The sequence below is a fragment of the Sphaerodactylus townsendi genome, linkage group LG06 (assembly GCF_021028975.2).
Source record: "Sphaerodactylus townsendi isolate TG3544 linkage group LG06, MPM_Stown_v2.3, whole genome shotgun sequence".
Taxonomy (NCBI): Eukaryota; Metazoa; Chordata; class Lepidosauria; order Squamata; family Sphaerodactylidae; genus Sphaerodactylus; species Sphaerodactylus townsendi.
The window spans coordinates 40664385-40778793 of NC_059430.1; the positions used below are offsets into that span (position 1 = coordinate 40664385).

The 114409-nt window shown below is 42.6% G+C and overlaps 2 protein-coding genes across 4 annotated transcripts; one reads left to right on the forward strand and one right to left on the reverse strand.

The window, feature by feature from the left end:
* The first annotated feature begins 1580 nt into the window (after window positions 1-1580).
* On the forward strand, window positions 1581-33902 carry SGSM3 (small G protein signaling modulator 3). The gene is made up of 23 exons (XM_048502491.1): window positions 1581-1720; window positions 11501-11606; window positions 12443-12491; window positions 15467-15552; window positions 17778-17844; window positions 19505-19713; window positions 19820-19927; window positions 21154-21297; window positions 22212-22407; window positions 23186-23331; window positions 24324-24548; window positions 25410-25464; window positions 27556-27683; window positions 27845-28000; window positions 28679-28733; window positions 28946-28995; window positions 29740-29892; window positions 30117-30187; window positions 30536-30584; window positions 30920-31005; window positions 31191-31313; window positions 32523-32583; window positions 32850-33902. The coding sequence occupies exons 3-23, from the start codon at window positions 12485-12487 to the stop codon at window positions 32931-32933; spliced, it is 2259 nt and encodes a 752-aa protein (XP_048358448.1). The 5' UTR covers window positions 1581-1720; window positions 11501-11606; window positions 12443-12484; the 3' UTR covers window positions 32934-33902.
* Window positions 33903-34284: 382 nt separating this feature from the next.
* Window positions 34285-110804, reverse strand: MRTFA (myocardin related transcription factor A). Of its 3 annotated transcripts, none has more exons than XM_048502488.1 (15): window positions 110497-110804; window positions 63996-64061; window positions 51788-51843; window positions 50039-50114; window positions 49057-49218; window positions 47500-47675; window positions 45567-45725; window positions 44603-44856; window positions 43415-43586; window positions 41848-42942; window positions 40553-40645; window positions 39499-39582; window positions 38129-38305; window positions 37795-37855; window positions 34285-37467 (listed from the first exon to the last, which is right to left on the reverse strand). In XM_048502488.1, the coding sequence occupies exons 1-15, from the start codon at window positions 110540-110542 to the stop codon at window positions 36956-36958; spliced, it is 3189 nt and encodes a 1062-aa protein (XP_048358445.1). In that variant the 5' UTR covers window positions 110543-110804; the 3' UTR covers window positions 34285-36955. The 3 variants fall into 3 exon arrangements, with proteins under 3 accessions (XP_048358445.1, XP_048358446.1, XP_048358444.1); XM_048502489.1 differs by having other exon boundaries at window positions 39499-39663; window positions 43415-43496; window positions 110497-110802; XM_048502487.1 differs by having other exon boundaries at window positions 39499-39663; window positions 110497-110802.
* Between the last annotated feature and the right edge of the window lie 3605 nt (window positions 110805-114409).

Genomic DNA, 114409 nt, shown 5'->3' on the forward strand with positions numbered 1-114409 from the left:
CCGCCGTTAAGAGCCCGCCAGCCAATCAAGCGGAAGGAGGAGAAGGCGAAAGGGCGACGGTCCAATCGGCGCGCTCTGTCGGCCGAAAGGCGCGGCCATTGGCCAGGAGGCGACGGGGCGGGGCTTCCGTCATTGGCATCAGGTGGAGGCCAAGCCCCGCCTCCCTGGGATGCTGGTCTTTTTATTCGTTCCTGCACTAATGCACAGTGAATTTTTTCTGTCGGGGGTTTGTTTGGGGTTTATTTTTCGAGAGGGGTTGGCCCCCTCTTAGGATTCTGCAGTTCCCAGACTTGTGGTTCCGTAATTGCTGACAAGAAGCAGTTACAAAGGGCCATGTGTTCAGAAGGTGTTTAATGCAGATTTGACTCTGTTTCTTATGTATGAAGGGTCCCTTTTTTACATTCCTTGCAATACTGGTGGTAATAATGCAGGTTTCATTGACTCTGTTATTTTGCTGTTGCCATACAGTGCCTTCCCATTCATTTAAACCCCTATCTGAACAGAATAAAATGAATGTTCAGCTGGTGTTTTTTATGGTAACAAGGAGACTTTGCTCTTCACTTAAAACCAACATCATATTTCATATTTTACGCTCCAGGATTTTTACCAGTTCCTTTTTACAGCCCCTCCTGTCTGTCCCAAAGAAGCCAATGGGGGGGTGGGACGGGACAGTACATAAGTGTGATCTCCAGCCACCACTTGGAGGCTGGTAACCACAGTACAGAGGACAGGCCGTTTTCAGTGCCGTTTCACGTGATAATACATTAAAACGATTTTTTAAAAATCACAATGTAAAACTGCTTTTTTAATCAAATGCAGTCCTTTTATTAAAAAGCCATTAAAAATGGAAGCGCAGGGACTCGGCGCACTTTCCCAGGGAGGCTATTCTATAAATGTGGGGCTGCCTCTGAAAACGGCCTGTCCTCTGTACTATTGGTTACCAACCTCCAAGTGGCGGCTGGAGATCACACTTATGTACTGTCCCGTCCCACCCAGCCACCCACCGGCTTCTTTGGAACAGACAGGAGGGGCTGTCCGTGGGATCTTAACCCTCAGGCAGGAACACAGACAAGAAGAGAGTCCTTCAGTCTCAAACTACAACATATGAGGAAAGGTCCAGGGAGGGGAGCGGGGGTGGGGAAGCATGAGCCCCGCATGGTGCAGTTCTGGGCTCTGGCTTCTGGGCTTGGCCCGAGCTGGGGTCAAGGGCACCCCCACTGCTGTGCTTTCCTCTCTGGGCCAGCCTTTGCAAGGCCTCTCTATCCAGCTCTATGCAATGCCGCTCCTCCGACTGGGTCAAGACGACATTATTTCCTCAGCCAGAAAGGAAGCTCTTCGCTGCAGAGCTCTAAGCCTGGGGCCTGTCGCGAGCACGGGTTTTGCAGACTTGAACCATCACCCTGTTCACATCCCGGCCTCGACGACAGTCCGCTATTGGGGTCAGAGAAGCTGCATTTTTGTGAGGGGCCTGCAGGGGCGGTCTAACGTAGCCGTAATGCGAACAGGGTTTTAGAGACTACAACTCCCATAACTCTCTGCGTCTTCCAAGCGGCAGCCTCTAGCTGAGCAGGCGTCGTGGTTTAGGTCGCTCTGACAGGAACTGGTTGAGGGGCGAGTTCAGAGCGGGCAGAAGCACCGGGTGGAGGAGGGTGGCTGGAGGACTTTCTATGTGCGGCAGAGGAGGCGCAGGCTGAAGCAGGCCCGCGGGGGAAAGTGACGGGTGAGCGGCGGCGGCGGCGGCTCCGAGAGCGAGCACTTCGGGCGGGGGTGGTTCGCCCATATGGGATGGGCAGTCGGCGAGCGCCAGAATGAGGAAGGCGTGCAAGGGGGAAATGGTGGGGTCGGGGACAGTCAGGGAGGCAACCGACCAGAGGATCAGCCCAAGCAGCGCGATTGAGGAGTGAGCAGGAAAAGGCAGGTGAAGAGACTGAGTGCCAGGCCGGTCGCCACAGAGGACGGTCACGCGGTGCAAGTTTGGGTTGGGATCCTGGAGTGAGAGGAGGAGTAACGTTTCCGTTCCCCTTTTTTCGCCCCTCCAAAATTAAGACCGGCTTCTAGACTGGCTAAGAAACGTTCACGACAACTGAGGTTGTAGCGCATGAAGGCGCGAGATGCGGCAACGCAAAAGGCTTCCCAACAACCTGGTCTAAATGAAAACAGACGTGTTGGTGTGTATTTTAGCCCCCACAACCACGCACCCACCCACCCACCCCCCCACACACACACGCACACGCACACGCACACATACCAGCACAAGACTGATGGCGACGTCAGGATATTCTTGATCGTAAAATGTACACATCTGTGGAAAGAGTAGAGTGAAGCTGTGTCAGGGGGCCTGCTAGAACCTTCGTGGTTCTCCAGTTTGAAAATGAATGGCAGCTCATTGGTGTGTGTGTATGAAGTGCCATCAAGTTGCAGATGACTTATGGTGATCCTATAGCAGTGGTGGCGAACCTATGGCACGGGTGCCAGAGGTGGCACTCAGAGCCTTCTCTGTAGGCACGGGCAAACAGAGTCACCCCCACCACCCCACACACATCTAGGTTGACCTGGGCCGCTGGACTCGATTATTAGCATTAAACCTGAGACCTAGTTTTGGGGAAGCAGGGTCAGTAACCCTGTTAAGCGCTGTTAAACTCCACTGATTTTCATGCAAAGAACTAAAGCGTGATCCTTTACCTGGGAGTAAGCTCGGTTGCTGGCAATGGGGCTTGCTTCTGAGTAAACCCTCCTAGGGTCGTGATTCACCCGTTGGAAGAGTTGCACGGTTGCTTCAAAGCAAGTTTTTTCTAAACTAAAACTTCAGCATTCAGGTTAAATTGCCGTGTTGGCACTTTGCGATAAATAAGTGGGTCTTGGGTCACAATATGGGCACTCGGTCTCGAAAAGGTTCGCCATCACTGTCCTATAGGGTTTTCAAAGTAAAAGCCTAACGGAGGAGATTTGTCTGTGTCTGCCTTCATGTCACAACCCTAGTGATCCCTGGTGGTCTTCCATCCAAATACCTACCGTGGCTGACCCTGCTTAGTAGACAACACCTGAAAAGACCAGGCTAGTCTGGGCCATCTCAGTCAGGGCAGTAGATAATTTACATTTCAGGAAAGGGAAGAATTTACAGGAGGACAGAATTTTTTCAGGGATGCCCCCATGCAAGTAGATCCTTAGTAAGGAAGGCACTTTGGGGCACCTGTCACACACTTGACTGGACACAGAGAACCTATATAGTGTTTAGTTCCTCGTTCTGTACTGTGGCATTTTCTATCCTTTCTGTTTGTTTCTTTTCTTTCCATGTTCATAATTTACTAATCCTTCAGTAAACCCTGTAACTGTGTGCTTAACTTTGTCAAGAAGGGAGTGTGCAGAAGAGATGCTTGTAATCATGTATCATTAAAGGCAGACAAACGTGTCTTGCCATAGTCAATGCAGCAAGGTCTCCTTTCCCAAAATAAACTGTACCAAATTCATATACAGGTCAGTCGATATAAGTGTCATGAGGCAGCATTCTGTCAACCTCCTGTAAATGTCCAAATCCTTTTGCCTTTGAATGTATCCTCTCTTCTCTCCAATTAATTTGAGACTTCTTGGATCCCATTTCTGTTGGAAAGATCTGGGTTGAGCTTAGAATTTGCCAGAACTGTAGCTGCATGGTTTGAATTTTAGTGGATCTGTTGAAAAATTTCCAAATCAAGGTCTGGCTTTGAATTTTGTAAATTTGAATGCTGTTGCATGAGAGAATGAAAAGCTAAATTAATACTGTGTAGCATTGTAGTTTATAATTTAATAGTATGATAGGTGCACGTTTCATTGCAAATTGGAATGAAACTGATTTTTTAATGTTTCACTGAAAGTTTTCTTTTTGTGTGTTTTTGGTGACTCATAGGTCCATACTGCAATTTTCTGACTCATTTTTTCAAAACATTCATGATTAGATTTAATTGGATTTGTTCAGTGCCTATTTGTGCTGTGTTCATTTTTCTTCTTTGATAATATCTTCCTGTGTTTCCGGACTCCTTTTGTTTCAGATTTTCTCCCTACTGTTACACTGTGTTTCCCTTTGAAGTTCTTCAGTCTAAGAGACCATGTACTTACCCCTTAATTTTGTGGGTCTTGTTCCCAAGTTTCTGCACAGAATTGTGACCTAATAACCGGATCCTTTATTCAATATGCCTTAATTGCTAAGACTGCAGTTCTATGTACTGTTACTTGGCAGTAAGCCCCACTAAATTCAGTGTTCATATTTCTGATGAAATGGTCCTTGTCCATGAAGGTTAGAATAAAAACTTGTCAATCTTTGAGATGCAGCAAGATTCTCCTTTTACATCAGAGTAGGTATGCATAAGATTAACTGGCACATGTTTGTTTATGTTATTTATAGTCCACTTTTCTCATCACAGTGCCTACTTAGCCTTCCAGAGGAATGAATTTGTAAAAACGGTGAAGTTAAACATCTTTTGTAAATGTCCAGGCAAGAAAATACTAATGCAGAGATGAGAAAGTGTACTGGAATAACTTAAAGGAACTCTACTGAGACCTAATAATAGTAATAATCCAAACCTCTTTAAAGTCATATGAGGAAATTCTTCTGATGTGGTATATCTTACTTCCTGTGAAATGGATGACTGAATTTCAGAAGTTGCTTGGTTTCTTTAGATGCCAGTACTTAAGCATTCTGTTTTAATTGTGATGGGGAAATAAAGCAACTGGTTTTCCTTAAAAAGTCAAATACTCTTTCTTTTTAAGTAGCAAAACAAAAGATAACAAACCATTTGAGAAAGAAATAGATTTTTACATAGTTTACATTTTTAAATTTCAGTTTGAAAACAGTGGAAGCCTAGTCTGTATTAGTCACATAGCGGGCTGGCTGGAACAGTTCTTGACAGAGTTAGCATCCAGGAATTTGACATTGTGTTCTCTTTTGTGCAAATCCAGTGTATAAAATTTTGATCTGATTTTAATGTTATATTGGAACTCGATGTATTAGAAGAAATGTCTGTGGTGAGACAGATTGGAAATTTTGCGTAATATCTATTGAATGGCTGGTGCACTCCAAAACATGAATATTTCTTCAGTGAGGGGTTTCATGACAGAGAGGAAGAAAGTAACAAACTTTTTTTTTACAGTTTGAGTGCCATAAGAACACTACATATGTGATCATCACTCATTTACTTTGGGTCACAGTGTCTCTTTTAAATACATGTTCAGGACCCTATGCTTGCAATAACTTACACAATCACTCTAAGAAGCCTTCACAAAACTTTGATTTACCAGAATAAAATCACAGGATCAGGATTGTCTTTGCCCTTGTTCCTCTAAACTGTTGTTACCAGTGTTTCAGCAGCATATCCTTTACCTTTAAATATCATTAATTGCCCGAGTTAATATTTGCTTTCTGTGTGTGGAGCTATAGTAGTAAAAGATACTCCTAACAGATGGAATATAACAGGGTTAAGGTGTGGCTGTAAAAATCCTTCAATTGGTCTAGTTCTACCTTTTGCAACATGATACCCAAGGGTTTTTACAAATTTCACGTGTCAGGTTAGACAATTTATATTGTTTGCAAAGGCTTGGTTAACTCTAGGAAACACCTGTGTTGACAGATAAGAACTAAGGATTTTTCACATCCATTGCACAGATCTTAAAGAGGTCAGGCTAACATAGCTTTTCTAATTTAAATCCCACTTTTCTCTTCGATGGGAAATCAAAGCAGCTTATCACATTGTTCCACTTTATTGTTACAATAATGATGCAAGGTCAGTTAGGCTAAGACTATGTGATAGACTCAAACTCCCCTGGTGAGCCTCCTTGGTAGAGCAGGTGTTCAAACCTGGTTGTCCCACGTTCTAGTCTAGCATTTCAACCACTACATGTTGATCGCTGGCAGCATTGGCAACATGACTGGCATGAGACATAAATTAAGTTATTGTTTACCTAACTAGACTTGGTGGGATCTGTCTTTTAAAGAAATCTCTATCAGGTCTGTGTGTGTGTGAGAGAGAGAGAGAGAGGGAGAGATCAAATTGCTTCCAACCCATGGTAACCTTATGAATTAATTGAAAGTCAGCATGGTGTAATGGTTGAGAGTGGTGGACTGTAATCTGGAGAACCAGGTTTGATTTTCCACTCTGCCGCATGAACAGCGGACTCTTATCTGGTAAACTGGATTTGTTTCCCCACTGTTCCACATGAAGCCTGTCGGGTGACCTTGGGCTAGTCACAGTTCTCTAAGAACCCTGTCAGCCCCACCTACCTCACAAGGTGTCTGCAGTGGGGAGTTAATATTTGTAAGCTGCTTTGGGACTCCTAACAGGAGAGAGAGGCACAATATAAATCCAAACTCTTCTTCTTCTCTTCTTAATGACCACTGGACATCCTTTCACTAACAGCCTTGTTAAGGTCTTATAAACTAAGAGCTGTGACTTCCTTGATTGAGTCAATCCATCTCATCCTGGGTCTTCCTCTTTTCCTGCTTCCTGAAACTTTTCCTAGGATTATAATTTATTATCTTTTCCATTGACTTCTTGTTGTCTTATACGTGACCAAAGTGCTATAATTTCAGTGTAGTCTTTTTAGCTCCTAAGGAGTGTTCAGGTTTGACTTGATCTAAAACCCACTTATTGGACTTTAGTGGTCCACGGTGTCCGCAAAACTCCCCACCAACATCACATTTGAAATGAATCACCTTCCTTCATTGTCCAGCTTCACATTAATTTCTCATGTGAATAAAGTGATACTCGAAATTTTACAACAAAGACTGTTACCATATATGAAAAGAGATACATAAGAAGTTCAAGCTGAATTTCAGAAAAAGAAGAGGCACCAGAGATCATAGTGCAAGTTTACACTGGTTACTGGACCATACAAGAGATTTCAAAAGAAAATTAGTTTGCGTTTCATGGATTACAGCAAAACATTTGACTGTGTGGATCACGAAAAGCTATGGCTGGTTTTAAATGCATTGGGTGTACCACAGTATTTGATTGTTTTGATGTGCAACATGTACTCAGGGCAAGAGGCTAGTGTTAGAGCAGAATATGGAAAAACAATGGTTTTCAATAGGCAAAGGTGTCAGACAAAGATGTATTTTTATCTCCCTGTCTGTTCAGCCTGTATGCAGCCTGTATGCAGAATATATCATAAAGAAAGCTGAATTAGATTTAGATTAAAGTGAAGTGAAAATTGGTGGAAACAACATTAACACTTTGAGCTATATAGATGAAAAGAAGTGAAGACTTGAAATGAGTATTGTTGAAGGTTAAAGCAGAAAGTGCCAAAACAGGATGCTTCACTTTTTTAAAATGGTAGGTTCTTCTTCAGAAGTGTCTTCTTTGAAAGAATGTCATTCTTTCATCTCTTCTGCATAGTTCTTCAGTGTATTGTTCCCATCTGTTCTTTATTTTTTTGTATGCCTAACTGCGGCATGGGAGCATCTTTCTGCCAGCACAAAATCAACTTTTTATCACTAGAACCTCTTTTCATGCCCATTATTCCTTTGACACCCTGCTCAGAAAGGCTTTGAAAATAAGCTTTGTATTGTATCCTATTAATTTTATTATGCATGTTCCTATAATCTGCACACATCTATGGGTTCCCCTATTTCCCCCCTCCCCATTTTCTTTCCTTCCCATGCTGCTTCCCCTCTTCCTTGTTAAAATATTATACATTTGGTGAAAGTTTAAACAGTGTGGTGTAGTGGTTAAGAGCAAGTGGACTCTAATATGGAGAACTGGGTTTGTTTCCCCACTCCTCCACCTGAGTGTGGACTCTTATCTGGTGAACTGGGTTTGTTTTCCCCACTCCTCTACAACAAGCCTGCTGACCTTGGACTAGTCACTCTCTGCCCCACCTACGTCACAAAGTACCTGTTGTGGGGAGGGGAAGGGAAGGCAATTGTAAGCTGCAGGGTTTAAAAACCAACTCTTCCTCTTAGGGGTTTTTCTGGAGTCCTGGTAGTGTAATTTGTTGTTCCTGATGAGATCTGCCGCACGGAGACCTCCTAACAATCCTCTGGCTAGGCTGCCAGAGGCCTGGATAAAATATCCAGTTTGTTATTAAATTGGGCCCCCTGAGACGGGCAGGAATCCCCCTGGACACTCTAAAAAGAGCGACTCACCTGCTGGAATGCTCTATGAAGCACACTGATAAAAGAGCTTTTGTCTCAACCCTCCAGCCTAGAGCTCCCTCTATGAGTAATTGAGTGAAGCTTGTTAGGCAGTCACTAAGATTTCTGATTCTGCCAAAACCCCTCCACTCCCCGACTTGGTTCAATCAAGCTCCTCAGCAGAACATCCAGCCCTGCCTGGCATCCCAAATGTATTTTGTAATTTAATCACTGATCCCATCCTCCAAGCTTCCCTCCTAGGACAATTTTAGCTATTACTTTCAAACTCTCAAGCAAAATTTTGAGTTTCTGCCCTAAAACCAATCCCATTCCAGCAAAGGCACTCTCTCCCTGTTGATATGCTGGTAGCTAAGTTTATAAAAACCAACCTCCTACCTTGGAAGCTGTTTGTTGCACTCAGCCTGCTTCCCCAACCTTGTGGTTAATTCACGCTGTGAACCCCCACTGTTTGACCTAAATAATCCCCCTCTCCTTTGAACCCTGGGACTTTACCCATGGACCTGCTTGCTTTTCGTCACTCACTCCTGGGTTGGGTTTTCATCTGTCTTTTCTCTCCAGGCTCAGGCTCATATGTTTTCTTTCTCCCTCTGACACCAACAAAGCATCCCCGGCTTGCCTTAGTGCCAGCTGGGCCCCAGGTTTTCTCTTAATGGACAGTAGCTCATAGGCAGGTTGGTTGATGCAGAGGGGTTATATATCGTATCCAGTGGTTTTGCTGCCTCATTTTGCTGTTCTTGCCATTCCTTTTTCCCACTCTGTATCTTGTTAAGAGAATGAAGTTTTTTTTCATGTAAGAGCTGTCTTCGCTCTTTTGGAGAGCTGCACCAAATTGGGAAGCTAGTACATAGGCAGAAGATCCCAAAATTAAACGCCCAGGTGACTTGTGTTGTGTCTTACATGTGTAAAAGATGCTTTGCATGTTATAGCACCTGCATGGAACCTATTAGAGCAGGGGTAGGGAACCTGCGGCTCTCCAGATGTTCAGGAACTACAATTCCCATCAGCCCCTACCAGCATGGCCAATTGGCCATGCTGACAGAGGCTGATGGGAATTGTAGTTCCTGAACATCTGGAGAGCCGCAGGTTCCCTACCCCTGTATTAGAGTAACAAAATAATGAAAAGTTGTTATACCTTCATTTCACCTCTGCCTTCCCGATCCCCAGGTACAGTTCATCCACTCTCTTTCCTCATCCATGACCTCCTGCAGGACTTTCATTTAGCAGTGCTGTGTTTGCCTGCATTTTTCTTGCTCTTTGTCAAGTCGCCAAAGGCAGTTGTCAGGAAATGATCCATAGCAACTGAAGTCTGGAAAAACCTGCCCACCTGGTTCAGGTCATTTAATATTCAGCAGCCTATAAATACTTCTAATGTGGGAGGGGCAAGTAGGATAAGAGGTCTGTAGTGAACAGAGAACTCAGTTTGAGATGCCTACCTGCAATCCATGTAGATCAGTGGTTCTCAACCTTCCTAATGCCGCGACCCTTTAATACAGTTCCGCATATTGTGGTGACCCCCAACCCTAACATTTATTTATTTTACAGATGGAGAACACTGATGCAGAGAGTCTTAGGCGACCCCTGTGAAAGGGTCATTTGACCCCCCAAAGGGGTCGCGACCCACAGGTTGAGAACCGCTGATATAGATAAAGAAAGTTGCTCTATTCTTGCATAAGTGCATCCTTATTTGGTGTGGGAAAAGATACTGACAAAACCAAGATTGTTGTGGGGGTAACCCTTTCCCTCCCACCTACTATTTGTAAAGGATTCTTCATCTCCCAGAACATTCAAAGAGAACCATGCAGGATGGACCCAGTTCTATTCTGTTGTAAAACATTGTACCAAACATACTGACCTGCAAAAAAATTTCTGTACATGAGTGAGTGCAGAGCCAAAACTGACTGTTCAGTTTTCGTTTAAGTTCGTGTTGTCAAAAATGAAACATCACACATTTTTCATTGTGTTTTTGACAGCCCTTTCAAAACCTCTTGCTTCAGGACTGTTCAGAGCCCCAAGAAGCTTTAGAGTCAGGGCTGGTACAACGTCACAGAATGAATATATTGAAAGAGCTGTCCCAGTTCTGTAGAATAATAGCAATTACTATAGTGCTCTGAATATATAAACTGCTGCTGAATCACTTTTGTCTCAGACACGTCATTAGTGTTTTTCATCTGAAAGATGAGAATCAACAGGGAGAACGAATGACTAGGCCATCAGGGGAGTCTGCTGGTGTTCAAGGATTTGAATTCAGGTGTCTTTTATGTTGTCAGGTAGCATGATGAATTAGTTTATCATTTCAAGGTGAAAATAACAGATTACAAACCAAGGGAGGAGAGAATCCATTTTGGTAGTTTTGTTGTGAAGTCTGACCTTAATCTTTAAGACTGGCTAACAACTCCTATTTGGACAAATACTCATATTAGGAAACAAAACACACACATATGAACTCATGCACCAACTTGGGTCAGCCCAGCATACTCTTTAGTGATCCCATTGATCTAAAAGGTCTTCTTTATTGCAGGGACCCATGCCTTTTCAGGTGTAACTCTCCCACTGTTTAGTAACCTTCCATAAGAAGTTTGGAAAGGCCCTTTGTGGCTGCCTTTCACAGGGCATGTAAAGGCCTATTTGCACAGCTTATTTTCTACCTGTGGACTGTCAAGCAGATGTGCAGTGAAAGTTCCTGGATAAAAATTAGGTTTCCAGATGCACAGAGACACAACTCAGCTTGGGACCACAGGGAGGAGTTCTTTAGCCTTTCCCTTGTGCCATTTTTCCTGACCTGAAATGCCCCCAGGGATGTTTGTTCTGTTGAGAAACTTGAGTATAATTCACTGATGCACATGCAGCCCCTAGAACAGGGGTAGGGAACCTGCGGCTCTCCAGATGTTCAGGAACTACAATTCCCATCACCCTCTGTCAGCATGGCCAATTGGCCATGCTGGTAGGGGCTGATGGGAATTGTAGTTCCTGAACATCTGGAGAGCCGCAGGTTCCCTACCCCTGCCCTAGAAGGTCAAACAATGGCTTCCAGAGCCCTTTGGGGTCTCACATGATCCCCACAGAAATTGAACCCCCACCTGTCTGAGAATCAAGTTTCACCTGGAAAATCCCAGCACACATCTACTTGGCAGTTCCTGGGACAACCTAATTACTTCCTCTTCTAAAAGTATTAAGTGATTAATAGTCTCTCTGGGAGCTGTAATTTTGTGAGCAGCTCAGCTAATAATAATAAGTAGTTTTTGTTGTTGTGTGAGTTTTCTTCATAGTTTATTGTAGGCTGCTCTGAACACAGGGCAAGAGAGAGAGAGAAGTATTCACCTAAATAAAATTATTGCCCTGCTCATATTCATAAAGAACTGTTTTCCTTGTTTATTGCAGTAATTTTCACGAATCCAGTGTGAGTCCCTGAAAATCTGCAGTCCCAGGAATGTCTGGCCCTGACCTGGAAGGACAGCAGTGGGTGAAACTCTGAGGCCTTTTTCAGGTCTGTGTTTGCATTTGCTGGCAGGCACCAACTAATAGCTGTCAAGGAAAATCTGGGTGTGAAATCTTGTTTTGATATCTATATTATCTCTTGGGAAAATGCTGAAAATCTTTTGCTTTCTCACTGTTTGCCAGTGACTTCCTCATTAACCATAACAATGTGGTCAACTGTCAGCCTTTCATTAGCATTCTGTGATTACCAGCTTCCATCGTTAACTTGACTGAATGTTTTAAAATGTGTTAATCTGACTCTCTAAAATTTACAGCCATAATATTTGAATATGAAAAGAAGTCGCCTTGCACAGACTAGAAAGATAAGATTTTAAGTAAGACTTAAAATGAAATGAATAAATCAATATAAGTTCAGATTGTTATTAGACAGTTTTGTATCCAAACATTTGTCAACACAAGGAGTGTGGAATTCTGGCTTTTTCTTTCAGTTTGTGATAGATGAACGTAAATCTGTCAAACACATTTGCATAGCATCCTTTCTGTAAGAAGATCAAATCCACATGCTTGAGATTGTCCTGTTTTATCCTGAAAGTGACTGTGTAAGATAAATTAGGCTGAGGAACCGGAATTTGTCCAAAGCCACCTCTCAAATCTAATGCTGAGTGGGGATTTACACTCCAGTCTGGTCTTTTTCTTCACCTCCAAGACCCTACCCATCTGCAATAGCAGCTGACTGGATACAGCATGACTGTAAGGGTAGTGATATTCTGAATAAGGGGATTGGTGCTAATTAGGACACAGCTAGGGTCATTCTGTGTATAACCTCCTAAGAGCTAATATGTTTTATCTTGTTTGTGTATGTTTTGCCTCCATGTATCGTAACAGGGCTGAGACTTCTTGGAACCCAATCTCCACTTCTCTATCATCATGTCAGGTAAGGCCTTTAAGAAATGCTAAGAGTTGTAATCAAGTAATCAAAGTTCTTTGATTTTTAACAAAAGCCCAATACTTGACCAGTCATACCATTTTTATCAATTGATTCTCTAATTCACAAGTGTCAAACTCGCAGCCCTCCAGATGTTATGGACTACAGTTCCCATCATCCCCTGCCAGCATCATGCTGGTAGGGGATGATGGGAATTGTAGTCCATAAAATCTGGAGGGACACGAGCTTAACACCTATGCATTAATTATGCATAATTGTGAAAGAAAAGATGGTTTGCCCTGAGTTGCGTGCCCTTTTTCCAGTAATGTACCGAAACCAGGGCTCAAACAACTGAGTTTTGAAAAATTTATTAAAAAGAAAGAAAACAAAAAACAATACAATCAGGTCTCTCTCAGCTCTAGACAGTTCCAAGTATAAAAAGCAGTATAAAAACCATACAAGGCTCTCTAGGCCAAGGCAGGTAAGTGGATGGATGAATCTCTGTATAAAATCTCGTTGAGCATCATGTCAGAGTTTTATATCCTTTTCTCCTCCAGTCCACGAAGAGGGAGATGACCCCCACCTGAGCATTCTTGGTAATTAAGACCTATCTGTCCAGTTTGGGATGTGGCCTTGTAAAATCCAATTTCCGTTATCTGAACACAAACACAGTTTACAACTTTAATGAGGAGAAAGGGGCCGCAATGCTTATGGCCTAGCAAGTCTAAATGTTTGCCATACTGAATGAATGATTTCTAAGTCAACTTAAAGGCATATATATACTTTCTTCACAATAGCCACACTTAGATGAACTAATTATTTTGTACCTTCAGAAAATTACTTTGCGTCCCTCCTTCTCTGTTATCTTCTAATTGGCCACCCTTCCTAGAACCACAATCACCCTTTCATTTGTTTTTCTCTCTCAAGCAGAAAGCTCAGGAAGCATTTGCCTTATTACTAGCAATGTGTATACTATTCATTATCCACAGACAGAAGTTATGATTAATTTTAACAATGGCAGAGACAAAAGGAAAGGACTGTTTGAAGGTTCTAGTAAAAGCAGGTAGGCAGTGAAGAGGCTGCACTGAAATAATTCGGTTTTTTTAGGCTTTATCAGTTAAAAGAATTGGGCTGGTGTGTATTTAATGGAGTAGCATTCATCTTGCACTGTTTTTTTTCTTCAAAAAACTACTTTCTGGTATAATAGCTTTTACCATGTTAAGCAAAACCACATAAGACCTGCACACACACAGCAGTCTTTGAGCTATAGTGCACTTCATTCCGCACCTTGTATAATTAAATTGCTTCCCTCTATAATTTACTACATGGTGCTTCTCTTGCATAATTAGGTAAAACCACACCAGTTTGTCGGCTAGCTCATTTTCATTGCACATATTGGCTGTGGGTAGCTGATCATTACTTTCTTAGATGGGCAATACCAGAAGTAGAAATCCATTTGTTTTCAAATGTAGCTTTTGTTTTAATTCTGGAGTTTATTTTTGTAAACACATGAAAAGCTCTTCCTCGTTGTGATGGATATACCTGATGGCCACTCTGTTTGAAGCAGTAGGTGTGGCAGGGCAGTGTTAACAGTTGTAGTGATCATGTCTTGCGGCAGGTCCCTCCTCCACTGATTACCTGCATGAGGCACATTGTCCTTGCATCGTCAGTTAAAGGAGTGGAAGCTCCATTTGGATGTTTGTGTCTTCAGTTGGGAATACTGTACAGGTTCTGAGCAGAGCAGTATTCATCATATACTATAGCAAAGTTTGTTCTGTCCCATGGCTACTTGGGCTCAGTGCTCCTTTTTGTCCAAAATGGCCCTTCTGCAGAATTCTGGTCATCAAAACCCCCAGATGCATTTGGCTGTAAATATAGTTGGCATTCTAAACTATACCGCTCTTCGGTCAGAGTGGAAAGCCTAGTGGGGGAGCTCGTTTTTTCACTCTCTGTGGAATATTTAAAGGATTCTTGCAGGTGTAATCTTACATCAGTGGGGAGGCATGACTGGGGCTAGAGAAGTTTAGGATGCTAACTAAAGAGTGCCATTCAAAGGGGGGGGGGTCTACTTCTGGGAGTGGTGTTCTGCTGCACTGGTGGATTTGTCCCTGGAGAAAAGGGTGATTTTGCCATTGTGAGACCACTGCCCCCTGCCCTGCCCCCCGAAGCACTGGAACATGGCGCTGGACACCATGCTAGCACCCCATGGCTCCTTCCACTGCCACAGAACCATATACCTGGTTTCTCTTGGGGTTCATTGCTTCTCACCTGGAGTCTAATAGATCATTGCTCCTCACCTGGAGTGAAAATTGGGAAGGATTTTTCTAGAGAAAAATCTCCTCATTAAATTTCTTTTTTCCATAATCAAATCCTTACTGCTGTTGGACTACAAAATTAACATGGGGAACTTCTTTAAAAATTTTGTTTAGTAAACATAAACCCAAACTAAGCAATGCTAAATCAGGTCAACTAAATCAGGAAGCTAGAATTTGGGGGGGGGGGGGGGGGGGGGTATCCGCAACATTGTTCTTTTCTCAGGTTTGTTTGATCAGGTGATGTGGGTGAGGTACTTTACACTTTATGTGTCTCTTGTTTGAGTTGTCTGAATGATTTGCTAAACTGTTCCATCCCTTGTGGAAACCCTGTGATAATAGGATACCCTTTTCTGTCATTCTCTACTAGAACTTGGACAGTGTGGCTAAATTAATCAGGAAGATGAGCACAGAGAGAGATAAATGATCTTCACACCCATTCTATTTTCTATCAGTCAGCCCTGTTGGGTAGCTGCTACTTATGTTTACCTTTTTTTAGAAGCCTCCACAGTTTTACATCATTATTTTTGATCCAGAATAGCACAGGGACAGAGAAATTAGTAGTGTAGGTCAGATGTCTTTTTAAAGTATCTTAGACCTGGCTAACAGCAGCTGTGCTTTTGTGGTTCTTCTGTGCTTCATTTTCTACTGTTTGGTTTTATTTTTATATAGGAAGCTACACTCCTACTGCTGGTGGGCCTTTCTCCGCTCTCACTCCTAGTATATGGCCTCAGGAGATCCTAGCAAAATATACTCAGGTACCTTCAAGAGGGGAGATAACCAGTTTTGAGCCTCACTTTTCCTCTTTTGTTATGGAATAATAATATTCTAAACAGTGATTTGTGTATGGATCATTTATGCTCATATATGCCTACAAGTAATTTCCATAGCATATGTGGCATTTAGTAGCTGATTCAGTAGCCACCTTGTGAAATTGGCTCTGTTACATAAAGGTGTGTTTAATCCTCTGTCAAGTGAATTGTAGTATGGAACATTCTAATATGCAGCCCAATGAGAATTTAATAGAATGGTAAGCTGGGAGACCCAAAAGGAAATGAAGGTTGATTTTTACCTCATGTTCTCTTTTTGGGTACAGAAATCAGTAAAAATGCATGTCTGAAGAATATGCCTGCCATTTAAAATACTGGCTAACGAAGCCTCGGTTATTTTCTATTTGCCCCTTCTGAGAATTTTAAATGGACTGTACCAGTTTATATACCGTATATACTCGCAGATAAGTCGAATTTTTCAGCCCTTTTTTAAGGCTGAAAAATGCCCCCCTCAACTTATACGCGAGTCAGTGATTCCCCCCACCCCCCACAAAGCCCCCCCCCACACACACTTACTTTAACAAACGCAGCAGGCTTGAGAAGAGGCCTTGCCTGTGTTCCCTTCCAGGCTGAAACGACCTGCTGGGGACTACACTTCTCAGGAGACCCTGGGAAATGTAGTTCCCACCAAGTCCAAACGACTTCCTGGAAGGGAACACAAGCAGCAGGCCTCTTCTCAAGCCTTCTCCATTTGTTAAAGTAACTGTGGGGGGGGGCGCCGGGGGGGGGGGGCGCCGAGCAGGGAACCCCCTCTGCCCCAGGGAAAAGGCAGCTGCCTTCTCCCTGGGGTAGAGGGGGAATGGCAGCTCTGTGCAGGGAACTCCTCTGCCCCCGAGAAAAGGCGGCTGCCTTCTCCCTGGGGCAGAGGGGGAATGGCGGCGGCGCCCTGCTCTGTGCCGCTGGCTGCTGCATTTCCCACCCTCGACTTATACACGAGTCAATATGTTTTCCCAGTTTTTTGTGGTAAAACTAGGTGCCTTGACTTATACTTGGATCAACTTATACATGAGTATATACGGTAAAAGACTGTTGTTCAGACTTGATGAGAAGTGTATTCTGTGTTTGGGAATCCTTGCTTAAGCATGTAGAATTGACCTTGAACCACAGAATCTGTTAGAATGTTGACTGTCTGTGACAAGTTCTTGCACTGGAAGAGGAAATAAGGGAAATGTTAGTCAGCATAGTAAGTGTTGTTGTGTATGTATCAACACACTAATATCCAAGGAACAAATTCAAAAGCAGCAGGAAAGTGAAAATTGACCATTCCCCATCAGTGAATCTGCTACACTAAAACCTTCCGGATTAAACCAGAAATACTGCAATTTTACACTGGTAGGTCTCTACTTCTACATGAAATTAGGACAGGCAATAATAATGTAAATCCTAATTTATTTATTTTTTGGATATGAGAGTTTTGGTGTCTAGAATAATGGCTGCTAAGAATGCACAGATTCATCTCTGAAGGGAGCATTATTTTTTATTTTTTTTACATTCATAGTCCATCTTCCTCGTTGGGACTCATGGCAGATGTATGGGCCTCAGTGTTTTATAGATGTATACATAGAAGCATATATAGCATGAGTTGGTGTTAATCAGATCTGCGGTCTCTCAGAAGATCTTAGGAAGAAAATGACGCAAAGAAACGTCCTTTCAAAGGTCTCTAGAAGCATAACCCAAAAACTCTGCTCTTAGTGGACAGTAATCTTGGTTTCCAGAAAAGTAGCATTGAGCAGAACTTCACCTATGACCCTTGGTGGGTCAGGGGCTCCTATGGGAGATGGTGTATTCCAAGAGAAGTTCCAGATCATGCTATTAAAGATAAAAACCAACCCTTGGAATCATGGTTGAAGACAGCATAGGCCAGGGGTCTGCAACCTGGGTTTAAGACCCCTGGCATAGGCAAATGAGTGAAAGCTCACACCTCTTAACAAGCAGGCTGGGGCATACTGGGCCATTTTCAAAGGCACATTTGCTTTGGATAGCATTCTGTCTGAAAGATACTAGGGTATGACTGACAGTAACAGACCTCTAAATACATCTAGGAAGAGAAGTTGTGAAAGGAAGTGTCAGCAGTATGTTGAAGCTTTATACTTGATCAGCTGTACCACCTACTGGCAAGCAAGGGAAACCAACTACATTCTTCTGTTTTCCAGAAAGAAGAATCTGTTGAGCAACCAGAGTTCCGATATGATGAATTTGGCTTCCGAGTAGACAAAGAAGGCAAGGTCTCTTCACTTACATGATGTGATAAACAACAAGGTCTAAAAATCCTCTACCCCTAGAGCCGCCATCCTTTTCCTTGTGTCTTGAGAGCACTTTGTCTAGAAAGAAGAAGATCTGATACAACAACAGTTTTAACATGCCTTTTTCAACGCAGGAACTTGAGGCAGATGTCAGTAGTGTGTAAATCAATCATGATTATGATATCACCAAAAATCAGATCAAAATCAACAGTAATACAAAAAGCTGGCTGGCATTCCCAGGGAGGCCATTCCACTAGTTAGTCACTCCCCTCCTTTCTTCCCAGTGTGGATCCAAAGCAGCTTCCATAGTTCTCCTCTTTTCCATTTCATAATCACAACAATCCTGTGAGATAGGGTGGAATGAATGTGTGTGAATGGCCCAAAGTTACCCAGCAAACTTCCACGAGTGAATAGGAATTCAGACGTGGGTTTCCTAGATCCTAGTCTGGTACGCTGAGAATTGCACCATGCTGGCGAAGAGTCATTACTGGGGAAAACTGTGGACTGAGAAGAAACTATTCTTACCTGCCTGCAGGAGGAAAACTATAATAGGTCTTGATCCAGAGAGCAGCTCTTTTTTTTTTGTTACCTGTCTGTTAGAAATGTACACATATATGTAAATCACAGCTTTTCCTTCTGAGGTACGTGCAAGTGGTGATCAGGAAGTGTGCTCCCATGGTGTGCTGTCCCCCAACTACAGGGCATCCTGTGATACCCAGGAGGAAACTACCTGCCACCCATATGCCAGAGACTGTTTCCGCACAGCCAGATTTGCAAGCCCTGGAGCCGTTCGCACGAATGACCCCATGGACTGCGCAGCTGGCGGAGCAGGCTCCGCACAGACACGCAGCCCCCCAAACGGCTTCTTACCTTCTCCTGGCTTCCGTCGCTCTAAGGAGGCCAGGGGACACGCCCCCATGGCCAGAACGACGGCTGAGGCGATGGAGTTACAGGAGGCGTGTCCCCTGGCCTCCTCAGAGCGACGGAAGCCAGGAGAAGGTAAGAAGCCATTTGGGAGCGGCGCAAGGAATACACCGGCTTCCACCTTCTGCCATTTGCTCGGCAATGGGTGAAAGCTGGCGTATTCCAAAAACATCGCCCCCCCCCCCCCTCCCGAGGTTTGAAAGCGGCGTCTTCGCTTTCTGCGATGCAGCACGCCTCCTGTGCGAACAGCACCCCAGGGCGCTGTTTTTTGGCCATGCGGAAACGGCCAGAGGCCCTCTACTTTTCCTTTGCCCCACATCAAACCAAATGAGGGTTAAATCTTTCAGTATGCACTGCTCAAAATGTATGTAGAATAGGTGCAGTGTGTGTTCAGGAAGTTGTTCTAGAATATAAAAGGTTTTGTGAGGAGTATCCCTGTTTGTTCAGGCAATTATATTAATGAAACGGAAAATGAAATACTGGCAGTAATTTTCCTGTTTTGCATCTTGCTTTTAAACTGATTGATGTGAATAAGGTTTCATGCGTGCTATGCTGGTAGCTGTGATTTATTTGTACCCTGAAGTTAGGAACAGAGTTATTGTGATTTGCTTTCCATTTCCCTAGATTGAAAAGTTTGGGTAATACGAGCCAACTGCCAGCTCCTTCCTTCCTTTCTTCCCTCCCTCAGTTGAAACGTGTATGCTCTGTTGCAGATGGCGCTGAGCCCAATTCCAGCAAGCTCCTGGGGATTCCATTGACTGAAGAGCCACAGCAGAGACTGAAATGGCAAGCCCATTTAGAGTTCACACACAACCATGACGTGGGAGACCTCACTTGGGATAAGATTGAAGTCACGCTTCCACGCTCAGATAAGCTGCGGTCCCTAGTTCTGGCTGGCATTCCACATAGCATGAGGCCGCAGGTGAGGAATTTTTGGCTGCTCTTGCAGGGAAGAGAGGAGAGTTTGCTAGTGAGATCTCCTCTCTTAGAATCCAGTGTCTTATTTGTAATACTTCTGTTTTCCTCAGCTATGGATGCGACTATCGGGAGCTCTACAGAAGAAAAGAAATACAGAGATGTCTTACCGAGAAATTGTGAAAAACAGCTCAAATGATGAGACTATCGCTGCCAAACAAGTGGGTAATTCCCAGCGGGTTAGGGCTTGATGTTTAAAAGGGTTACACTGTCAAGTGGGTGGGTGTAACATAGCAGAAGAGGGAAAAAGAAAGTGTGAGCCCATTTTAATTGAGAGCAGTTTCTTAGTTGGGAGTCAATCCCTTTCTTACATTGAAAATGAGTTTCGAGGGACTGGGTCACAGCCTTCCTCCTGATACGTATGGGAAAAAGATTTACCAACAGGCATTACCTCTATGGGGAAAATTTGTGTGGAAGTAAAAGAGTGAGCTTAGGTATGCAGGCATGTACCTCTGTCCATCATGCACTGGAGAACAAGAAAAGTCTATAATCTTTAGAAAATGGAAATGTTTCGGCTTGCTTTCTGGAAATACTGTTAGCATCTTGCCCAGCCAGCACAGATCCATTTGTTGCACAGCAAAAGTTGATCTTCCTGCAGGAACAGATTTTACATAAAACTTTGCTGAACAACAGCTGGCAAGATCATTGGTAACTAGTATTAATGGGATGGGCCTCTTCACTCGCATGTTGGCTATCAGTATTGGACAAAATGTGGAACGGAAGCTTGTTTGCTATGATGCATGTTGTGGGTCATGCTCAGCACAGCCAACTAGAGATAATAAGGCTACATTCAAAACATAGGATGCACTTCTGAGTAATATGACTGTCTCTTTGGGACCCAGTTGTCCCCTTGAGTGCAGAGGCCTCAGAGGCTGAGGCTTGGACTCAATTTCTTACCCTGCCTCACTGAAATTCAGTTCTCTTACAGAAAGAGGAATTTAGAAACATTGATTTGCCTCAAGTAGGGAGAAAATGAATCCTGGAGCAGGGGTGCCCAGGCAGCCTCTTAGTGTGTCATCCCACAGTCGTCGCCATTGGTGAGAGTTCAAACTGGTTGTCGAGAATTTCATGGATGTTCACTTCTACTCTGCACATACTACTTATGTCAAATATCACTTAGTATAAATTTACAATGAATGTATGCTAAGAGAAGCTTGATCTCCTCTCACCCTTGAAGCATGTCAATTAAGATGAGAGTTTCCTGAACGAGCGGAAGGTTGTGCACTCTCTTGTGGTCCTTCTGTGCCAATTCTGAGGTCTAAATTTCAAGGTATAAGGCCTCCTTTACCAGGAGATTCAGTGAAGGTTGGAGGGCTACCGAAAGACAAGAAGATTGAACGGTGTATTGTGAATTGAATTTCATAATGGCATTCTTGTTATTTTTTAGATTGAGAAAGACCTGCTTCGCACCATGCCCAGCAATGCCTGCTTCTCCAACATGAACAGCATTGGCGTACCACGATTACGCAGAATACTACGCGGACTGGCTTGGCTATACCCAGAGATTGGTTATTGTCAAGGCACTGGCATGGTAAATGAGCTTTGAGGATCATAGTGCATGTTTCTGCTGGGGATTTGTTCCAGGGTCTCCCTGGGAGCTTTTGGGCAGCAGTACATGTGTGGAACATATCTGGTGTTAAACCAAATAAAATGAATTGACTTCAGGATAGCTTTTACAGAGTAGAAAAAAACCTGCCCCATGTGTTTGCTACGATGAGTGTTCCAATCCCTAGCTTGTAACATATCAAATGGCTTAATTCCAGGATTGTTGCTATAGCGTAGAAACTCTCTCTCTTCTCAGTGGGGATCTTGTGAGGGCACAGTAATGCATGCTGTGATGGGCAGCAGTATATGCAAGAAGACACTCTATACTACAAGCCACAGAGATGCCATTTTCAGCAGCATTCCTGTAGCCTGCATAGTATACACTCTGACTTGGTCTTTGACTATGGGAGGAATAAAGAATAGCCTGGGTGAGACTCAGGGCACAGCGAAAATTCTTCTGGCTGCTCCTGTACGTGTTGTTATTAGCACTGTAATATACAATCAGAGTTGGTCCACCAGTCTGTCCTACTTCAGTCCCTGTGGCTGGGGAGCAGACACTTTACCCCATTTTCTACATGTATAGTATCGGGAATGATCAAGTGCTACACAGAAGCGGATTCCACATGGGCCAAAAACAGTGGCATGAAAACGATGTAAACCCTTTTACACAGCTTTAAACCCTTTCACACCGTTTTCTTACTGCTGTTTTGGTCCATGTGGAATCCACTAAAGAATGTTGTTTAATCAGAGCACGTTCAAAGTTAGATGTAGATGGGTCTAAATTCTTTGAATAAATAGATGGTTGACAATAGCACTTCAAATACAAGGAAAAATCTGTAGAGATATGGGTATAATGCATGCGATGCATCTCCCTTTGGGTCTTCCCTTCTCTCCTGCTAGGTAGTGGCTTCCCTGCTTCTCTTCTTGGAAGAGGAAGATGCCTTTTGGATGATGTGTGCCATCATTGAAGATCTGGTGCCTGCCTCTTACTTCAGCACCACCCTGATAGGAGTGCAGACCGACCAGCGTGTCCTGCGCCATCTCATTGTGCAGTATCTGCCACGGCTGGACAAACTGCTCCAGGAGCATGACATCGGTGAGAGTCGTCCTTGGACCACAGAGGCCAACGTTGTTTCTCAAGTTGAGCAAATACAAAGCAGAGCAATTGGGAGAGCTGTAATTCCTTTCATGCATTAGAGGTGCCCACTGGGGATTTTATTGTTTGCTGGAGAAACAGGAAGTAGTTAAAAATGAGCAAAGATCCTTGCAGTCCTCCAGACCACACTTTAAAAAATTTCAGTATGGATGGGAAATTGAAGCAGAAGGCTGGTGATTTGCTTGCTTAACCCTCCTTAACGATGTCGGGGCTGCAGGTTCTTACCGCACTGTTGATGATATGAGCATTACTGCCAGCAGTCCAAACATGCTTTGCTTTGCACATGAGTCAGGAGTCACTTCTAAACTCAAGAGTTCTCTAACTCAGAGTTAGGGTTTGAGTGGGTCAGTGTGCATGTGTATGGCAAGGATACAAATGCACAAGCACATATTTTGTATCATAAACATTCTTGGGGACTGGAGTTTTTTTAAAAAGGCAAAGCTTTCTGGGCCCCAACAGCTACGGTATTGCATTCCATTCTGTGTGTGTGTGTAATTTTCATTTGAGACTTGTGTATGTGCATGAGAGTGGAATATATTTATAATCCCTGCCTATATGAATTATGTATTCCTTCTGATACCTGAAAAATTGAAAAGGAAGCCAACATTTGTTAATTAGATGGATGAGGTTGGCTTATTTACCTATGTTGTTTCTTTCTTGATGTTGAAAGTAGAGGGGTTTAGGAGCTGCAGTCTTCTCTTCTTATCTCCCCCCACAGAGCTGTCCTTGATCACTTTGCACTGGTTTCTTACGGCATTTGCTAGTGTGGTGCACATCAAGCTGTTGCTACGAATCTGGGACCTCTTCTTCTACCAGGGTTCCATAGTTCTCTTCCAGACGACACTGGGCATGCTCAGCATGAAGGTAACTAGCATTCCTTAGTCCACAACTAGACCCTTCCTTTATGGAATGAGTATTGCATATGAGGTTCTTTCATCGTAAGAATCTTCTGGGGACTGCCGTGTATGGCAAGGATACAACATGTGCTCTTTCAGAAGCACGCACTACGGCTCTTTTTGCTTCTCAGGATCTCCTGGGTAAGGCCAACACATTAGAATAGTATCCCAGAACTGTTGAAACTTCAAAACTCTCTTAAGTTTCATTTGTCTGGTGGAATCTAAAAATCCAAGTACATTTTTACTTACAAGTGGATGTTCAAACGGTTCTATTACAGGCATTTTCTGCAAGAGTAAAGGATGTGTGCGCTACTGTCCTGGGTTGTTCAGAACAGTTTTAGAGGACCAGTAGAAATCATTCTACTTTGGTTACATAATACTGTGGCGTTAGTGCAGTGTAGCTATTTTGTTTATCTCTGAGCTGGCTGAGTTTCTGTACAGCATGAAAGTATTCCTTTACATACAACTTGACAAAATTACTTGTAAACTTTCATGTAAATGTTACTTGACCAGAACAGTGGGTATTCTTTCTGTAAGTTTCCTATAACTTGTGTTTCCTTGAGTTCACAGTAATGTGTACTGCTAATGCAGAAAGGGCCAATGAGAAGCATAGGATTTGCACACTATATTGCATAGGAATAGGTCTGAAAACCTAAGAGAAACAGCACTAAAGGACAGTACAGTAATTTCCAGTACTTGGTATAACTAGTTCTGTCTTCTGGGCAGGTGTTTGGTGCAAAGGTGTGTGGGGAACATTGCCTTCCTTGGAGTGAAGTGAGTGGAAATGGATGCAAAGGGAAAATAATGAAGGCATACACTGCCTTTATTTCACCGCCTCTGTGGAAATAACTGCAATGGTAGTGGCATTATGTACAGGCTCTGAAACAGGGAGGGATGTGAAAATCATGCTCCCAAATGCCAACACATAATATGTAGAATGATTTTCTCCGGCTACCACAGGAAGATGAACTCAACCAGTCAGAGAACTCCGCATCCATCTTCAACACGCTCTCAGATATCCCTTCTCAGATTGAAGATCCAGATGTGCTTTTGCAGGAGGCCATGCGTGTTGCTGGCTCGCTGACAGATGTGGCAGTGGAGACGCAGCGCTGTAAGCATTTTGCTTACCTAGTTGCAGACCAAGGACCGCTGCTGAACCCCAGTGCTTCTGTTAACCTGTCGAAGGTAACTCAGCAAAGCCCTTAAGGAGTGCTAGTTTTCTGAAAGGCTTGGCTTCTGCTGGAGGCAGTAATGAAAGTTTTATTGCAGAAAGGCCACCAAGGGCCCCGGACTTGATTCCTTGAAGCTGTCCTTATTGTTTATATTGATTTAAAACACTTGTGTCCTGCCTTACCTTTCCACTCATGTGTGTTTCCTGTTGGTTTAAGGAACAGTAAGTAGTGAGGTGCATTAGGCCTGATTCATATTCTTGGCTTCTCCAAAATGACAGCCATTCTTCTTTTGTAGTGGAAAGAATGCATCAAGAGAACTTGGCAGCAGATGATAGTTCAAAGGGGTTCGGCATCTTTTCCCTCTACCAAGATGCAGAACTAACTGTAGCCCTTCCAGTTATTCCCAAGTACTGGGGAGGGGGAGATGGAACCAATCCTTCTCCCAGCCCTGCTGTTCCTGCCTCTAGTTGCGCCTGGTTTTTCTGCCTCTGCATACCTCTTTTTTGCCTCCCATTTGCTGACTGCAGCCTGTGAGCCAGTGTGGTGAAGTGGTTAAGAGTAGTGGACTCTCATCTGGAGAGCTGGGTTTGATTCCCCACTCCTCCTCATGAAACCTGCTGGGTGACCTTGCGCTAGTCATAGTTCTCTCAGAACTCTCAGCTCGGAAGGAGGCAGGCAGTGGCAAACCACCTCCAAATGTCTCTTGCCTTGAAAACCATACAGAGTGACCTTAAATCAGCTATGACTTGACAGCATGTACACAAACACACATAGAGAACCTTGAGGCACTTAGAAGATCTGCTTGCTCACACTGGCCAGTCTATGTGCTCACTTCAGTAATATTCTCTTACCTTGCTGTTTTCCTTCCATGCAGATTGTACGACGCAGGACACAGCGCAGGAAGTCTGGCATCACTTCACTGCTTTTTGGTAAGAAAATATGTTGGAGGAGCACAAAGCAGCTGAAAAGCTTGAGACAGGATCCATTACCACGAGGCATGAGAGAGTGGCTCTGTGTTGAACATATTGTGCTTGGCACAGTCTTGCCCTTGGGATGCCCATGCAGACTTTTCCTTTTGCCCCTTGCCTAGATTGATCTTTCTGGAAAACAGGAAAAGTAGAGGTATGCAATGTACAATTAGTGTACTTTCCTGTAAGCAGGAAACAGCTTGTCATGTCACTGACTGTGGTGAAACCCCAGAAGCTGTTTTTACTCTTTTAAAAGCCCAGAGAAGGACATTACTGAGACAAAAAGGAATTTTTAAAAATTGCCCTCCTTCCTGATGGACCCACTTGTCTGATCTTCAACTTGGGGCTCTTCCAGAGCAATCCTTTCTACAAACAGAAGTCTTCTGTTCAGCCACTGTAAATTGTGCCATCTGTTTCTAAGCCTCAAGACCAGAGGTGGGATTCAACCAGTTCTCACCACTTCTCTAGAAGTGGTTACTAATTTTTTCCGAGTGCTGAGAAGGGGTTACTAAAGCAACCTCCCTGCCCAATAAGGACTGGAGGTGCGTGTGTGCAGCGGCGCCACTGTTTGAATCCCACCACCATCCAAACCTGTTTTTAAATTTTTTGGATCCCACCACTGCTCTAGACCCTATATTGATATTTTGCAGGTGAAGTGATGAGGCATTACGTTTGCAACATAAGCATGCCCTTATGTAACTCCAGCACTGACATTTTTTCCACCCCTTGTCATGTCCGGAAGAAGGTGAGGATCTGTCCTTTTGGGCAAAATAAGGTGCACTGAAGAATGTTACACTTCCCCTCTCCAGCCCCTCTCATAGCCTGGCATCAGAAGACAGGCATTCGTGTGTCAAGAGACTGAATAAAGAAGGTCTGCTGTAACTAAGTGTAGCACTGTAGGAAAGGACACAAACTGGGAAAGGGGTGGAAAGCAAAAACACAAGTGCACCTGTCCCCGGGCGCATCCATTGCGGTCACATGGGGGGCGCCAAAACGTCCCCTCACACAGACTGATTCAGCAAGCCCTAGCAAGCCCAGTGCTGAAGCAGCCAACTGCTGCCAGTGCCTGTCGTAGTCCTGCCCACTCTGGACGGTGGCCTGCAGTGTCCAGGGGGCGGGGGAGAAATCCCACTATGCTCCCAGGAGCAGGACTGAGGAGTTCCGCCTCCCCTCCCTCTGACCCAGCGTGCCTTATTCTCCCTTAAGTTAAGTCGGGTGCCATTACTCACAACAAGCCTTCTCCCCGGCAGACGGGCCGCCAGCAGGCACAGGAGAAGTGAAGCTGAGCTGGGAGCCCAGCAGCAACAGAGCTGCTGCTGCTTCTGACATTTGTTTGGTAAATCTTCTGGTGGGGGTGGTGATTTGTGAGAGATTTACATGCTTAAAAGTTACTTTCCACTTGCACTGGCTTGGAGCTGTTTCTCAAACTAACAATCTACCTCACAGGATTGGTGTAAGGACAAAATTAGGAAAGAGAGTTGGTGGGGAGAGAGCCATCTATGTTTTGCTGAGGGTGGGAGGTATTTTGTGAGGTGGTGCAAAAATCATTGTTTGGTCGTGGTGGGGAAGGGTGGCTGCCCATACCCAAGGTTTTGTCCCCAGTCTCCAGTTTGCCTAGATACGCCTCTGGGTGGGAGTTTCCACCTAAGACTTGGCTTTGTCACTTGAGAGAGTGTTCTTAGGTTTAAAGTATTAGTCACATTTTTTCTGAAGTAAAAAAAATCAAAAAGAGCGATGGACTCAACTGCTCCTTTACCCTTTCACAGAATGTTGGAAGTCGAGGTCATACAGTTGAAAGGTGTGAGTTCTTCTTTGTACCATCCATAATTATGGAACTTACTACCAAGGGATGGTGCTGGCCACTAAAATTAGTTATATTTCTTAAAAGGATTAGACTAATGGAAGGTAAATCAGTCAGCTGCTATTGGAACTTCATGTACAGAAACAATATTCTTTTGAATGCTGGTGTCAGGGACAAGATAAGGGAAGCATATCACCTTTTCATTCTGCTTGAGAAATCTCCTTCACATGTTATTTCTCCCTTGCTTTTAGGGGAAGATGATGTGGAGGCACTGAAGGCTAAGAACATTAAACAAACGGAGCTGGTAGCAGACTTGCGTGAGGCCATCCTGCAAGTGGCCCAGCATTTCCAGTGTGTGGATCCCAGGAGTTTCAGCATAGTAAGTGGGAGAGGGAGAGAGTTGCCCAGGGCAGAAGAATCTGACATGGCCTGTGATGAATAGTGTTAAATTAAGAACCTATTTCCTGAAATAGGGAAAGAATCCCTTCATTTCAATCTTCCTTCTATGGACGTGGCTAACTCCTGTCTTTCTCCAACCAGGATCTAACTCCAGATTATACCATGGAAAGCCACCAACGGGACCATGAAAGCTATGTGGCATGTTCTCAGAACCGGCGGCGACGTGCAAAGGCACTGCTGGATTTTGAGCGCCATGATGATGATGAACTGGGCTTCCGCAAGAACGATATTATCACGGTATGAGTGCTGGGATGGAAACACCATGCAGGGGATGTGGAGGGCATTGGGAATGCAAATGAATTCATTTTTTAAAACTACAAAATAAGTTGGAATAAGACAAACATTTCTCTGAGAAGAACCTTCCCTTGTAATATGCATACAATTGTGTAGGAATGGTAATAAATGGTAAATATATTGAGCACATACAAAAAATTGAATTTAATTTTCATCGATACAAGATAGTAAAGGATGGAAGATTCAGAGAAGGAATTAAAAGTAGAATAGTTATGGTAAAACAAGACTCCAAAAAATAAATTTATAAAAGAGAGAGTATGGATGGTGATGGTGATGGCGGCGGCGGCGAGGAAGGAAACTAGAAGCCTTTGAAACATGGTGCCAGAGAAGAACATATAAAGCAAATTGAATGGAAAGAAAAACTAAATGCAGAAACTAGCTAAGAAATGGGGAGGGGAAAAGGCAGATCTGTTTCTTGCCATCTTCTGGATCAGTAGCAAGTGTCCTTCCTCCATGACAGACAGGCACACACATCATTATGATCAGGCTCCCTATGGGTTAACAAGCAAGGTGGCAAATAGTCAGGTGTCAGTTTGGAGACAGCTTCTTCCTTCCTCGCTCCTGTGCCTTCCTGTTTGTGATCTGTGGCCAAGTCATTGTTCCTCCTTTCAAATCCTATAGATAATTTCCCAGAAGGATGAGCACTGCTGGGTAGGCGAGCTGAATGGCCTGAGAGGTGAGTGTCAACACACTGAGTGCAAGAGTGGAATGGTGACTAGTGGCTCCACAGGCCATGCTGCATTTTCCCCAAAGATTCTTCTCTCTAACAAAAAGGTTGGAGCCCATGCCCCAAGACTGCTCTTTTCATTCAGCGGGTGCTGTCAGAACTTTTCCATGGATCGACTTTTAGAAATAAACAGTGACCTTTCTCCTTCCTATATTTTATAGGCTGGTTTCCTGCAAAGTTTGTGGAGGTCCTAGATGAACGAAGCAAAGAGGTAAATCTTCTGGTTTTTGAGGATCTCCTCCTTGTGCATTCATATCTTGTGTCACAGTCTGGTTATACCATCCTCCTTTACTGCACTTGATGGCCAAGGGTTGGTTGTTTCCAACTTGCAACAGATTTGCTGGTGAGGCTGATGCCATGCAGCTGCATAAGTGCACAAAGGACTAATAATTGAGGGATTTCTGCCAAATGAGCGCCAACCTATAAGTAGCCCAAGGGCCGTCTGTGACTCTTCCTGAAAACAAAGCCTTTCAATACAGCCTCACTCCGTGGAGTGAGCATATTCTTTGTTTTAATGATTCTGGGAAGTAGGCAACATCCATGTTCCCTCCCCACAATCAGAGAGGCAGAACACATAGAAAGGACAGATCCAAGTTTGCACTAGGTGTTTACAGCAAAGGCAGGATTTAATAGATTTATGAGAGAAGCTCATTTTAAAACAGAAGATTTGTTGTCATCCACTTGCTGAGTGTATGAGAGTGAAGGAGTGAGCAAATAATAAGTTTTGAAAAAGCGCATCCATGCACTTGCTAATCTGGTGACCAGTGGATCATGGTGCTAAATGGCTATGAGCTTGCAATGAATGAGTTTTACAAAAGCATGGCCATCCAGGCATGAATCAAAGACATGTAGTATAGCATCTCCAGTTTGCATGGCCAAGATCTGTTTATCTTGCCTTTCATTCTGGGGATTGTGTCCCTTCTGGAGTATTGATGGTGGCCTGCATTCTTTTCAGTATTCCATTGCTGGAGATGACACTGTTACCGAAGGTGTGACAGACTTGGTTCGGGGGACACTGTGTCCAGCTCTCAAGGCCATATTTGAACACGGGCTGAAGAGGCCATCTCTACTGGGGGGGCCCTGCCACCCCTGGCTTTTTATTGAAGAGGTAAGAGAAGCACCCGCTGTCTTGGCAAATAGCCTGATGAATGTATGAATAAAAATCTAACTCTGGCTTTGCATCACGGTCTTCTCTTGTATTCTGTGTGCCTGATACTGCAAACAGGCATCTGCTGTCTCAGAAACAATATCCTCCTGGGATATTGGTAACCAGGAAGAGCCATGGAAACACCAGTAACTTCTCTAACAGGTTGTGGATGTGTCCTTCTCTAGGCTGCTGGGCGTGAAGTAGAACGAGACTTTGACTCTGTGTATTCTCGTCTTGTGCTCTGCAAAACATACAGGTAAAAGTTCTCTATTTTCAATTGAACAAGTTAGCTGTTTTATGTTTATCAACTACCCTTCTGTTGTGCAGCTCTTATTCTTCTTGTCCTTTACATTTTTCTTGTTAAAGTAACCATCAAGATCATAGGGTGGGATAACCAGTGATCAGTTAGGAATCTCTGCAGCTAAGGAGGTTCTGCAGCTAAGTGCAGTCAACTTCCCCTCAAAGGATTTCAAGAAAAGTGACCACCTTTAGTGATCTGTGCATTGGCTACTGAGAACATTCTTAGTGGACAATTCCTATCATAAAATTTGATATCAGGCAGGGAAAGACAGCTTTTACTGGATCTACTGTTTTACTGTTTTAGGTTGGATGAAGATGGAAAAGTTCTAACTCCAGAAGAGCTGCTGTATCGGGTGAGTATTCTGGTCCCTAGCTGAGGTAAGGTAACACAGAGTTCTCAAGAAGACTTTCTCAGGGGACTGTATTTTTGTCTCTAGTCTATCCTTCCATATTAGAGGCCCACGAAACTGACAATGCTAGCAATGTCCAGCAGATGGCACTGGAGAGCGATGAAGCATAGTCCTTTTCCAGATGGCTTCCAGAGACCATGTAGTGTGTGTGGAATATGGTGGTTCCGTAGTTGTTGTATGCTTTTCTAGCTGCAGTGGGTTACATGACCGGAGTTGACTGTGCAAGGATGTGAGGCTACCACATTAGAATCTAAATGGTTCCCTTTCTTCCCTGGCAGGCTGTGCAGTCAGTAAACATGTCACATGATGCAGCACACGCCCAGATGGATGTGAAGCTTCGCTCTCTCATCTGCATTGGCCTCAAGTAAGGCTCCGTTTCTTCCGAGGCTCCTTTCGTTGGCGCAGAATAGGAAATGAAAGTGGGGAAGAGGTGCAGGCCACATGTCCTCAGAGGCTGTTCCTCTGTGCCCTTTGCTGTGGTGCATGCATGCAGCTTTTATTTTGAGATCTCTCTGGTGCTGGTAACTCTCCTGGTGCCTTGTTTTGCAGTGAGCAAGTACTGCACCTGTGGCTGGAGGTATTGTGCTCTAGCCTGCAGACAGTGGAGAAGTGGTTCCATCCCTGGTCCTTCCTACGCAGCCCAGGCTGGGTACAGATCAAGTGTGAGCTCAGGTGGGTCGGGCCTCTTTCCCCCTTCTTGCCCCACACTGCCAAGCTCCTCTCCTGGAACATGCCTGGGGTAGAACGAGCACATCAAAACCTATGCCAGTTTTTAGCTTCCTGACAGATTGGTACTAATGTGGAGGAATAATGTAGAGATTTTTCTTCATAGTGTCTTGCATCAGAAGAGGAGGGGCAGGTAAACCTGAGATGCAGGAGCTGGAAAGCTGAGCAGAAAGGCCTGATGGGGAGAAAAACTTACTACCTTCTAATTACAATGTTCTGACACTGTTGGAGGTGCTAACGCTGCCTCCTTTCCCACTCTTTTCCCTGCCTGGGCAGCAGTTTCTGCTGTGTCTCTTCCAAACATGCAGTTTTATCAGCAGCCATTCAAGTGCCTCATTCCATTTCTCATGTGAAAGTTTGTGAGAGGTACCTCCCCTGGAGCTTAGCACAGCTTAACACAGTGAGAGGTGTCCCCCCCCTTCCCCAGCTTAGCACTTCTATTAGCACATCTTGTATCACTAAACTCAGAACAGAGATACTTAATATCAGTCGGCTAGGTAAATAGGAGGAGTCTGTGACAGCTGGGCAGAGCATAGCAGGAGGTGTGTTGCCTATGCTCCTAGTATTCTTTTTTTAGTTTTTCATATTATTTTACTTTTAAAATGAATTTTAAAAAACTTTTCATTACAACAACAACGTATACCTGTACTCTAGCACGTAACATTCCCAAACTTCAAGCAAAGAGCCTGCTTGGATTTTTTAAAAAATCTTGCTGCAGAGAACAGCTTGCACACATATAGGTAGAAGTATTCCGGCTAGCACAGCCATTAAGGGAGGTTCAGGGCTATACAGAATGGCTTGTCCCTTCCTCTGTGGTTACTGTTTAACAGGCATCAGCTCACTAACAGGCACCAACTCCCTGCTATCAATCGGCAATCTCTTCCTTGCTTTTCTCCTCCCCAGCGCTGGACATAAATGGTTTTAATTCAGTCCACATTCCTTGAAGAGTTGATTTACAGCAGCAGAATGAGACAAGCGTGACTTGGAAAAGCAGCTTGAACACAAAGGGCAGCATTTCCAGAGTCGTAACAGAATAAAATCAATATGCCCAAATACGTCAGACCCATTCATTCTGGTTTCTTGGTATTGTGGTTGGACTGCTTTGACTGCTGCATGTGCGCAACCTGCACTAACTGGCCGTGTATTCTGTTGCAGAGTCCTCAGTAAGTTTGCATTCAGCCTCTCACAGGATTGGGAACTCCCTATCAAGAGAGAGGTAAGCCAGTGATCGTACTACAGTGCAGCTGAGCCACTCCCTTGCCAGTTCACTGTCTAGCTTACTAGCACCATTTAAAATAATGCTAATTGAGGGCCAGAATGTTTCCTCCCACCTCTGTTTTTGTAGATGTTTAAGCCACTTATGGTCCCTCTGCTCACTTAAGGGGAGGGTATTGGCACCTGTTCCAAACAGCATATACTTTAGTATCAATTACTAAAAGTGTTCAACACCTTTTCTTCCTTACTGTCTCTTCCTTTCTGTAGGAGAAGGAAAAGAAGCCACTGAAGGAAGGTGTTCAAGACATGCTTGTGAAGCACCACCTGTTTAGCTGGGACATAGATGGGTGACTTTTTGGATTCAGTTGAGACTGCTTAGGTGGCATATGATCCTCCTCAATCAGCCTGTGGCCCCTTTGTGCACTGTAGACCCAGCCCATCCCCACCAAGAGAAAGGACTTCCATTATAAGCTTGTAGCAGAGCACATGGAAGGGTGGGGGGGATTGTTTCCACTGTTGTATTTTTTTGTTTAAAAAAACTGGCCATCTACCTTTTCCATAGTAAACTGATTGTGCAGAGCATATATGTATGTCTCAAAAGCGGTCACACAAGTCACATTTTAGCCCAGCTGATGAGGGGAACAAGAACCTCTGCCTTTGCAGGAAATAAAAAAAAATTGGAAGGAGAGGAAAGAATAAACCGCCGTGATGTTTGTTATAACCAAGGTGTCTTACACAAGAATGGTTGGAATGGCTGCTGAGTTTCTCTGTTTGAGAGATTAAGCAAGCTCGTCTCCTGGAGGCCCCTTTTACACACACACTGTGATGCATGATGCACCCCTCTGACTGGGCAAGACAGACCACCTTTCAGGTACTATAGTGCACAAAGGGGCATGGTTCTGCCACTGAGTGCCTAGAATGGCTTCTGTGAAGGGAAGCAGGTGCTTATGGGAGTGGCAGTAACCACAGTACTGATCTGTTCCTTTAACTATGGGTCATAGCTGGACAGAATCCTTTTGATGTCATTTTATTTTAGAACAGTTTTTTTAATGCAACCAAAAAGATGTAAAGTATATCCAGAAATCTCTGTATATTTTGACATTTTATTCTGGATGTAGAGGCAAGACTGAGCTGGCTCAGGGAAGAAAATGACACCCTCTGACATCTCTGAGGTCTACAGCAGAGGCTGCACGCCACATGCTGTGGGGAGTGGGGGGGAGCACCCCCCAAATGGAAGCACTTGGTGGAGGAGCACAATCAACTCATGAAATTAAGGCTCTTGTGTTAGTTTGGTTTATAAATAAATTGCACATCTTGTGACTTTGTCTTCAATGCAGGAGAAGAAACTGATCTTTCATAAGCCTTACTGACTTTGCCAGCATTAACAGTTACGTGAAAATCAGAACCAGGTTGCACACGCTTTAGGAGTTGCATACTGTGTAGGGAAATCACCAGTTGTTTAGGTACTGGAATTAGGGGGGTGGCTGCCATCAGATAAAAGGGTAGTATGAGGAAAGAGACCTCGTCACGGGCCCAGTAGCAATTCATGATGTACAGGAACATTTTTCTAACAGATGAGGCTTTGGCAGTGAAGAACAGTTTTCTCCCGTATAATGCCACATTCATCACACAGGTTCAAGGCAGGGCATGCATTTCCACCAGTTTTCTGTAATACTGCAACCAAAGATAAGATATACAAACATACTAGAACACATTTTTTTAATAAAATGGATTTTTTCAAATATCTGTAACTGAAAAAATAATTTGGTTTGTCCACTCTTTCCCCAGTAACTGCTCCTTCCATGCCCTTTTCCAGTTGCATGTTTATTCTAGGTCCAATACTACAGCAGTGCCCAAGCCGGCCTGCCTATGCTGATAACCCATTCATTTGATGCATAGTGGAAGAAAAGTGTGCGTGCTAAATCAAATACAAGTTATACAAGGAGTGGTTATCAGCAAAAGAGCAAGTACATTCAAACTACAGGCAGATCCTTAGGATGGTAATTTAGGATTTGGGTACAAAAGGAGAATGTAGGGAATTCTCATTGTTTAAGCTTAGAGCTACCAATTTCACATACAGAAAAAAACTGCTAGCATCTCAATTTTCCTGTTCCAATGTAGCTGGACCATATTCCAAACAAGCCCAGCTACTCTGTTGCTAAGCTTAACATAGTGTTGCAATCAAAGTCTGCCTTATTGCTATAATTCATTTTGCACTAGAAGAGAACATGCTTACCTTCTCAAAGCCAGGTAGCTGTTGAGATAGCACCATTCGGCATATATACTCCCTGCTGCCACCGTCACAGATGCCTTCACTTGGCCCAAGAGTATTTAAGAAATGTAAATACATGTACAATGGGAGCAAAGATGTTCTATTTAAATGGGAAGGCTTGGTTTGCTTTGCACGGATTGGCAATACCACAAATAGTCACATAAGCCTAAGCAACTTCTCCAACTAGCCACAGACTGAGGGGTATGATAAACAATAAGAGGCCATGGAGAGAATACCAAGACTGCTACAAGGCCTTCAGTCACTGCTCTGAGCTGATTTCTAAACAGGGGTTTTTAACTGGAAGAAATACACTTTACATGCAGTCGGCCAGTACTAACTGCAACCTCATTTTCAAGTCCATACATTATAATAGGGAAACAGGATATGTTATCTCCTCTATAGCATGAGAGAAATACGGAAGAGTTTCCTGGACTCCTGTAAATTTAAAGAGATCAACCTCCTCCTTTATGCCTGAAGATGCATTACCAATATATATTTTAATGAAGGGGAACTGACTAATAGAGAATCTGATTTCCCTTGAGTGACATGTGCAATAAGGCGAAAAATTGTAAGTCAAAGGACTAAGTCCTCTTTCCCACCAAACCACAGGCTAGACATAGTTGCTCCTGAAGAGTTGATCACATAGAAGCAGCTCAAGGAAAGTAACACTTTCTAATTAGGTGGGACATGTCGTTTGCTTTCCAAAACAAGCAGTTTTCATAGGGCTATATACACAGATATTTTGCCAGCTATAAATGAAACCAGATATCAAGAGGCAAGACTGTGGTTTGGAACAATCCACAGCAGCAAGGACTATGGCTACAAGACATTTCCTTTCTTCTGAGCAATGACAGAAGTCAGTCATGCAGCTCAAAGCAAGCTCTAGCTCCTTAGAAAGCACTAAGGCAAAAAGATCCCTGCCTCTGAAAGGAAGTTGGTATTCTTGCTCTGACCAAGGCCCTATTTAGGTTGGGTTGAGGGTTTTTTTAATGCTTCTGAGAGCAGCTGTCAGCTGACTACTCTCCAAGGAGAAAGACTCTCCTGACAAAAGCCTCTAGAACATCAAAAGTTATACTGTCATATACAGAAAATCGAGGAGAGGGGTGTTAGTTAAATCAATGAACAGTAAATCAGCAGGAAGTGCAACGTGCAGCTGAGCTGCTACAGATTGTTTATACTGCTACAGGTCAAGCTACAAGAAAGGCCAAAACATCCATGAACTCCAGCTGAATGTTCTAGTTCACGAGGCTTCACAAGTGGAGCTACCAAAGAGGAAGAAGAAGAGTGATTGTTGCAGAATGAATGGCATTTCCTTACTGCAGTTGGCTTGGTCTGATTAATGGTCCAAAGAGGAAAGCCCACTCACGGCCTGGGACATGAGTGAATGCCACCTGGATGACAGCCCATCTCTGCAGGCTGTTCTTAGTTGGGCCATGTCAGGAATAATGACTGCATGCAGGGATCACTCGTCAAGCCAAGGGAAGGTGGCTATTACCTAGGTTCCAGAACAACATGGGAATAAAAGTACCTATTCTGCGGCATTAAGAAAAGGTTCTTTGAATCAGATGCCCAATTGTGTAGCTAAGAGCAGCGGATTCCTCTGTCGTGTGTTTCCCAACCCCAGGAAAACTCCCAGAAGCGCATCCCATATTCTAAACTCAAGAAAACTTATAATCAACATTTTAAAAAATGCTTCCTAACTAGATTCAAAGTCAGAAGGGAACCCTGGCTTCTCAAGTAATTTCTTCCAACCTGTCACAGATGCCTGGCCTGAAACTAAGCTCACTCCCTGGCCACGTAAAGGAGAGGCAAAACACCATGCTCAAAACCTCCCACCGCCTGGGGTGGCCAGGCGGGGGAGCCCTGGAGGGAAGGAACCAGGCCTGAGCTCACCACAGGGCTTGAGGATGGGAGTAGTTTGCCAGAGGCTGAACCCTCATTCAGAAGACATCAATCACTGGGCGATTGCCTTTCGCTGCCTAACTTCACGACAGCAGGTTGATTTCCGGGGATCTTAAGGTTGACCAACACTTTCACTTAAGCTCCCACCCATATACTACACCCACCCATACCACGCCCCTCAGCCTGCACGCTTAGAGAGCTATAAGCAAGAATCCCAGGGCAATTGCAAATCATGTCCATCGAGGAAGTCTGTGGAGAAAAGGCTAGGTGCTGCAGTACTGAGGGGGGTGAGGCTCATCACTGGCCCTCCAGGCAGCTCCAACCAATCCATGCTGTCCAGATTAGCCTCAGCCAAGTCCAAACTTGGTCCCCCAGTGGGCTCAGGGGCAAAGTGCAATTCTGATGTGTCCATAGGCGAAGATGGATGGTCCAGGATAGCTGAACTGCTTAGCATGTCACTGTAGAGATCAATTAGAGACAGCGGGTCAGGTCCATCAGGGACAGCTGTCAGCAAGGCGAGACCAGTACTGCTTTCCAAGAAGTCCTCCAGCCGGCCTGCTGGGGAAGGGTTAACAGAACTGGTGTGGCCCAAGGACACCTGCAGGGGGAGCTCTGAGGAATGGTGGCCGTTGGACGGAGAAGGGCATCCTGGAGAAACAGTGGTGTCTTTCCTTGATGGGCAAGACTGCTCCTTAAACTGAGTGGAAATCTCTGTGGGAGGAAAAAATGCACTTGAGTCCACTGATACAGGCAATATTGCCCCATGCTGCCAAGCTTAGGTCATCTTCAGGGCACAGTAAATGCCACACTTGTACTGGACCCAAAGAATTTACCCAGCAGGCTGACAACTTGCATTGACAGTATGTGGTGCTGATGGCCCCTTCCACATCAACTGAACACAAAAGCCTCTGTTGCTTGGTACAGAGGCTTCAAAGTGCATCCATCCAGATACCCAACTCCAATGCATACAAGCCACAGAGACCATCAGAGAAAATAGGCCAGGAGGTACCTGATACAGAATACTCATTCCCCTCTTACCTCCATTTTCCATTAAAATGTCAAACAAGTCATCCATCTGCTGACTTGAACATCCGTTCTCCTGAGAAAGAAGGGAACATCATACTCAAGGTTTGTGCGGCAACTACCAACTCCTATCATAGACCAAAGCATTAATTCACCCACTACAGCCAAAGCATTAATTCACCCACTACAGCTATATACTATGGCACCAACATTCAACCTTCATGGTATCCAAGATAATCGCAATCTCTGGCAGACCAGCAAGACCACTCCAGCCTTCTGTGCTCTGCCAGTGAAGGAGCAGCCCCGCGTGGACTTCCCTGACTTGCTGACAGACAGTAGCCATTCTCACCTCAGGGGGCTTTGGTTGTTGCTTCACAGCCTCTTCGTATCCTGGTGGTTCTTTCATCAGCACAGAGGAAGCAGGGAGAGGCAATGGTGGAGGAGCAGCAAAGAAAGACGAGTTCTGATGTTCAAGTTCCATTTGGGGTGGAGGTGGAGGAGATGGAGAGCCCGGCTGTGACAGAAGCTGCGTGGGGGAGACAAGAGAGGCAATGAAAAGCCAAGAACTATCTTATCAAAGGGCCATTTTTGTGAATCACTGAGATGCAAAAATCATCCCATTTTTAGTTAATGAGCTACTGATGCAACATCTCCTGTTTCCCTCTTCAGAGGCACTACTTCACCCACCATCTTCACAGTACTGAAGAGGGCCTGCAGGCCACACTCAACCCATCAAGAACCTGCACTTCATCTTGCCCGCAGTTGTAGACTATGGCATGGCAAAAGTCCACACACTGTATATTGCTGACTCATTCATTGTGGCATTTCCTAAGTGGGTGGGGCTGAGAGTTCTGAGAGAACTGTGACTAGCTCAAGGTCACCCAGCAGGCTTCAAGAGGAAGAGCAAGGAAACAAACTTGGTTCACTAGAGTCCACTACTCCTAACAACTATACCACACTGCATGCACTGCAAAGGTGAAATGGGGCCTTGTGAAAGGAGGCAAATTCACTTCTCAAAGATAGTCCTTCAGACCAAATGAGCCTCTAAAATGCTTGTTTCTAAGCCCCACTCCCTTTAAATCTTGATTGGTATAGATCTGCTAACAAATGTTCACCCATAAAAACTGTCATGGAGATTGAAGACATTTTAAAACATCCCTGAACATAGTTATCTTCACTGCACACAGTCTGCCACCTATTCAGCGGCTGCTTTCCTAGATCCACAGCTTTTTAAAAAAAAATTTTAAGAGGATTCTTCCCAAGGCAGTCTCAGAACACCAAGCCTCATGTAGGCAGTGTGATGATATTGTGCAGGCAATTAAGTCTGGCTGTCAGATGACACCATGAGGGTAAATTACAGGTGAAGTGGTGTTTCCTGCCTTGCCCTGAAGGGTCATACATTTTCATCCCATTTCACAGGAACCCCTTTCCTTCCAAGCAACAAACCGCAAATGTATTGGGAGGGGGATCCCTCCAGCTTCAGATAAACCTTGATTGTTAGCTGTGAAAGCTTGCAAGAGGCTGGCACTTGAGTCCTGGATGGGCCTTTCTAATCTCCTTCCCTGGATCTACCAGTCAAGACTTTGTCATTTCAGTATGGCAAAGGGACACAAATCCCTATAAATGAGCCCTGTAACATCTGGTTGGTTCCTCTTCCCTCACCACCCCCTGTGCAAAAGATGGTCATCCGTACCCGGTCAGGCTTGCAGACTTGCGTACCTTTTTGGGCACACTGAGCTGGCCAGCTCTGCTGCTAATGTTGGTTTTCAGAGGTCCTTTGTGGAAGCCATTCAGGTAGAAGGGCTGCAAGTTGGGAGGTGTTGAGAAAGACAGAACTGTGTGAGGAAACTGCCCAGTGACTATCGACAGACTTGGCTTCTGACCCTATGGAGAGATGCAAAGTTAAGGAGCAGAAGATAAAGGCCAGCCTTACTAGTCAAAGGAGGAGGGAAAGGATTCACTTTGGCAAGCAAGGTGCCTTGTGATATCATGCATCAAGAGGAATTCAAAGTACCCAAGCAGAGCTGGGCATCCTCTTTGCCAGAATGGATTCTGTGCTGAATAAGCCCTCTGGATGCAAACAAAAAATTTCTATCCTACCACTTCCATTCTGCAATGTATATCAATGGCTGTTGTGTATTCATTTGAGGAAAAGAAAAGTGCTGCCCCAGGACTTTACAGGGGGACCAGCAGGTATCCCAACCTCCTATTATATGGGCACTGAGAACAGTGAGTCCTTTCCCTTCTGAAGGTCTGCCAGGCAGTGTCAAGTTCACAAGTTCGAGCTGTACCCTTCTGTAAACTATGCACAAACGTCTTGCCCACCTCTGACTTGGCCACAGCCGTTTCAGAAATCCCATCTTAGTGAGGTCTCATGGGCCCCAAAGATCACACATTCCCCTGACAGCTCATCCCTTTTATTCCCCGTGGGCCCGTGGCAAGTTCACAGTAAAAAAGAGAAGTCTCAAATGCAGCTGACCATCAAAAAGCTTACAGCTCATTCTGCTACTGCATCCTAACTCCTCACTTCCACACTGAGGGATATCCAGGGCCAGTGAACACATCATGTTTTTAACCCTTGAACAACAGAGACGCCACTGCTCATTCTAGTGAACCATCCACTCCCCTGCAGTCAATGGACAGTGGTCTGAGAGCAGTTGAGGGTGGCAGGTGACATCTGCCTTGCAAGTCCCACATTCAACAGCCAAGTTGTATATACGATCCTCTCCCTTTCACCCACCCCACAATGGAAAAAGTGTAGGTGATCATTTACCTTCCTGGAAGGATCGCTTGGGGCCTGCTGCACAGAAGGTTGAGAGCTGCTCGCAGGTTGGACAGATGCTTTTGGAGAGGGTGGAGAGACTCTCTTGAGAGTGAAAGAGAAGAAAATGCTTTAGAGCTTGAACGAAGCCCCCTCCAACCAAACCACTCCTGAGAGCCAGAAGTTGCAGGCACAGCCTGTGACATGAACTGACATCCACACAAGGATGTGCCTAAGGCTCCAATTAGACCACCTCTTCATGAGTCACACAGGAGTGCCAGGGAACCATTTTTCAAAGAGTGACTGACCTGATCCTGCTGTGACCACAGCATAGTGGGTGGAAAGGCCCCTGTGCACCCCCCCCCCCCATTTCATTTTCCCAAGCTGACGCTGTCCTAGGGGAGTGCTATTTTCCCCATTTTGAGGCTGCAGGTGCAGTATTCAGATGCACAGGGGATCCAGCTGTAGCTCATGGAAAGTCATAACATCTAGTCTGAGTCTTAGACACGTCCTTCTGTTAATGTCAGCGCTTGCCCCAGTTTGTGCCTGCACTTCTGGCTCTGTGGTATAAGAGCCACTGTAGAGGGATGAACGGGTGGGCAACATGGCATAGCAGCTAGGTCGGGTGGAGAAGCAGTGGCGTGAGGGATGTGCATTCAGCAAATTCAAACCTGAACCAACCCCAACTCCACCCCCAAAAATATCTCACTGGTGTTTTTCGGGAGGGGGGGGGGAGTTAAGGGAGCCAAAAAAATTGTTATTTAAGGTAATTTAAGGAGCCAAAATTTGTTATTATTCAAAAGAAGAAGAAAAGTTTGAATTCATATCCTACCTTTCTCTCCTATAAGGTGACTCAAAGGGGCTTACACGCTCCTTCCCCTTCCTCTCCCCACAACAGACACCTTGTGAGGCAGGTAGGGCTCAGAGTGTTCCAAAGAACTGTGACCAACTCAAGGTCACCCAGTAGGAATGTGTAGGAGTGGGGAAATACATTTGGTTCACTGGATAAGAGTCTTCTGCTCATGTGGAGGAGCAGGAGATCAAACCCAGTTCTCCAGATTAGAGTCCACTTTTACGTCACGCTGGCTCACCACTTTAGGCCACCATATTAAAAAAAATCTGGAGGAAACCTGTTCTCCCTCCTCTCCCCCTCTTACCTATTGGCTGGATGGGTCTCATCCCATTAAACACACTCTGATTTCAACTTGCTAAGGAGAATGAATGGCTACGAGTTGGTTCATTATTTAAGAGTCACTCTCTGGATAAAAAATGCCCCAACTGCAAAGTGCTATCACATACATGCCTACCTTTTGTGGCACAGGACCACTCCCTGTCTTCTCTGGATGTGAGAGACCCTGCCTCTCTGCATTCTGATTGGTCACCGTGAGCACTATATGAGTGCCAGTAGAATCCGTGATAAGGGTAGGGGGAGGTGCTCTTTTGATGAGGTCACTGAAGCCTCCACTTTGCTGGCCAAGGAAAAAATGGGAGGTTTGACTTGACGACTCAGTTGCAGCTGCTGAGACCTCCTGCTTCACCATTACTGCTTTCTTTGGCACAGAGCTTGATTCTGAGGTGTCCATTTGGCTAGTGGTCTGTGTGGGTTTTGATTGGTCAGTTGGGCAGCTAGGCTGCCCTATAGATTGGCAACTCACAAAACTTTTTTCATTCTTGACGTGGATGCCAAAAGCTGGCGGCTTAGGGGCTGGAGCTGCACTTTCCTCCCCAACCACCAGAGGCTGCTGAGACCGTTTTTCCTGCTCCAGCTGCAGCTTCAGCATCTCTACCAGCTGCTGTTTCTGCTTCAGCATGCGGGTGAGTTCCTCAATCTGCTTGTCTTTCTCTTGCAACATCTGGTCTTTGTCCTGGGCCTCCGAGTCTTGGCTACGGTTGACACAAGGCTCTACCCGTGAGACTGGATTCAAACTGCAGCTGGTGGCTTTGGAACTCTCTTCCTTCACCAGGAATTGCACTGGTGATGTTTGCAAGGTGAGCTGAGTCAGAGGAGAGGACACCATCTCCCCAAAGGCGTCGCCACTCGTCGAGTTCTCATCCCCGGCACTCATCAGCGAGCGCTCAGAGGGGGTGGGAGACACAGGCGGAGTGGAGCCTGTGCTGCCAAACTTCACCACCCCATTGCCAGCCACTGCGGCCACCACCACTTCTGCTGAAGCGATACCCGCTCCAACCAGCGCTGGCCCTGTGCCCAGCCTAGCAGCTGGGAAGGCGACCACTACTTCAGCAGCTTTGGGGAGAATTGCTGTGTTGGGCTTTGGAGTGGCGGCTGCACGGCCAGCTGGGCCATTCTGTTCCTGATATGTCTTGAGCCGCTCAATGAGATCTGTCTTGGTACCGGACACAGGCAGCGCCCTCAGCTTCAATTCTTGCTTCAACTCTGCCACCTAACAGACAAGGTCAGAATTAACACAAGCTGATACTTCAATACAAGCTAAACCAAGAGGAGGGTGACGCCCGGCAGTTTTTAAAAACTTTAAGAGAGCAACAGAACTATCACCATGTGGCAATTTAACACCAGCTCCCGAATCTGTCCCTCAAAGCATTTATTTACTCCTTTAGATTGCACTCTGTAGTGAGGAGCCAGAAAGGCTCCCAACACAGTCATTCCCACCTCCATTATATTCTCACAACCACCAAGGTAGATCAGGCTGAGAGTGAAATTCCTTGAGTGGGATGAACCTAGTACTCCCTAACCCTAGTCTGATCCTCTCATCCATGTTTATTCATCCAGCTGCTATTGTAATAGCAGGACAGAGCCAATAACTGCAGTGCCACAAACAGCAAACACACTTATTTTAAAAACCTGATTCCTCCATCACTTTGTATCAGCTATGGTCAAGAGTGCCCAGAGCTCACCTTCATGTCATCCAGATTAGAAGGGAGAGTTCCTGGCTTGCCTGCTGGAGCACTGCTGTTTTGTCGCATCAATCCGTTAGCACTGGAAGAAACAGAAGAGGTGCTGCTGACAGGTGTAGAGAGACTACGCATTGGTGGGGCACTACTGCCACTCTGCTGCTCTCCAGGAGGCCTGAGGGGGAAGGAAAGGGTGGACTGAGTTTTCCATGGCCAAGCTGATCCTAGTGCCCATCTCCACCCACCAATGGGAAGCCAACACCCATTGCAGGTCTCTTCCAAGACTGTCAAGTCACAAAATACAGCAAGTGCAAACGTTCCAGACTTAGTGACTGCTAGGAACATCCATTTTGGCAGCTTTAATTTGTGCTGCTTCCTAGTAGTTGGGGACTGCGCTTCTTATTACAATTCACTAGAAACATTAGGGATTTTGCACAATCATCCATAACCTACACATTGTGAAAGAAGTTATACTGCAAAATGAAGCAGAAAGTTGTAAAATGAATCATATATGCTGATAGTTATATGCTATCAGATGAGCAAGTAGTTTGGATCCCACCTAGAATTTCCACAGGATTATCCATCCCCACCCCCGGGGCAGGAGATCTCAAATTTCCTTCAAGCCATTACTGGGAGCCCCGCATATCCCCAGGGGCAACATTGGGGACTGCCATGGGAGGGGGAAAATAACAAAATTTCCTCGCCTGCTTGTGCCCTCAAAAATGCAAGCCAGGACAGAAGTCACTATCTGGTACTGGGCACAACTAATTAAATACACTAGAGCTCTTAGTTAAATTGAATGGAAATTTTGGCAGACAAAGTAATACTGCCAGGCACTTTTAAGCACTTGCATAAGTATTGCCTTCATAAGGCATAAACCTTCAAACCTACAGTTTCGCCAAACTTCAACACTTCTTCAGTAACTCTGCCACATTCACATAAGAAGGTAATTTTGAAAATGGCAAGTTATACACGTCTATAGATTTGGGATGTGAGGGAATGTGACTGACTAGAAGGGTGAACGGTGTTCAGAAGGAGAGAACAGCGGGCGATGCAACGTGACCACTCTCCTTTGCCGCATTCTGCGGCAAGCCCCCATTTGCTGCTGCAGGTAAAAGAACAGCTAGATAACTGCAGCTCTGATTCCCGTGAAATGGAGAAGAACCAACAGCAGGATGCCAGGACCCGTACTTTGGCGGAGCTGGCAGGATGGTCTGGTAGTTGTAGTGCTGCTGCTGCTGCTGATTCAGAATCTGGAGCTGCAGAAAGAGCTGCTGTTGCTGCAAGATTTTGGCATAAGATGAATCCATGGGAGGGGCTCCTTTGTCTTGCTTTTGGTCCGGTGGGATATATTGGTGGTATTTCAACTTCTTGACTTTTGGCTTTGGTTCCTTGGATTTCTTGCTGCGCTGAGACTTCTCACAGGTGGACTTGGACTGGCTTTGCTATTTTTAAGTTAGAACATAAAGAGATCAAGTAAATGTCAGAAATTATATGTATAACTATAAAGGGTGCAAAGACACAGTAAGGATTAGCCTATACATCAGGATGATTCCATACAAAAAGACCCCCTTTAATAAATTTCTAGGTGAAAGATACATAGAGAGATTCTAACTTAGCTTTGCACTACAATATTCCATATTTTTCAATTTTAAAAATGCTGATTACTTAACCATATGTTACACAATGATGGTTTGTCCTGAATTATCATTAACTGACATATTTGGCAGAATATAAAATTCTTAGCAATTCTCTAAGAGTCATTTCTTGTCTTATGAGGAATATTTATGATTCTACCAAAAGATTACAAGGTTCACAAGAGACCAAAAGGGCTACTATATTAGAGAAGGCACAGATACGTACTGTCCAACACATACTTAAGAAGAAGAATTTCTTTCTCACCACAAGCCTCTGCAAACTCCAAACTACTGCATTTTATTAGGATTAGTGCCAATGGAGAGAACAGACAAGTTCACAGGCTTAATTCCTCTTTAATGCATTACTTTGTAAATGAAGGGACAGTAAAGGGAATCAGCAAAGATGCTCATGGCCGAGACCAGTCTAATACCCATCTCTTGCTGACTTCCATAACAGAGTGAATTTGATTACTGCTCTCAGTTTTAACCCACATATTTACCCTTTGAGCAAAGGCTACCTTAATAAGGGTTGGAAGTGGTTTGGCAGCAGGAGCCACAACTCCATTTGTGAGATTAGGAGGCACTGGAGGTGGCGGTGGTGGCAGGGGGGTTGGTGAATGCTCCCGCAGGAAAGGTGCATCGCAGAGATCTGCACTGGTTTTTAACTGAGACATAACCTGCAAAAGTAAACCACAGCACACAAATCCATGTTAATAGGGTGCCACAAGGCAGAAATTATTTTATGGAGACACACTGCAGAAATGACGGCTGCATTCAGACCAGAAAAACAAAACAAACAAAATACTTTGTTGGCAACAAACACAAGCCAGGAGCTTGGACTTGCATCCCCCTCCCTCTTCCCATTGGTCCTTCATTCAGACTAAAGAGATCCTTGGATCAGAAAGAACAACAGGTTGTTGTGGTATCTAAACTGGCTGCTTCAACAACAGTGATTTGTGTCCTTGCCTACAAACCACAATTAAATCACAATACACAAGGATGGGTAGTAGTGGTGGGATTCAAATAATTTAACAACCGGTTCCGGTGGTGAGATTCAAATAATTTAACAACTGGTTGTTTACAAGCACGATTTTAACAACCGCTTCTGCCAAAGTGGTGCAAACCTGCTGAATCCCACCACTGGTGGGTAGGCAAGAAAAGCAAACCATGGCCCATTATGCATGGAATGCTTTCCTCGGGGCACTTCACTGCGCAGTGGAGTTGTAGCGGGGTCATTTTGCGTTTCTTTATTTACATGCAAAGAGGCACCCCACTGCCTGCTGCCTGCTGCACTCTCCCGGCTCTCAGCATTAACTACTTATTCTGATTCTCTTAACTCTGCCCATCAACTCACTTTTAAAGGCACACATCTCATCACACCTGGTAATGAGAAGATTGCTAGCTTTGTAAAAGCCCTTTCAAATGCTGTTATATCGATATTGCTCTTAAATCAATATTATAGACCCATTCCAAAAATAATCCCTTCCCCAAAATTAAAGAGGCAAAGAAAAGCAGGGGGAAAGGTTGCTCTTTGCCTTCTCGCACAGGGAGATAATGGGATTGGCTGCGCAGTGAGTGTGAGAGGGGAAAAAAGGTGTCTGTAACAGAAGCTCTGTCTCAAAAAAAAATCTCTTCCGCACAGGGCACAGCACCAGTGTATAATCGACCTACGATTTGATAAAGAAGAAGAAGAAGAGTTTGGATTTATATCCCCCCTTTCTCTCCTGTAGGAGACTCAAAGGGGCTTACAATCTCCTTGCCCTTCCCCCCTCACAACAAACACCTCGTGAGGTAGGTGGGGCAGAGAGAGCTCCGAGAAGCTGTGACTAGCCCAAAGTCACCCAGCTGGCGTGTGTGGGAGTGTACAGGCTAATCTGAATTCCCCAGATAAGTCTCCACAGCTCAGGCAGCAGAGCTGTGAATCAAACTCGGTTCCTCCAGATGAGATACACGGCTCTTAACCTCCTACGCCACTGCCCAGTTTAGATATAACACCACATCTGATTAGTTCTAAACCAGCCAACCTACAATCTGAAGCCAGAGGACTTCTTGGCTCGTTCTCCTCACAAACAAATCACAGTTTGCTCAGAGTGCATAAACCGACACAGGCCTTTTTAAAAACATTTTGTTTCTTAGACATACACGTACACCTAGAAATAGAGTTCTATGAAAAACACAGCTCCCAGTATTAAAGACCAAGACCAGAATTCCAGTCCTTTCTTCAGTTGTGTTATCAGAAGCATCCATATCTACTTGTTATCCTCCATAAAATAAGCTGTTAGTACCTTTTTAAGATTCAGGTACCAGAGGTTTTTTGGATGTTTGGTTTTTAAATATGTTATCACCACTGATCATTTGCTTCACATTTTTCCTCCACTGTTCAGGGCACCCAGTGTTGCTTGAGAACAACGAGGCTGTGGACTGCAACAGGAGCCAACAGTACATTCTCACCTGAGGAGGGGATACCACTGTGGGAGTGGGAAGCAACTCGCCAACCCGAGCTTCCATTGGGGATGGCACAGACCCTTGGGATTCATGGCTGGCCGGCTGTTCTGGGGACAGGGCATCACTGCTGTCCTCATCGAAGGAGGAGCTATCCGCTACCTTTGGGTAGTTTACTTGCCCCACTGAAAACGATAAAAGCCAAGTTCATTCACCACACAACAGGCAGTATGAATCAATTGCAGTTAGCACGACAGACGTCTGGGCCTCGTGAAACAAATTGAGGAATGAAAAAGTAAACATTATGTATCTCCTTCACAATGGATATCATCAATGGACAAGAAATGGATTAACAGAAATGCTGCCTCTGCATAGCAAATGGAACAACCTTTTTGTTATATCCAGGCTTAAACCAAACTCACAAGAAAGTAAGCCAGCACCAGAAATCTTGTATTTGTTTTTCAGGAAGGCATCACAATGGATCATTGTTCTCCATGTCAACTATGCTAAGTAATTTTTCTTTTAGTATCCAAAAAAATTTGCAGACTTCCATGAGGAAACAAAAGCTCTTTCACAGATACCTGCAATATTCTGACAGCTGCCTTGAACATTCTCCCCTTTTGAAAGCACAACATGTTTGTATGTTTTAAACATGTATGTTAGCCGTGCTGAGCCCGGCTTAGGCCGGGAAGGGTGAGATATTAAATCAAAATAAAATAAACATGTGTATGTGAAATGTGATGGTGTGTATGTGATAGTGCTTTACAAGCTGAGAGTTCTGGGCTGCTATTAGTACTTGTAGATTCTGTACAGCATCTCCAACCTTAATAAAAAATATTCCCATATTTCCTTGCAGGTTCCTTGCCGTGAAATGGGGCAGGGGTGCAGACAAGATCTCTTCACGAGTGATTCATCAGCAGAAAACAGAAAAACTGCCCACAGACATAAAAGGAATTGTCAAGAACGTTAGGTCAACAGAGGGAATTCCTTCACACCAGGCTTATTTGTGCTACTTTCCAGCACTTTCTTACTCTGTTCCAAAAAAGATACATGGTCTCAAATTAACACACAGAGACTATTTCTGCCTATTAATTTATATAAAGGAGAAATCAGCTACTCATGTGTAAATCCTTAGCCATCCCTCCTTAGCCACTTACTCCCAACATCTGCCCATATTTGTTCTCCAGCATTTTGCTTTCATCTTTTCCCCCATCAACTCATTGTGTGTGCGTGCTTCTTTCTCTGATTGGCCCAGAATCCTTCAGATTAATGGCTGCTAATAAGTAGACAGATTTTCAGGTAAGACCACAAAACGCAGAAGCAGAAAAAGACAACAAACCTACTGCGCCTCCTGAGTCATGGAGATCAACGACATTCCTGCTATTCCAATAGCTTTGCTTGGAAAAAAGACCCTGATACTTCCAACTGAATTGTAATGGAATTCTTTCATTCTGTTTCTAACTAAGGCTACGGACAAAATAAGCATTTCCACATACTGGGAATGAGTTGTAACTTGCTGTTATCTCCAACGCATACACAGAGACCTCCTTTTGCCACCAGCCTTACCAATGATCGCTTCCTTCAGGCTCGATTCCACAGGCAGAATATTCTTCTCTACCAACTCCATGGGGCCTGGCCGCTGGGCAATCTTCTCATTGAGATCATCAGCCAGCCTGGCCCTCTTCAACTTCAGCTGCTTGGCCTGCAGGGAAGGTTCAGCAGATGTCTCTGTGCGGGTAAAGCAGCAACAACAGGATCAGTACTGAAAGCAATCACAATCCACCCTCTTCTGGAGCAGACCTGGACAAATTGGAACGAATGGGAGAAGCTCACTCTCCAGCCCACCTCAACATGAATGAGTGAGCGTCTTTCACCACAACACCAATCCTGTGTGTTAGAAACCCAATCAGGCCACAGCATTCAGAACCTTATCAATAATGGAAAAAAAAACCCTGTTCATTACTAACCCAAATGGATCCTTTGCTTTTACGAACACCTCTGACTTAAACATGTAGCCAGGTATCTTGTTCAGGAGAAGTAACTTTGATGAATGGTGCTTAGTTTGTCATAGCCCTTTTCCCCACAGCTATCTCTGGAAGGCCACATGACACATTTCTAAAGCAAGGGTATCGTGTTTTTTTTTTAAACAATGCAATAATAATACAAGTTAAATGTCTGGAGTCTCTTTAAACCAATGTGTTGTGCTACAGTATTTGGCCAGGATTGTAGAATAGTAGAATGAAACAAATGACACACACATCATAAACAGCTTAGACCCTGGACACAGATGAGTACGGAGTGTGCCTGTTCGCCCTATAACCACTGTAAGCATACATCATAAACACATGTGGACACGGAAACATCTTTTGTGAAAGAGGCAGATAATCTATCTGCAAGACAGCACAAGAATGAGTTCTCAGTCTCACAGTCCATTTTCCTGGCCCTATTAATTCATCCCCAACTGAATAAAAACAAAGGGAATGAATGCCACTTCGGTAGCTGTGAAAGGAGACAGTTCATCATACTAGCTGTCCACTGGGGACCATACCTTCTAGGATGTGCATTCTCACCAACTCTGATCTCTCTGGCCGGGACCGGATCTTCCGTTTCAAGTAGTCCTCTGTCTGCAGGGCAAACACCACAATACATGCTGATCCCAAGCAGAGCAAACAAACAGCCTGAGAATTTAATAGCTAAAAAATGAATCTTGGATTGTTGGACATATGGCAACAGCTGTTCTATCAGGCTTAAACTGGCCCTGACACTGGAGAATGCAAAGAACCATCTCACCCACTCACTAGGCAGGCTGTTCCTATAGACCTTAACTGGAAAACCTGAAGTTACCAAACTTAAGAGCCAAGAGCTGTTAGAGAGGCTTAAATTGTAATATATTAAATGTCTGTTTCCTTGGAATAAAGGAAGGGTAAGGAAGCAATCTATTGGTTGGGAAATTCAGTCAAAACCAGTCCCATGTCTTGAAAGACCAATCTCCAGATACTTTATAGGGCAACAAAGTTTGAATTGTCTTACCAAGCTCTAGTTCTAATGCTTCCAATGTTAAAAAGCCATCTAGTAGCCAAAGCATTCAGAATAAGGCAATGGTTAGAGAACTACCATGTTTCTCCGAAAATAAGACCTACCCCGAAAATAAGCCCTATCATGATTTTTCAGGATTTTTGGAGGAGGCTTAAAATATAAGCCCTACTCCAAAAATAAGCCCTACCGGTAATTACAGATCAGGATGGTGTGATCCAGCAGGGTGCTTCCTGCCAATAAGGATGCAGCTTGCATCACACATGACAGGGAAGAAATGGGGCTGCCGAGAGTCCGCCTTAATGAATTGTGAAGGTGCCGTATTTCCCCTAAAATAAGTCCTGATGCATCTTTTGGTGCAAAAGTTAATATAAGACCCTGTCTCATTTTAGGGGAAACACAGTAAGATCTGATTAACCTAAGTTCAAACTGCTCTGAAGCTCAATGGGTGACGCTACACCAATCATACTCTCTCAGACTAACCTGCTTGACAGGGTTGTTGTGGGTTTAAAATGGAGAAAGGACACCCCTACACACTGCCCTGCTCTCTTTGGAAGAAGAACAGGCGAAAACTGTACTTTCAGATAAAAATGAACTTCTCACCAGCTCTCCAGCAGGCCCTGATATTCCTAAGGAACGGAACCTGTGTTTAGCTTATTTTTAAAAAACTCAAAATCTTTTCGTTTCTGTTTTATCAAGGCAATGCAGCAGGCATTAGATGAATCAAGTAAATTGTAAGGCAGGTAAAGAGGAACACTATCTCATGTCAAGGGCTTGGAGCTTCAGACTCTAATTCAATGTCATATATACTGTCAAAGGCTTTCACGGCCGGATTCAACTGCTTGTGGTGGGTTTTCTGGGCTGTGTGGCCATGGTCTGGTACCAGACCATAGCCACACAGCTCTGAAAACCCACCACAACCAGATCATGTCATAACTCAGATAGTGTACAGAATGAAAACACTCAAGGTTCTCAAGAGAATATCAGTTGCTTAGAACAGTGGTTCTCAACTTGTGGGTCATGACCCATTTGGGGGTCAAATGACCCTTTCACAGGCGTCTCCTAAGACTCTCTGCATCAGTGTTCTCCATCTGTAAACTGGATAAATGTTAGGGTTGGGGGTCACCACATCATGAGGAACTGTATAAAAGGGTCGTGGCATTAGGAAGGTTGAGAACCACTGGCTTAGAAGGACTTTAGACCAAGATTTGGAAGACACTACGAATACCTAGAATAACAACCCTTAAAAAAATTGATAGCTTACCCTGGCCCGTTCCAAACTTCTCCTCTGTTCATGAAATGCAGCTGGACTTTTCAGAGCTGTTGGGAAGACAACAACCGAATTGAACAAGTTGGTCCCTCTTCTTTCAAAATGTGACCCAGGCTACTTTAAGGTCATCCATCAGGGTACAGGGAGTGCTTCCTGCATGTGCCTAACATGTGGACCAGGTCATTAACTGATGTAAACCCACCACTTGATGTCTGGCCAATCTAAACCAGCTGAGAGCCCATTTTCAAAGGTTTTGTTTAAAAATATATGCTATTGTTTAAAATACATGCAACCTTTCCTCTATCTGTTTGCCAAAACAAATGACCACCACACAATTTCAGGGGGGAACAGAACAGAATACTTCAGCACCATATTGCGCAACACACAAGATGAATAAAATCTGTTGACATCTCTATACTCACCCCACATACAACTACATATATTAGGATGATCCCCCAATTTGATTTATAATTTATAGTAGACCCACACCCCAAAAAAGGCGGGAAACAAGCCAAGTAAAAGTATTTGTCTACCAACACATAAAAAAGGCAGAAAATTTAAGGAGTGGGTTTGATTCACAGCCAGTGTTTCCTCTCTCACTTTCTTTCCCCTCCCCTGGAGCACTGCCAAGACAGGTCCTATTTTAAGACACTGATCAGCTGCTGCCCAGCACTGTACAATGTCGGAAGAATCCTTTGGCACGGCTTTCCCTACCAGATTCCAATAAGTTCACTAATAATATTGATGCCCGACAATGCAGCTTTCCTTAATACATTACAGTAGTACATTTCAACCATGTTCTGTATGCAAGAATGCCATTATCTTTCCAAAGAGGAATACAAAAGAAAAGAGATATTATTGCAAGGATTTCACACTAACCCAACCCATAATATTCCTTATGAAAAGAGATGATCCATACTGAAAATTGTGCATTACGAATTCCGACAGAACAACAGAAAGATGCAAACTCTAACAGCTAGAACACTTTGCGTAATATAACATGTAATCAGGGTAATAATTTTAATAATATGTCAGAACTTGCCCTGATCTAGACTGGACTAGAGATGCACAGAAAGAGAAAATGTGGGTTGAAATGGAGACGCTGTCATGATATAGCCATAAACCGTTGTGCAGATACTGCACTTGAAAGAGCTACACTTCAAAGAGTTGTGGTCTCTTATCTGTTACAAATCCACCACATTCCATAGGCGTTATTCAATTTTAATATGTCATTACATATTAACTGGAAGAGGTTTTGATGGATCTTTTCCACAATTTACAGGAAATACCTATCCACTCCTCCCTAGCTGTGCTGTTTATAGGTTTGTGTGTTTTACATACATACAAACACACACAAAAATATGTTTTAATGCCTTGTTTGCCACCTTGGGGACCCTGATTGGTTGGAAAGACGGCATATAAATGTTTTATAGAAATAAATGCATACACCAAGCTACTTAACACACTCTTAACTTCATTTATGTGTGCACTACAGAGTTAGTACATTTTTTGTTTTTCTGCCAGGAAGACTCTCTACTGATTACAATTTATTGTAAGAGCACCTCTTACAAAATGCCAAACAAAAAGTATTCTGGTTTTCAAACACTCTACAATAAAACCACATGAGTGTAGCAACATGGACAACCTAACTACCAAGAATGATTCTAGTTAGGATGATGAAAGATAATAAGTCCAAGAAAAGAAGATAAGCAGCACAGGCAACTGGGCTAAACTGCTCTCCCCAGAGGCAGGAAAGAACTGAGGAGAGAGAGCAGTCTGCCTGGCAACAGGAAACAAGAAATTTGATCCTGCCTCTCTGATAGGAACGTGGGAAACAACCAGATGTCCTGGGGGGTGAGAAAAAGAACTGAAGCAGCAGAAAACAATCTTCAACATGACATCCCTTCAAATATTTAAACATGGCTATCATGTCACCCCTTAGCCTTCTCTTCTCCAGACTAAACAGAACTTCTACCACTTCGGTTGCCCTCCTCCGGACACTCTCCAGCTTATCAATATCCTTCTTGACTTGTAGTGCCAGAACTGGACACAGTAAAATAGAACGGACTTATTCTTTAAATTTCTGTACCCTGATTTATCCCGCAGGTATCATTTTGGCAATATAAAATAACACAAAGAGAATTTTATGTTTCCATGTATAGACTTTTATTCATAATGGTTTTCTAGTTCAAAATACACACTAGTGGCTCACTGCACAAATGAGACAAGGTGTAGTAGTCATTCTTCTGAGCTACATGTAAGGCTAGGTGACCTGAATGACTTTCCTCAAGATGCTTCCACTATGTGCCTCTCCCCCACCAGAATTTCAAAATGCCCTGGAGGAACAGGTAGCAGCTTGATATGCAGTCAGAGAACTTGCTGAATAAAAGCTTATGTGCTGTTTTTGCAGGGCTCCCAGAAGAACACAGGGCCCAGGAAGAACACCTGATGAATGCACGGGGGCAAATGGGCAGTTTCAGTTCTATTTCTCTAGAATTGTTATGTACCACAGCAAGGCACACAATAGCATCAGCGGTTGAGCAACAGAAAGGAATAATGACTAACCATACTACCCTGTCCGCCACACCCTCTGCAAAAGCCCTCTCAGTATGCCCCTGCTTTTGGAAGGAAGACGAATGGCAACCAGAGCAACGGATGTTTCAGTGGTGGCACCTTATCTGGGGAATTCCCTTTCTGGTGAGGCATTCAAAGGCCTACACTACTTTCTTTAAGGATAAACCTTTGCTTCTAATTAAGGTTATTTTATGGTCTGGCTGTGTTTTTGAATGCTAGGTTTCTATCGTTTATGCTGTTTTAAGTTTCTATCGTGTTTGATACTGCAAACTGTCTTGGGCAAGTTTCCTAGAGGGGAGGCATAGATATTTTCCAAGTAGATACACACATACATAAATAATTAAGATGTTGTCTTTCAGTGAACACCCAAAGGCAGATTTTAGCCCAATTCATTATAATCTCTCAGAAAAAACACTCTAGTCTGTATTTCTCTCCAGTCTGTACCCTAATTTGTACTCTCCAGCACTGGCACTAATACAAAATACAGAAATTTCATGTCTGACCTCTGAAAATACCAAAAGGGAACAAATCTCTATTTACTGCCCCCTACCATTCTTTTGGAAGGAAATGATATCTGAAAAGGATCACTGCAACAGTATCAGACTTCATCCAAACTAACTAAACAGTGTACATTTTTCTTGGCTGGCTAAAAAGGACATTGGAAATGGCCTGGAACTGTCAAACAATTATAGCATGTCAGTTAAAAAGCCGAAAGACTTTTCCCACCATGAAGCCTTAAAATGAAACCTAGATGCAAGTAGCCATATTTACAAACAGCATTGACACCCCCACAATGACTTTGAGAAATGAATTGTCAATATTTGGAACTTTCATTTTTAAAAGCCCTTTGATCTTCAAGAATATGGCAAAGAATGTGAAGACATGTTAGAAGACGCAGCTAAGACTTAGTATCCAGATCAAATTAACAGTTAAGATATTCATTGTAAATTATTAATTTCTGCGTTGTAATGTGCCTATTTTGTTGACAAGGTCTTGCAGGAGTGGCAAAATATTGGTGCTGTTTTTATATGAGCAAGTAAAAAGCCAAAGTTTTAAAAGTGACAAAATGATTTACTGCATGACGTACAAGCTGAAGTATGGATTTTTTTTAATATTCAAGAGAATCTTTGCTTCTGTTAGCTTAAGAAATAGAGCAAATTGCTTAAAGAAGGACACCCTGTACCTTTACAAAAAGCCAGATGTGGTAGATTTTGAGTCCAGGGGCACTTCAGAGACAAACATGATTATTGGGGTACACATTTTTGAGAGCCAAAGCTTCCTTTGTCAGAAGATAACTACGTAAAACTAATTGTGGTAGTTGCTGGTATTTCTACAATTGCAAAGCTGCCTTCTACCACCTTCACTAGAAATTTTAAAGAGCCTATATTATTAGGGAAACGGTAAATGATAATGGAAATTTAACATGTAGAAATGTATTTTGAAAAAGCATTCTTCCTTCTTAACTAAATTAAAATTACTAAATGCACTAACAACCACCAAATTACTTTTTGTACAACACTGAAAGTCACAAATCTCACCTAAAATACAACAGTTGCGACTTATGGATTTATTATGTGAAACAATTAAAACTCTTAAAAACAAAAAAGTAAGAAAACTTAAAGAAGTTTGGTTTCTCTTACTGGTAGATGTAACAAATAAATGCTCTATACCTAATTTTATACTGAACTATAATTTTACCTAGATATAGGTATAGTTGGTTTAATGAGATCAGCACACCTATAATTAATACAATGAACATATTGGGAAAATTGTGCTTAGGAGTATATTTTAAATTGATTTATCATGCCTTTGGTATTTATTTACTGTGTACTTATTATTTAACGTGTATAAAGAATTTACAACTTAATAGGCATTTATCTTCAGCCCATTTGATATTAATTGGATGTTTATTAGGTATTTAATATAACAACTAGCGGGGCCCAGCCACGCGTTGTTGTGGTTTATTGTGGTGAAATGGAAAAGAAACAGTAGCAACAAATCAATTGCAGAGGCCAGCAGTACGTGCTCATGCAAACACGCAGCCTGATACTGTGCGATGTCATTGATGTGTGTGCCCGCATTCCTTGGGGGAGATGAGCACCCCGTCCCTCTGCGTATCTTGAAGGCTTCAAGCCCATGGTCGCTGTACCTGGGAGTAAGTTTGGTTGGTGGCAATGGTTGTCGCTTCTGAGGAAACCCTCTGAGGGGCACGACGCAGCCATTCAAAGTATGTCACGGTTGCTGTACTGAGCTTACTCCTGAATAATGTGTGCCTGGTTTTCTTAACTGTAACCACAGTATTCAGGGAATCTAGGGTGCCTGGCCCCTCCCTCCCGTCCCTTGCATGTCGCCCCCTCTCTCTTCCCTCCTCACTTCTCTTCCCTTGCATGCCACCCCTCCCCCTCCCTCCCCTTTCCCTCCGCTAGGGTGGGTGGGTCATATCAAGATGCTGGGCCCCCTGCCTACCCTCCCTTGCATGCCACCCCTCACTGTCTCCCCTCTCTCACTTCTCTTCCTTTGCATGCCTCCCCCTCTGTCCCTTTCCTCCCCCTCCCCCCTTGCATGCCACCCCTCCCTCCTTCCCCCTCCCTCCCTTCCCTGTCCCTTGTGTGTATGTGTGTGTATGTGTTTCACTTCCACTCAAGTTACTGCCTATGTGCTGTTTTCACTGCTCCTATCTGGCCATCTGAGCGAACATTCTAAGCAGCACGAACATTCTAAGGGTGACAGTTACACACAGGCAGCTGCATGTCCTTCACCATGGAGTGCCAGGAAAAAGGCATTTTACCTGGGCCAGGTGTGAAATTTCAGGTATGTGAACATCTAAAAACACTCTCACCTGGCTGACTATAGAGGCTGGGAATTTTCAGAGGAATTGGCCCAGCAGTTACTGAGGTATACTGTCATCAACAAAAACACTGTTAGCTTTTTATATATATAGATTATCGCTAGGTTCCTTTGGTGCTCACAAATATTTTTCCTGCATATTTGTTATAATTTTTTTAATCTGTTGCTCTTGCTCCAACCTAAGAACTATTTTAAGAGACACATTTTAAGCTGCTCGTTGTTTTATGCTTTTTTTCTCCTCCAGTCAGGTTCTAAAATGCTTGGTTTTTTAATAGCTTGTAATTATCGGTGAGGAGTTTTATGGCTGTATTTTTATGTTATAATTTGTAAGCCACCTTGAGTAGATTCTCTGGAAAGGCAGCAGGGAAATATTACAAATAAATAAATAACCTAATTTGTTAAGTAGTCACATATTGTTTGGGAACTAAGTCATATTGCAATCTACTGAAGTTAATTAATGTTATCAGTACCCATACTGATAAGAAACTGAATAAACATTTTTACAGAATTTCTTAACAAAACAACTTAATGACAGGTAGACAACAGAGACACTTTGTGAAGAAGAGCTAATTTGCAACAGAAGACTTTGCACTAGTACACTGAATGTAAGGGAGTCATATATAGACCTGGGGCACAAGAGTTACTGATACCATAAAATTCAGGCAAAACAGATTATACAGAGTTAATGTTTGTAACAGATTGCCATTGGGTACAAGGAGAACAGGCAGTATAATTAGGTTTTAGAAGGCTTCATTCAATCCATTACAAGTCATCAACCCTGCCGGTCAAGGCATACATGGGAACCATGAAGGTGTTCTTAAGCCTTTGATTGCCAGATGGTGGGAATGAATTTTTTAAAATGACATACTTATTCTTCGATGCATCTGTTGCATTAGAAAGACTAAAGCCAGTGTATTATACTATAGTATGATCACTAAAAGCCTGAAATATATTATCTACATGGGCTCAGAGTAAAACTATAATGTTATACTGAAAATAGAAGCCATGCACTGTTTTCATTTCCGTAACATCTGATAGAATTTACCCACATACTTTTAGATTTTGGACTTGATGGTAAAGTATACTTCAAAAACTATGCTTCAGCTTGTTTTGGGACCTCCCCCTCAGACAGACTGAGCCCATCAGCCAGGGCCCTTCTGCCCCCAAGTCCAGATCCAACAGCACCACTGCTGAACAACACACATTCAATGCAAACTTTTAAGAGTTTTATCTTGCCCTGAAGGGCTTCATATTTTCTTTCTTCGAAAATATCCGCCATGTCCAAAAACACATGCATGACCTATTAAGAGGTTTCACAATTAAAAGCTGTTCTGTGGGTTTTCTTCAAGGGAAAAAGGTAATATTTCATAATATTTCATTTCCTTCCTTTTTTGCAGATCCATATTATAATCCACATAGATTATGTTCATCAAATTGACGAACATGGATGGGGCGGGGGGGGGGGGGAGAGAAAGTTATTGTAAAAAATCCCTGTATTGATGTAGCAAGTAATTAAGCTACCACTGGAACAAACACACCTCTAAAGCAGACTTTTCCCACCATCCCCTTCCCCAAGTGATTGCCTGTGACCATCAAAAAGGCAAAAGGCACTTCATTTTAGGCAAAAGACCAAGAAGTCCAGACTATAACACTGGAGAGATAAATGCCCATACTCTCATAATCCAATGCACTGGAGACCCTGCGACTTTATCAACAATTGAATGCATGGTATGTAGACAACTGTGCATGGCCATATTTGTAGATATTTTGAAACATTTGATAGACGCTTACCTGCAGATTTACTACCACTATTCATACAAATATGCGCGCGCAAACACACACACATATATATCTCTGCTTATACAATAATAAATGTACAGCGTATGCTTATGTATGTGCCAGTGTATGTATGTATGTGCTGTAATAGCATGGCAATAGCGTATGTATGTATGCATGCATGCATGCATGCATGTTGGAATTTAAATTTTAAAAAGCTAATGTCTGGAGCTGAAGGATCAGCATAGGCAAAACACCATAAAAGTGGCTGCCGTGGGATGGTGCAACATGCAATGTCATACTTCTTCCCTCTTCCACCACTGGTGCTTCTGCAGGTGCAAGAGGCCCACTGGCATAAGAAGAAGGGTGCTTCTTCCACCTCACTGCAGTCAGTCATATTGTATTGCTGGCTATTCACCCATGAGGGTCTCCCAACCCTTTGCATCAACTGTCTGGCACTCACACAGGGCTACTAAAGGAGCTGCAAAAAATCAAGCTCTGTTAGTGGAGATTCTCTGCCACTGCAAATGATCCAATCCCTCCACACTGCTTAAAGAAATTAGGAATAGAAACTACAATCTCAAAAGAACTGTGCATATAACAAGGCCTCTGTTTGTTATGCAATGCTAAGATCTGAAGGAAGAAATAGCTTTCATAACTCCCCCGACGGTGCTTTAGATTGCCAACCTTTGAGTGGGACAGTTAACATAAATATCTTAATGATGCTTTCAAAAATCTATCCTTCCTTGTAGGTCTTTGTTCATCCAGCATTCTCAGACATCACAAGTATGAAAAGGCTCCCTGAAACATTTGGTATGTGTAACTCTGACAGTCTAAATCAGGAAGTACCAAATGGCTCCATAGAATAGCAACAGTATTAAAAAACAAAATTATTTCAGGGCCAAAGGTCCCTGAATTAGCCTGTATAATGGAAACACTCAGTACATTAAACTTGGAAGAAAGAATTCTTCAGTTGTTCGCATTTAACATTAACTAAGCTATCTTTCCCATCTGGCCAAAACAGTGAGGCAACAGGGCACAGAGAACTTCCTTTAGTTGATAAAATTAATGTAAACACCCTAACAGTACAATCCAGAACAGAGTTACTTCAGTCTAAACCTACTGAAGGCAATGGGCAAGTCTGGAGTAACTCTGTTCTGGATTGTGCTGTAAGAAAGCTAACGTTGCGCACCACTGCTGCCTGTCATTTTACTCCTGAAAAGCATACATATAGGATCAGCTTCAGAGTGTTAATAGCTGTAGGAGTCAAGGAGATCCATGGATTAGTGCACAAATGTAACAAACACATTGTACATTTGTAAATTCCGAGGAGATTTACGTACCTGCTGGTATTTAAATTACATGGTAGTGGATTGTTGCATCCTTGTTATTGCATCAATTTAGCTGGGCTCAAAACAGATAAAACACATTTCTGTAGGCTATCTCCTGCTGTTTTAGATGTTTTATAATATATAACAGTAAATCTTTGCAACACAGAAGGAAAACATTTGCAGCTGTGCTACATAAGAATATAGAACTCATGATTATTTTATTATTATAATTATTTATTCGATTTGATAAACCGCCCTACCCCCGAAGGGCTCAGGGCGGTGCACAATAGCAAATGACAAGACAATAAAACAAATCGAATAGCCCCAATTAAAAATACAAAACCTTAAAACTATAGCAGCAGTAACCTACAAAAAATGAATAATAATAATAAAAGGCGTCTGGCATCAAACCCCAGTGGACAAACCCTGGGAGGGAGGGGGTAGGCAGATGGTCAAGTATATAGCCAGTGTGCAGGGCAGCAAAAGAGGGGCGGGCTCAGCAGCCGGCCCCCCCAAAAGCCCGGTGGAACAACCAGTGGTCTGTCAATTCAACATCTGTTTAATGCAGTGGCCAGCCATATGCTAACGTGCGAAGAAGATGCTGGACAGAAAGACCATTGTAGCATTAACTTCTGGCAGAACAACAGCTGTTAACTGATTAAAGTAATGTCTCTTACTCTTGTATACCCACTGTGAGTCCATTTATCCTACAAAATTTACTCTCTCAAAGCTGTTTTGTGTGCCTTTACATTAAGTCTTTGGTGTTTAATTTCCAAACATAAACTTTGCTGTTTCCTATATCGCCCCTACGATTTTTTATTTCCATTCCACAAAACGGAAGGGATCATCATTAAGTTTGTGTAAAAGAATAGAAGCAGACAAGGATGGTGTTACACAAGGTAGTCTACATAAGTAGCTACAGGAAGCCTTAGGGTGGGTGGCAAAGTGCAATAATCTTGGCATTTGCAGCCAAATACACATGACACTAAAATAAGACAAGGACAGACCATTCCCGAATTTTATTTATCTGCAAGTCCAGTTATAAACATAATGGTGAAACAGATGTTAATAAAGCTAAGGGTCTTAAACTGAATAGCGGGGTCTCATGATGATATTTCCTGTTGAGAAACATGTTGCTAATTCCCAACAAAGTCAGTGATGACAAAGGGGCACTACAGAGCAACATAAGCATTCAAGGGCAGCCTCATTCATGCAACCCTGTCAGCTCCATTCTGCTTGTCCCAAGACAAAAAAAAGACTACAACTATCCAAGCCCTGTGTATAATCAGGCTATACTTTCACAATCAGCCTCTGTGGATTTCCTGCCTGCCTGGTGGTTTGCAAGTGTTGACAGTATCCTGCAACCTGCAGAATGAGCAATGGAAGAGATGTTGACACGGATACAAAACTGAATGCAAGGCAGATGTCTCCAATGCAATTTGTATGAAACTTTTTCATAATGTAATAGAACCCTATGGTGCGTATTTTGCAGCTATGCTCTGACCTTACCATGAAGAATTAAACATTTATCTTCTACAAGGGCTTTTAAATTAATAGTTCTATTGGTAACAGACTCAATGCATTAGGAAATGTTGAGTGTCTATCGCTTAAGGCTATTCAGGCTGAGTATGAGCCCCAAGTCTGATAAAACTCAACACATTTTATAAATTTAGGGTAAAGGTACAGGTAGTCACCAGTGCAAGCACCCAGTTATTACTGACCCACAGAGGGGTATCATATCACATTTGCTAGGCAGACTATGTTTACGGGATTTGCCATTGCCTCTCCCAGTCAGCCACTTTACCCCCACAAAGCTGGGTACTAATTTTACTGACCTCGAAAGGAAGGAAGGCTGAGTCAACTTTGAGCCAGCTACCTGAAACTGACTCCTGTCACAATCAAACTCCGGTTGTGAGCAGAGCTGTGACTGCAGAACTGCAGTTTGTCACTCTATATCATGGGACTCTTAATTTTACAGATTTATACAGGGCAAAAGAATATTTCACCGTCAGCATACAAGAAAGCTAATAATGGCAGTACAGAAGTCAGTTTTAAATACTTTGATTTAAAATGCACCAAATGAGGCTAGAATTGTAGAATGCATAAAATACATTAAATCTTTGATTGCAATAATTTTATTTCCAAGGATTTTGGCAGCCTAGGTGTGTTCAAAGAAATGAAATACAGATCTGTAGAATTCTAGTCATACTGAATTATTTAATATAAATGTTCCAGTAATTTGAATTTAGGGCACTAGGAAAAGGCACCTTCATGGCTAGCACAAGGAGGACCTTCTAAGTCTTTTAGGGTTTATCAAATTAATAACACTGTCACATTAAAAGCAGTGCCTTAAGGACTATCAAATCTCCTTAAATAGCTACCTAGCAAACAATCTGTAATATTAATAAAATAAGACACCACCATTCATAATGCAAAAATCACACTCTGTCCTCCTAGGTGCAGTGATAACCTTGGTTGTTTATCATGTGGAAGAATTTATGAAAACGACACATAGAAGGATCACGTACCTGATCTCTCTCAAAAGCAAGGTAAAAAATTGTTCAGTGACAAAACTGAACATTTCCCATGAGAGAATAGAAAAGAATATGGAAAGAAAAGCAGGCATTCCTGGAAGAGAGCTAGTACCACTTTAAGTGTGTACTGCTTATGGCTATTTATGCTGAGTATGAGCCCCAAGTCTGGTAAAACTCAATATATTTTATACGTTTAGGGTAAAGGTAGTCCCCAGTAAAAGCACCGGGTCAGTACTGACCCATGCAAGAGATTGCTCAGAAAGGAAACTGTTTCTAGGCTACCACCTTTGTGAAGGCTTCTGGGGAAATGCAGATAATGCCAAAATGATTCACATGTGCTTATGTGATAGCAGCTGATGCAAGTGACACATTTAGGCCTACTTCCATCATAACTGTTCATTTCTATGAAAATTGGTTTACAAAAGGAGGTTGACAGTGCAATGCTAAACAGAGTTAGGCACTTCTAAGCGCCAATAGACTGAGGAGGGTGTAACCGCTTTGGGTTGAACTGTGAGAACGCAAGCCAGAAAATGCTTAAATAAATAGAGTGTAAAAGATTCTCTTAGCCCTGCATATATTCATTTCATCATCCATGTCATTCATCAAAAGCTACAAATCTAGTCACTGTTCAACTAAACAAGCCATCTACAGGTTTTTGCTTTGGTGCAGTTCTACAACATTGGCAATGGAAGAAGGCTGCTTTGTAGAGTGGATACTTGGCCAGTCAAGGACTCACAAGGACTCACAAAGCATATGTATATTCACACTACAGGCTCAAGAATGACAAGGAGAGTGCTCGAGGCAGGAAGTCTGCTAAGAAAATGATTACCACACGTACAGTATTTCAAAACATTTCTACCAGAGCAACATCCTCCCTTAAGAAATGTTAGTATCAAGAAACGAAGTTGTTCGTACTCTGTGCAGCAGCAAACTTCCACAAAGCAGATGCTAACGTGCTGGTTCTAGATATTAAGAGCAACTTTGTTTGTGCAGGACACCCACATTCTAATCATAGGTTTTAGAAGCAAAGTGGATCTCGCACAGATAGACATTTTGAAATACATTCAAAGCTACCTTTCTCTCTGAAAAACAGAAATGTGTATTCAAATAGGAAGGAAAATTTAAATAAGTTGCACTTACGAGGCATGATCCCTTGGCTAACCAGCTCCTCACGTGTCCGTCGCTGCTGGAGCTTCAACTGTAGCACTGCAAGGAGGCAGACAAAAAAATAAGTTGAGAACAGGTTACTCTAACGTGCCACACTACAGAGAACATTTTTCTTTTCATTCTGTTTTCTTCTAGCTGCAGAACATTAGAGAGGAGGACCGAAGCCCTGTCATCAGCGCCCAGTTCTAACTCTTGCAATTGCAGAAGTAGCTCCAGGCACCAAGGTTTCTGTAGTATGCTGCAGACAGCAGAGAGAGGAAGTTGCAAAGAGTTTTAACAGGTTGATTTAAAAAAATCCACTAAGTATGAAAACAGGGCCTGTTGCTCAAGAGGTTTTATAGTGCCAAGCCCGTTCATAAGTCATGAAAGTTTTAAAAAGAAAGGGCACAAAAACTGACACCTTCTGAGGTGTGAATTCAGAACTCCACATTCATAAAGTATTTGCTATCATTCAATGCTAAAAGTTATTCTTTAGCTTGAGACATGGTTTACTCTGTCCTTTAAATGGATGCACTAACACTACTATCAAAAATTGAGGTTCTAGAAAGGTGCCACAACCAGAAACACATCTCACCATGACACGCCTCTGAAGATGCCAACCATAGATGCAGGTGAAACATGAGGGGCAAAAATCAACAGACCACAACCACATAGCCCAGAGGCCAGTTGATTCCAGCCATAAAAGCCTTCCATGATACAGGTTCCAGAATCTTTAAAGAAAGCTCCATGCCAGGAGTCTTTGGAACAAATCTAGTATCCATAGTCAGGACATACAATTCCTAAACACCCAGAAGCATCCATGTATAGCCCATCCCTTATAACAGTATTTCATCTTGAACTACATTTGATGCACATCAGACTCTGTTGTAGTTGGCTGAAAGTGTCTCACACCTACTGTAGTTGAACCAATTTCTCTTTGGTCTGGATCTTGTTTTACACCACCCTCTCTTTGCAAAGTTGTAAAATGCCTTTTACCAGGTATTTTACCAAGCCTAATAGATGTACATTTTTATGCATCCAAAGAAGTAAGCTCTGACACACATAAGCTCATGCTGCAATAAGGTTTTAGGGAGCTACTGGATTTATGCAATTCTGGAGGGGGTCTAAACTTTGGAGGGGTTTTTTTTTAATCTTCTTGTGGAATATTTAGCCTCATTCAGTATTAATCAGAATTCAGCTGAGAGATTTAATACATTCTATTCTGCTTTCCTGTTTTCTAACTTTCACAGTTCATTCCAACTATAAATAATATTGAGGGTTAACAAAAGGATCTCGGTTGCTTGCTTTTTGTTTTGTTTTTATTTATATTCAGGAAATGGAGCTCAGGTTTCCACCATTTGTAGGAGATGCATCAGCTGCTCAAGGATATTGTGGGATTTTTTGCATAAGAGAGGAAAGACCACTATTAACTACTCCAAGACTAAACTGTTCTCACATGGGAGGAATTATAACCCAGATACAGAACAAGTTTTATTTATAAGCATCTTTGCATGGAATCCAATTGCATGAAAAATATTCTTGAGAAAAGTATAGTTTGTACTTACTTCAATCAACACATATTTTATTTCTTTTAAATCCTGAGTGTTTGGCATTTTAATTCTTCACTGGCTATGGTCGATGCATTCCCAAAACAGTAGAGCAGACATTCAATACTGTTGGTAAATGCTGTATAAGTTTCCTATATAAATCCCCTGGACCAGGATTTTTGTGCAGGGTCTAATGCAGAATGTCTAACATTGGGGAGGCTATGAAAATGTATCTTCATGCAGATATGGAGAAAACACGCAACTCACAATGTAGCTCTGCACTTGCAGCACAGAATATTAACAACAAATGCACTATTACTATATTACTATACTTCAAAGCTGAAATTTGTTTCCCTGTTTTGCAAGAGCCAGTGGTCATAAGCAAATTTAAGAGACTAGCTGAATTCAAGGTCACATAACACATATTAACTTCCTCTGAACATAGTTTAATTATTATTTCATTATCACAGTCCAGATGGAAAAAGTCTGTTTCACTCTCTCATATATATTTACAAATAAAGTATGATTCTAAAATAATTAAGTATGAAAGTGGAACAAAGGTACATGGGAATGATAGTAATTCAAGGGTAGAAACTGAAGTAAAATATATCCTGCGTAAATGTCTCTGAAACTTTTTTGTGAAGAAATGTTTTTGTGGAGATTTTTCTGTGGAGAAAAATGTACAAAATATATAATGAAGTTACAGTGTGTCAATATTCATTAATATGGCATTCATCCCAGTATTGTGAAGTTTATGGAAATTATGCTATGAATATGTGCATATAAAAGGAACAGGCAAAAGTCAACTACATTCTTCATCTCCAAGATTAACCACTTCACTCAGCCATTCCAACTGGTTTGGGCTGTTGTGGCCACAGTAAATTACACAGGACTTACTGAATTTATTCACTCAGATTTAACTATTTCAGAGTCAAATAAATCAAATGGTCAGTATTTTACTGTTCCTGGCAGCAACATTTCCACAAGATGCATACTTTACCCAACTATCTTTTACAGTATATGAATGTGTAATGTATAGACATTCAGTAAGAGAGTTCTGAGAGAACTGTGACTAGCCCAAGATTACCCAGCAAGTTTTGTTTGTAGAAGTGGGGGAACATACCTGGTTTGCCAGATTACAGTCTGCCACTCATGTGGAGGAGCAGCAAATCAAACCTAGTTCTTCAGATTTGAGTCCATCCCTCTCAACAACTACACCACAATGGCTCAAAAGAGCCTCTTATCAGCATCAGAATTTACAGAGTTCAATGCAAACTAAGGCCCCTTCCGCACATGAAGAATAATGCACTTTGAAACTGCGAACTTTCTCAACGGTGCTCTTTTGGAAGCTATGTTGGAATTAAGCAAAAATCCGGCACTTTGCAAACAATGATTGCTGAAAGTGGATTGAAAACACATTATTCTGTGTGTGCAGAAGGGGCCTTCGTCTGATCAAGCTGTTGAAATTGAATGAATGAGCACAAAAACGCTTAGATTTTTGAGATGATAAAGATATTATATATGGTCATGTTATATTTCTATGCTATCTTTCTCAGAACTAAACAAAACTCACTGCCTGAACAATGTAGCAACCAAGGGAAGCTACGGGTAGGGTGGGTCAAAAGAGCTGAGTAGCACAAAGTGAAAACACCCAATATCAGCAGATGAAAATACATGAGGGGAATGTCAGGTAGGATCAAAGAAATTTCAATTTGTACTTACAATGTTTAAGAGGTCAGAAAATGCACTTTTAAAGCACTTTTTTTCAAAAAGTAAACATTGACATACAATAGTAAGCTCATCCCATGTCATCACATTATTATATATTCTGAGCTGCATACAAAGTTTGCTCTCAGCCAAGCCACCATGAGCTACTGTTGGTGACAAATCAAGCATCTGTCCTTGATTTCTGCTTAAGCATCCCAATTTTCTCCTAATGCTTAAGCCCTACCCTCTGTCATGGCTTGCACCCTGCTCACTTCCTAGCATAAGTCTGTGCTTCAATTCTGGAATGCTACTAGAAATGCACAGGTCATCCTGGTTTTACTACAGGCATTTTAAAAAAGTACTTCTTTAAAAGATTTATATCTTATCCACTCATAAGAGTCTACTCAAGGCAGCCAACATCATAACAATGAAAATACAATGCAAATCCAAGCACTAAAAATTAAAATAACTCAACAAATGCAGAAATGTTCTATTAAAAAGCCACTCAATTTCCTTCTCTCCAAAGACCTCTGACTTCATCATACCACAAGAGACAATTTCTTTCCATCCACAAGTGCTCACAAAACTTATTCACAACAGAGGAATATACTGGGTTCAGACTGTCAAGACACTTGAGAAAGAAGAAACAAAAAAACCCATAAACTTTGGGGAAAATACCTTAACCTTCCATACGCTTTGGTTAAAATACCTTCTTACAATATAGTTTGCCAGTACTATAGTCGGAATGTGATCAAATCTCTGAAACACTGTATACTGCTTAATACAATAACCCAGATGTTTCAGCATTTTTGTGCTGGATACTTCACAAACTCAAATCCATTGCTGAATGTGTATCAGTGCCCATTAATGAACAAGTTTCTTTCCCTGTAAATGAAACACAAAGCCATTTTGGAATAATTTCAGAGAATAACACTTTAATCCATTGATGGATGTGGGGGAATGTGAACTGTCTGCACTTCGGCAGACTGTGCCATTCATAAACACATAAGTGAAGCAGACTGTAAAGAACACCTAAACTAAAGGGATTATATAGCTGCACGTTCCACCTCAAGGAAGCAACCCTGTAATAACTGATGCTACAATGTGACACCAACAGGCACATGAAGAAAAGCTGAGATACAGTTTGACTTTCCACTTAATCACATAGTACCTCTATGATGCAAATTCTGAATGCAAGGCTTTTGTTAAATTGAACATTCAGCCACATGAATAGTTCTGTGGAACCTGAAAGCTTCCTTACTATTTCATTGGTTCTGATAAAAGGGGTTACACCAGTGCTGACTGTGGATTTTTCTAATGAACTGATACAACTATCCACAATTTTAAAAATATAATCCTTCATAGCTTTATTAGTAGCCACAATCAAGAGAGGGGGATCATTTGTCAATTCAGTCTAAAATTAGCAGAGGTAAAGAAACTTATTCGCATCTAGTAATGCAGTACTTGCAGCAACAACAACAAAAACCTCCAGTGGTATCCCTCGTATCTGAAAAAGCAGGACTGCAAAATCAAATACAAAACATAAAGCAGGGTATTTATTTGGCAGTATTTTAGGGAAGTACTCTTTTCATCCTCCAGTCAGCTTCTTCACCATAAACCACATATCCTATTATTTAAAATTAATACTGTAAAGTAGTCAGGAATTAAGCTGCAGTTGAATATGCCACCGCATTCGCAACTGATCTGCAATTACACCTGCAACTGCATTTGCAACAGCATTAGCATGTGTCTGAGTAGAGCTCATTTTCAGTTGCATTTGAATGTCTCCAGTTTTTGTTTTTGGTGTTTAGTATCGGTAGCCAGGTTTTGTTGATTTTTCAAACTCCTTTTTGTTGAAACTTCCCCAGTGTTTGTGGATTTTGATGGCTTCCCTGTGTACTCTAACACAGTTGCCGTCAACACTTTCTGTGTCTTCAAAGAAGATCCTATGTGCAAATGTGATTGCAAATGCAACTACAAATAATGGATGCAGATGAAATGTTAGGGAGCAAAAAACTACACTGACATGGTGTAGTGGTTAAGAACAGCAGATTCTGATGAACTGGATTTGTTTCCCAGTTCCTACACTTGAAGCCTGCTGGATGACCTTGGGCTAGCTACAGTTCTCTCAGAACTCTCCCAGCCCCAATTATCTCACAAGGTGTTTGTTATGGGGAGAGGAAGGGAAGGAGTTTGTAAGCCACTTTGAAACTCCTTATAGTTGAGAAAAGTGGGTATAACTCCAAACCCTTTTTCTCTTCTAGAAGAACATGGCCACACAGCCTGGAAAACCCATACCAGCCAGTTGATTCCAGCCATCTTCAACAACACAATAAACAGTCTTCAACAACACAATAAACAGAAGAATTAAAGGAGTCTTAGCCCCTTTACTTTTTAATCTGTTTCTCAGCAACATCATCAACAGGTTGCCAGGGTCAGAGTTTACAACATCTTCTTTGACTCAAAAAAAATTTCCATTCTTTTGTCTCCTATTCAAGTAGAGTTTAGGAGTTTGTTCTGCAAACAAAGATCCCTAAGTATTAACTACATGGTGGTTTTGGGGGGAAAGCCCTGCAAATTCCAGTGATCTATTGACAGTACTCCTATTGATCAATGTAAGAACTTCAGGTATCTTGGAACTACCTTCTGTGAAATGCTCTCCTGGAAGGCCCACTTTGAAATCATAGAACCCACAGGGTATTTCAGGAGTCTGCTGAGTATACAGAAACCTCTGTGCGTGAATGGCCTGTTTTCAGCATTTGCTTTGCTATGAGATACAGTAACGTAATACAACACATGTATGCAAATGCATACTATCAGTGTCAATCCTGCAGTGTAAAAGCCCTGGCCTTCATACTCAAGACAGGAGAGAAGGATGGGGAAAATGGGCTCACACAGTGCTGTTTGTACATGCAAGGCAAGTACAAACAACATGTCGCTGCTCTTCCTACAGAGAACATCTAAAGCATCCAAATTAACTGAAGAAAATGTGTGTTCTGGTTGATATACTGCTGAGATTATCTGTTTATGCCAAAAGCAGAGATTAATTGTTCAGGCTGTTTCTGGACACAGGCTTTCATTTTTAAAAAGATCACATTCCATTTGCAAGAGCTACTTTCCCAACTGAGATATTTCTAGCTAACAGATAAATGGGCAACAAGAAAGATGGGACTAATTCAACTGACCAAGCAAGGATTCCTGCACTCACAAACTGGGAATAGTACACAGGCAGTCTTATGAGGCTTTCTGAAACTCAGAAACTGCACAACTGCACAAGAATACAATACAAACCAGGTCTGCAAAAACTACCTGACTAATTTTCCCTAAACAAAAAATTATTCACATGTATTGTCTCCACTCTACAAACATAAGTAGACCTTGTACAGCTGCCTTGAGTTTCCCAGAAAAAAGTGGGGTATAAATCAGTGGTGGGATCCAAAAATTTTAATAACAGGTTCCGATGGTGGTGGGATTCAAACAGCGGCGCCACGGCACACACGCACCTCCAGTCCCTATTGGGCAGGGAGGTTGCTTTAGTAACCCCTTCTCGGCACTCAGAAAAAATTAGTAACTACTTCTAGAGAAGTGGTGAGAACTGGTCGGATCCCACCTCTGGTATAAATGTAATGTAATAAAATAAATAAATACACAAATTTTGTTAAATACAGAGTTACTAAAATCAAATCTATGCAAATGATTTATTAAACTGTAGAAGATACAAACTTGATTCAGCATTTAGGAGATGTGACAATATCTACAATTATGCCTAGGCATTTTGTCTCATTACAGAACTGTGCAATAAAAGAAACACAACACAAGAAGCAATATTTGGGTATTGTCCCATGCCTTAATTATCTTTTATAACCTCTTTTTGTTGTCTGATGTAACAGGATGATTGATATAAGCAGTAATAGAATTTTAGATAATTAACTGAAACTTTTGTATGGTTGGTAGGATATAATAAAGGTTAACTTGACTTCAATATTTATATATTGCAGATACTTGGAAGGAAATGGCAGTAGTCCCACAGAGGCCTCCTTTAGCATGGAAGTTTGTCACCTGCAAACTAAAACTGGTTCAGTTCAAATGTAATAGCAGCCCATGGTTTGATGTTACATCAGCAAGTTTTGGGCTTAGGCACTACCTCCCACTGCAATGCAATTCTCTACCTGTTCTCTGGTAACAAAGCCAGGCAAACAATGATTTGCAGGATGGCTGAAACAACCACCTATTCTTTGCCAAGAAACAGGAAGAAAGGGAACCACAACAATGAGGAGGGAGGCAGGGGAGACAGTTATGCAAATGACCAAAGCTCATTTTTCACAGCACTAAAGGGTGCATCTAAATCAAGCCGCTTGCAATGGGATACAGGACATGCGGTGGGAAATCAGCATAGTATCCTTTATGTATCAGATCCATAAAACATGGACAGAAATGTTAACAGTAAGTTTCATAATACCGTCCTTGGGTAGCGCTGCTCAATGCAATGGCCCAGTGTGACCCCATAAATTACAGTCTACAAAGCGTTTGCAACCCTCTCCCATATGTAAAACCTGCAATTTCCTCGAGTGCAGGGCACTTCCCCAGAACATATGACATTGGCATTCTCAAATATATTTCACAAGTACAGTTTGCATAACAGGATGGCAAGGGAAAACAAAGAGAAGGAGTGAATCAACTAGGTGTCATGGGGCTTCAAGCAACTCTTAAATAGTACAGTAGTAGCCTTGCTTTAGAAGCTACATAGGATGCGGGGTGGGGTGGGGTGGAATTACAGAAAGAGTAGTTTAGCAGTGGAATCGGCTGCCCAGAGATGTGGTGAATTCCCCCTGAATGGCAGACTTCAAGCAGCAGCTGGACAAATACTTGTCAGGCTGATCCTCAGTGGATCAGGGGGTTGAACTAGATGTCCTGTATGTTTCCTTCCAACTCTAGGATGTTAATGTACAATTCACCAGCTAAGTTCTTAAAAGTGATTCTGTTATAATTAACCTCCTCTTTTCCCCTGAGCCTCACATTTGCAACCAGAGAGGGCACTTGGCAGCTGTTCAGGTTTGTTTCCTTGCAAATGCCTTTCCTGGTTTCTGCCCAAGTATCCCGGTTTCCTCCTAATGCTTAGCCCTGCCCTTCATCGTGTCCTGCATCTTGCTCAGTTCCTAGGATAAGTTTGCTTTTTTGATTCTGAGAAGCACATGCCATCCGGTTTTTACCATAGCCATTAAAATGCATTTATTTAAAATGGGAACAGCTGTCTTGCACATCACTGAGATGGCACAGTAAGTAGCTTGCTCTGGAAGGCTAAATGGCTGGAGCTAACCTTGTGACTGCCTCATCTGGTCACATTTTGGATGTAGTTGTACATCCTCCTCTGGCTGCAGCCCTTATGATACATCCAACTCAGAATCTTGGCTGTGAAATAGGTCTTAAGCAGCCAGCTCTCATAACAATAAGCACCTTTGCACCTTCTTATTACTCCATGACTGGAGTAAGGGGGAGCAAAAAAAGGCACAAAATAAAAATGTGGTTATCCAATGGATATATTTATCCCCTGTATTCATACATATTTTTAAAATGTCAACTGGATATTGTCATTTGTCTTGGGGGCATTACTGATTTATCCAGGAAGCTCATTCATACATACGTTTCCAAATAAATTGCACGTTTCCCATATTATTTCAGTCCTTTAGAAATCACTTTAGCCCATGACTATTAAAAAATGGATCACAGAGGTGTGTTGAACAGCCTGAAACTCCTGCTGGCAACCGTAAACTGCCTCTCTTCAAATGGGGATCTCTCAGTTAAAGACGAGGTCTTGCAATCTCCACAGAAATAAGTCAGGCAGCTGATTTTTCCCAAGGGGAAGGCAGTCAGCTAAGTCTGAGGTGAGGTGTTGTAATTATAGCTCCAGTCAGAAATGTAGAAGTGAAGAGGGTTTTTTGATGAAGAAAGAGGGAAGGTTTTCACCTGCCCTTCTGCCTCATTTAACAGAAGGGCAATCTCAGACAGGCTACTCTGCTATTGATATCTGCACACACACCTCAGATCCCTCCACTTCCGAAGCTAGTCAGAGCTAGAGGGTCCTAGAGAGGCACCTCATTGGATATGAGTGCCAAGGAAGGCACAAAGTGTCTCAGGCATGACAACTAAAACATGGCTTGGGACCGGAGTAGAATTTTGTGTAGCAGGATCTTCCAGCATCCTAGATCTAAAATTTAAATCCAACTGTGGTTATTTTGGTCAATTTTCTGCTTCCCCACACTTTCAAATATAGTAATCCAAAATCTCTTTCTAAATTGTTTCCTCACCTTCAAACTCTATTCAGTCCTTTCATAATTCCAACAAACCATTTCAGCTTTTCCATTCTGTGGCATATTCCTCGCAAAAATACCCTCATTATTCTTCCTAAAATGATGATCTCTGGTTCATTTATCCTACTTTCTTCACGCCATCTCCCTTGCTCCCTCATGTATTCCACTTCCTTTAAAAAAAACTTACAATAATATTCTCCTCTAGGGTGTTATCTCATAATTTTTGTTTTTGCTATAAACTCTCTGGGAATCACCATACTGGCATGTTCACAAGCAATCTATATTCATTACTCAGCTTCCCTTCTTGCCCCTTATAAAAGTCAAGTCCCTTGCTGTACTACAGCTGCTCTCTGGGCTTCTAAATCGGGTGAGGAAGATTGGCCTCCCATATTTGCATTAAGTATTAATTAAGTTTCCACATTCTCTGAAGAGTCCTATATACACTGGAACCAATTAAGGCCTCCGATAGAAGCTGGAAGGCATCCAAGTAACTAAAGACTACTAACACACCGCAATTCATTGGGCATACCATATGTATTAGTAATATATAAGAAATACCACAGAGCGACAGGGACTTTGGTAAGTTGGCTGCAAACAGGCAAGAGGACAACATCACTACACGACCCCAACAGCTTCAATGTGCAAGCTATTAAAAACTGCCAAAGGCAAGCCGGACAAAGCTTACTAACCTTCCCGCAAGCTGTGGTAAGAATGCTGACCCAAGCCTACATTCTTCACTTGCTTTGACACAATTTCTGGAAGTGGAACAATCGTTCCATAAGTGGGCTGAAGGGTTTTGCTTTTGTCCAACATATTGCAAAATCTCTCAGGATGAAAAATTTCTCTCTCAGACTTATGAAAAGTTGTTTAAATCCACAAAGCAGAGCAAATACAGAACATTCACAAAGATCTATCCATGTCCCATTTTCGCCAGTTTGCAGCTTATGCTAGTATTACGCACAGACTGGAGGCAGAAATCATTCTAGAAAGCCAACATCTGAAGATCAGAATCTGTGAAGTCCTGGCAGGGGGGAAAAAAGCTTGACCAGTTGAGGATTCACGTATAAAAATGACTTCCTTTCCCCAAGGGGGGACATGTATACATGCACACAGTAAGGGGGCTAGGGAGGAATGAACTTCAAGCTGCCCGGCTGTGCACACTGACAGATGGACAGATTCCTTCATGAAGCTGCTTGCAGTAACAGCTAACTTCACTCACCAAAAATAGTAAGCAGTTGGTTTCTCTGCTCAGACCTCAAACACTTGTCAAGTAATCTTTATCAAATAACCATCTCCTCCTCCCATTCTCCACCTCTGAATCTTAAATCCTATGTTCACAAAGCTGAAAGGGAAATATTTGGATCAGAAGGCAGCTGAACCACCTTCCTATTTCAAACTGAACTAATATTGAATTCTAGAATTTAGAGAAAAGGTGCTGGATTATCAGTCCAAGCTGTCTATTAAAGCACAAAATATCCACAGCACCAATGGTTTGCCTCAATCAATCTAATCCATTTCCAAAATCTCCCAACAGAGAAAAGGCATTTTAAAAGTCTTTTAAGCCTGTTATTTTCTTCAGAATAATGTGGCACTTTGTCAAGGAAAACAGTTCTCTACAGTAACTGGAATGTCCATCCATTTTGCATAAATAACAACAAACCCTGTGGCATTTTAATGAATTATTGAGGCATAAATTTAATACGTTAAGAGTCTATATGGTAACTGATAAGGTGGACTCTGGTTCACAAAAATTAATGCCACATTATATATTACTCTTTAATGCACATGATATATTTTGATATCAGGGCTCCAACAGAATAACACAGCCAGCTGCCCTCTCTGCACAATCATTCACTGAAAGGCAAGAACTGGCAACTTCAAGAAGAAAGGTTTAACTATTACAGTACTTCGATCCATTCAATGCTTATTTCCATGAATGCATTTTAAGATGAGAAAGGAAGAATGTCCCTCTTCTCCCGCCTGTCATAACCACTGAAATCTGATCAGAGGAACATCAAATCTAATTCCAAACCAAACAGAAGACATCCTATATCTAACAGTGTAATTCTATGCAGTGTTACTGTAGCCTAAACACACTCTGCATAGGATTGCAGAGGCAATTGCCCACAATATGTGCTTGTCTAGCCTGGCCTGTAACACCTGCAAGCAAGAAAATAGTAGACCCTCCACTTGCTTGGACTGTCATAAAATAAATGCAAACCAAAATGTTCTACAATAATTATCACACAAGAGGACTCAAGCACTTGTACATCACGACAAACAGCCACAGAACAAAGAAAATGGATAGATCAGTTCTGATTCAACCATCTGCAAGGCAAGAATGGAACCATTTTGCTCCTGGGAACGAGGAAAAATGTCTCTTGGCTGAGGACAAGTCTGAGAGTCTTATTTGAGCAAGGACAGAGCACGAGATACGCAGCAACCAGCTCTTCAAATGTTTTCCTTTTACTTGTACGTTTTAGAATCACCTTCTCAAAAATCAAGGCCTACCCAAACAGATATGCTCAAGTCACTGTAAACACAGAAGGGAACTCATGATTTAATTCTAATATGATTATTTGAAACAGTTAAGAGCATTTAAGATGGCTAAATTAGCATTGCTACTTAAAGGAATTTAGTCAAATTTTTGGACAATTTTAAATAGATTTTTTAGACAAAACAGGAAAAAAATTGATTAGTGGTTTTGACTGTTAGTGATTGTTACAATAAGATTGAATAGAAAAAGGTATGACTTTTATTTGAAACAACTTAAAAGGTCCAATTTTACTTAGGTTGCTAAAGAGCAAGTGGTAATCATTTTTTTAGTGTCAACATTCGGTGGAGGTGAAACTGGGAGTCCTTATGGAAGATGTACTTTGGTCCTTTTTGTGAGTTTTCTTTGTGTCTTTTGTGAGCCAAAGCTGCGAAAGGACCAAGGAAAATTTAAAACCTGAAACTATTAACAACATTTAAAATTACTACATGCATATTACTTAAATGAGAGGTGTTTGCAGGAACCATCTTGGTGCTCACAATGACCTTCAGAGAAACTCCTAAGTATGCAGCACTCTATGTGCCTGCCCAAAGTGTGCCATTTATATACTTATCCTTTCAGGCAGCTGGCCGCAGCTGCTCAAGCAGCTCAGGAGCCTCCTCGCCATGATGGACAGGTGGCCAAAAAGAAACTCTAGTTACAGTTTCTCTCAGGGGCAGGAGAGTCAGCTAGCCTGGGAATATGGATCTCTGCCCAACTGCTGAAAAGCTCTATAGCAGAGGTGCCTGCTCCTATGACAGATGCAGACATGTGTACACAGAGAGAGAGAGAGAGAGAGAGGATGTACTGCCAGTCTAACATTTGGCTGTGCTCTGCAACTTCTGCATAAACTGAGTTTTAAATATCATGATCTGTAGATGCAAGAATAGCTACTGAAGGATGGAAACCCTATCAGATGATGTCGGAGCTCACTCTGCGCTTTCTCACATCCATACCTCTCCCCACTTCCTTTTCTGTGATATTTTCATTACCTCACAAGATTGAGCGTACGGCAGTTAAAATCTTTCAACCGCCAAAGAGTCAGATTACCACTCCCCTTCAGTTTTAACATGAATGCAATCCTCCCCTTAAAGACACTGCAGGATCAACTCAGCCTCTCTGGAAACACATTTCAAATAACACACACTTGGTGTGTGCGTGCTGAGGCAAGCAATCCTTAGGCAACACAATGCAAAAAATGCTTCATTGACACAGGGGATGGAAGCTCTTCTTGCTGTTTAGGAGTCTTGGTTGGATTGTTTCCATAGCTTAAAAAGCTCTGAGCTACATCAACTGCCTTGATCTAACTATAAACCCAACGCTATCAGAGAAAAGCTAAAAGGCCATTTCCAAATTACAGCCCCCAAGAAAAGCTGCAAAAAATCCTTTCTGTAGGACAGCACCCCATACAAGACATTTAAAATCAGCCTACAATGCTGATAACCTGGTCATATGGAAAGTCTACACACGTAAATATTTCTGGCAATTGCTAGTGCCTAGACCAGGGATGTCCAACTCTGGCGCTTCAGATGTTCATGGACTACAATTCCCATCAGTCATGACAGCAGGGGCTGATGGGAATTGTAGTCCATGAACATCTGAAGCACCAGAGTTGCACACTCCTGGTCTATATTCTCCACACAGCAAGGCCATCAAAGCAGAATCAAAACTATGGCAATGGAAGCTACGTAAACCCACATCGCATAAAAGTGTTGATACCAACTTCCATGTGGAAAGAAGATAACATATAAATATGACAAAAATCTTCAAAAAATACACTGACGTATTTTTACAAGTCCAAAAGTCAATGCTAAGAACAACTGTTTAGAAATTTCAGCAATTGGAATTTACTAAATTGAACTAAGAAACCAATACTCGGTCTGAAGTACTGAACCAAAAGATCCCTCAAAACAATTGGAAGGGCTATGTATACACACTGGAATCATAGAGTAGGAAGAGACCACAAGGACCATCAACTCCACCCCCTGCCAGGCAGGGAATATACAATCAAAACATCCTTGACAGATGACCTTTCAGTCTCTATTAAAAAACCTCCAAAGGAAACTCCACCACATTCCGAGGCAGTGTATTCTACTGTCGAACAGCCCTTACTGTCAGGAAGTTCTTCCTGATGTTTAGATGGAATCTCTTTTCCTGCACCTTGAATCCATAACTCCTCATCCTAATCTTTGGAGCAGCAGAAAACCAGCATGCTCCCTCTTCAAATTGGCATCCCTTCAACTATTTAAATATGGCTATTATACCACCCCTTAACATTCTCATCTCCAGGCTAACCCTACCCAGCTCCCTAAGCCACTCCTCATAGGACATGGTATCCAGACCTCTTACCATTTTGGTCACCCTCCTCTGGATCCGTTCGAACTTGTCAATATCCTTCTTGAACTGTGATGTTCAGAACTGGACACAGTATTCCAGGTGAGATCTGACCAACGCAGAATAGAGTGGTACTATTACATCCCTCCATCTAGGCACTATACTCCTATTAATGCAGTCCAGAATTGGATTGGCTTTCTTGGCTGCCACATCACACTGCTGATTCATGTTCAGTTTGTCGTCTACTAAGACACCCAGATTCCTTTCACGTGAACTGTTATCAAGCCAGGTGTTGCCCATCTTACACCTGTGCATTTCATTTTTTCTGCCTAAGTATAGCATCTTACATTTATCTCTGTTGAAGTTCATTTTGTTAGTTTTGGCCCAGCTATCTAATTTGTCCAGGTCCTTTTGAATTCTGATCCTGTCCTTTGAGGTATTAGCTACCCCTCCCAATTTGGTGAAAGCCATTAGAATCTCCGCAGAACTACAGCTCCTTTATGATTGAATTTACTGTTTCTAGGAAATCTACCTTCATGAGGTGCAAGTCAGACCAAGGGTTTTGGCAACTGGGTAAAGAACAAATGTAAAGCTAACTGATCAGGAAAGACATTCATAATGATTTTTAAAAATACTGGTGTTTTAGGAAGATCAGCTGATATTCACCTGTGAGGAGGGCAACAAATATTTTTTTTTGTTTTCTTTCCTCACCAATGTATAAAACCCATCCAGCCAAGTTGTTTTGGACAGTACAAGGACTTCGGATCAAAAAATGACTGTCAGTGTCTACAGATAGTAAAGAATCATCCAAAATTGTCACTTCAGATCAGATACAATCACTCACCTGTGATCTGCTTACTACAATTAATACATCAGCTATTCAAAGAGTACTGGAGAGAGCTACATCTTGGATTGATTCAGAATTGCCTCTCTTAGGGATGGAGACACTTCAGCACTTCACTGAAGTAACTAGGAAGGCTATCCTATACCCAGTGGATCCACCCACAATGTAACTAAGTAAGACTCAGTAAGACTTTGCAATCCTTTTGCTAGCACCACCGGTGCTTTGCTGGAGGAGGGAACATTTGTAACTCTGTGAAAGACAGTAATGATTTGACTTTTCCTTTAAAACATCACTGTCTAAGGCCGAGTCAGACTACTACAAACTAGTATCTAATGTCTTTTTACAGAAGTTAATTAAGTATACATAAGAAGACCAACCTAAACTATTCTTGGAAGAAATATCATTTCTTGATCCACTTTAAATAAATGTTCCCTCGCCTAATTATGATGCTGTGGTTGCACTCTTGGCCTTGGTAGATTACCTGTATGGAGAGGGATATGGAAGAATACATCCCTTCTGATTCTGCTGGAGCTCCTAGCAGTTTTTTGACATGATGGGTCATAGCACTGTTTTTGACTCATCTACTTTTTCCTTCCCTGACCACAACCAAAATGAGATCATTTGGGGAAGCCAACTCAACACACAGGATCTGCAGTATCCCACAAGACTCACCACCAGTGCTGTTTAACATTTACATGAAGCTGCTGGGAGACGTCATCTGGAGCTGTGGTGTTAGGTGTCACAGATCTGCTGATGACACACAGCTCTATTTTTTGACAATGAAGCTACCAGGAGCAGCAGTTCTAAACTAGTGTCTGAGAGCTGTAAGCAAGTAGATGAAGACAAATAAACTGAATTCCCAAACATCTATGTAGTGTTGACTGGTAAACCCCAATACATTTGATGACATCATTATTATGCCTGTTTCAGGGGTGTGAAACTATTCAAGGCCTTTGGGTATTCTGGGATTTTGCCTTGGTTTCTGGATGAGCAGAAAGTACAAGACTAATCTATAACCTATGATTTACTATCTACATGAAGCTACTCAGAGAGATTTCCTGGAGCTTTAGAACTTGGTGTCATCAATACACTGATAATACCCAAACCTATAATTCTTTGACCAAGGCACTAGGAAGGAGCTGTTTCCATTCTGAGCCATTGTTTTGATGCTGTGGTTGAATGGCTATGAGGACATGAGATGAACAAAGCAGTGGTGATACCAGTCAGGCTGATAAGTTGGAGGAGATTGTTTGACTAGTTTAAAATGGGGAAACCTTGTTCAACTGAGTTCAGAGCCTTGGAGTACTCTTAGATCCAGTCTGTTTGGGGGGGGGGGGGTCTAGCCACACTGAGCTATGCTGCTACTGAAACCTTGAGGCTGGATTATTGAAATGATCTCTGTATCAGGCTACCCTAAAAAACAACTCTATTTCAATTACTACAAAACATTGCTACTTGTCTATCAATTCAGGTTTATTGGTATTATATCTATCATAAAGATTCACATCCATTATCAGTTTGTTTCTTGGCTCAATTCAAGTTGATGTTTTTCATCGGCACGGGGACTGGGACCCATTTGCCTAAAGGACTCTGTCTCCCAGTAAGGCCCTGTGCACCAACTCCACCTGGCAATTAAATCACCTACTCCTGGCAATTCCTTCTGACATGGAAATGTGCATGGCATTCGCTCATTCCAGGAGGTTTTCTGTGGCAGCACTGAGCCTTCCAAACAGGCTGCCACTCAAAACAAAGAATCTACCTGTCTTGTGTGCTTTCAGGAAGGGCTGTGCAGTAATCCAATTCTATTTGTTCAACCCTAGGTTCTGAAATAATCTCCTAAGTGAGATCAGAATCTGTGTGTCTTCACAGAATTCTAGATAGCTGAAAGAATTAAATTAAATTAAAAACATCTATTTCACCTGGTCTCTAATAGCTAATATGGTGGTCAAGGGACACAATTTTTATTAGCATGATATGGTAATTTTAATGAACTCTGTTGTGTCTGGAGGGCTACTTATTCAGTGTTTGATGCTTTATGTGATTTTAAATATTTTATTCTTTTGCAAGCCATTTTGAGGTTAAGCAATGCAGTATCTTACATACAGCACAATAAACAGTACACTCGAGACCTGCTTTCTTAAGTAATTCAATTTAGATTCCCTGCTAGAACTCATGCTCTTCCTTGCCACATGTCATCTCCTCCATCACATCCCTTCTACCTTGTACCATCACTGGAACCCATCCTGGGTTAGGTGGGAAACAAGCAATTATTTTTAGACTAGGCAAAAAAAATTTCCTATCTCCAGCTTGTGTACTATTTAGCTCCTGCACCATAATTTAAAGACAGTATCTACAGCAATTCAGGTTTTTTTGTGTCATCTGTTGGGAACTATTTAAGGATTATATCCTTCCTGAGAACCAATCAACACAGGAAAAAGCCTCACAATGTTTTTAATGTGCACTAGCTCAAGAAATTGTGCAATATAATTTAATCAAGAAGGTTCAAAGTGGTTATAAATTACCTTGCTGCCCTTTGTCCCAGGGGAATCTAAAATTTATTCTTTTATTTTAAAAACACATATAGTGTTTCCCCAGAGACCTGCCTGAAGCAACCATTTTACATTATAAACTTTTTTTTAAATTCAAAACAACTAAATTTAATTAGGTACCTTTATGCTAAAGCTCTCTTTTTAAAAGACAGTTCATTTCTCAACAAGGCTTACTTCAATCTAATCTCACCTATTTAAGTGGTTTTACTGGAGAAACACTGCATGGAATTGCATGTAAAACACTTAAGTGACAGTGAGTGAGACATCAGTAAGAGATAGATATCTGCGTGCCCTCGTCCTCGACCCTTTTTATTATGCATTAGAAGCAGCCAATACATACAAATTCAAGCTCAGTTATAAGCAATAAACTTGGGGAACAACAGTTTTACTTCCAGATACATAAACTGAAATAATGATATGATTCATAAACTTGAAAGTAAAAGGCACTAGCAAAATTATAGCCACACACTGGAATATGGCTCTCCATAAAACATTACGCTTAGGAATGTTATACGCATTTCGAAAGGTGAACTAAATAGAGTTCATACCTCTAATTAGGGAACAGAACAGATCTGTTCCTTTTCTGTGGGTCTAGTATCACTTCTAGATTATGCAAAATGTTAGCAGAGGTGCAACTGATTATTTTCTTGATTAAAAGTGTCCTTTTCTTGTGTGCATCTGATGGGGGGGGGGCAGAATGTTGTCCCAACAAATCCAATTTCCAGCATTTGTTTGTCAAATAACCCAGGGACAAAGAAGGAATAGCTAATACCCCAGGGGACAGTGTCAGAGGATCCTTGTTGTGGAAGAGTGTCTGGATGCCAGAAGGATGTTGTTGACCTTGTTGGAGTAACCAGATCTTATATTCTTCCTCCGTTCAATAGCCCAGCAGTCAGTTTGTACCATCCGGGTCGTGGATGGAAGATAAGACCTTGATTGAGCAGGTCGTGGGTCACTGATAAGGGTAGCGACGGAGCTATCACCAGTTCCCCAATTACGGAAAACCAAGATCATCTTGGCCGGTAGGGAGCCAAGATAATCACTCAAGTTTTCTCCCTCTTGATCTTTCTCAGATGTTTCAGAAGGACTATAATTGGAGGAAATGTGTAAATAAGGTACGGTGTCCAATCTGCTCCAAAAGTATCTGTGGCTTCTGCCAGGGGGTAGAAGGATCCATTGGATACTCACCGTGAAGGGTCTTTCTACTGTAGGTAAGTGGGGCATCTTGTGTGGGTGTGATCTCGACCAATTGCAGAGAGGCAGGAAATGATGAAATTCTTCCATGTACTTCCTGTGAGGTCTTGGGGTCACCTTCTTCAGTACCCCCGCCTGGCATAGTAGTATAGCACTTAAGTAACAGGAACATATAACCAAAAACACGGAAGGAAAAACAACGGCTCAGCAATAACTAGGATCACTAGAACAGTGACAACAACAACGACAACCCTAAACGTTGAACAGTCTGAAAACATGAATTTAGTTGATAACTGAGAGAGTAACATCGGGAAACAAATGGAACTAGGGAGGGCCAAGATGCCCCACTTACCTACAGTAGAAAGACCCTTCACGGTGAGTATCCAATGGATCCTTCTACTGTAGGAGTGGGGCATCTTGTGTGGGACCTCCCTGAGCAGTGTCCCGAATTCGGGTGGGTTTCATTAGTCCCCGATGATACTTTCCAGTACCCTTTTGCCAAAGGCTGATTCTGCCGAGGCCAGGGACCGAATTTTATAATGACGTATGAAGGTGGAAATGGAAGACCAGGTGGCAGCTTTGCAGATGTCTTCCACCGATGCATGATTTCGGAAGGCTGCGTTGGTCGCAGCATTGCGAACTGAATGAGCTGTGACTCCCTGAGGGACCGGTAAGTCAGAAGCTTTGTATGCTTCGCATATACAGGCTTTCAGGGTACTACTGATTGCTGCCTTGGACATTTGCGCTCCCAAGTTGGGCGGGCTAATGTTGATGAACATACTCTCTGATTTGCGTAACTCCTCCATTCTTATTATGTATGCTTTTAAGACCCGTCGCGCGTCCAATGTGTGCCACGATTTCTCTTTGGGATGAGAGGGGTTTGGCATGAAGTTGGGAACGACGATCTCCTGGCGCATGTGGAAAGGGGAGTTAACCTTCGGAATGAAAGTTGGATCTGTACGAAGACATACTGTATCCTTATGGAACACGCAGAATTTTGAGTTTATTGAAAGGGCGCGAAGTTCAGCCACTCTTCTGGCCGATGTTATTGCAATTAAGAATAACGTTTTCATTCTTACCCATTTGATGTGTACATTCTGAATGGGTTCGAACGGGGACCTAGTGAGTGCCGACAGGACAGCGTTCAGGCGCCAAGAGGGGAACCTGTGGACTACCGTAGGTTGGGACAATTTTACCCCTCTTAGGAAGTTCAGAACGTCCGGATGTCTGGTGATGGGGGTGTCGCCCACACAAGGGATGACGGTAGCAAGAGCTGCCAATTGTCTGCGTAAGGTGGAACACTTGAGTCCCATTGAGTAGCCCTGTTGTAGGAACTCCAAGATAACGGTGAAGGATGGTTCCGTGGGGTCAAGTCGTTTTGGCGATGGCACCACCTGACGAGGGGCCTTCCATGAACAGTTGTAGATATTGACCGGCTTCCACCTCGCCTGGCTGTTAAGATTGTAGATGTGACTTCTTCCGAGTACCTGCTTTATCCTGAGGTTTGCCCGTTCAAGAGCAATGCGGTCAGCTTGATCCACGCGGGATCGGGAGGTAGGATGGGGCCCCGCGTCAGGAAGTCGGAAGTGATTGGCAGAGTCAGTGGTTCTAGCGATGGCCAGTTCCAGGATGGTGGTGAACCAGGGTCTCCTGGGCCATCTGGGGCTACAAGGATCACCAAGGCGCGTTCGGAGATGATCGGGCGCAGGAGCCGAGGGATCAGGGGAAAAGGAGGGAATGCATAGAGAAGATTTGGAGGCCATATCGAGTTCAGGGCGTCCGCTGCTACTGCCTGTGGATGGTAGTGTCGGGTCATGAACTTTGGAAGTTGATGGTTCTTCTGAGAGGTGAACAGGTCTACCTCCGGAGTGCCGAAGGTGTTGCATATCTTGAAGAAGACCCGTGGATCGAGTCGCCATTCGGTTTCGCACAGATTCTGTCTGCTGAGCCAATCCGCCTCTAGATTCTGGACTCCTCTGATGTGTAGGGCTTCTAGCGATACCAAGTTCTCCTCGGCCCATCGGAGGATTTTTGTTGCTTCCGAGTGGAGCCTTGCTGATCTGGAGCCGCCCTGGTTGTTGATGTACATCTTCGCGGCAACATGGTATGTTCATATGATGACATGTTGATGACGAATTTGTGGCCGGAAATGTTGAAGGGCAAGGAAGATCGCTCGAGTTTCCAACACATTGATGTGGAGCTGAGATTCTTCCGGAGACCAAGTTCCCTGGACATACATTTGACTGAGTGTGGCCCCCCAGCCCTGAAGGCTGGCGTCTGTGAAGACTTGAGCTCGATGAGCATGTAGATAACGTTTTATCCCCGTCTGAGGTTGGAGCGGTTCGTCCACCAGAGAAGGCTGAGACGGACTCTTGGGGGTATGGTCAATTTTCTGTCTTTCTTGGCAGTAATGTCCAGCTGGTATGCACGGAGGAATCGTTGGAGCGGTCTCGCGTGAAAACGTGCCCACTGGGTCAGGTCGATTACTGAGATGAAGGTTCCCAGCAGACTTGCCAGTTTTAGCAAGGACGATCTTCTGTTGGACATGACTAGTAATGTCGTTTTCCTGATTCTTTCTACCTTCTCTTCTGGTATGAAAAGGGAGTCTTGTACCGTGTCCAGCACTGCGCCTAGGTGTTCTAGCCGTGTGGAGGGAATGAAAGAGCTTTTTTTCTTTGTTTACGATAAAGCCATGCTGTGCTAGGGTTTCTTGAACTACCTCGATGTCGGCAATGGCCTTGGGGACGGAGCGTGAACGAATCAGCAGATCGTCGAGGTAGGGGTAGACGTGTATCCCCTGTTCCCTCAACATGATGACTGGAGCCAATAGTACCTTGGAGAAGGTTCTTGGGGCCGTGGCTAGTCCGAATGGCAACGTCTTGAATTGATAATGTTGATCCTGTATGGCTTAATCTCAGGTATTTTCTGTGAGAGTTGTGAATAGGGATGTGCAAATAGGCTTCGGTCAGATCTAACGAAGTCAGCAGATCTTGATGGCGAAGAGTTGCCGTGGATAGGACCGAAGGGTTTCCATCCTGAATTTGGGGACCCGGATGAATGTGGTGCTGCTTCAGGTTGAGGATTGCTCTCCAGTCCCCATTTCTTTTGGGGACTGTAAAGAAATGTGAATATGTCCCTGAGAAACGTTCCGCTGTCGGTACAGGTTCGATGGCTTGGATCTTGGTTAGGTGGGAAACCGCCTCCAGAGTTCTGCTGGCTTTGGCCGGATCCTTTGAGAGCGGCGAAATGAACAGGTGGTGATGTGGAATAACGTTGAATTCTATCACATAACCTGTGGAGATGACTTCCTTTGTCCACCTGTCCACGTGGTTTCCCTGCCAACGGTGCTGAAAGTGTTGGAGACGGCCTCCCACCGGGATGCTTTGATCGTCATTGCTTGTTCTTATTGGAGTTGAAGGACTTGCCCGGCTTGTTGTATTGTTTGAAGGACTGTTTGTAGTTCCGAAAGGAATGTTGATTCTGCCAGTGTGGTCTTTTTGCCCGCCTTCGTTGCGTGCGGGGTAAGGATTTGTGGGACCGGAAGGTAAACTTGCTGTTGGTAGAGGACCTGTCGGGTGCCCGGACAGATTTTGGCATTGTCTTTTTGTTGTCCTTGGTTTGGACAAGGACTTCGTCCAATTCTTTGCCAAATAGGGCCCCTCCATAGTATGAATAACCAGCCACTACGTGTTTAGATTGTATGTCCGCCTGCCATGGGCCGAATCCAGGCGTTGCGTCTTGCTATCATGTTAGAGGCTAAGGATCTCGCTACCAGTGACATGGCGTCGAAGGTGGCATCTGCTATGAAGGAATTGGCAGAAAGGACCCTTTCGATGCCTTCTCTGATGCCTTTTGCTTCGACTGGAATCATCTCCAGGAGACGTTTGAGCCACACCATGGAGGCTCTGGCCACTGTGGAGGAGGACGTAAGAGTTTTGATGGCTGCCGCCAACCACTCATGGGATCTACGAAGCGCTGCTTCAGACCTCCTATCAAGCGGGTCCTTGATATTGCCCTCCCCGTCTTTGGCTACCAGTGCCCCGGAATGTAGGATGGACACAGGGGCATCAACTGGAGGATTCTGGAGGAGGACGTGAAACTGCTGAGGCATCAGATATTTTTTCTTAAAATTAGGGGGCAAGCCCTTGTGGGCAGTGGGATTGAGCCATTCCCTATGAATCCTTTTAACAAAGCATTCAGGAACAGGGAAATACTTGTCGCCCTCCCTATCAGCGGGGAAGTAGGATGATGTGCCTTTTGGATGTGCCTCATTGGCTTGTTGGAAGCGTTAATGGAAGGCTGGGGAATTTGTTCTTCCGCGTCCTCAGGGTCGCGTAAATCCAGAGCGGAGATAGTTTTAGAAATTAAGGATTGGATTTCTTCCAGTTTAAAGAACTGTATGGATTGTTCTACAGCTGGCTCAGGGGTTTCCTCTGTGTCAGAGAATTTTTCTCCCCCATCAGAGCCGTCTAAACTGGATAATTCTTCTTCCTCCTCATTAGGTAGGGCTAAGGGGTCCCTTCTGTAGGAGACCGAGTCCTCTCGGTGGGGACTGCGGGATCTATGGGACCGAGTAGAGGAGCGGGCATTAGCTGTTCTTTGATCTCTTGCATCAAGAGCTTTGTCTATCTCCCTTCTAAGGAACTCAGCGAAAACTGCAGGGGCTGTTCATCCAGGAGGAGGCTGGAGTTAACTGCCCAGTGTTAGAATCTCCCCGTTCAGGATCCTGTGGGTCTTGCCTGTTAGGGGCACAGGGAAGAACCAGTTGATCGGGGGGCCCGCTTGAGGTGTAGCACGACTGCTCCAAGGCCCTGGGAAGGCCGGAGGAGTCGGCTATGGAGTCTCCGGTTAAGGACGCACCCTGGGAAGGCGCTAGACTCCCGGCCGTTTTAGTCTTTTTTCTTTTTCTTGGCGGGTTGGGATGACTGCGCATGCTCGGAGGCGCCAGATTTTCCCGCGCGCTGCGTTGCGGCGTCCGTTTGAGTGGAGCTTCTCCCCCCTTCTTTATGGCCGCCTGACTTTGCGGAGCGTGTGCGCTCCGCCGCGGAGCCAACAAAGGTTTCGCGTTCAGGCGAAAAGGACCTCGCGTCCATGATTAACTGTCTATTTGCCAACCTTCTATTTGCCAAGGGGTGGGGGAGGGGTGGGTGGGAAGGAAAGCGGTTGCTTTCAGCGGCGGCTAGACTACTCTTCCCCAAGGCGGATCGCGCTTACTCACCCCTCTAAGGACTTCAGACAAACACAGACTGACACAAACAGACTACGAATAGGGTTTTTTGCCAGAGCCAAAAACGCGTCTGCTCTCTGCAGAGGCAGGAAAATACTGAAGAAGGTGACCCCAAGACCTCACAGGAAGTACATGGAAGAATTTCATCATTTCCTGCCTCTCTGCAATTGGTCGAGATCACACCCACACAAGATGCCCCATTCCTACAGTAGAAGTATCTTGTCATGAACCTCCTCATCTGTCAATTGTCGACACTGGCAAAAAGATCCATGATCGGAAGCCCTAGGTGTGAGGCGATCATCTGGAAGAGTGAACCACTTGCAGATTGAGCATGCCCTGAATGTGTCCCGTTTAGATTGACCACAAATGTTTTAGGTCTTCAAAACAAGGAAAAAACTTTTTATTGCTTTTAGGCCTGCCCTTAATGGCCTTCTTTGGCTCAGCAGGGTCCTCTGCTGTGGTCGAACTCTTCAGGTCTAAGGGGCAATGGTTCTGGACATCAAGGAAGCTATCCCCACAGACTTAAAAAACCCAGCAGCCTGCTCTGGGAGTTCCAAGACTGTTTCCTCATCTTCTGAAAAGATCTCCCTCTCCTCTCTGTGCTCCTCCTCGCTATGGGAGGATTGATCAGGGTCATTTAGAGGATCTTGTCCAGATTTTGTCTGTGAAGGGCCCTCCAATTTTTTAGTGGCTATCCCATTTTCTGAACAGCTTTGGTTGGCCGGGCATTCAGATAAGCATCCTGCAAACTGGTTCTAGGAGAGGGGTGGGTTGGATAGGGAGAGTTAGGCCTGGATCTCTACCCTCTGGTGTGGTGATAAACCTCTGTCTCCTCCCTCATAGTCTCTCTCATTAAGGTCACAATTTCTCTAGCTGAGAGCTGCCTTTCCAGGGAGGGTCTACGTGGGAGTGACGTAAGGGCTCATGCAGCTTTAACTATTCCCTTCCCCTGGGCACGGGGAACAGAATGATCTTGCCTGTACTCCTCTGCGGCGTCTGTCACCTCCCCCTCCTCTGCTGATCTGCTCAACTGGGAAGAGGCCGCAAACGCCTGCCCACAGCAAAGCAGCAATATCTCCCAACTGTTGGGAGTACTTATGTCTCTTTCATAAAGATGTAGTCACCTTGAGAATGGACCCATTCTTTAGACACAAGGTTAATTCCACTTTTCACAGCAATCAGGAAACCAATGTGCTATCGTTTTGCCCTAATCCTGTTCATCTTAAGGAGTGTTTGTGGCACAAACTGGGTATGAGAAGGGCATTAAAGTACTACATTTTGAGACAGAGTCCATACATAAAACAAAACCACTATTTCTGTTTCTCCTGCAAACCTGGGTCAGAGAATGCCCAAGGCTTCAATCAGCCTGCACTGTTGAAGCATACAAGACATCCAACCTCCTCAAGTTATAACAGCACACTCCCTCAGGAGCACAGCATACAATGCTGCCTTCAGTAAACAAGCATCTGTGGACGAAGTGTGCAGGGCGTCTACCTGGTCAGCTTTGTTCATGTTCAGTAGACATTACAAACTTAATACTTACTCCCTAGACAGAGCCATTTTTGGAAGAGTGTTTCAAACCCTTTCAGATTCTCAGGACGATGACCCACCCAAAAGCTAGGACACTGCTCTGAGTCCCAACAAGACGTCGTCATCTTCAGGGAGAATAGTTTGCCATGAAGGACCCTTCACCCGTGAGGAAGGTAGGACATCTTGGTCCTCCCATAGTCATCATCTGCAAGCTTTCTTCTGCCATGCTTTCCTATTTGTGATGATCTGTTATGTACAGTTATTCCCTGTTTCTTCCTCATTGTTTAGGGAACTACTTGTTGTTTGCATACTAACAGGTTATCATAAGTCTGTAGTTCAGTTACATGGTTACTGAGTTTCGGGACCAACCACTAATGGAAATCCCAGAACTGAAGGACAACTGCCACAAGAACAAAGAAATTGGAGAGAGAGAAAAATGATATCCTACCTTCTGATTGGACAATGGGAATCACCCGACAAGATGTCCTCTTTTCCACAGGGAACAAGGGCCCTTCATTATAAGTACCCAATGGACCATTAAGCTTTGGTAGATCAACCATACTGCTTTTCATTTGAATTTCTCTATACGGTTATTGTGTGTACCTTTCCCTTTATTGTGTTTTTGCCTATCCCTCCACTTTTTGAAATCCAACAACTTTTTAAACTCCCTGCCCTCTTTTATAATAAGGTTTTTAAATACTTTTTTTTACTTTGCTTAATACAATGTATCTTGGCGGGGGGCGGGGGGGCGGATATTTCTCTTAATCTCCTCCCTACCTGCTAGATTGCACAGGTGCTATTCAGTTGGTTAAATGTATTTCCTACAATGTTTCTACAATGTCATTTTATTTTTATTCTAGTATTGCACTGGAAGAGTGCCTTCTTAGAGTGTTAGTCTGGTGATGGTGGTAGTTTAATGATGCGTTTCCAGGAAATCATTGGTCTAAGGGAGTTTCCCAGAAAAGCAAGAAACCATTTTCCCCCTCCTAATGTAATAATCATTATCACGTTACACAATGAGAATAAAGATCTGCTTCCCCATCACAATGTACTACACTCCCATTAGACATTTTAGAGCACAAGAAGCTAGAACCCTGGTCTAGATAAAACATTGGCCTCATTCACCAAAGCAAACATTACTTTCAGGAACTAGTCAGATGGTTGGTAGTTCACAAGTAAAAGAGTAGCCTTTCCTTTTTGATTTTGTCTAGGATCCTGCACTCCCGCTGAAATGGGGAGATAGGAAGGGTACAGCATTTGTTACAAATCTAATTTTGGCTCTAGTCTTCCAAAAACAGGATAACCACTCTTTCTGTTGCTTCATCTGGTATTACTGCAACTCATTTGGCAGAAGGCAGAACTGTTCATCCAATACCCAAATTATTGTTAAATATCACCAGCACAGTGACCTATGCGGTTGGTGAGTAAAGAATGTGGGCATATCTCTAGTATTACATAAGGGTTCCAATTTTGAAACTTTTCAAAAAAACAGAATGCCAGAATGTAACTCCCCTGTACAGCTGCTCTACTTCCCTCTGAACACCAACAGAATTTATTAAAACTTCCTTAGAAAACCTGAAGTTGTCTCAAAAGTTACTGATGAAGTCACTTGAAACTCAAACTGGAATCTCCTGAAGGGCAGGGTACTTTGGCTAAGGAATGCTCCTAGATTGGCTGCATTTCCAGCCCAGCTTCAAGGCCAGAAAGCCAAATGTTTCTCAGTGACGCAGGCTCCCCCTGAAAGAATCCAAAAAAATCTGTTCTTCTCAGATACTAAATCAAAGCTTGAAGAAAACACAAGTCATTGTGGAAGACTGAAAGCAGTTTAAGTATGTTTTACTCTGCTAGTAAATATCTGAGACAGAAGAAAAAGTCTGAAGGGGAAGAAGAGTTCAGCACAATGTTTTAACTGAGAAGTAAGCATTTACAGAAACTGCAAGATGGGGATCATTTAGGACAAGCTATTTTGCATTTAAGTGAAGTGTAATATATGACTTTTCCAGAAGACAACAGTTGGCAACATTTTCAGGAAATCTAGAGTCAAAATTAATAACACATTTCTACTAGAATTTGCACCTCATTTCATGGAATGGCACAATGCAACCATGCAGCCCAGAATGGCAACACTGGTAAGGAACATTAGATGATTACTTAAACATCACATTGGTAGGGATCACTAGTAGGTAACATTGGTAGGTATAATTAGTTGATTACTTATATAAAATATAAAATTCTTTCACCGAAAAACTGAGCAATTGTGTCAGTGGTATCCCCAGCAGAAAAGTGTGGGGAAAGTGTACGAATGTACGAATACACACACAAAGCATTTGGTCATATGTAGCAAGCAGGCAAGTTGACCATCTGCCACAGGTGATCAAATCACAGTGAATTACAAAAAAACTAATGTTACACATGAAGCCCCCATATTTCAGAAGTTTGTTAATACAGCGCTACAAAACTTCAGAGGTATACAAATTTATGCTGGTTCTAGTAGCATTCCCAAATTTGAGGTCATTCTTTACCATTCCCCAAAGGGGGTGGGATTAGGATTTGGTTATGGTTATCTTGCTCAGCAACAGCCTGGGCACCCTGAAACTACAGCATTAAATACAAAGGCAAGCCTGCACCCTACTGCCAGTCCTGAGCCAGGGAGAACAGGTGGGTGCTTGTCCACATCATTTCAAACTATGAAGAGGTTCTGAAAACAGTAAGGAGGTTTCACTGCTTTCCATCCCCTCCCCCACCCCCCACCCCCCCGCTAAAAACAAAGGCTCCAGGATTCTGCAGTCCTTCTCCAGGTGGGGAATAACAGTGGGAGTCTCAACAGAACATCGTGGGAAAAATGAACCTTCCAATGGTGAGTACACTTGCAGATCTCAGACAAGTGAGGCAGACAACATAAAATGTTTTACTTATTTAATCCAATTTTATGCCACATTTTAAAATGGAAAATAAGTATCACCTTCTGGTACTAATCAGCAAGACAGGTCTAGAACCACCAGACAGTGATGCCCTCATCACCCGTCTTGGTTAAAAAGCTCAGAAGGATAGCATAATCAATGGCACCAAATGCTTTCAAGAAAACCAGAACAACCTCAAGCTCCCCGCTCTCACCTATCAGGGTAACCAAGTTAGTTTAAATCCAAAAACCAGGACAGAAGCCAAACTGAAAATGGTCCAGATAATTTCACCCAAAAATGCCTGGAGTTACACAGCCCCCATCTTTTCAACCTTATTACCAAAAAAAGAGGATATTTGCCTCGAGTCTACAGTCATTCAAATTAACAAGATTTGTAACAACTTGCTTAAATATTTTTATGCCACTTTCTTCCTTCAAAGCAGGACTCAAGGTGACTTTTAAAAAACTTAACAAAAAATAAGCAACCATCTAAAATCATAACAAATAATAAAAAGGAGAGAAGCTGGAGGTAAGACAGGACAGATGAAAGAACTGAGACCTTGGAGGAAAAGTATCTCCTGATGCCAAAATGGTCATGGGTTTAGTATAAATGTAGCAGGCCACACATTTGCAAACAACTTGTGGCTGGTTGGATGTGTTTTAACCGTACAGGCACCAATATGTGTGCATGTTGCTCAAAATCTATGCTCAAAATAACTTTATGTAGTTGCACAAACTAGTTGGTATCCAGGTCACAGCAAACATCCGTGATTTTATCTGTAGAAATTTAAAATAAAATCACAACAAGCCTGTTTTCTCAGGATAAATGTTTCAAGTTTCAACAAGCTACACTAGGGTTCAAAGGGCCAATGTACTATTATCATCACCAACCCCTAGCAAGTCATTATCAACTTAACCAGTGGTGGGATTCAAATAATTTAACAACTGATTGTTTACAAGAACCATTTTAACAACTGGTTCTGCCGAAGTGGTGCAAACTGCTGAATCCCACCACTGAACTTAACCCATTTCATAGGGTTTTCTTCAGGATTTATCAGAATAAATTTATGGATATGTTGAACAAAAGAAGACATAAGGATACTATCATGAAATCAAGCCTGGGAGAGCCAAGCCTGTTTCAGTAAATTCTGGGTCCTTTTCTCCAATAACTCCAACCAGCTGAGTTCTCAAAGATTTATTGGAAAACAGAAATCAAAGAAATAAAATAAAATGCGGTTACAGAGATTTGCTCAGCTGAATAAATTCTTATGGATCTCTTGGGACATCCAGCCCAGAGGTGCTTCTCTTAGCTTAGCCCATGATAGAGTCACCTAGGTCTTTGTTCTTAGTCTCCAAGAAAACTTTCCCCCTTGATATGCGGTCCCCACAACATTTGAAGTGCCTTATTTGGGCATCTTCCTGTCCTGGGTAAATTTCTATGGCCTTTTGGTTTCTCCATCCCGAGGTCTTGAGATCAAAGGCCGATTTTAACATGTAGGTGTGATTTTGCTAGTTTTACAGTACTATTCCATCACAGATACATTACTGTTAATATTAGCATTTCAATGTCATTTTCTTAAGCAAATTTGGGCTTGCACACGGTGGAAGGAAAAGAAGGTGCAATTACAAACAACTGGAAAGAAGACATCCCAACTTTATCTCTAGACACCTCAGCAGTTTTCTGGACTGCATTATTTCGGCATTAAAATAGTTCCTGGCTACGTGATTGAATTTGAACCAGTGTTACATATTTCATGGTTCCTCCTACACTGACTTCCCCATTGATAAGATCCAGAATACCTGTAAAATTTCCTGTACCATTCAAACTGTGCCAGAGGAAATGTCCGGTTGTTGACGATGGCATGTTGTAGAGCTGGGTACTGCTAACACCTTTTAAATAAAACAACACTGAGACAGCAGAGGGAGCTCTGGGTCCAGGAGGTGTGTTAACATAATGCCAGGAATGCAAAGATATTCATGACAAATGTGTTTGACTGTGGAACACTCTGGAGTCCTGAGCAGTATATTCCCTTATTTCCTACGGCTCGCCATCTTTACATCTAGCAAAAGGGGTAAGCTTAACAAGATGCCTGGGGTGTTGTGGAGTCCTCCTCTGAGGCCTACAAGAAAAGTTTGGCTAAACAGCTGTAGAGGTATTTTCAGCTCTGGATTTCCTGTTTTAGGACAAGAACTAGGTCATCCATTGGGCTGCTTCCAGCTCACTAACCTTTTTGACTTCGTTAATAATTAGATAATAGACACCATGCTGATCTGTATCATAATGTTTATGAGAATATCAGAGAGAGAGAGAGAGAGAGAGAGAGAGAGAGAGAGAGAGAGAGAGAGAGAGAGAGAGAGAGAAAGAAAGAAAGAAAGAAAGAAAGAAAGAAAGAAAGAAAGAAAGAAAGAAAGAAAGAAAGAAAGAAAGAAAGAAAGAAAGAAAGAAAGAAAGAAAGAAAGAAAGAAAGAAAGAAAGAAAGAAAGAAAGAAAAACCATAAGGGTAGCATGCCATTATGCTTCCTTTCATTATTAATAAAAGTAACCAAAGCAGTTTTAAGTGCATGTTTAATGAAAACTTCACTCTCTCTAAGCTTTCATTAAAGAGGGATAGGCACCAATGAATCAGAGTAGAAAATCTGATAGTAGACAATAATATGTAAATTAATTTCCACAGCTTCAGAATTTTGAAAGGATTAAGCAATGCACGGCCAATGAAAAGCTTTTTCCTTTAATCTATCGCACAAGCAATGAAAGGTATGGCACCCCCAGATTAAGGGAAATAAAGCCAGAAAAATGCAAGTATGTTGTAAATGGAACCACCAAATAAATTTTGCACAGTTAATGCTCTATATACATTATTTCCTGTATGAAGACAGGAACTCCACATTGCTAATATGAACCACCAAATTTCAACCATCACAAAATAGAGCCATCTTCTATTAATGAAAGAATTTCTCCTACATCCTGGTTGGGACCTCACCAATTCCATCTATTGATCCAAGGCATACTTCTAACACAGAAAGGAGGAAGAGGAGTAGGAGTTTGGATTTATGTGCCGCCTTTCCCTCATGTAAGGAGTCTCAAAGCAGCTTACAAACTTGTTCCCTTCCCCTCCCCTCCCCACCCCAGACATCTTTGAGGTAGGTGGGGTTGAAAGAGTTCTGAGAGAACTGTGACTAGGCCAAAGTCACCCAGCAGGCTTCATGTGTAGAATCAGAGAAACAAATCCAGTTCACCAGATAAAAGTCCACCGCTCATGTAAAAGAGTGGGGAATCAAACCCAGTTCTGTGGATTAGTGTCTTCCACTCTTCCCCACTATACGACACTAGCAATTTTATTGCACCATAATGCAAACTCTGAAGAGATGCCATCATGTACTTATTGCAATGTTTAAAATTCTTCTATTAGCAAGAGAGCCTCTTCATATATTATGCAAACAATCAGAAGGCCAAAGTTCATTCCCAGTTCCTTATTGGTATTTCCTAGTTCCTTATTTGCAAATCCAAAGACAAATAATCTTTGAACCCCAAAGTACAGTTTGGACCACAAATCATACACCCCCACATTAGGGGACTCTGCCCATTAAGAAGATTAGGCTGTTTCCTGGCCAAGAGTCATTTCTTGTGCCAGTTGCTCCAAAGTGGGGTATACCCAGCACAAATGCACGTGGGCCAAGCTACACTCCAAAACATTCCTTGGACCACCACAAATCGCACACTCCAGAGGTGTGGGGATGTATAATTTGGGGAGTTCCAAAGAATGCTTTGGGGCGCAGCTTGGCCACAGTATCTGCATGAGCACTTGTCCTGGGAGCACCCCACTTTGGAACAGCTGGCATAAGGACTGGGCTTTGGGCCAGAACATAGAGTATGTCCCCCTGGTTAGCAGAGTTTCCAGAATGCAAGGGTTGGGATCTTTAGTGGTCCAAACCTTATTTGGGTGGTACGGGGTGTATTTAGTTGTTCCAGTTCCTTATTCAAATCTTTGGGGCAATAAAGGTTTCTTGGTTACAACCCAAAAAGCAGCTCATGGGGCCAGAACCAGTGTTTGAAGTAGGCACTGTTGCATTGCCATCTTGCAGGGGGCCATTTCTGTAATATGGAAAGGTGTAATTCAATATGGTCCAAAAGAATTGGGCGGGGGGGGGGTGCAGCTTGGCATTTCTATTGGTCCTGGGGCACCCTACTTCAGAACAGTTGCCACAAAAACTGAGCTTTGGATTAGGAAATAGCATATGTCTTCTTGGAGGGCAGAGTCCCCAGATCTGGGAGTGTATGATTTGTGATGGACTAAGCATTATTTTGGGGGCTCAGAGTTTTTAAATTCAAGGAATATCCTCAATATTTGTTGCTGAATACATAAAAGTCATGAATTAGGAACTAGGAAATGCAAATAAGGAACTGGGAACCAACTTCAGACTCAAGCAACAATCTCATCTGTGGCAACTACATCCATATTCAACACACCAAACAGATAGCATGTAAAACAGCATGCTGGAAATTCACACCTAACATTCAAGCAAAAACATACCAGGAAGCTGCTCTCAGATGCATGTCTAATAAAACAGACATTGTCAACCAGCACTTACAAATCCTTTATGAACCAAATGTTTTCAGATGACAGCAGAAAATGTAAATTCATTGAGATTTCATAAGATACAGCCTTCTACAACATGAGCAGCAGAAATTATTTATTTATGATATTTAGAGCCTGCCATCAGTCATGTAGTTGCAACGGGGCGGGGGGGGGGGGAGCCACACCTCAACTGGGTGCCATTGGGATCACGTGGGGGGCAGAAAATCCCACAAACACACACCACTTACCTTAGTTCAGCCGGATGCAAAGAGCAGCTGGCTGAAAAAGCAGCCTGTTGGGAACTACACTTTCCAGGAGACCTAGTGAGCCCCACCCCCCAGGGAGACCTCTGCAAGAGTTGGGGCTTGCAAGGTCTCCTTGGGAAGTGTAGTTTCCAACAGCCTGCTTTTTCAGCCAGTTGAGAGCAGCCGACTGAGCTAAGGTAAGTGGGGGAAGGGGGCGGGCGCCATTTTGCCCTAGGCACCATTCCCCCCCACGCCACTGCCTGCCATTTTTACTAGGATTCAAGGCCGATTACATAAAATAAATCTACACAATCAGCAGACCAAAAGTGAAGCACAGAAGAAGTATGAATATGGCACATTAAACAAAACCAAGAATTACACAGTAGAAACCTATTTTCAGCAGCAGATACTACAAGCACAATGGTACAGTCTACAATCACAAATGTTGTACCCTGAGTTTCTTTCTAAACCATATTGATACAGTGAAGGCCTACTTCCTGTGCAAAAAGCCCTCTTGAATAATTCAGCTTTGCATAGCTTGCAGAATACAAAAGGTCCTGCTCTGCCTCGCTCAGATCTCATCATAGAGAAACATGAGAAACATCATAGAGAAACATAGAGAAATCTTCTAGGATGATCTCAATGAACAAGGAGGATAGACAATAGGGTTTAGTCTATGTGAATATTTATGCCTCACTTTTCTTCCTAGGGGAGACCCAAAGTGACTTAAAACATTCTTCCTTCCTCTATTTTGCTTTTGCAACAAGCTGGTTAGGCAGAAATTATGTCTGACCTTAGGTCACCCAGCAAGTTGTGTGGCAAAATAGAGTTGGAAGCTGTGTCTCCCGCATCCTAGTTCAGCACCGATTCCTACACCACACTGACCATCTTGCTCTGTTAATGAACTTCTTTCCACATCATCCTTTTTCCTTGTCTTGCATCCCAGAACAGCCTTAATGGGCTTTAACAGTCAAAAGTTATTTGGCCAATCAATCTAATCTTGGTAAAATCACCACTATTGTCTCTGTTACTTGGGAATGTTGTTGGGTTCAAAGAATGTCTGACTACAGTCGGTTGTTTCGCATGCAAATCTATCCGTTAACTAGCAGTTCTTTATAGGCGTTGTAGTGTGATTCAAGCCTAATACAAAGTGTGAACATTTTCACTCTCACCCAGGGCTCAACATAAGTTATTTATACGACTGAAGGAAATTTATTCACACTGTGTCCTCTGTTTTACCTCTCAGAAAAATGCAAAATAGATTATTACAGGGTATCACTTAACCAGTCTCACCTGGGTATGCAAAATATTGATCGTTCCTATACAAAAGGCCTTTCGTCATGTCTTGAGAACTGTTTGCAGTCTATGTGTTGGTATGACACTTCTGGTTGTATAAGTTTCTATTCACTTTATTGGCTGGAAGATCTACCTGAGACAACCATTAACAAAGGTGTGACAGCTGGCTTCCCCAGCAGTTCTACAGAAAAGGTAGGAGCAGATAAGCATGCTCAGACAAAGAAAATGTTAGGACAGCTTCTTGGATACAGACTAATTCAATTTTAATCTCCTTTCATGTATTCCTTTGTGAGGATGATGATTTCAATCCCCTTTTTACATACTTTTTGTGTGGATGATTTAGTATGGTACTAAATGTTCTTGGCAGAATTCAGAACAATTCTAATGTATACTAACTGTCCTAAATTTGTTGGCCGTCTGACATAGCATACTAGCATAGTGAAACTGTAGTTAGTTTTGTTTTTGAAGTTTATTCAAATACCCAAACAATCTATTAATTCCCAGATTTTTAGCAATCTTAGAGGGTTGTATTGACAAAAATCAAGTTATGTACATCTAAATATAGGCCTTCCCTCCCGCCTCCCCCCCAAGAAAAACAGCATTCTTGATTTATAACATTTCAAAATCTAGTTGCTTTAATAAGAACTCAATAGTTCCCCCCAAAAAACAACACCACTACCCCCACACCCCAAAAAAGAGTGCTTACAATAAAAATGTCATTAAGAATTCAGGTCCTCCACTTTTTCCAGTCTTAACAGAAGGCCTTGAGTTTAGATATTTAAGACCAGAGGCAGATCTGTTAAAACTATGCATACAAACAGAACAACGTGTATAGAATTATTTTGTGAAATTCACAATGAGTCTTGGTGAGTAATGCTAACTATAAATAAAAATAAAATAAACACCCAAAAGAACAAACTGTTGCTTGATCACTCATAGGAAGCCCAATCTTTCTGTGAAAGTATTTAGTTACCATTCCTGATCTTCTGTTTCCACATAGATGATTTTTTTTAACTCGGGGGGGGGGGGGGGCTTGAGAGCGCATAATTAGCATCTTATTCAAGCAGCATTTCTACAGATGTGCATCCACATGCTCCAAGTGTTTTCTCTTAATCAAGAATGCTGTACACAACCTTAGGCAACCTTTTTTCCATCTCAATTTCTGCTCCAAGTCTGCAGTATCTGTAACAGCAAACTGGGGGAAGAAGACAACCCTATCCTTGCAGAAAACCAACAGACCCCCAACTCTCCTTAAAACTGTGTGCTGCATATGCGCACTTCCCCTTAGATACTAGGTGATGTCTCCTACATTGAACTGTAGTAGCCCCACACTCATGCAGACCCATTTTAGCCCCCAATGCTAGGCACTAGTCCCAGACCCACGAAATGATGATCAACAGGAAATGTGCAAAACTTGCTTTCCACTTAGCAAACAAAGAATGGCCAGGCAAAATAAAAGTGTTCTCTCATCTTTTAAAGTCTATTCCTATTTTCGAAGGCCAGATTCAACGGGTTGTGGTGGGTTTTCCAGGCTGTGTGGCCGTGGTCTGGTAGATCTTGTTCCTAACGTTTTGCCTGCATCTGTGGCTGGCATCTTCAGAGGTGTATCACAGAGAAAAGTCTGTTTCACACTGTGTCTATTGAGAAGGGAAAGTTTAGTGGGGTATATTGTCCATGTCCCAGGGTAGGGAACTTGCATAGCAAGTTCCACCCAAACACTTACTGATTGGTTCCCCACCCTGGGACATGGACAATATATCCCCAGTAACTCCAGTTAAAAGGATCAGGCAACAGGAGATATGAGAGACAATACTGAGCTTGAAGGACTAAAGATAGGGTAGCCTCATCTGTACACATGTGGAATAACTGGAGCTGCCACAAAGGTTTATGCTGGGAGAAATGGTCTTTCAAATATGTGGGCTCCAGGTTGTTAAAATTAATAACAAGCTCCTGGATTGGAACTCTAAAACAAGCATGTAACTAGTGCAAAAATCTCAAGATTGACATACTATGACATGGTGGTTCACTCCAGATAATATATGCCCTCCCACACTTTGGACTAGCTAAAACTTACAGGCTGACTGCCAGGTTAGCTAGAAATTTCCAGGCAGCTCCAGAGTGTGTGTCACTGTAATCCACTATAAGGTTATCACATAGCATGAATCAGTACAGCTAAACAAGCCGAGATTAAATAAAGGGTAATTTCAATACTAAAAAGGGGGGGGGGTGTTGACTAACTTGCTTTTTGCAATAAGATGCAAGATCCTATAACTTCTAACATACTCTGTCAGATTTATTCAATTCAAAGTGGGCAGTGCAATCCCTGCTAGCAGGGCTACCAATCAACGTCACCTTGTTCTGCCTCAGCTGCTTGGTCACTGCAACCAAGCACCAATGAAAAACAGACAAAGTTGCACTGAGAGGCTCATTTGGTTCATGTAGAGATGATACAACCATCCCCTGGATAGCCTAGGCTAGCCCAATATAATCAGATCTCAGAAGCTAAACAAGGTCAGTCACAGTTAGTAGCTGGATGGGAGAAGCCAAAGAAGCCCAGGGTTGCTGTACAAAGGCAGGCAACAGCAAATCACCCCTACTCATCTCTTGCCTTGAAAACCCCATGAGGGGTCCCCATAAATCAGCCGCAACTTGACAGTATTTTCCACCACTAGGGATGACCATAATCTGGTTGAATTACAAAAATGAAGCTCTATGTAGCTTTGCAAAACTACATCTATTCAGAATATTCAAAAAGAAAATAAAAGATAGCAATTCACATTTCCTCTCTTCACAAGGCTCTCTGGAGAAGGGAGATTAGCATATTTCACCTTTAAGATGACTCCTGGGGAGAGGAAGCATCTCTTCTCTCACCATTTATTTTGGATGTCTAAAGAGGTCTTGAGTAAAGTGCAGTTTATCACTAGTTAATGCCTATGTTTTAAACATGTAAAAAGAGTCCGTCAATCTATAAGTGGAAAAAATTAGTGTGGGCATTTGTGGTTTACAAGAAATGTGGAGAATGTCTGAAGTGTATTCAATTGCAGCAACAGCAATTTCCTGAGCTCAAACTGTACATTTTGTACAAAGGAAGACAATGTGCGAAGAAAGAACCACTGTCCAGAGAAGCTGAAATAAAAATTATAATCCTTAGAAATAACATGGCAGTTTCTGCAAGAATTCAAAATCTCTCACATTCTCAGCAGTCTAGTTAAAACCTGGAAAATACGCTGGCATTATCCCCATATTACAGATGAAGGACTAAGGCTAACACACTCTATAGATAGTAATATCAAGTCGAAGGTCAGATATAATGGAATACCCATGGTTCATGTGCTCAAGCACTGAGCTGTATTGTTTCAGTAAAGCGGTATGACACTGTTCATGAAACATTCCCAACCATTATTTAGATTTTTAATCTAATAGCATTTAGGGCATCAAACTAGTTAGTATTTGGAGACCCAGAGACCTTGAGCCAATCACTTAGCTAAACTTACCTCACATAATTTTTGTGAGAGTAGGTGAAGGGAGGTGGATGTATCCTACATAGGCAGTCCTATGTAGGTGGATTTAAAAGATGGCGCCTGGAGCAGACGTAGTGGTCTGGAGCTCCAGTGATTGGAAATTACCTTAGGACTTTTAGAACTAGAAAGTGAATGAGGGGCTTTTCCTACACCCACTACTTTGGATTTGCATTTGGCATCTTGCTCAGTAAACTGGGAAAAGCAATATAATAACTTATTTGCGTTCCATGGAGGGCAATGAAGGTTGCTGCGTTTCGGTGGTGTCGTTCCTGGCCTCGACAGATGGCGACCTGGGCAAGCTGTGAGATGGTGTGGAGGCCTGTGGTAGAGACTCTGGGACTGGCGAGAAGGGGGGGGGTCGGTGGCAGGGACCCCTGAACGGTATTTGACTGCAGCCATGACCCCTACACAAGATTGGGTGTAGACCGTGGAGACTGCAATGCCCACTTATCCCAGAGGACATCTGAACGGAGAAGCGGGTCGGTGGCAGGGACCCCCTTGAGACGTAGCAGCTCCTATTGACAGAGCCTGGAATGTTGCAGTGAGGGGGGGCGGTGGCAGGGCCCCCAGAACAAACTTTTGAGAGTCTTCCGTCCAAAAAACATCAGAGAGTCCCCTATTGAGGAGCGAGGCACACCCATTAAGAACATGGCAGCGGCCCTGTAAAAACGCTGAAATTCATGCTGTGGACCTTGGACATTATTCTTAATTATTTCAAGGTAGCTGTAGTTAAATTAGGGTTCTTAGATTTGGGGGATGTCAAAAAGTTTAGTTAGTGACAATGATAATTAGGGTTAGACTGAGTTAATATGTATTCACTAAATTGGTAGTGTAGGTAGGATTGAAGCTGTGGTTTAGGTCGTTTCTAGACTATGAAATTGTTAGGAAGTCGCCATCTATTTTCTAATGTATATGCTATATCAGGTTAAATAAGAGGTTATTTAGTTGGTGATGGCATATGATTTATTTGTTATGAAGTGATGTTTATTGTGAATTTAGGCTGCTGTGGTATTTGCAGTTAGGATATTGTTATGTTATATTGTCGTTGTTACTGTATTATTGTTATCTTATTATGAAATGTTATGTTATTGTTGTTATGTTATTATCATGTTGTTGTTGCTATGAAATGCTATATTAATGCAGTTGTTGTTATCAGTTGAGTAATTTGTTATTAGCTGTTAACCTGATAGCATTATTATTATAGACTTGCTGGTTTATCGTGGGGCTAGTGAAATTGGTATTGTTACTTCTTTAGCTCTACTGTATTGTAATGTTACTGTTTTTTACTATGTTGTGAACCACCCTGAGCCCTCCGGGGGAGGGCGGTATATAAATTAAATATCTAATCTAATCTAATCTAATTTGAGCTCCTTGGAAGAAGAGCAAGAAATGGCATAGAACCTGTGCAGGCTTTCAGTGACAGACTAATACAAGTGAGAGAAAGTTTCAAATCTCTAATCAAGTAAGGTTAAGGATAAGATGGGGGCGGGGAGAGAATCACGTATACAGCATTCTGAAATCCTAAGGGAAAAGGTAAGATAGAAACATAAAAGATGTGTGCTCTAAAAATATATTTCAAGAACAATTTTTGCAAGAATCAAAGGAAGTTAATTTTGTGTATGTGTGTGTCTATAATGTTGTTAGAACTTTTAATAAGATAAATAAAAGCACGAACCAAGAACACATACAAAAACCTCACTTTCAAAGGGATAAAATTATGACATCACACTCTCCAAAGGATAATATTATGACATTATAATTCAACTAGCAATAAAGCCCATTGTGTGAAAAAATACAAAAGGCTCTAGAAAACATCCTTCCAGGGCAAAAGGCGTGGACAAGACCTATCTACAGGAAATGGTGCCCAGCCCAAAACTGAAATTGTGCCCCCCAAATATCCCAGCTTTGCCAAGGAGAAACAGCAGGGTGTCTGTGAAGATGGGGAGAGTTCTCCCTTCTTTTCTGTTGCCTCCTTCTCTGCCTCACTCTCCATCCTGCCACCCCTTCTCTTAGTCATCTCTATTTTTGCCCTGCTAGCCCAACTTTCTTTCTGTTCTCTACTACAGCTCTCTCTTTCTGCCCACTACATCAGTTGTTTTTAACTTTCTGCCCTGCTGTCCCAGCTTTCTGTCTTTCTGCCCTGCTAACCCAATTCTCTTTCTGCCCCCTACACCAGCTCTGTCTGCCCACTTATTCCAGCTCTCTCTTTCTTCCTACCTCGACTATTATCTCTGTTTCTGCCACCTATCCCAGTTTTCATTCTCTCTTTCTGGGCCACCAACTCTTTCTGCCTCTCCCCAACACGCACTCTCTTTCTGCCCCTAATCCCTCTCTCTTTCTCTTGTCCCTCCAGCCCAATTTTTGGCAACTTGTCTGGAGCACTCTGGGTGGCCATGGTGATGTCTCTCCCCTGACAGTCATGTTCTCACCACCTGAGCCAGAGCTGTTCCAGGTGCAATAAGGCCTTCCCCTCACCACAAATAGCCTGGGGTGGGGTAGCCTGTTCAGTCCTGGTTGCTGGTGCTGGGCTTGCTGCTGACTTACTTGAGAGTTGGCTCAGGCAAGGAATAGGACACCCCTGTATATGAGAATGGCATCCTCTGGACTACATCTCCCAACGTCCTTTACTTTGTCTGGTTCATCATCAGGAACATGCTGCTCAATTACATAGAAAGATTAATTCTTCATTATTATTGATTAAGTAGGATTCAAACTTTTTGTACTGTCAAAAGACTTTCACGGTCAGTTTGTTGGCATGGGTAGCCATGATCTGGTAATTTTTGCTCCTGACATTTTGCCCGCATCTATGGCTAGCATCTTCAGAGGCATTTCACAATAAGATTTGTTTCTCTCTGTGACACAGTGTGGAGTGACTGTGCAGTAGGACATATATTTTGTCCACCTCACAGGAGGGTGAAGTACATTTGCATGTGTCTAGGTGGAGTTCATTTGCAGTTACATTTGAATGTCTGACCTTTAGTTTTGATTTTTTTTAATACTGGAAGCCAAGTTCCGTTGATTTTTAGACTTTCTTCCTTTTGGTTGAAACTGTTCCAGTGTTTGTGCATTTCAATGGCTTCCCTGTATAGTCTGACATAGATGTTGGATTTGTCAAAAATTTCTGTGTCTTCAAATAAGATCCTATGTCCGGCTTGGTTTTCAGCATGTTCGGCTACTGCTGATTTCTCAGGTTGGATTAGCCAGCAGTGCCATTCATGTTCTTTAATTTCTGTCAGAATGCTGCATTTTGTAGTCCCTGTGTATACTTGTCAACAGCTGCATGGTATGTAATAGACTCCTGTGGAGGTAAGAGGATTTCTCCTGTCCTTTGCTGACCATACATAGCATTTGTTGTATTTTTCTGGTGGGTCTGAAGATGCTCACTTTTGTTCTTAAGCAACACAAGCCTTTACAATCTGCTGCTTGGAGAAAGCCTTCCATGGAAAAGTAAAGGGTGAGAGTGGGATATGTTTAGCCTGGAGAGGAGACAACTGAGAGGTGATATGATAGAAGTCTTGAAGTATCTGAGGGGGTTCCATATAGAGGACAGAGAAGAGTTGTTTTCTGGTGCCCCAGAACATCAGACCAGAACCAATAGATCGAAATAAAATCAAATACACGTTTGGCTTAACATTAGGAAGAACTTCCTGGCACAGTAGTTCCTCAGTGAAACAGGCTTCAGCAGGAGGTGGTAGACTCTCTCAGAAATTTCGAAGCAGAGACTAGATAGCAATGTTGATTCTGTGAACTTAGGTGGACCATAAGAGGGAGAGCAGGAAGGGCTGAGTCAATGCTGGACTCTTGTGGCTCTTTCTTACATACCCAGGGTAATGTCGATCATCACTGGGATCAGGAAGGAATGTGTCTCTGGACCAGACTGCTCAGGGATTCTGGAGATTTTCCCCTTCCTCTGGGCATAGAACAGGGGTCAATGGGGGACTGGGGCGAAGGTAGCAATGCAGGGGGTTGGACTTGGTGATCCTTAAGGTCCCTTCCAGCTCTTATGTTTCTATGATTACAACTAATAATCCTGTTTTTAAAATGCCAAGGAAGTGCCTCATAATAGTGCAACTCTTGTTGGTTAATCCAAGATAGCAACACTGATTTTCAGAATTAGGCAAACAGAGGTTGAAGGACAAGACTTGAAAAAGAAGTGGCCTGGGAACCAACCATGTGCAAAAATCCCACACACTCAATACACTGGATATGCTGGGAACCTTCTGAGGAAGCAAGAACAATTCAAATTAAACAGCAGAGGGAACAACCCCCACATAAAGAATCCTAACTCATATCTTTGTTTCCCCATCTCATCAGCAATGCATAAAAATAACACCAGAATCACAGCCAGCAGAATTTTTGGGAAATTTTCAATGTTTTTCCTTTAAAACAAAAAAGTAAGTTAGACTACAAGGCCCTGAACACCAAGAGAAACTGAGTAAGGTTGCTCCAGAATAGCGACAGGTATAAGTATGCTGCGTATGAAAAATCATTTTAGCAAGAAGCAGAATTTAGACATGTGGTATTTCTGGGAACCTCTTCACATCCATCATTAGCCAACAATGGTACTGACAGAACAGTATATGCCAATAAAGGCTTGTGTTGTATGTACTGACAGAACAAATTTTAGAAAAGAACAAATCCTCCCATTTCATTACATACCACTGTTTGCTACTTAGAAGTGAATCCCTGAATGGTTAGGAGCAATCCTTCAAAACATGGCGGCAAAAATTACCTTTTTCTAATATACACTTGTGGGAAAAGACCTCTGACAATGTTATCCAACAAATATATAACTAGAAGCTATCCACTCTGCCACAGACGGAAAGGTCAGTTCTTCTTGGGATAAAGGCAAGTCATTATTTGAGTCAGAGTCTCCACAAAGGAAACAGACAACTTTGCCATATTCAAACTGGTTAAGAACAGAAGATTCCAACGTGGATTAGGAAATTTTCCTCTGGTTCTCTGTCCCTCTGGATTGGTTTCTTTAGGTCTTATACCATAATGTGCCCACCTCTAAAACTGGAACAACAATATACCTCACAAAATGTGAAAGTACAGTGTCAAAACTGCACTAAAAATTAATATGGCAAAATAAATGATGAAAATGGAATGATAGTAGTTCTACAGATAGTTCAGTTTTTAATTTATTATAATGTTAACTTATTTAAGTGGAATTTATCTTGACAGCTAGTGTTGGTATCTGAAGAACAACTGGAGTTAATACCCCTCTTCTTCATTGCATCTTAATGATAGATAAGCTGGGACAGCCGCAACATAAAACAGAAGTGAACTTTTTGTTCTTAAAAAAATCCTCTTGCATATGCAAAGAGGATTACACTTAAATAACTGGAAGTATTTTTTTAAAAAATGGGAAGCTGACACACTAACAGTTAACAGAAACAGAAATGCACCACTGAAGTAGTTTTAAATAACAACCAGCAAATATTTAATGCCTTGCCTCTGTTCTTCAGCTATTCCACATCTAGGGTCTAGAAGTTCACCTTTACATAATGTCTTACAACTAAATACATCTCCAAAATATTAACTATAAGTAAAGAATGGACAGGTTCTTAAATCCATGCATATTAATCTGAGCTCCTTGGAAGACAAACAGCATGTTAATATGAGAAACGGATGTATGAACATCTTTAAATACTACCATGGCTAACTGTGATGGAATACAGTGTAAATGGTTAATTTAAAAGGTGCAGTTCAGACAGAACAGGAGCACAATGAGTTTACCAGAGCTCCACCTGATAGGCCGGCTGAGCTGTAGTTAGCCAGAGTCACAGAGTGGGTGTGTGCTCACCTATGAGAGTCAGACTGAGTTCGTCAAGAGTCAGACACAGACCAAGTCAGTCAGAGATCGTGTCTAGAGGCCATGAGAGCCAGAGACAAAGTGGGAATGGCAGTGTGCCAGAGTTCTCAAAGAAATCTCTCAGAAGCTGACAGAAAAAGATCAGTTGGCCATGCTGGCAGGGGCTGATGGGATCTGTAGTCCATGAACATCTGGAGAGCCGTAGGTCGCAGATTCCTGGTTTAGAGAAACCCCAGGGCTTGCTCTGTCCCAGCCCAGAGTGAAACCCTGAGGAGTAAAGGTGGGTGATTTAGGATCTTGTTCAGGACCATGTAAGAAGGTTTTCCCTGAAGGAGATAACTGTGTATGTGAAGCAATATTTTAAACTGAAACAGCTAAGGTAAAAGTATTCTGAACTGAATGTAAAATCGAAGTATTCTCTGCCTAAGAAAAGAAAGTGTAAAAACTCTCTGTACCATCAAATTAAGAAAATCTGTAAATATATTTTTGTTTGTTTTATTGTTAAGAAGCCTCTCAGAGTTCTATTTTCCCTCAAAAAGGTGTCAGCATACATTTTCCTAACAGGATTTGCCTGAAGAGCTTGTGTGTGAGTAGGGGTGTGCCTGGGCTATCAGCAGCTATCAGTTGTGCCCTCAGCCCTCCCTACTCCAGTTGGGCCTCAGAGTTTTACACTAACCCTTAATTGGCAATACGAAATGTATACCACCATTCCGGCTGACCACAAGTACTTCCATTCCTGCAGAAATTTCCACTTAACAGAGTAAGACCTGGAAGGGGGCAGCAGTGGGAAGACCAAATCAGCAGAAACTGTCCCCACATCTTGGGCAATTAGAGCAGGAGTTTAAAAAAAATGGAAGGGGCTGCCAACAGAGTCCTTCATATTAAAGACTCCACATTGTTCCCATCCAAAATATTTTTGTGTTATATGAAAACATGGCTTTTTTGCTATGGAACTCCAGACTCCAAATACAAATCCTTGTAATTGCCATGGTTTCTTTCCTTCCATTTTGGAACAGACATTTATTTCTTCTTTCTGATTCCTGTTTTTTTTTTTTTAACCATCCATAAGAGAACCAGCACCAGTCTGTCATTTCCAGAGCATTTTTAAAAAATGAACAGTAAAAGTTTTCTTCCTCCTTGCTTTAAAAACAAGAATTAAACAGCCATTAGCCAATATTCAAGGTATAACAAATTCAGTTTTTCAAATAATTATGTAATTAAAAGATTCCATCAGCACACGAGAGGTATGAACAAGGTTGACAACAGGCCTGGGGAAAAATAAACAGCACCCATTAAGATTTTATTAAAGGGGGAGAGGCCCAACCCAGGTGGCCCAAGCCAGCCAGCTCTCATCAGATCTCAGAAACTAAGCAGAGTCAGTACTGGCTAGTACTTGCATAGGAGATCTCCAAGGAATACCAGGGTGACTATGCAGGGGAAGGCAATGGCAAACCACTTTGGTTAGTCTTTTGCCTTGACTACCCTACGGGGTTACCATAAAGTGACTCTACGTCACTTTACACACAGAAACACAAAAGGAGAGGATTTCTCTCTCCAGGTAGTTGGCACTCTATGTACTAACAGCATCTATTTCTGTTATCAGTGAAGTGAACATCTTGCATTGCCTGTAAGAAGCTCTATCAAGTTGGTATTTTATTTTTGAAGAGTGATTAACTTTTCAACATTTGTCTTAAAATGTATTGCACAAAAATCAAACACCCACGACAGTATCATACCACCAGGGAAACGGTTAATAATTATGGTTTCTTTCATGAACACTTTCTCAACTGGTATAGATTCTCCAAGGTCAGGGCTTATAAATTATCTCTATTTAAACACCAGAAGCTAGCAAACAATACAACACTGTACAAGTGTATCATGATGTTTAATTGTATCAAGAAAAACACCTATCTCTAATAAATAAGCATGTCTAATTAAGCATATTGTTATATATAGAATACAATAAAGATGGGCACAAGGGAGAAAACCTGCAGAATTATTAATAAGAAAAAGCAATTTTCACAAGAATGCATCTTTAATTATTGCCTACGAAAATACTCAAAACAAAAACTCTGCGGTGATCAAATTTATATCTAGTGATTAGAATGGGACTTCCCCACTGAATTTACATTCAAACTTTGGTAACCATTTGGTTTGAATTTCAGAGAAGTAACCATATTATTTTAATTCTTTACTCAAAGGACAGAACATTTTTTCACGAAAAATCCCAAAGCTGACATAGTTTAAATATTTCAGTATTTAAGCATACTCTAGCCACCAACTGTTTCTGTAGAACACTAGATATTCTGCTACACCTACATTACACAGGTATGTATACCATTAATGTTAAACTTATGAAAAATTACCTGAATGGACTGCCATCATCAAAGTTTCTGGTTCCAGTAGAATCATGTGGATTTATTCTCACAATAGCAACTATCCAGAAAACAAAAATAAATTCAGGAAAGACGATGGCTTCAGAATGATATGAAGACTGATCTTCTTTTTAAGGTTAACCCTTACATATTATGTGATGTTATCACTGAGAACTATCCACTCGACAGGTATAATCAGAATAAAAATTACTGCTAAGAAGAACAAAAATTTTAACAGCTTTCAGTTAGATTGCAATAAGCAAGGATCTCTTCTGATCTTTATTTCCTGGAGAGTGTCATTCTTCCTGCAGTAACTCCTGTTTTATAAAGAAGAGGCTATATGTGAACTCTTGAATTCCCCAGAGGGCTGTACTGATGAGGCAGTTCTCTTTCAGGAATGCAAAAGCCAGTGAGACTGCACACAGACTTTCACATAACCTGAAAACTGCAGCATCCCTCCCACAAAGAGTGCACTAGTTGTGACCCAGGCTACATATTTACAGATGCAGAAATGTTGGGTCTGAAATTTACTAACGTAATATATCAGTATTAGGGGTAAGTTACTGTCTCTAGGCTAAATTCCAAAGGGGTAGACATGCTAATATGTAACAACCAAGTCTAACAAATGTATTGTGACATAAGCTTTAATGAATTACAGTTCAATTTGTCTGACAAGACTTGTGAAGGTTTATGCCACAAGAAATTCTATTACTTTATCTCTGTGATTATTTTTTTTAAACTGATCCAAAAACCAACAATGGGAAAAATGAATCCGCAGAAATCAGCCTCCTGCCCATCTGGAAATGCAAGTGCCTTTGGAACCGAATCGCTGAATACAGGGTGATTATGTTATAATGATAATTTTAGACAAGACAAGAAACTAACCCTACTTTGATAACAGTTGTGCTTGCTTTTCCAAGGGAAGAAATAATATTTGGTGAATGTCCCTTCACTAGTTAGACTGAGACATTTAATTTTGTTTTTGATTTAAGTAAAGTGATTTGAAATCTGCAGCATTACTTAGTAGAGGACAGTGGTTAAAGAATGCATTGCACTTTTTAAAAAATTGCTTAAGTGGGCTGGATTATTTTCATCCTTTTAGTAAGAACTTCCCCTTATACCCAGAGCCTTGGGGGGGAGGGGGGAGAGAAGAATGGATATACAAAAGTCTGATGTCCCAGGTAATCTGGAGGGGCTGAGTAACATGCTGTTGGGGGACAGAGGTGGCATCCTTAATCAAGCATCTTGTCTGTCATCTTCTATACTGGGGGGGGGGGGGCACGAACGAGAGACAATCTTTGCCTGAGAGCCATTGTCTTTCTTTCTGAAGTCTACTGAAATAATTCAATCATAATAATTAAGGCTTTCAAAATGGTAGTTTATGAACAAACCAAAGGAATTTTGCACTTCACTTGCTGCATACTGGGACAACATATCTTGAAAAGAAATTCTTTGCAATGTATCCATTTGTATGCATTATGATTCGCCACAAGGCTCATAACCTGCATTTTCACTCTCACATTGGCTCTGAGGCAGGCTGCTTTTACCCTCATTTTAAAGGTTATCAGCTGAATGGCAATAATTGGATCAAGGCCAAATAAAGAACCATGGGACTAATCTAAGTGCTGGTAGACTCACTGAGTTCCACTTGATGTGACTTCTTACTATAGAGTGTTCTGATTTTCCACACATTATATAAGTTTAGCATATTGTAATTACATATATCTGCAAGGCATCACAGTAACATAAAATATTGCATTAATTACCAACCAACATTTGAATTGCTAATAATCTGTAGATCTTCACAAGGAGAGTCACTCTGGAAATGGAACAAATGTCTTTGTGGAAGAAGTACAATATGTCTTTCAAATGTGCAAATTAACTTCTGACATTTTTTGTTTCTAACATAAATCAAATATATGCTACCATCTGGCAGATTTCAGTTCTCTAGTTACAAGTTCAAGTCACTGATCCTTTACCAAGCATGCTGTCTCATTTTCACATAATGTCATAAAAGGCCAAAAATTGAACAAAAAAGCAAAAGCTGTGGCCCAGCTTCCTTAGTCTGAAGTAAAAACACTAGACACACCCACCGTTACTCAACAACTTGAAGCTAAAAAGACTAGTCTTGATGACTTCAGTAAACAAAACCTCAATTGTCCAGTCAGGCTTTCATAAAGATCCATTAACTGTATAACTTTTTTGTACACTGTTCACATCTGAAACCAGGACATGCAGGTCTGCTGCAAATAAACAGCTTTTGGGTATATGTGTGTTATGTGCTATCAAGTAACTTCCAACTCATGAAGATTCTCTGAATTAATGGCCTCCAAAATGTCCTACTGTTAACAGTCTGGCTCAGACTTTGCAAACCGGGAGGGCTGTGGCTTCCTGGACTGAATCAATCTCATACTGGGTCTTCCTCTTTTCCTGCTTCCTTCAAGTGTTTTCTACCATTATTGCCTTTTCCAGTGAGTCTTGTCTGCTCATGATATGATCAAAGTAAAATAGCCTCAGTTTGGTCATTTTAGCTTCTAGGGACAGTTCCGGCCTGATCTAATTTAGAGCCCATTTATTTGTTTTTTTGGTGCTCCATAGTCTCCCTAAAAATACCTCATTTCAAATGAATTAACTTTCTTCCCATCAGTTTTCTTCACTGCCCAACTTTCAGTTGGGCATACCTTTGGGGCTATAAAATGTACTATGCACATAAATGATGCTCTCCTAGCTAAGCAGCAGGTAAATTTTAAAAATGTCTATGTTGCCTGCTTCAAAATGTCACATATGTTCAAAAAAGCCGGGCGCCCACCCCTTCCAGTAGCGTGGAAAATCTCCATCCCCTGGAGCACTATGTTCCTTACACAAAGTATCTCAAGACTAAAATTCCATACATACCCAACTGCTGAGTGTCCTTTTTTCCTGCTGTGAAAACTCCTCAACTGTATATGTAAATGGAGATTAACAAGCTGATGCAAGTTTAATCTGCTCTGTTTGTTAAAATCTATCTAACAGTGTACAGCCTGGACAGTCATTCAAGCTGCCAGGAAGGAGAAAGAATCAAAGATAGCCCCAGACAGATACAATCACAGGTTTTGCAGCCTCTGGGCAGATGAAAGATTTCACTTCTGGTTCTGGAGGGTTTTCCGGGCTGTGTGGCTGTGGTCTGGTGGATTTTGTTCCGAACGTTTTGCCTGCATCTGTGGCTGGCATCTTCAGAGGTGTATCACAGAGAAAAGTCTGTTTCTCACTGTGTCTAAGACGAAGAAAACGAAGTTCTACTCCTAAAGGGGGTGGCTGCATCAACTGTTGCCATGACAATTAAGACTCCATTTTACCTCTAAGCCCTCCCTTCATTTACAGTCTATCATCTGCTCACAAGGCCTAGATAACACAATTCTCTTGAATTGGCAAGAGGTAGAAACATCCAACCTGATTAACTTATAGCTATGATGGCACAACAAGCAAGCAGATATTCACTAGCAGCATGGAAAGTTTTCTCCTTTCCTATAACATCCCATGTCAATAAGACAGCCTTTTAGAAATGATGTAAAAAGTAACCAAACATATACAAGAATCTAAAATTGAAATTTTAGAACTGCTACTGGCATCAAATTATACAAGCGCAAACTTAACTTCTCATTCTGGACAAGAAAACATCCTCTTTTTTCAAACTTTCCAGACATTCGGCCATGTAATAGATTGGTTAGTTTAGGTTAGCAAATGCACTCCACAAAGTTCTCCAACCATTCCTTCTTCTTCAAGATTATATTCCTCTTCCAATTTTGGGCAAGCAGCCAATCAGATAGTTCCACATAAAGATGTTAGTACAGTTAGTTGAGGCGCAGCAGTCAAGAATTCCGCATTAGAATATAGTCCCAAATAAATACAAGAATGATTGATTTTA

What these genes read in the sequence shown, in the direction of transcription:
- SGSM3 (XM_048502491.1), top strand. An exon ending in TCCTAGCAAAATATACTCAG is followed by an intron (nt 15,553 to 17,777) that starts GTACCTTCAAGA and finishes TCTGTTTTCCAG; the next exon opens with AAAGAAGAATCTGTTGAGCA. An exon ending in TGGGCATGCTCAGCATGAAG is followed by an intron (nt 23,332 to 24,323) that starts GTAACTAGCATT and finishes CGGCTACCACAG; the next exon opens with GAAGATGAACTCAACCAGTC.
- MRTFA (XM_048502487.1), bottom strand. Translation starts at nt 110,542, where the DNA reads ATGATTCTACTGGAACCAGAAACTTTGATGATGGCAGTCCATTCAG. An exon ending in GATGATGGCAGTCCATTCAG is followed by an intron (nt 64,062 to 110,496) that starts GTAATTTTTCAT and finishes GCCTCCTTGCAG; the next exon opens with TGCTACAGTTGAAGCTCCAG. An exon ending in AACAACCAAAGCCCCCTGAG is followed by an intron (nt 37,856 to 38,128) that starts GTGAGAATGGCT and finishes CTTCTTTCTCAG; the next exon opens with GAGAACGGATGTTCAAGTCA.